At 40.1% G+C, this 144,179-nt stretch overlaps 1 protein-coding gene across 2 annotated transcripts; it reads left to right on the forward strand.

The window, feature by feature from the left end:
- Positions 1-10,384: 10,384 nt before the first annotated feature.
- Positions 10,385-117,173, forward strand: LOC134638460 (spermatid perinuclear RNA-binding protein-like). Of its 2 annotated transcripts, none has more exons than XM_063489100.1 (18): positions 10,385-10,639; positions 56,382-56,500; positions 67,415-67,644; positions 69,007-69,172; positions 73,256-73,400; positions 82,204-82,331; positions 88,955-89,050; positions 89,222-89,333; positions 93,354-93,451; positions 96,573-96,666; positions 96,863-96,931; positions 102,885-103,093; positions 104,321-104,470; positions 107,888-108,022; positions 109,222-109,362; positions 109,675-109,798; positions 110,789-110,839; positions 115,964-117,173. In XM_063489100.1, exons 2-18 carry the CDS (start codon positions 56,498-56,500, stop codon positions 116,050-116,052), a joined length of 2,040 nt encoding a protein of 679 aa, XP_063345170.1. In that variant the 5' UTR covers positions 10,385-10,639; positions 56,382-56,497; the 3' UTR covers positions 116,053-117,173. The 2 variants fall into 2 exon arrangements, with proteins under 2 accessions (XP_063345170.1, XP_063345171.1); XM_063489101.1 differs by lacking the exon at positions 115,964-117,173 and adding an exon at positions 110,940-112,051.
- Positions 117,174-144,179: the final 27,006 nt, after the last annotated feature.

Here is a 144,179-nt window from a genome sequence, read left to right on the forward strand (position 1 = left end):
TTCAAACATCAAAATGATGTTTGGTCCAAGTTTAAATAGTTACGAAAATACAATAGTTGTTCGTATTCACAGATATAAGTTGTCACATTTTTAAGGAATCTGAAGCAATATGAGGGCTTGATAAAACCTTCCTCCAAGAACAAGTGGAAAAAGTGAACCAGATTAAAACAGCACTTAATGATTTGATATTACTGCAGCAGATTTAGAGGAAAGAAAACAAAGTATATTGAATTAATCTGTATTCATGTGGCAAAAAATATCACAGCCAAATTAGAAACGAGAACAGTATGACAGAATTAACTGTCAATAATCCAGTAATTTAAAAAAATAAGGAGGTGCATTATAAAACCAGCTGGTTAGCACATCTGTACAATTAAGTGACTTGTCATACATGCTGATGTGAAAGTGCAGCTGGTACCTGCAGCTGTTTCACTTGCCAAACACACATGGTGGAAACTGGCAGTTTTCTCCTGGTGATCAGAATAATCGCTGTGAAGGATTTCATCACTAAAGTGTTAAAGGAGTTATTAAAAATTTGTTCAGACTACAAACTCATCTCCATCAGACATGTTGGCAAATGTGATTAACAACAGAAAATTCATTTGTGACGATGAGAAATCAGAGTAATTATGTATTCACTTGCTGCCACTACTTCTGTTTGCACGTATCTGACACACAGATCGTGGCTGATCTCAGGGCAGTCAAAGCAGAGCCAGGAGTAGCTTATCTAACATGCTGGTCTCCTGTCAGCCTCCCATCAAAGACCAGAGGGTTATCCACAATATGCAAACAACCAGAAAAACCATACGCTTCAGAGCTTGACAAGCTGAAGCTTTGCAAGTGGAGCAAAGACACACCCATGAATCATTGTTGGCTCAAAGTCGAGCTAAATCCAGAAACAATAATCAGCTGCAGCTTCAAGACGACAGTGATTTACACGATGGATGGAAATAGGCAACATGAGATCCTTTAGAGGACAGACGACTGTTAGAAATGTAGGGAGAGAGGACACTTTTACTTTGTTGGGCTTTAATTTATGTCTGTTTTTAGATGTCTCTGGGGAAGTATTGCTTGCATTGGATGGATGGATGGATGGATGGATGGATGGATGGATGGATGGATGGATATCTATAGAGAGAGATCTATGTAGATATATACAGTTTAAGTGCTTGCATGGACATGCTCTATATTATCTCTCAGGTCTTTGACAATGAGGAGGTTAGTAATAGGGAAAGAGGTCACTTTCTTTTATGGAGCAAAACACATAAAAATGTGTGTGTGTGTGTGGGGGGGGGGGGGGGGTGGGGGGTATCATGAAATCTACCGGCCTGTCGCTTCAACTGGACTGAAATCATCAGCAGACCTCAGTTTGTGTGTATCACTACAAACTAGACATCCCTTCTGAGAGAAAGCAAGGCTGTTAGAATAGAATAGAATAGAATAGACAAGGAAAGCAAAGTGCAAGTTATATACTGGTGGAGTTGTGAATTTACATATCATAGATACAATGCCATGTCCAGATTGCAGAAAGCAGCTGTCAGTACTGCCCTTATCTGACAGTGCAATCAAAAGAAGAACTCGTGCCAACTCAGATGAGCTGTTTTGTGCAGATGATTATTGTGGTGTACCTTGAAATTTTAGTCCTTTGGTGCAAAAAAAGTTTGAAAACCACGGGTAAAGCTTTTTTCAGACATGGGATCATCGCTGGTTTCATCCAGTGGTTAAAGTGACATCATTCAGACATGAGTCACTTCTCTGTTAATGTTCCTCACAGCTTCATTCTAATAACACTACCTTGTGTTATTTGTTACTTTATTTAAATTAAGTCACATGTAAATTTGAGCTGGCACAGGTCTTTGTTGGTCAGAGTGGTTGGAAGTGCAGCAAAATCTGCCCAGATGTTGTGAAACAACCTGGAATTTTTGACATACTGCTTTTAACATGCTCTGTATCTGGGTCAAACTAAATCTTCTTTTGGCATGCTAATATGGTAACTGGAACACATCCTCCATGTGCCCTGTTGGCCACACCCCCACAACGATGACATGACTAGCAAGCCTTGTCATAAATATTCTTCCACATAAACAAAAAGAAAAGCCAGGTCTTTTGAGGTAAAAGGAGATTTAAGATTTAAAAAAAATAAAATAAGCAGAGAACCTGGAGTGTATGTTTGAATGCCGACATGCTCACAGAACATGTGGTTTCCCTTCTTCCTCTTTAATTTACAGAGACATGTAATAGTTGCATTGCTTGAAAATGAAACTTTAACAGTCTTCACACCTTTGCTGTGAATCTTCACACAAATCCCACTGTCCCTCTCTTGTATTTAAATGAGCCCCACATAACAGGATTCAGCAGGAAAAAAGAAGCGTTCTTGAATTTCATCAGTTACAGGACAAAGACTGTCCTCGTGTCCCTGAAACAAACATTTCATGGTACGTGCAGCCATTTGTAACAGTGCACAGGTTCTCTGAGGTCAGCGAGGGGAAAAAAGCAAAGATCATCATGCACAAAATCCAGACTGTCCTTGTTTAGGTGAAGTGGGAAAGCACCTCCTTTGCCTCCTTAGCACATCAATTTATTTTTTGTATTTATTTATTTTATTTATTTATTTTTGTAGTAGTAATAGTATAAGTAGTGTATTCATCTGCAGATATCCAGGTATCATACGTTGAAAGGCAGCATACACCCAGGAAAGCTTTTGAGTCCATCACAGTGCAAAAACAGCGAGCCAGACAACCACACACTCACATCCACACTTAAGGCCAATTTAGATTCAACAGTTAACCTGAAAGGCCCATGTGGTCATTTCTATGGGGAAAACTAACATGGCTGATCGCTCCTTCTGCCAGGCACTAATGAAAAGTAGAAAAGGGGTGAAGGAGAACATGCATCGGTGCACCTGACAACCAGGTTCAAATACAGAACCCTTTCTTGGTTTTTTTGAAGGATATGATCTAATAGCACTTCCTACCGGTATGCAATTTACAGCCTTTTGGTGACTTCAGTATTTTATTGGCACAATTGTGAGTACTGTTGTCTGTCTGGTTGTACTAATTACTGTTGTTTCTGTGGTGTTTGCTGTATGCACCGTAATCCATCTCTCACTTACTTGTAGCCTACAGTATACTCTATATATAGAAGAATAGCAACAAAGTTGAGTTTATCGCCATCTCTGCTGCAGCACAATAACTTATGTTTAAAAGAGATTTAAAAATACTTTAACACAAGCAGAGGTGTATTTAGAAGATCAGTTTAAACAGAAAGCCAGATAGTTAAGTCAAATAAAATCAAGGTTAGGTTAAAGTAAAGTGCAAAACAGGGCAAATAGGTGAATGTTAACATAAATAAATTAAATGAAGGAATAAAAGCAATAGAAGATTAAAACGTGAGTGTGCAAGCTTCTTCAGGTTGTTTTACAAGTAGATGGTCCTGATGCCAAAACCGCAGTCACCTTTAGATCTAAGGTACACTCGCACTGTCTTCACTTTAAAACTACAAATACACCCAGTGTCCATGAGGCTGATGTGTTTTATAATCCCTCAGTAGAAACCCAGTTTAAATCTGAAAAGTGAGAGTTAGTGTTTTAGTCCAGACCAGCTGTGGAGAATAATCATGCAGGCACTCATATTTACCTCTTAGCATGACTTAAAAATCAAGTGAAAACACATTTCAGATAGGCTCACATTCCTTTTGTGATTTCAACCTTCACGTGTGGGTGTCTTCACATCGCCATGACTTTGTTTGGCAATGTTGGTTCTAGAATTGCTCTCATGCCATGTTTGACTGGCAGCGCCGATGGTTTCTGCTCTGCTAATCTCTTTTTGCTGTTCTTGTTCATCACTTGTATTATTTTCAATGTACAACCAAGCCTTTACTTGCATAAATGCATGCAAGCCTATTGCCCAGACACTCACCTAGACCTAACAAACAAAAACAGGGTTTTGATGGTTTTATGTCTTGATACAGCCTCTGCCACCACATCAGATCAATTGCTCTGGGCTCCTTTGATCAGCTCCATCACCTAGCGGGGGTGGGGGGGTCATAGTTTGGTCCCACCTTTACTGTTGTGATTGGTGTGGGGGTAGGGACAGGCTTAGGGCGTCGGGGGGTTCCCCAGGAGCATCTTCCTTGGGGGGCTCAACCCGGGGTAGCGGTCATGGCCAATTAAGGGCTCTGTTGGCTCTTAGGTGACGGTTTCCTCGTGGCTGCGTGCAGCGGGGCTAGGGGAGGGTCTGTGCTGACGGACGTGGGTTACTGACCTGGTAGCCTGGCTGCCCCTGGGTGGGTCCGGGACGGGCGTGAGGTTCTGGGGGCGCTCCGTCTCTGGGCTGGGGCCCTGGCCGGGCCTCGGGGGCTCGGGTCCTGGTTGGTGTGTTGCTGGGGTTGTGGGCGGGTGGGTGTATGGGGGCCCAGTCCTGGCGCAGGGCGCCGCCAGTGCATCGAGCCACCTGGGGGACTCTTCAACTGGTGGGGGAGGTTGTCACATCTTGCAGGAGCTTTCCTCTCCTCAGGAATTCTCTCTGCAGGAGGGGGAGATATAGGAGAGGTGGAGGAAGATCTCAGCCTGGGCGTCTATTGTCTTGTGTAGTCTGGAAGATGAGTGGATGATGGGGTGGGTGCAGTTTTCTCTGTAGTGGGGTCGGGTGGGCTGTCCCGGGCTCTGTGGGGCCGGGCGGCGCTGCTGCACTGGGCCCTGGTCCGGATGGGCCTGGGCCCCCTTTCCCTGGCGGGTTGCAGAGCATGGGGGTGCCTACTGGGGTCAGCGGGGGAGCTGGCCCCAGGGAGGGGTCACTTGCCCCTCCCTTTCTTCCCTCCCCATCTCCAGCTACCTCCCTCTTCCCGCTCCACCACAATCACCCACACATGCAGGGCCTTGGGGTAGGGGTGTGTCACCAGGGTGCAGAGGAGACATCCCCCCCCTCTGTCCCCTTCTGGCTGCCTCTGCCTCAATTTTATCTCACAACTTAGACATTCACATTACTCACACTCTCATAACACATACATATAGGATCTTGGGGGTGGGCTCACAACACGGACTCCAAATTACCATCAGGGTGTACACCTCACCCCTGGCGTCGTTGCCCACCTCTCAATTTTAAATACACGTAGACATTGAGGGCTATCAGGAGGGGCTATGCGCTTACCTGCTGCTCTCTGGCAGGTAGCTCCATGCCCTCCTGGGTTTTAATTGCACCTTAGAACACATATACATCAACACTACATATGAGCGGGTAGAGGGAGGTTTGGAGTCCTCCTACACCCCCGGTCTCTGCGGCCTGCTGGAGCGGGGGGGCTAGGAGGAGGAGTTGGCCGTCCGACTGGGGTCTGGTGTGTGGGGCCTCCCTGCTGCTGCGGAGTCGGGGCAGTCTGCTTCTCCCCACTGCAGGGAAAAGGGTAACACCACCTGGGTCTGGGTGCAGTTTCCCCCTCCAGGGGCAAGGGTACCTAGACCCGGTTCTTAGAGTACGCTTGGGGAGTGTGATTGTGTGTACAGCGTCTCTTTATGTCTGTCTCCACGTTGGTTGAGTGTGGAGTAATTGCCTATGAGAGCATGAGGGTGGGAATGGATGTTTGTATTTGAGTGTGCCTGTATGTCTGTGTCTATATGTCAGGTTGTGTATCAGACGCCACCTCTCTGGGGACATCTCAGGCCCTCCAAGGTTTGGAGGCCTATCTCCCCCCACCACTTCCCCTGCCGGTGGCAGACGCCCTCAGACATCGATGCGTTGGTGGTTCTTTGTGTCCGGGGGTGGGCGTCCGGGTACACACCGGCTCACTCCTTGGTGGCTGCTTATCGGGGCCTGGAACCTGGGGCTCGCTCGGGCCACTTCGGGGGTGGGGTGCCCTCGGCCTCTCGGCCTGGGGCTCGGTCACTCAGGCACAGCTGGCTGCCGGCGGAGCTCACGGGCACGTCACTGCAACCCCCCCTGGCTTCTGTTCCGCGGCTGCTGAGTGACCCCTCATCTGGGACTCTCCTCAGCTCTTTCTGGGACAGTGGCGCGGCTGCCCCTCTGTTGGTCTTCCTTGGTCTCTTGTGTTCTGGGGGCCTCTGGATGTCTGGAGTTTTGATCTCCTCCATACCTGCTTCATGCCCTGGAGGATGGGACTGTGGCCCCCCACACCCTCTAGCAGATCATTACATTAAGGAACCTTTTAAATACAAGCGCGCTCATGCTCACAGGTGTACACACAGGTGATCACACACACAAACTACACCCTTTTTGGCTCCTACCTCAAAGCACACTGTGCGCTGTCGATCTTACGTGCTGCACAATAATGTTTAATATTAAGTATGTAGTGTTATATTCCCATATATCATTGTGATGTTGTTTATTCTATTACTCTCGTTTTCTTCTGCTTGTTTTCTTTTTTCTTTCTCAACAGGTGATCCAGGTGATCGATATATGTATTTTTTGTCTGCTTATTTTGTTGGTTTTTGTTTTTTGCCCTTTATCCCCGTCCCTCTTCTCCGCTGTTTTTTTTGTTTTGTTTTGTTTTTTCCCCCCTCTTTCTTTCTCCCTTTTCTTTTCCCCTGTCCCGTATCTAGCAAGTAAAAAAAAATAAATAAAATAAAATAAACAATAAAAGGTAAATCAAATGGACCATTACGGCAAGGCTGGGATGGTCCATTTGGTAAAGTAAATCCGTTGGGCATCTTTCTTCGCCTTTAGACAATAATTCTGATGGCAAAAGAACCAAACGGGACAGGTTTAAAAGAAAAAAAAAAAAAAAAAAAATCAAGTGAAAACACATTTCAGATAGGCTCACATTCCTTTTGTGATTTCAACCTTCACGTGTGGGTGTCTTCACATCGCCATGACTTTGTTTGGCAATGTTGGTTCTAGAATTGCTCTCATGCCATGTTTGACTGGCAGCGCCGATGGTTTCTGCTCTGCTAATCTCTTTTTGCTGTTCTTGTTCATCACTTGTATTATTTTCAATGTACAACCAAGCCTTTACTTGCATAAATGCATGCAAGCCTATTGCCCAGACACTCACCTAGACCTAACAAACAAAAACAGGGTTTTGATGGTTTTATGTGGATGTGATCTTAGTTCTCAGCCATGACACAGCAAGAAGGGCCCCAGAGAAGAGAAGAGGTAAAACTAGGATACGAATTCTGCAATGCAGCCTGAGGCCAGACCCAGATGGGTTTTGAAAGATTACAGTAAAATCTTAAAATTCACTCTGAAATGAACAAAAAGTTAGGAACTGGGTGAGGCGATGATGCCACCTCACCCACTTCCGACCAACAGCCAAGTTATTCCCTTCAGAGGGAGTCTGAGTAAAGAGACTGTCTTTTCCTTTATGGTAGTGTGTGAATGTATTTATGAATGGGTGAATGACTGAATGTAGTGTAAAGCGCTTTGTAGTCCTTAGTGACTAAGTAAAGCGCTATACAAATACAGGCCATTTACCATTTTTTTTTAGAATGGAGGGAATTATGGAAGTCAAGGCTCCAGAAAATAAGAGGCTCAACTGAACGAATGCTTTATTTAATGCCACTAATTTTGTAGTACATGTTATAAATTGGATGTGTTTTTAAATTTTGAATTCATGTCTTTGAAAGCTGGTTGTCAGTTGGTGGGCATATGAACTGTACAGCTGTGTCACATTTTCTGTGCATAATTCAGCAGCAAAGTGATTCACACTAACTGGTAAGTGCACTGAGTGACTTTGTTGTGGGCTGAAGTCAAATTAGCTTTGAGAATATCGCGTTACAACCAGCCAGACTAGAGGTGCACGCCGACCGCCGCAGAGGTCTGAGTGGTTGTTTTGCAGCAGCCTGCTATTGACTGCGCACAGCTTAAGAGTAAACAGTGCACCAAAGCACGGTGTACAATGTCACGGCAGTTTTCAAATTAGAGGCTGCAGATGGAACATTTAAACAGTTGAATGGGAGGGCTTGCATGCACAGTAAGAATAGCTATGGACGATCATCCATTAATCTTCACCCAGCAGAGGCTAGCCTCCTGATGTAGCTACATTAAAGTTGTAATTTTGAGCTCTATTTTTAGTACAGCTGTGCCCAGAGAGTCCCTGAAAGTCCTTGGCTTGTGTTATCTAATCTGCAGGGAACTTACCTCCCCCTCAGCCTTTACACCTCAGCCTGAGTAAGCTGCACATCTCACAGAAAATCTTATCAACACTGCATCTAAAATGCAGAAAAGTACAGATTTACAAGCACAGTTTGCTTTGCTATATAGTGTATAGCACATTTAAGCCCAACAGTAGAAGCTCTTTTAGGCTCAAATTAAACCCGTATAGCCGAGTGAAAATCATTAAAATGCGTGCATGGTTTGTTGCAAATGGACAGAAGTTGCAGCACATAGATACAGAATCTGACTCAATCTAAATACCTGTGAACCCGAAGCATAACTGATGTATGAACTATGCCAAGGTGCTGCAGATGGCACACCAGCATCTTCCATAGCAGCTGTGTGAACGAGTGAATGAGAAACACACTTTAAATAACTTTGTAGAAGCACAAAGGTTAAATAAGCATAATGCATCTACCAACCATTGTGTCTGTGTTATAAATGAAATTGAGTTGGATGAAGAAAAGAAAAAAACACACACAAATAAACTGTAATCTGGAATATAAATCAGATGGAATATTCAGTGTTCCCAGAGCACTGAATTTTCTAATATCAATAATCTTTATTATTCACCATTCATTACCAGCCATCAATAATGAGCAATAAAACAGCTTTTAGTTTTAGTACTAATTTCTAAAGTATCATCCATGGAATCAGATATTTTTCTGTGTATTACTGACTGAGAGTGAAACTGTAAAGAAGCTTTAGCTGTTGTAGCCTAGACATACACAACAAAGCACATAAATATAGACTGCCTGAGCATCATGCTGATTAGACACATTCAGGTTTTCCTAAATTTAAGAGTTAATAGAGACCAAGTGTGTGAGAAATTGATATGTTTAATCTGATTCATTTTAGATTATCTCAGAATATTTTAAGTTATACCTTTCTTTTCCAAGAGTCTGGATTAACCACCAGGCACCTATTGAAACTCAATAAAAGGCTAGATTTTAGGGAAAAATAAATGGTATTTTAAAATATTTTATATGCTATATCAAATATATGATAGTCATGGTAACTGGTGGGTGCAGACTTACAGTATCTCTCTGATAGAATAGCATTAGCTTTTATGCAGTTTTCTGTGTGTTCAAAACTTGAGAAAAACTCCAAACTGAATTATAGATGAAAAACAACTTGCAAAAATAAGCAAATTTCTGACTTAATTTTAATCCTGTTCCATTCTTTCAGTAGCATTTTTCCACTCAAAAGGTCCTTAAAGGATACAAAAGAAAATTCTACAGGAACCAGTCCCTGAGGACTTTATCAGAAGGGACCTGGTGGGTTGTATGCTATAGGATCTTAACCTATATAATTTTAATATATTTAATCATCTTATAATTTCTACAGGATCATGGAGGAATTTAGTGTGCATCTCATTCTGCCAGGTTATCCCTTGGGATTAAGTGGAATAGGTGTTGAAAAAGGGGACGTTTTGTCTTTTAAGTGTGTGACAAAGATAATTAAAGAATTAGTGTAATTATTTTTAAAAAGAAACAAGCCCACATTCTCACATGTTTTTACATTTTGGAAAGATATAAGTACAGAATTTTAAATGTGCACCTTTAACAGATTTAATGCTACCCCCTTTTATTTCAATTCTGACTTTTCATTCTAGAGGTTAAAGGTTATGAAATTCTGTGGGTTAAAATCCGCTTGTTAAAAATGACTTAAGATTCTATTAGAAAATATAAGATTGGTCCCAAAACCAAACAAACTCTTGTATTAAAATGTGAGCAAATACTTGTTTCTTTTGCCCACCATTGCTGTTTTTTTTTTCCATTTGACATTTTTGTTCTGTTGACAGCCCAAAAGAAAAGTCACGTATCCTTCTCTCTACATTTTTCTTCTCTTTATTGTTTAAATTCCAGGGAAATATACAGAATGCAAGAGCCTATATGTCAGCTCTGCAGGTTAAAATGTTATATGGGGAAAAAAACAGATTTTTATGTCAAAACCTTTGTTTCTTTTGTTTTGTTTTGCTATTTAAAAACTTTTTTAATGGGGGACTGCAGCTTTTATATTGCCTGGTCCTATTCATCTGAAAATGTAAGACTGCTTCCAGAGGCAGAAAAGGACAGAGTGTAAGGATATTGCTTGAATTCTTGAATGTCACTAATTTTGAAAGCTGTACTGTACTCTAAAGATAGTGTGACCAGGGCACAAACCCCATTTATAGAGACAAACTGGACTGCAACTGCTCATTAGACGATCTCTGTTTTTGCAGTAGCGATCGTCGTGCGCATGCGCGGCGTCAGTCTCCGCTCTCTCTCCCTGCGCTGAGCGCTGACAGGCAGCAGGCTGGCCGGAGACCGTTGGTGCTGCTGCCGTTGTTGTTGTTGCTGCTTCCGCCGCCACCGGTTTCACTCCACGTTGTGAGCTTCCGTCCGGATACAAAGTGACGCCGGAGCGGGACTTAAATTCAGTTAAAGGACAGAAACAACAGCAGCAAAGTGTTTTCGGAGGCTTTGGACTCGCTGACCGGCTGAGCTTTCTCCTCTCACGTCCTCCTCCCGGTCGTCCGCGGACAGTGGTTTGAGGTAAGTGTCCGCTTTTTGTGACAGTTTTTGGGATGAGCGGTCGGCTGCTGCCCTGCAGGTGCGTGGTTTAACTTCAGACCGGCTTTAGCTCAGCTTCAGGACTCCGTGTTTTGTTTGAACGTGTTTGAACCAACTGCTCGTTCACGAGACGGACAGTTTAACGGGAAGTTTTCCTCGCGCGTGGAGACCCGCGAACCGTCCTGAATGTGGCTTTTAAGAGAAAACAAACTGTCAGCACTCCTCTACAGGGTATAAACCCTCTCCTGCAGGTAGTGTATGTACTACCTGCTAGTACATGCCAAATGAAGTTTTCGCTGGCGTTCATTTGTGGCTCTGACCAGCGCAGAAAGAGCACCTGTTTGTTGGAGTATTTGAGGAGGACAGGTAGGCCCGCATAGCGCAGATGCACCTACACCCTGCATGATTTATCACACATTACCCTGCAGGTTTCCACTGAACAGCATCAGTACTTTGCAGCCTTGTTAATGCTGCATGTTTAGTCTGCTGCACTGCCTCATAGTAATGCTGTAAATATCAGGCACTCCATCTGCTAAAGGCTGAAATATGGATCTTTTGGACAAACAGCCTTAATATTCATGCTACTCTCAGAGGCGTGCCCGGGGGGGGGGGCATTGGGTGGTACTGAGCCTTCTTAGAATATAGTGTAACAAACAAAAAAAACCCACATCAACAGGACAAACTAGGAGGTTTTCAGGTGCGCATTTATTTACCACCCACATCAGAGGAGAAAACCTTTGCTTTCCATTGAATGTGCTTCCTTGTCAGGAGAACAGACTGTTACATACATGCTGTAGCTGTGCAGTGTCACCATGGGGCAGTATCAGAAATGTGTGGACCAGGTCTGTGGGCTACTCAAGCTTGTGTTTATGTGGTTGCTGTGTCTTTGTAGCTATTGCTGCTCAGTGCATGACTGTTTCTCAGTGCCGAAGTACACAAGTTTGTACTTGTGTACTTTGCTAGTACTTTGTTCATGCAGGAGTCTGAGCTTCCAGAGGACAGGTGGAATGGCAGTGTATTTGATCACATGACACCTCACCTCAGCTCAGCCCATCTCATCTCCATGTTCTTATATCCATCCATCCATCCATCCATCCATCCATCCTCTTCCGCGTATCCTTTTTTTTGGGGGGGGGGGGGGGGCTGGAGCCTATTCCCCCCACCTCGGCTATGTTTTTACTCCCATTCCCCCTTAATTTCACTGATTAATATTTACGGAGAAATTACCCATGATACGCTTAATTACTAGATTTCTTTGAAGAAGAACAATAAGCATAAAAAAGCCATCAAGGTGAAATAATATAGAAAGATTTAGAAAATAGCTTAATTTAGAAAGATTGCAGTAAACATTTGTTGTTGGCTGTAGCTCAGGAGGTGAAGCAGGTCATCTACTAATCGCATGGTTGGTGGTTTGATCCCTGGTTACTCCAAGTTGGCGTGCCAAATATCCTTGGGTAGGATGCTAACCCAAAGTTGCTTTCCGATGCATCCATTGGAATGTGAATGTGTGTGAATGTTAGATAGAAAGCACTCACTCAGAAAAAGCATAGAAGAAAGTGTGAATGGGTGAATGAGGTGACTGTTCTTTAGATCTTAAAACAAGACTAATATGATAGTAGTCAGCATCTCTAGATTTAAAATGTAATTTATATGGCACATGTATGCACACGTTACTGAAATGGGAAGTGGACTGGTTGTCAAAGGAGTTAGCAAAGAAAAGCGTCTGGACTTCTTAAGGTTGCTTGAAGACGTTTCACCTCTCATCCGAGAAGGTGGTTGTTCTACTCTGAGCACTCAGAGCAACCTCACTGCTTTTAGTCTCCATGATTATTATTAGTTATCCATAGATTCATAGATCTGTTTCACGCTGTTTATTGAACAAAGACAAACTGTTCAGATGCTAGAATGATTTCATTTTTATTCTAGTAGACTCCCACAACTTACAACAGACAGCTGGCGTTTAGAATAGCGTTGAGTAAATATTAAAAACATAATTTGATCATTTATGGTTTATCGTTTCATAACTTGACATCTGTCCCCATGAACAGCATAAACATGCTGGTCCAGATGTTTCTGCTTCCAGAGAAACGGCTCATACTTTCCTCCTGGATTAAAATATTTTTAATGTTCGTTTTAATTCAGGATAAGCTGTTACAATAAGTACAGCACATTTCTACATTAGGGAACAAACCAATTTTCCAGAAACAAGTAAAACACTGAAATAAACCAAACATCAACAGTTAGAAATCATATGAGTGAATTATATCTAGTGTTTAACTTTCACTGAGTGGCGAAAGGGTTTTGAAAATGATGTGCCAGGACTCAGGTGTTTTCCGCCAGGTATAATCAGCCTTGAATGAGTGGTCAGCTGACAGCTAGTGGGGCAGCTGGCTGTTAGACCAGCAGAAATGGACATCTACAAAAACATCGGAGCACTTTTGCAAGCAGGCAATGTCTTGCTGATAAATCAAACAGATATTTGAAGTTTACAAATCTGCATTCATGCCTAAAAACATTTTAAAAGTTTGTTTAATTCATCAAAGACAGTAATATTTTAAATTTTACTTACAGTTTTGGCCGCTGTCCTCCACTATTGCCGCTTTTGAGTTTCAGATGAAATGCATTCTGGGGTACTTGGCTGCACCAAGCACACACAAGTCATGATTAATGTACCTTCGATAGAGTGGGCGGAGCAAGAACACATCTGGGCATTTTCAGCAATTTTGAATTGGAACTGGACTGGGGTTGCTACTTATTACATTTGATAAGTACACAAGTACACACATGTGTGCATATTGAGAAACAGCCCATACAGAAAAATAAGATTTGTTCTAGGAGTGTGTGAAAGGCTTCTTCTTGTTCCATCTTTTCACAATAAAAGTTCTTGTCATACACTGTGTGACTGGGCTGTGCCATTTGATGTCATCCATGTATAATCTTTGGGAGTGATTTAAAAGTGGAATATTTCACAATATCATTGCTAAAGCAATGCCATGTGTTTACATGTCCAAGTGCACACAACAACAAGACAAGCCCCAGCAAGACTCAGAGCTGGAGGCAAATCTCAGCCTCTGATAAAGATTTAGTACCTTCAGCAAAATCCACCAAAGCACAGTGCTTTGGAAAATATTCAAAAAAATGTTCCGCAGCCCAAAAGTAAACAATATGATGGAAATTACTGATGTGGTTACATGGTGGAAAAGCAGTGATTTAAGCAGCTGGTTAAAAAGACTTGAACGAAAATAAAACATCCAAGGTAAAAAACAAAAAACATTCTGTTTTATTTTGTGAAAGTGTTTTGGAGCGCTTCTCAAGTTATAAAGTTAAATTACTCTAGTTGTTGTTAGTATTACAGTTATTTTATACTTTTACATAAAATTTCCTGGGAAACATTCCTAATACTACCAGCAGTTTGGTCTATAAAATGACAAAGTGGCCTGTCCAACTAGGGCTGGGCCATATCATACCATTCACGGTAATACCGGTATAATGTTGGGCAACGATAAGAAAATGAAATATCGCGATAGAATATGGGTAAAACGCGCATGCGCAGTGCCTTTGTTTTCATATGCACATGGCGACGACGGAGAATGAGAAGGGCGAAAGCGGATCGTTGAATGAAACGGATGAATCAGAATTGGTTTGTAAAAATGCTGCAACTTCACTGGTGTGGAACTGGTTTAGCTTTCATCCGTCAGATACACAACAAAGCACTATTTTTGGTAGAGCATACTAGCGGGCCGTCGATATTACCGTGTTTTTTGGAAAATACGGCACACTTAAAATCAATCCTTTGATTTTTCTGAAAATCGACAGTGCCCCTTATAATCCCGTGTGCCTTATGTATGAATTCTGGTTGTGTTTACTGACCTCGAAACGATTTTATGTCGTACACTGCGCTCGAAAATCTGTCAAATGTTTTAGTACGACTTTGCTAAGCTACGAACCCGCACCGCTTGATGGATTTTCGGAGCATTACGGCTATTGTAGGGAGGAGCCTCGCGGAGTGATACGTACTGTGCTTCAACATAATATTACTGTATTGTGTGTGTATAACCTCTTTTTAAGTTTTGTGGATATTATACATGGTTATGCTGAGGATATGTCGGCCAATTTCCACTGGAAATGCCTTTTGGTTAAACTGTCAGCAAGGATTTGCATTTGCACTGTTAAATTTTTTATATAACTTTAATGCACATAAAAAACAGCTGCTTGTTTAAGTGAAAATACACTGATATTTTTTTTTTTACACTAATAAAGTTGTGGAGTTGTAAAGTAGTTTGTCTAGTGTCAATTATATCGTCAATTATATCGTTATTGCAAATTTTCAAATGTATATCGTGATAAATATTTTTGGTCATATCGCCCTGCTCTGTCCAACCCAAGCATACAATGTACTATAGTGAGTTTTAAGGTTTGAATAGAGCTGGGCGATAGAACGATAACGATATGTATTGCGAAATAACTTTCTCGATAGAAAAATTTAACTATTGCGATAGGCCTCATCTCTCTTGTCCTCTTAAAAAAAAAGAAAAAAAGAACAGCCAATCCAAATTAAGTAGCGCAGAGCCTAACCAATCACAGCCGCAGCGTCACGTCACGTGACTTGTTACGTACAGCACAAGTGCCAAGGCGCACATGTGTATTTGTTTTTGCAGCCGGGGCGCCCGGGTAATGAAGGAAATGAGTTTGCCGACTAGAGAAAAATCAACTGAGAGCGTGAGCGAAGGTTACCGAAGAAAAAAACGATGATGGTTCCAATTCCGGAGAGATTGTCGAACGGAAGGGCCATAGAAGTTCCGTAGTGTGAAGGTATTTCGGCTATTTCAAGTCTGACAAAAAACAGAGTAGCGCGCACTGTAAATTGTGCCGAAAGCAAGTCTGGAAATACAATAAACCGGTGCATGCTCAATCTCTGACTGAAAGCGCTAATTCGTCATTCGGCTTTTGTCAGACTAAAGTCACTGTTAAAACTGTTTGAAAAGCTAAGCTATACAACAAGGAGAGATTGAGAATTTCCTTTTAGTTCTCAGTTTATTTGATATTGACAAAAGTTAGTCAATTTTGTCTGTTCTTCTGTAAAATGAACTAAGATTTATTTTTAGAATTAAAATTTTGTTTCTAAGTGGAATTGACAATTTAGTAGTCTGTTTTGTTTGTTCTATTTTGAAACTTAAACGCTTTAGCGGCTGCCTTTTGTGTAGTTTGCAATATTTGCCTTTATTTATCTGAAACTGAAGTCTGATGTTCCTTAAGTACATCTACCCTGTTAAACTTATTATGGGAAATAAATATTTAAATCAAAACAAGCTGCTGATTATTTCACATTTTACTTGTGAGCAACGGCACATTTAAATCTTACAAATATAGTTATTTGGCTTATATCGTGATATATATCGTTATCGCCTGAAATGAAAAACACATATCGTGATATGAAAAAATCTTATATCGCCCAGCTCTAGGTTTGAATAAAATATATGTAGGCAATGTGAAGATACATGGACATAAAATAAATCACCATAGTCCTGCTGCCATAAGAGTAAAAGCAACAAAGATCTTTCTCGTCTCAAAGGACTGATAATAATAAGTCAAATAATTTCATCATGGTTGTTGAGAATAAAGGCTCAGAGCTCTGCAGCCACTGCAGCTGTAATGAGGATGTTCAGGTTACAAGGAGAAGGACGGGGTGAGACTACATCAGCTGTGTAATCATTGCCATTGCTTTGTGGTCATTTGAACACACCCTGGACCATGTTTGTTTAATGAGGAAAAGATTTGACATGCGGAAAAAAGTTTATGTAGCCATTGTTTTTGAAAGGTCTCAGTTAGGGAACTTTAGTTTGTTTACATTTTATTTAAAACTGATTTAAAAAAAAATCATTAAAACCACAGGCATTCCTCAGAGAAAATGTCCTCATTTTTTGGAAATCTGATGTGTCACGTTCACATGCAAAATGAGAATTTTTCCTATTCAGACATTAATATTAATATGTACAATGTACCATTCATGCCTTGTAAATAATTCATTGTGTGTGTTAAATTGTGCCAGGCATCTTATAACTGTTTAATTATTAATTGGAGGATTAATTCATCGTACTATAAATAGCTGCAACTGTGATTGTTGGTGTGTAAAACTGGTTGACGTGCCCGGCGTTGTTAGCGAACCTTGCCATTAGTTATCCGAGCGTTTACTAATGTTTCTTTCTTTACATCTGCCAAGGTATTTTTCCCTCCATTACTTTTTTCCCCATTTAGAAGTTTTTGTTCTATTCACGACCTGAAAAACCATCAAAAAACTCACATTTCTTCTGTCCGCTTTCTGCTGGTCTTTGTTGGCATTTTCATCTTTTTAACTTCTGGGAAAAAAATTATTTATAGGTGGAAATAATACAACTTCTGTGTGTGTGTGTGTGTGTGTGTGTGTGTGTGTGTGTGTGTGTGTGTGTCAGTTTAAGGGTAAAGCTGGTTCAATTTTGTAAATGCTTTATAAATGTGCATATTCACTTCTTTGTAAAACTTACCAAAACAATCCATGTCCAGCCTGCTGGTGTCCATGCAAAATATTCTTGTAACTACACAAACAGTTGAGGTCAGTTTTCTCCAGAGATTGATTGTGCCAAATTGACATAGATGACTGATATACTACAGCTGAAGTGCTGAATAAGCAGATGATGCCAGTCGCTGGTTCTTAAAAATTGAGACTCGAGTTCTTTTGTGACACACACTGCACGGCTATCTGCTGACTCCAAACACTGGCTCAGTCTAAGATCATCATCAAAAAAACAACAGATACCAGTTTTGGGAGTATCCTTTGAATCTGCAAGGTTCACCATCAGTAGAGTTCTCAGACTCTCAGAGTTCTCAGAAGCTTTTGACAAAAGACATTTCACACAAAAAAGAATTGAATAAGGATTTGGATTTACCATGGCAGTAGTTGAAGTTTTGTGACATTCAGGTGTGAAATTCATTTTAGTTTATTGGCTGCATACACGCAATTGGATATCAAGTAGGCTGAGCTGGCCAAACCTTTGGATAACAACTTTAATCTTTTTTTGTATGTTTATATTTCATGGGTTACTTGACGTTTTTTTTTTTGTGTTAGTTACAGAAAAATACTAACTTATATTTAGATTTGTATAGGGCTGAATGATAAACAAACAAATTATAGCAGTACTAAAAATGCCCTTTGTTTAAAAAGAGTGTAAAACATTCAGAAATTAACTAAAACTATCAACAGAATGTGAAGATGGCATCTTATGTATTGTGCTGCTTTTATACTGGTTGACGTTGAAATGGGGACCATTGCGAGAGGGGAGGGGAGAGGGGTGAAGATAAAATAAGAAATCAAGACAAATCCAGTGTGTATTTATATCAGACATCACAACTTCCACTCTTCCCAGAAAGTTCGACAAATTGATTCATTCTATTAAAATGCTTAATGAATGAAACTGCACGTTATATTTATATCACGTTCTTAAGAGTCTATGTAAACAGTAAAGTTCTAATCTGAAGTTTAATCCCAATCAGGGAATTTGTACAGTTTAGCTTTGTGTCCAACAAGAGACATTTAAACATTATTAAAACTGGTGTTGGCTCAAGGTTCGTGTAGAATTCATGTTATTATTGTAGACAGTTGACATATTTTGTTGGCTAGAAGAGCAGGTATTCCATTTATCCAAGGTAGGGCCTGGCACTAGGAGACACAAGCTAGTGTCACAGACCCTGAGGCTTGTTCTCTTCCAGGTCTGAAAGAAGGGATCTTTTGATGTAAAGTGAATGTATTAACCACTACACCAGGGAACCATCGCTTAATCAAACTGAGAAAAGTAAAACAAAATAAAATATAAAAACACACCACATTTATATGCCAAAAATGGGTAATTGTAGCCTGTTCCTAGGTGGTTGCTAGGCAACATGATGGCATCATGATATCTGATATAGATACAAACCTTCAGGTTCCTACGGTGTACCTGTGTGGACAGGTAATCAAACAAACCCACAGACAGAGTTGTGGTCACATAGAGCAGCGGGCAACACAGCAGCAAAGAATCATACAGGAATCTTCCAAAACTACGCCTTTAAACCTGAGAGAAATTATATTTTTATATTAGTGGTGATGGTATTTTTTTTTTGCTGTGTCATTCAACCCTTTTCCACTGAGGAGGTTGACTTGGTTTGGTTTGTCTGGACTTTTCAAAAATATCTGTATGTTAGCAAGAACGCTTAAAGTTGTGGGTGGGTTATTTTGCCTGAGTTTGGGCTTTGGCCAACTTGGAAATTATTAACCTTTAGAGTCATCACCAAGTACTTTTGATTTTTGGTACATTTGTCATCACATCTTCACAAATGCATATCAAATTAAGATAAGAAAAATTCAGAGTTCTTAAGAATTGCCCACACCCACCCAAGAAAATAATTCGAGACTGAAGTCATGCACTGTGTGGAGTGAATTTTTAGCTGTGGGGGAGGCTTGGAGTCTTGGACCGCTCTTATAACAAGTGAATCAGAGTCATTAGAAAGGATTCAGAGGCCAAAAATAAGCCTTTTTACCAGATGTAGAATATAAGTTAAAAAATCCTCATGCCTAATCTATGTTAAATGATGTTACTGTGTCGCATGTCTGTGCCCGATTTAACCAGCTGATTATGACTTAACAGTCCCTTCTGATGCTGCTGATGTTTTATATGACAGTTTGAGGCTCAAATGAAAGCAAGTTGGTATGGAACAGCAGCAGATCCTCTCCTGCTCAGGTTTTACTGCTTAAAAGGCAACAGGGAAGAGAAATTGGGATCTTCTGGTCCTTACCTCTGCTGTAATGGACAGTCAGCAGCTTAAAACATGGAAATATTAGTGTTTGGGAACAAAGACGAGCTCTGTGCCATTACTGCTCCCCTGCATTTGCCTGAACCTGATAAATACACACACACACACACACACACGTCACAGGTTCAGGTTTCAGATGAGGGGGTTGTACTCGGTGAGCAGAGCACTGCTCGAAGCAACTGGCTTCTCCAGTCCCAAGGAAGGTAAATAGAAACGGTAACCAGAGCCTAACCTTGGAGCTCAGCCTCCTTGGGATGGGTGCAGCTAAAAGTGTTGACGAGGATGCAACACTGCTCTTGTGAATGAGGATCAAGTGTGTGTGTGACATTTTGATTTCAATTAGAGTTGTCCTGTGCTGTATGTATGTAAGGGATACACAAACACAAACAGTGAATACTAAGAGTTGGTTTGAAGCTGTGGTGACCAGTGGTGCTGAGGTTGATTTCAGATCAGCACAAACTCATTGTGTCTGACATACCATAGGTATCGTGAGCTTCACATTGTTTTTTTTCTTGATACTTTTATTAACTGAGAAGTTAACAGATAAAGACAGCACAAGTTGGTAACTGTTTTGAATGACTTCCTAGTTCTTATGTCAATCAAAAGAAGATGCAACTGTTATTTGTGAAAAGAATTATCTATGTTTTATGAATGGGGATCAGCTGATTATTAGGGCTAATATTGAGCATTTTATTGATTATTGGTACTGGTCTTTTTTATTTAAGCAATTCTGATAAAATAAGTCTATTTAAAAATATGTAGCTTCAGTTTCAGTAAACGGAAGAGGGTCATGTGATGCTCTGAGGCTGTCCCTTCTGCTGCTTCTGTTTGTTTTGTGTTTTATTTAAAATGAAATGGCGTGCATTATTTAATATGAACGCGTAGGTCCATCATATAAAAGTGACAGGTTCAGTCATAGAGGCTTATTTTCATCTCTTAGCAGGAAATGTGAATTCTCTGCTGCTCACTTCATGCTTGCAAGCAAAATGGCTGAGGCTCTAATGTGCCTCATGGGGCTATCATGCCTAATACTCGCAGAAAGGTGTTTTTATTACAATCAGATTGAACTGTATCTATTGTCTGCAGACATTATATTATAATCATAATGGAAATTTTCTGAAGAAAAACATTTATCATTGGGCATTCACAATTATATGAGAAGTTCTCTTGTTGTAGTTTTAATTGATTTCTTTTTAATCTGCTGCAGGGCTATAATACACAAATCTAGTTTTGTAAGAATTTAACCAAACTGACAGTGATCACCTGATGGGTCTTTAGATAAACTGTGCTCATATTTGTTTTGGACTATGAGCTTTATGAGATGTTATGTCACTGATATTTTTGTTGCACATTTTGTAGAATTGCTATTGTAGTAAATCAAAGAAACTCATTGGCTTGGCTTCTCTGGCCTAACCACTCAGAAAAATCTCTTAGTCATTACCAGGACTCATCACTTAAAGCATTAAATAACAGAGAACATTATTATTAAAACTTTTTTTTTCTCAAATGTAGTACTGCCAGTAAATCTCTTACTTATGTAGTGGTGAATGACAGGCCAATGACAGGCCGTGATAACCTTGTTATGAAAAAGACTATAAAACGAACAATGATCCAGATTCATCTCACTCAAATGAAATGAGGAATTCAGACTCCATGGGCATAATCGATTGTGAAGGACAAAATACAGGTAAAAGTTAAAAATGCACGCCCTCCTTTTTTTTTACAAAGTCATCCAGTGGACGGGATTGGACCTTTTTGGTGGACTGCATGCTGGACATCCCAGCTGTGCAGCTGTCTAAAAATCACTTCACTGTCTTTTCCCAACGTGACGGTTGTGACATTAGCTCTGGAGCACCATCACATGATATGTTTTTTGTTTTTTTTGCTATCCCCAGCTGCTGTGGGGCACTTCAGGTTCTGCAGTACATGCAGGGGATGGCAGTGATGCTGTCCTTTTGATTTGCCCTCTCTGCAGTAGCACACAGTGTCTTTATAGCAGAGCTGCCTGCACTAAGTGAATATCTCAGGATGTTTTATATTCCCTGTTGATCTTCCATTTTCATGAATAACATATACTGAGCTTGTCTTTATTTTTTTATTTTTTTAGCATGGAAAGGCTTTGAAAACACATTTAGAAGATCGCGGGAAGCTAAAGCTCTCCATGGAAACCAGCCTCATGAAAGTATTTGCTGTTAGAAGATCTCAACCCAGACAGACCTGCCACACTTATTTAATAACTACATGCATGAATGACAAATGGTGGATTAACTTGCTAAAAAATGTGGTGCTTAGGCCAAAACTGCTATTAAGTATTCACTGGGAACTGTTGTATAATGACTAGCTAGCTTCAAGGTAGCATTGTTTTACTAATTCTAATAACTTTTAAGGCTGTAGTCATTTATTGCTTTGATTGTTTCTCCCCTTTGTACGATAGAGTATATATCACCGCTCACACATTTTACTGCGCTGCCTTTTAACGTGTTTGTTTTCTATTTTTATTGTTTAAAGGTGGTAGCAAACAGCTTCTAGATGCTTTACTGCCACCTTTTCGCCACCTAACCTCCCCCAAGGCAGTTCACTCTCTGAGCAGTATTTACTTTTAAGGAAAAAGTATTGTATTTTATATATACTCATTTTGTTTTTGTTGTTCTTTTGAAACTATCTTTAAGACGTTTGTAGTGCAGTAAAAATCAGGTTATAGATTCATTATAGATGTTTATTTTGATACTACAAACATCATTTAGGGGTACGTTATTGATATTTCATTTGTATATAACTGGACATGAATAACTTGAGCTTATTATTTAATATTGTACTACACTATATTTCTAACTAACTAGGCAGCTCATTCTCTTTCTCTTGACAGTAATGTCTTTAAAGATAAGAAATGTGTTTTGGGGTCAACTTAAAAAGCAGATACAAAATGTCAAAGTGAGATCAGAGGTTAAATGTGACATAATATTTGGATGCTAACTGTATGACATTTAGATTTCCCATATACCTTGGTCACCCTTTGTAAAAATACACAAAGAAATCTAGCAGTGAAGGTCATACTTTGCTTTCATCTTGTGGGAATCTCACTTGTCACTGGTGCATATCAATAGTGAAATATCTCTGCATCTCTTTAAGCTACTAGCTTCCCGTTTTTGTTGAAGAGTGCAGGTCAAACTGGGGGATTAATCCTTTTAACCTGAAAAATATGTTCATAAATTGACTTTGCATTATTGATATACCTTTATTTGATTTGATATACCTTTATTAGTCCCACAAGGGGAAATTTCATGTGAGATGAGATTATACATTTTTCCACCAATAATGGTGACATTTCAAACTCGCACTCAAACAGTAAATTTAGAGTTTATCACAGAAATAGATTGTATTTTATGACAATAAATAGCAGCAATAATAAGTTCCTCTTTAGTCTCTTCTCCAGTGGGGGAACTTCAACTCCACTGTGGGACTACAGGGCGGTAGTCCTTGTTCTGCTCTGTAGCCTCAGTGAGCTGCAGAGTTACAGAGTAGAAGAAGAATTGGCATCGCCAGCCACCATCCATGAAAGAGTTCATCTAACTCTGACCTGTCAGTATTCTGGACCATAAATCCATGACTAAAAGGAATCTAACATATAAGATGCATCTGTAATGCTGCAGTTCAAGAAACATCTAATAATGAAAACATAATCAAAAATCAAACATAAATAATGGAGATGGGAGCAATAAGATTTGATGTTCTTTAATAATGCATTATTACAGTGGAAGTCACAGATTCAGCCTGTTTTTAGAGACGGATAACTCAATATTTGGGTAGTATGGCTTCTGTTTTTCTTTTCTTTTTTTATCCTGATATTTGTAAATTTGTCAGATCAGCACAAACCCATTTGTCCTTTTAAAGCACAGCCAATGACTGAGATTAAGATTAGAACTTCACTTTCTTTATTTCTTATGACAGAGAAGCTGTGCAATGCTGGACACATGTAATCACATAAATTATGAATTGAAACTAACATTTAATGACAGTTACATCAGCATATTGTTCTCTCGACCTGCTGCCAGCATTGATCTTCAGACTCCGGTCTGCTCTCGTGTATTGGCTGATCTGCAGAAGCTTCTTGTTCTCTGTAACTGAACAGAGCTGTTGAGGTAAAACTGTGAAACCTGAGTAGAGACTTTCCTACCGCCATCAGCTCCATCTTCTCTTATTTCAGCTCATCCTTCGCCCTCATTTCACCAAGCTAGAGAGCCCAGCTCATCCTGCATTACAAACCTCAGAAAGTAACCTTGCTTTAGAGCCCTGATGATGACAGAATCCAGTTGGAGCCGGCGTCTCTTTGGTTTTGCTAGGGTGAAATGAATATCTCATCATCTGAGACATTTTTTTTTATTTTTTTTACTTTTTTCCAGAGTCCCTGAGGACATCTCTTCTCTCGAGCTGTTTGATGTGCTCTGAAAACAGAAACCCTGCAGCACTCTGGATGTTTGAATTGTGGTAGCTGCCAGTCAGTTTATTTCTGCCAGCACCAGAACTTGTTTACCAAACCGTGCATGGACTTTCATCACAGCCCTGTTAGCTTACATTTACACTCAATTCCTCAATGACGTGCATCAAAAGCCAGACCTCTCCTCTTGAAGTATTTCTTCATTTGCTATTTAACTATTTAATGTGTGTTGTGATTGTGACTATGAACTTGTGTGGTGCTATTCAGCAGCTAACTGTTACTAAACAATGTCTGGTTGCTAATTTTATTTCTACTTTGCATGAGTGGCCAGTTTTCAAGTGGACAAGTCTCTTACTCTTATTTTGAAAGTTCCACTAACCAGCTAGCCCAGGCAGTACATCTCTGGAGTTGCAACAATTGGTGGTGGGCTATTTAACTGCTGGCTGGTATTTTGGCCTGAATTATAGTCAATATTTAACAGTTTAACTTTTTTAAAATAGTGACTCTATGTCATAGCCTCTGAATAGCAATAAAGGAATGTATAGATGGATGCTACCACCTGTGGAAAACCATTAAACCTGGAGCAGTAAAAGGTTGTGCAGCAGCAATAAAAATCAATGTTCCACCAAAAGTGGTGAAAAGGAAAAGATGGGCAGTAAAAAAAAAAAAAAGGTGAGGAAGGGCTGAACATATCAGATCTTTTAAAAAGGAAAAGAAAAAAGAAGGGCACTGGGAGATGATGCAACCAGATGTGCAAAACTGACATGTTTTCAACAGGACAAAGCAACTGGAAGCTGTGGATAAAGAGTGAAATGTTGAAGAGTTCAGACTTTTAAGTATAATACCTGTCAATCTTTTACAGAGAAATTTGTATGTGACATTTGTATGTGGCCAAATATCACAAATCTCTTTAATTTTTTCAAAGATGACTTGCCTATGAGAAATACAAAAATTCTTTGTATCCATTGTCTTTATATAGTGACAAAAACCCAAAGTCTTCCACCAATATTGACCTATAAATTAGCAATGATGATCTTAGAAATTAGTCCTCTCTTTTGTCCTGGCTCAGTGGCCAAGTTTCTGCCACAGAGGTAGCAAGTACTTCTGAAGGAAAGATAATGTACTCTGGTCAGACATGCTCCATTTACACCAACTTGGACTCCAGCTGCTGACAGTACTGCTTGAGCTTATTAGTTCATGTACCAGATGATTATGTTGTTTAGCTTTTTATTGGTCATGAAGTATTTTGCTAATACAATGATTGCAGGAGAAGAAACATATGAACAAGATTGTTTGAGAGTTCACTTAGAAAAGCAAATGTACCAATTTTCACTGGATCTGTGCCTATGTGTGTGTACACATCAGATATTTCCTGACTCAAAATGCATTTTTAAGAGAAGCTATTGTGCTTGTTACCATGATTAGTGTATAGTTGATGCAAAGAGTCCGTGCCACCTAATTGAAGAAGTCTTTGCATTTTCCTGGTATTTCTGCTCATTTGATGATTTATTTTTATAACCTCGATCCACAGATAATGAAATATTGTTATTGCCACTCTAGTGATTTGACTTTGGGAGAAGTCCAGAATCTCTTTGGGGAAGGGTGACAAACTTTTTTTTTGTTTAATAAGCGCTGTCACAAATACAATGTAAGTCTGTGAGGAAAAACAGTTCTTCATAGTCTGATTGTCCTAACATCACCCTGTAAGACTGCCAATACCTGATATGATTGCTGTGAAGATGGGTGGGGGAGGTGAGCATCATTTTAAATCCCTGTTTCTGCTGGAAATAAAACAGTGCAGTATGAGATGGGAGAGCCAAAACAATAGTACTCAGAATAACTGCAGGGTTACTAATAAATCTGTCACTTAATCACTTGAAGCAACTCCTGTAACATTTATTGGGTTTTTATGTAATTTCTAATGTAAAAATTTTGATTAATTGATCTTTAAGAGTCAGCAACAGATGAACCAGTCTCACTTTAGGAGTTTGTGTGCTGCCTTAGTGCTGTCTAATTTATAAATGAAGAAGCATTAGTAAACTTATGAATTTTTTAATCTCTGTATGCTGAACTTGCACAGACATTACGGTATACTGTATTACATTTTGGCACTGGCGCAGCTTCCTGATCAGCTGTCAGGCTCAAATTCAGTAGTGATGTGTTTACAGGCTGCTGGAAATAATGCATTGATGATTATGATTATAATGGTCAAAGGTCCTCACAGTAACATGTAGGGGGTCAGTTGTGAATGCTGGGTTGCCAGTCACAATCAAAGTCTAACATATATTTTATAATAACCAATCAACCCTGCAAGGAACTAGGATTTGTACCAGGCCTAACAAGCTGTACGCATGCCAGTGCATTACCTGCACTAACCAGGCTGTGGTCTCCAGTTCTTCCACACAAACTCCAGTTACTGTGCTGAATCAGGGGTGATGGAAGCCTCCCAGGGATATAGGACTAGGATGGAGGATACTTGGTTTCCAGATTTGGCAAGAACAATGTTCGCCTTCACAGTAAACGCTGTGCCTTACCCCTGAAACCAGCATGTTGCAATGAAATGCTTTTACTGTCAAAGCAAATTTCCGTTTCTGGTTTGCGTCATTCTCTTCACACTTTAACTACTCCTTAGCGAGTAGCTGGTTTAGTTGGATACTCATTTATTCCCAGCGACCAGTGGTTGCCAGGCAGTTGCCAATGAGTCTCTAGACCGTTTGAAAGAGATGGACTTTCAAATGGAAGGAGCATGAGCCACTGCTTGTTTGAGGTTTGCTGGAAAAAGGCGCACATAGAAGCAGGGTACTTTGCACACAGCATGAAAGGATGGTCTTCACTTTCTCCTCTGTGCATTCGCATTCATCCAGTTTCCTGCAGATGAAGGACAGAGGACAGAGTTTATACACTGGATAAGCATAAAAATGGATTTCAGGGTGGCACTGGCACATTGAGCTGAAACTGGCCCTTTTATTCATCCTCAAGACATCAGCAGCCAATGATCCCTAAACACACCATGAGGACCAAAGAAATATGCTGTGACTTTATTTCTGTAGATACTTTTTGTCATCATTCAATCAGTCAGCAGGAAATACAATCAATTATCTGTTGACTAGACTGTTGGTGTCTGTTTTTCCTAATATAATTCAAGTTGGTAGCTATGACACCCAATTAGGGCAATTGAACTAAAAATAATGTTAAATTGAAGCGTATTGTGCCAAAATAATTGCAAACTTTACAGTTTTCTTTGGAATGAATGTGACATGTTTGACTGCATATCATTTTGCTGTCCAGTAAACGATGTGAGCGACAAAGATAACTGGAAAACTTTCTGGGAAAATCTGGGCTGATTAAGAGAGACGTGCATCTCACTGTAGATGATGCAGCTCTCATATCTAGAAACATGGCTGAGTTTCTATTCTGTTAAAGGAAAGAAAAAGGAAATGTCACTAGTGTGATGTCAGTGGAGAGTTTGTTTTCTCTCAGTGGTCCACTCAGACTCTCAAATATGCTGTCTGTATTTTTGGCACGTAAATATCTGAAGTAGATGGTTTGGATGAAATTAAATTTTTTATCACCACAAATGTAATTAATGCTATTGATATCTACGGTAGTTTTTTGGCTCTGATCCCAACCCAAGTTCAGTAATAGAGGAGACAATATTGAATTGACTGGAGTCCAGTGTTTACCACAGAATTGCTTTCTATTTGTGGTGATAGCAGGGGTGCATACACGTGTTGATGAGAGTGCGCATGAAAGATGGCGAATGCTGTTCGCATCCTAAATGACTTATCTGTTTAATAAGTGATGACCTAATGATCCTATTTCTCGGTCCTTAAGCCTAGCGCATTGGATGAGCTCTCATCCTCATAATGAATATTTTCACCTAACAAAGCCACGCCAGGTGGCTGAGTTTGTTAGCTGCGTAAATCCATAATTTTTCGACAGTGCTTACTGTTATCATGGCTTCTCAGGGTGTTACCTGTTTTTGTGAAAACATGGTTTTGACACAGTTTAATGTGTATTCTGCTCTGCTCCTTTGTTGGGTTTTAAATAACCAGAATATCTCCACACTTCCAAATTATGTCAAAAGGCGACAGTGTCCTCGTCTTTTGAGACTTGGGCTGTGTGTGTTGGGGTGCTAGCGCTGTTGCTTTAGTTTTCGTTAACATTTTCTGTTATCATTTTGTCTTTTTTTTTTTTTTTTGCTAGCCAAAATAAGCTCAGCTTTACTAACCCTCCAGACATTGCTGGTATTTAGTTTTCCATCTTTCTACACATCCAAAGTTATAGCACCTTTTTATTTATTCTTTAATTTAATGGAAGCTTTAGAAACCAGATAACTGCCCCAGACTCTGTTAATGCTTGTAAATCATTTTTTTCATGTCTATGTTGACATGAGATTGTATTGTAACTGTTGGGAGAACAGTTACATGAGCTGAAAGAGTTAGCTCTCGATGGTCTCTCAGTGTCTGTTTGCTTTTGGGAACTGGATCATTTGAATCTGAAATGAATAATAATGTCAGACTTAACAAGTGGATAAAGTAAGAGTCTCTACTTTTTGGAAGCACGCTGTCTTTTCTTCTAGCTGACAAATAGTCATTATTTTTCTCTGTAGCCCTGGTGAGCTGTAGGTTCTGTTTAGAGCGACCATGTTGCTCACAGTGGGTTTTGTAGAAGAACTACCATCTCAAGCTGTGATCCACAATAGTGGAGTTGAAATCCATCAGGCCACAAGAGATGCAACTTTCTGAAGAAGCAGTTTAATGATATCAAGAACCACCGCGGTAGGGGTCTGCAGCTATTAGGAAAATCTGAAACTCTGATGTGAAATATGTTTTGCTTAGTATGGCCTGAGTTTGTTATAAAGAACCAGATCAAACTAATGAAGGAATGTAAATATTTGGTGATCAGATTAAAACCTGACAATTGAAACAACAAAGCTGTCCAAATAACTTATTTGCAGGTTGTTTTTCTGTGTGGCTTAATATAACCACTTCAGTGCTTACATCTCAAGGTAAGGACTGTCTCAGGGTTTATACTGTAAGATTGCTTCGACTGTCAGGCTGATGAGAGCTTACATTTCAGCTCTTTGCTAACCCTGAGTGATATCTCTCATCTTTTGCTAGCATCATAGAGCTGTTTTTACTCAAGTCAGACTTTTGAAATTACTCGCTGCTGAACTTCAGATCAACTCATTAAACCAGGTGTAAACTGGAACAAAATAAAAACACTTATTGGTGTATATGAAGTCAAAGCTGGGGTCATCTGATGCTGTTAGGATGGGTGATTTTTTTATTTTTTTTTCCCCCTCCCTTTCATTTCTTCGCCTCTTTTATTTCACACAGCAGGAAAGCTGTGAAGAGGTATGTGAGCTGTGAGTGTGATGAGGTGGAGTCAAGAGGCACACTAATGAAAGCCATTAGTGGACTGAACTACTTCAGAGGAGACTCTCCCACAGCTTCACCTGAGCGTGATCCAGTACGGGAATTGCGTCATGGCCCTCAAAAGCTACCAGGGCTCAAGCTTTCATCTTCACTGTTGAGAACATAAAAGCTCAACTTTCTTTGTGTTTTTCATGGTGTATTTAGGGCCTGACAGTGAGTAGGTTTGGCTCAGGGCTCAGGACTGTTTCAGGCTGTTCTGATGGCCCAGCTGGTGGAAAGTACAGCCACAGCAAGCTGGTTGTATCTCAAAATGCTATTTATATGTGAAAAATCACTTTAAAGTGAATGGACCTATTATGCTAATTTCCAGTTACAAGTGTTTATTCTTAGACTCCACTACAGTGGCTTTGCATGATTCACAGTTATGATTCATTTATGTTCTGCTCGGCTTTGGTACAGCTCCTTTATTTAAAAAATAAATAAATAAAATAAAATAAAAATTAAAAAAAAAAATCCTGTCCTAGCTCTTAAATGTTAAAAAAAAGCTGGTATTTGAGTCCCTAGTTGTTGTTGTTGTTGTTGTTGTTTACATTTATAATAATAAAAAAAGAAATAAGTTTTCCAAAGGTACAAAAAAATGTATACAATAAAACAAGCTTTTTTTTTAACTTTTAAAGTTCATCTTACAAGACTAACTGCTGGTTTCGTGCTGGCATGCTGTCAGTGTTGGAAGTCTGTGTGTGCAGGGCCACAGATGGCAATGGACTCTTGTACCTCAGGAGACCAGCAAGACCAGCAGAATGTAAAGCTTGTTGACTCTTTTAGTCCTTTGGATCATTTGGAAGAAGAATAGCTACTGCACTGCTGTGTCTAATGGCAGATCTTCATAAACTAAACTAGTCATCTTGGCTAAGGCTGAACTAAACTGTATATGAGTTTGCGCTTTGAAATCGACAGTTTCCATGTCTTCAAATTTAGTAGGATTTGTGTGCAGGACCTCAATTTTACCGTAAGATAGTAAATGCAGCGGACTGTGCTGCTGCTTGTGAGGTCATAACCTCTCTGAACTCACCACTTTCCTACTTTACAGGTCTTTCTGTTTGTTTGAACTGAGTTTGTTAGGGCTCTTCTTCTTCCTCGCATGTGTATGGCACCATTTTGAAATGCTTTGTTCCTATAATAGGATCAACCAATCATCTGTCATTTGCATGTGACTGTGTATGCATCGCTATAAAGGAAAGAGCTGTATTGATTTATTTAACAAGAAAAAAACAGAGGAATAATGTTACTCTCATTATTTTGTTTTAATTGTTATTAGTGGCTCTATAGTGTGGTGGTGTACAGTATGTGTTTGCCTAACAAGCAAAAGCTCTCTGATTTTGATCCGGGGAGGAGACACCTTTGTGGCTGCATCATTAAGGGCATCCGGTGTGAAAAGTCTGCCAAACCAAACATGCAGCACAACCCACTGTGACAGCCACCTGTGAAACAGGGAGCAGCCCAAAATAGCTTTTTCATTTTGTTTTCATAGTCAATAAAAGTTAAAATCATAATTAAAATCTCAGTCATGAAAAACAGTTTTTCTTGGTGTTTGCTTTCATTTTCACATTCTGTTTAGGGACCACATTGCTAGGTTTAGATACCCAATGTACTGTGCTGTGGAAATAGATTAAACTTTAGGCCAAAATACATTATAGGAACATCTTACAAAGCTTAACACAACATTGATAATGGAACTTTTACTTGTGTGTCTTCATACAACTGCAACATCACCACCTCTTAAAGGCAACAGCCTACTGAGGCACCTAGAAGGTACAGAGACTCGTATCAGCTCAGGTTGGCCTGTCATTGAACTGAACTTTCAGTGAACACCGAGATCAGGTGCTGAAACCTCCGGAGATAATATTTAAAGAGCAACTCTGATGGTTTATGTGTTATGGTAAAGTCAAAGTAGAGAGACTGCTCAGGCCCCCGTTGCCTTTGGTGGGCCCTTTGGTGTGATTTGCTCTGTTGTGTGAAAGATTAAAGGATTCAAGGTAAAATCTAATGATGCTGTTGTACCTTGGATTTGGAAGCAGTATAAAAATGCATGTTTTTGTATTTGTTTGAAAGCACTATTTCTACATATATCTCTTTTATGAAATAAACCAACAATTTCCACCATTTGTGTTACATATGGTTTGGATTGAATTAAAATCCTTAAATTTCATGGCCACTTCATCAGTATTTTATTTTGATGCCAAATCTATGCAAGGTTGCATAAAAGAGCTCATGTTGGGAAATGGATTTTTAAAAAATAAAACATTATAATATCAGGACAAAAACAGTCCCTAAATCCCTGCATAGACTGCCCCGAACTTTGAAAGTGGATTTCAGAGTGCGGCTCACAGCTTTATTTGATTCCTCAGGTGTAGTGGCAGCAGGTCTGCTGGAGCGCCGCGAGGTGAAAAGTCTGGCAGTGAGATAACTCTCTCCCAGGCACTGGATTGTATGAGGTAAATGGTTGTACTGAGTTGGGCTGAGTCCATGAAGGCTGCCTGGACGGGAGCCCAATACTACGCTGCTGCGTATTATAATTAGCTTCTTACACTGGAACCTTATTCAGGGCTCACACAGGGCTCCCAGGGAAGTCTGGGAAAGGAATTTCATTCTGTGCACTCCCTTCAAAATACACAACAGCCACACTAAAATAACAATGAAGGCTATGCAAGAAGCAGAAAAAATAGATTGAAAGAAATTTGTTTGGGCCCATTGGTGAATGGGTCAAATGTTTCAGTTTTTATATCATAAAGGAATGAGCCAAACGCTCAAATAATTCTATGCACCATTTACTGTAGCACACAAATAACTGCAGTGGGTTTTTGATCAGTGTCCACGGATGATTGTGCTGAACTCACTCCTGAGTGGACATTATTTACCTCACTTTATTTGTCTAATCTTCATCTGGTGTATAAACACATATTACATTACAATGTTTTTACGTGCCGTTGTGGTTGCATGCAGCTTTAGACATGTACTACCACAGAGGAAGTTAGCAGTTCTTTTGCAGATTTTGTTTTAAGCAATCATTTGAAATTGATCTTAAATGACAGTTTTGGCTTCCAGTGTTTATTATAAAAGAATCTTTGTGCTTAAGATGGTTTTTCAGTGTTTCTTTTGATTTGTCAGGTGTTAGAAGCCCCCAAACATTTTTTTGTTTATTTATTCTTTTTTTTAATGCCTACTTAATCATTTATAGCTTAATTGTACCATCTTAATTACCAAGATGAACTGAACCATGAAGTTAGTCTTTTCTAAAGCTCAAACACTTCAAGTTCATTTAGTTGTGTTCTTGCTAAATGAAAAACTACACTTCTTCTAACAGTGTGCTATACTCTGAATGTCAGCTTGTTTCTCTAAGCAATAGCCTGTAGTCAGAGTGATACTGACAGCCATTTACTCAAATACATAGTCGTTCAACAGTGCAGATATGTGAAATCATTTTGGAAGTAAACGGCCGAGTGCAAGTGTCCACGTTCTCTGCCCTCTGAGTTCCTCTCTGCTGAGCTGTGAGCGGTCAGCCATGCATGGCCACATGATGTCTCCATTACCTGACTGAGAGACGGACATGCTGCCTGCCACACGCACTCATATACCACCTGCTGCTTGTGCTCACTGCAGGCAACTCGCTTCATTGTCACTCTCTTCTGATTGGTTGCAACCCAAGGGCTGAGGCGAAATTGGATACAGGAAGTGTTTTACAGCTGCACATATACTAAAGTCTGCTCGCCAGCTTATTTGTTGTTGTTTAAGGAGTCCTCTGCAGGGTTTTTGCACTAGTCATTCTTAGGGATGGGTATCGTTTAGGTTTTATCCGATACCGGTGCCAAATCGGTACTTTTGAAACGGTGCCGGTGCTTAAACTGTGCTCGAACCGGTGCTTAAAGAATGGAGAACACAAACTTTGTCCAAAAACCTCTTATGTTTTTATTTTTAGCAGTCTCTTTTTTTTCTGCAAAATGATAAGCACCATCCAGCCCCACGCACGGGGCGATCTGCGCTAACTTGCTAGTGGAGATTTAACACCCGCAGTAGATGTGCTCGGTGTGAGGTCTTGCAGCAAGCTACCAAATACGGTGCATTTCTCGGCTTTTAAAAAAACGCTATGCGTCGCCAGGTGTTTCATCAGATTCAAAGTGTTACCTCCTTTGCACAGTATCACCTTAAAGCGCTTGTTGCAGGCTGCTGAGTTTGCATCTTTTGCTGTGAAGTACAGTCAGACTTTTGACCGCTTCGCCTTGGGCATTTTTAATCTGTAGCTCTGCTCTAAAAGAACGTACGTACCTGGGCCCGCCTACTATCCTTGGAAAGGTAAAATGATTGGCTAGAATCCAAAATGTATGACATCTCAGGGGGGGGAAAAAAAAAAAAGCACCGAACTGCTTAATGCCATAATGGCACCGGATATCGGTACCCATCCCTAGTCATTCTTTGAGGCCGTACGGGTTGCATCCCTATTGTTGTCTGTTTTAATTATTTGAAGCTGATGGCTAGGAGAAAATTAGCAATTAATGTGGACTTTAAAGGTAAAAATTGGGTTTCTTTGATGTGAATCTCTGTGTTTACAGTAGGACTGTTCAAAGCAGCTCTCTAACCAGGGTACAATAAAGCTAGAGTTGCCATTAACAGTTTACTTTCTTGATTAAATTTTTTAAGCCTTTATTAAAGTTGATATTTTGTGGATTTTTCCTTTTCTTTTCTCTCTCATGGGGGTAAGAATGAATAGTAAAAAATAATATTTTTATAGTGATTATTTTGTTTGGTGAATGACCCGGCTCTATGCTAGTAAAATTCAAGAATTAAATCATAGAGCTGGATATAATCATAAAAGGTCCGTGTGGAATAAAAACTTCAGGTATCTTTAGTCCAGTAAAGAAAACATACCCAAAAGATATTCAAATTTAAGAGCGGCACAATTTAAAAAGTCTGAACATTTTTTTTTCTTGAAAAATTACTAGTTAATGAATAATTGGACTGCCCCTAAAAACTGACTTTTTTTATCTGGACATAGTTCTCCCACTGGAAACGCTAAGTTCAGATGAACAGAACTGACTTTTCTTACCTGGATGATTGAGCATGCATCAAGAAATTTATTGGGCTGGCTGTTCTTTAGATGAGGCGTGGCTTAAAAGCTGTTAATGGAAGTCAGACGAAGGGCAGCCAGTCAGAAAAAAGGCTCCTAGGGAGCAGAGCTTTAAAGAGATGGGAGCTCAAATGGCTTTTTTTTTTTTTTTTTTTTTTTCAGACAAAAGATGCACTAAGGCCCTCTGTGACTTCATGGTATAAGATAAATAAGGATTATTGTGAATTTTGAATCGTGCAAAGCTATTATAAAATGGCCCAAGAATAAAAACATAGAGCTGGAAATTAGTTGGGTGAGGCAAACAACCTGAAATCTCCAGTGTAAAAAAACTAATACCTGAATCCTGACACTGAAAAATTATTGCCTACCCACTGAATGAAAAAAATGTTTGGGTAAAATTTTAGCTTTGAGTTTCCATAGAACAGATGCAAAAAGGAAAAGGTTTGCAGACTCCTGAAACTTTTCAAAGATTAATCCAGGCTTCATGTTCATGGTGACAGAATTTGAAGAATCCATAGAATCGACAATAAAACCAATGGATGGTAGAAATGCATTCAACAATGAAGACTAACCTGGCTTAACCTTACAAACACAGCGGTACTGTCTGTTAAAACAGAAACCGGGTTTCTATTCAATTACTGTTGGTAAATATCCACAGTGCAAACTCAACTTTCCTGTTAATTTCCTGCAGCAGTTCACACAAACAAACACACGCACATGCATGAAATGTAAACTTAATCTGCTGCATATAAAACTTTCTTGGGCAGAAGCAAAAGTGCTTTACAAACACTATAAGGATAATAAGGAAGATGGTACAGCAAGCAATAAAAATGCAAGGCAAGCTTCCTTCTATGGATGAGAATAATAAGGCAGAAGTGAAGAAAGCAGCTGCTCTCGGTTGTCTCACAATTTCCAGGCGGAAATTCTTCTTTGAGTCATTGTCGATACAGAGACAGCTTTATCTGGGAGATGGTTACACTTCTGTGCTATGACAACATCCTCACATTCACAGTTTGACTCAGTTTTCCTTTGCAGGAAAACTTTGGTGGGTAAAGTTTTGGCTATTGTCAGCAGAGTTTGGCAAGTTTGAAATCCCTTACCTGCAGGGAGAAAGAAGGACAGGAAAGCACAGCTACGGCTTAGTTAATGAATTCAGATCCTGAATTAGCTTTAAATGCTCAAAAAAAGTTAAAGTAAACATCTATGATCAAATAACAGCCAAGCACAGTCCATCTGGAGAAGCTGTTCAGTGGCAGCAACACAGCCAGACTCGAAGTTTGTGTCATATTGTTATTCCGTCTTACCTGTTATTCACTTTAGCTCATTTCCTTTGGGAGGGATTTCTATTTTCCTAAAAACAGCAAGTGTGCACTCATCTAGAAGACAAAAAAAAACAACAACACAGTGCTGCTGAAGTGTATTTGAGTTATGGTTTTTATTTTAATTTTATTTTATTTTTTAACTCTGTCTGAATAAATGTTGAAGTGAAGAAAATAAAACACTTTAGCACTAAACAAATTTACAAATTATTATAGAGTCAAATGATACAAAGAAGCTAATTTTTGTTGTACATTTGTACAATCTCTTCAGTGGATCCTGAGGTAAACATTCTGTGTTAACTTTGAATTTTGCAAATTTATGTGACAGATTAGGTTTTTCAAATTAATAGCTCCAGAGGGACAAACAGAAATTCTGGTACCTTGAACCACTTTTGAAAAGGTTTTTTTACAGCTGTCTGCTGCCCTGTTGGTGGGAATAAGTGGACAGATGGTAAAGATGGACAGTACTAGGTACTAAGTAATAACATTTGCTTGTTCCTTTTTTTCATTTTTAAACTTCTTGGATGCATGAGCTAAACCCAGGCAGGCTTGAAGTCCACTGGCAAAAACTTTGCTGACAAAATTATTACGCCTACTTGTGTCAAAGTACCACATCAATGGGTTATTGAAGGGTTTCACTCGCCTAGCTGAAATCTTTATTTGAGCTGAAGCCATCAGGAATATAAGGTTCTCGATGGCCTGTTTGGACCATTTTTAGTTCTCACAACAAAACTGCTTAAATTTAGAATCTCTTCGTCCTAGTGTGACACAAGCCCAGTGCACAACATTTGTCTAAAGTGTACATACAAATACACATACATGGACACACACCGCTGCTGATGCTTTTAGTATCAGCCAGGGATGAGATTGTTGTGCTTACTTGGATGTTTTCAGGCCCTCAGTGCAGCGCTGATCCATTAATGCATTAATGAAGGCCTAATCCTCCTCTGAAAAAATAAAGCCCACTGAAGCTGCCGTTTCATAACTAAATACTTGAGTTTCCTGAGCTCTCTGTGTGGGCGTCACCCGGCTGGGCTTTATAAACTTCAACTTCCTCCAAAGGAGCCTGACTGCAGGTGATCGTGCAGATAGTGGGCTCCGTTTATTGCTAAAGCTGCTGCTAATGATCAGAGGTAAACGGTTCTGTGGAGAGACCTGAACACATGCCGCGAGGCGCCAGCCTAAAGCTTTATGTTCAGTGTGCATGCTCAAACACTGCAAAGATGACAACAATTACTCATTTATACATTTTTCTATCTGCTTGTTAATTTTTTGTTGTTGTTATCAGTTTGAGAGCTTACTTCTGTAATTTACTCATAACTCCTGAATTAAATGTAGGCATGTTCAGCACCAGAGTAGTTCAGCTGATTGTTGTCTGCACGACTTTGATGGTACAATTTTAAACAGCTGTAGAAAATAACAGGACTGGAGGCTGAAACATGCTGTGCCAGACTGCACATCGGCAAAAAACACAGCAGGGTGTTCTCTTTATACCTGCATGTACAACTGACAACCACAGTAAATAAGTGAAATTTTAAAGTACCATTATTTAACTTTAGATGTTAAATACTAGTCTTTTGTCTGGTCAGGTACCTAGGGAGTTTAAGCATGCAGTCATTCATCCTTTACTTAAGAAACCGGGCTTAGACAGTTCAGTCATATCAAATTTTAGACCCATCTCTAAGAAAGCTTCCCTTTCTTAGTAAGATTCTGGAAAGGATTGTGTATATACTCAGTTGATGGACTATTTGATTGACTCTCAATTGTTGGAAATCTTTCAGTCCCGGCTTTAAGCCATTTCACAGTACAGAGACAGCCCTCGTAAAAGTTATGAATGACATTCTGATAGCGACAGACCGTGGTAAATATGCAGTGCTGGTCTTGTTGGACATGACCGCTGCAAGTGATCTTATTTGGCCCAAATAGTTTTTCTCACGCTCCAGATGTTGATCTTGCAGCTTTGACTTCCCAACTAAAGAGTTCGATCACAAATCTCGGAGTAAAAATTGATTCTGCACTTACCTTTGACCACGTAAACGGGGTGGTAAAATCAGCATTCTGTCACCTCAGACGTTTAACGAAGGTTAAGCCCTTTCTTTCCAAGTCACACTTGGAAAGTGTTATTCATGCCTTTATTACCTCACGTTTAGATTATTGCAATTCTCTTTTAATAGGAGTTGGGCAGGGCACTTTGTCACGCTTGCAACTAGTGCAAAATGCTGCGGCACGATTTTTAACTGGCAGAGGGAAATTTGATCACATCACTCCGATTTTGGCCTCTCTACACTGGCTTCCAATTGAATTTAGGATCCGTTTTAAAGTCCTTTTATTGGTTTTTAAATCTCTAAATGGTCTGGCACCTGTTTATTTGTCTGACTTGTTGAAGCCCCATGTCCCCATTCGTTCCCTTCGATCAGCTGAGCAGTTGTTGCTTTCGGTCCCAAAGTCACGGCTGAAACTTAGAGGAGACCGAGCGTTCTCTGTTGCAGCGCCGATGCTTTGGAATAACCTTCCTCTCCATATTAGACAGGCTACATCAGTGCCAGTTTTTAAGTCCTTATTAAAAACCTATTTTTATTCCCTGGCCTTTAACTCTGTGGGTAACTGACTTTTTTATTAATTTTATTGCTATGTCTGGTTTCTGTTATTTTATTACTATATTTATAATTTGTATTGTACAGCACTTTGGTCTACAAGGTGTGTTTTTAAAGTGCTATATAAATAAATGATGATGATGTATACTAAAATATTTAAGAGGAAAACATTATTAGAACCTGTTTTTACAAACAAGCAGAACATGGGTCAATATGGGCAATGAATGCTCTGTCATTGTGCTACGGTGTGAGCTTTGCACCAGGTGTCCTTTGGCACTGATGTCATCACTACTGTTGGATGCAGAGAGGGATCACTGGTCTTCTAAAATGTTTCAGAGCCCACATTCGGATACTGGAGAGAGTGTCTCTTAGTGGAGACTGTGGGTAGAGTCCAGCTCAGGAGCTTTTGTGATTTCTGCTTTACTTAAGTGCTGCCAAGCATTGAGAATTTTTTTTATTTTTAAGATGTTTTTTCAGACACAAGCTAGCTCTGTTACACCAACTTGTGTATTTAAAAGGCTCGCCATGACCGTTATATACACATGTAATGACAGAGAAAGAGTTACTATGGGAAAAGAATACAAAAATATCAAAAATCCAAATAAAAGTTCTCTGGGCAAATAGGTCCTCAGCTGATATTAGTCCAGAGTGTGGTGTATGAAATGATTTACTGTTCTGTCATCAGTCGCTGTGTGTCTGAAATAATGAGAACTGCACCTAAACTCCCGCCAAACAGCTGTTATGGCTTTGTCACACAGTATGTAGTGTGGTGGGTGGATAGCCAGCCTTAACCCGGCAGCAGCAGTGGTATAACACTTTCATGGTGGAAATCCTAAAAAACATCCACTGTTGGCGCTGGTTTTTTTTTTTTCACAATCACTTATTCATTTTCACAGTCAAATGTGCAAATGTTTGTAATATTTGATTATATAATCAAATTTGAATATTTTCTGACAGCCTTACCTGGCTCAGCTTTGACTCGGTGCCATTATGGATTGGCTTAAAATACACTCCTTCAGAAAATTAACCCAGACCTTTTTTCTTTTTTTTTTTTTTTCTAACAATCATTTAATTGTGACACCGAGGGGTCCTTGTTACGTCCCCCCCACCATGGTGGTGGCAAAGGCAGGAAGGAGACAGCAACACCGGACAACCACAATTAATGAAGGAGAAGGACAACAGGACAGTTAAAATTCAGGCAGGATTTATTAGTTGCTTGCCTTGATAGTCAACTTAACAACAGAAAAAGGTGGGGGAGGAGGACTGGGCGGTTGAACCAAATCAAAGAAAGTAATAAAACAAAAAGAGGTCGATAGCTTCCAGGGCCTAACTAAAACAAAAATGCAAAACAAAAGGCTTACCTAGCTGCTCGACAAAAAGTCAGTGAAAACATACAAAAGAGGCATCAACCGCATAACCTAGTGTGTCTAACAGATTAAAACCTGCAACCAGTGTATAGGGTACCCCAGCTTACCTGTCCAGCCTCCCACCACACATAATACAAAGAAGCCTGTTTGCAAATGTTTGTCATAGCAGAAGCCAGCAGCCACCAGCTGGCCAGGGAGCTGCTCATTTATAGTGATCCTCGGTGTGTGATTGGCTAACTGGGCCCAGACCAGCCAATAGACACATGCCAATCAACTTCGAACTGGCCAATAGGACGAGGCTTTACACCTGAAAGATAAATAGAACACAACAGCAAAGCCACATCTCTTGGCACGTAACACCCCCACCCTTTAAGAACCAAACTCAGGGTTTGGTGACATCTCTAAACAGCACGGGAGAGTGCGTCTGCTACAATGTTTTCTGACCCTTTTTTATGATGGATATTGAGGGTATAATTCTGAATAATCAGTGACCAACGCATAAGCCGCTGGTTGTGATTATACATTCTAGAGAGGAAAACTAAAGGGTTGTGATCTGTGAATACTTGAACTGAACTCTGACTTGGCTCTATATAAACCTCAAAATGTTGCAAGGCCCACAACAAAGCAAGTGTCTCCTTTTCAATGGTAGAATACCTGAGCTGATGTTTATCAAACTTCCGAGAGAAGTAACTCACAGGATGGTCAATGCCCTGGGTATCCTCCTGGAGAAGCACCGCTCCTGCCCCAACTGCGCTGGCATCTATTTCCAATTTGAATGGTAAAGAGAAGTTAGGAGCAGACAACACGGGGGTGCAACAAAGTAAGCCCTTAAGGCTTTCGAAAGCCTGCTGGCAACTCTCAGACCAAATAAACGGCTTTGAGGGACTGGTTAAGTCAGTGAGAGGGGCAGCAACAGAAGAGAAATTCTTACAAAATCGTCGGTAATATCCTGTCATCCCAAGGAAACGCCGCAGTTCTCTCCTGGTGGTTGGTTGGGGGAACTCCCTGATCACAGTGACTTTGGCATCTGCAGGGCACACTTTTCCTAGACCAACTTGCTGGCCAAGGTAGAGGACACTGCCTCTAGCAAAATCACATTTGGCAAGGTTCAAGGTGAGAGATGCCTTTTCTAGGCTAAGGAAGACTTCTTTCAATGTAGCCATGTGGGTTGACCAGTCACTGCTATACACAACAATGTCATCCAAGTATGCTCTGCAGTTAGGGATGTTTCCCAACACTTTATTAACAAGTCTCTGAAATGTTGCAGGGGCATTGCACATGCCAAAAGGCATAACCGTATACTGCAGGAAGTGGTCAGGAGTGACAAAAGCTGAAATGTCAGATGCTTGCTGTGTCAAAGGCACTTGCCAGTACCCTTTTAACATATCAAGTTTAGTGATATATTTTGCAGGCCCAATTTCATCAATACAGTCATCGATAAGGGGTAAGGGATGTGCATCTGGTACAGTGACAGAGTTCACCTTTCGGAAGTCAGTACAGAATCTTGGGCTTCCATCCGACTTCGTGTCTAAGAGACATGGTGAACTCCAAGAACTGGAGCTTGGCACTGCAAATCCATTCTGAAGAAGATACTCAACTTCCTGTTTTATGACTTCCCTCTTCGTTGGACTAACCCGATAAGCGCGCTGTTTGATTGGTGTAGGGTTAGTCAGCACCACATCATGTTTTATGACAGTGGTTTGAGACGGGATGTCATTGAACAGAGATGGGAATCCCAATATGAGTGTTATGATATCATCTCTCTGTTCAGCAGGAAGGTGGGACAGGTATTGTGGTAGTGTTGACAATATCACAGAATTACCTAGTCGAGCACTTTGAGGCTCAGCACCTCGTTTGTTTTCAGGGCTTGGGCAAATACTCTAGACTTAAAGTTAGTGCCTTGGTCTGTTTGCACAACCTTGGGCAGACCAAAGGTTGAGAAGAATCTCAATAGTGCTTTGACAACAATCTGAGCTGTAATCCTCCGTAGTGGGATTGCCTCAGGAAACCTAGTTGAAACGCACATGACCGTCAACAGAAACTGGTTTCCAGTTCTAGATTTAGGTAAAGGCCCCACACAGTCAACAATCACTTTTTGAAATGGCTCCTCTACTACTGGGATAGGACAGAGAGGAGCTGGTGGGATTATTTGGTTTGGCTTGCCAGTCATTTGGCATACATGGCATGTACGGCAGTATTGAACAACATCAGATTTCAGTCCTGGCCAGAAGAAATGTTTCAGAATTCTGCTGTATGTCTTGTTAACCCCCAAATGTCCTGACCATGGGTGGTCATGTGCTAAGGACAATACCTGGGTACGATAGGCAGTAGGTACAACCACCTGATAAACTGCAGACCAGTCCGATTCTTCTGAGACCTCACTCGTCCATCTGCGCATCAGTAGACCTTCATCTGAGAAGTAAGCCAGCTTTTTCTTCTCGGCATCCTGGTGACTGAAGATAGAAGAATGACACTTGGACAGGGTTACATCATTTTCCTGTGCGGTAATGAACTCCTCTCGGGAGACTGGCAAATTCAGGATTGGTTGTGTTTTGTCAGCAGGTGGAATTTTGGCCTGAACCTTAGATCCAGAGGTAAATGTGATCACGTCACCAAAAGGATCTGTCCTCATAAAGGAATCGGCCAAGTCAGGACCATACTTTTTTGTCTGGGCCCTCGTAACTACACAAGCTGGAAAAATGGCAGGCTGGTCTTGGGCTGAGTCAGAGTCCAGACTCAGCTCGGGTCTGTCTAACACTTCAGGAACGGGCATGACCTTGCCTCCAGCAAGGTCATTACCTAGGATGAAGTCGATACCTGGGATAGGCAGTGCAGAACGAATAGCCACTTTAACAATCCCACTGACTAAGGAAGACTGAATGTGAATAGTGTGCAAAGGGGCAGACACAAATCCGAGTTCTACTCCCTGTACAATAACACTAGACTGGCAAAATGACTCCTCTGTAAACGGTAAAATGTCTTCTCTAATGATGGACTGAGAGGCCCCTGTATCTCTCAGTATTTTTACTGGCTGTTGATCTTTTAGATTCCCAGTCAGTGAAACCACTCCCTCTAGAATGAATGGTTTGAAACAGGGATCAGGGTGGTTATTGTTCTGTTGAAATGCCCTCCCATTCTCTGTAACTTTAATCAGTCCCACCCCTTTTTGTTGTGAGGATAGTTGCTGTTTACGCTTTAATGCCTGACAATCTGCAATGATATGGCCCTTTTTATGGCAATAAAAGCATTCACGCTCACCATGGGGAGGTGAAGGTAGCCTCACTGGCCTCGCAGCAGAGCGACTAGACTCAAGCCGTGCTGAGCGTAAGGCTGTGGGCCTATCTGGATGGAAAATAGGGGTAAAAACATTCTTATGTGTTAACACGAACTCATCGGCCAACACAGCTGCTTTTGACATCGACTTCGGCTTCTGTTCATTTAAGAACATTATGACTCTCTCAGGTAAGGAATTTTTAAAATCCTCTAATAGCATTAACTCACGTAGAGACTCATAATCATCACCAACTTCGTTAGCAGCACACCACTTATCAAAAAGAACCCCTTTTTCATGTGCAAACTCCACATATGTTTGACTGCTGGACTTCTTATGGTTCCTAAATTTCTGCCTGTAGGCCTCAGGTACCAGTTCATAGGCACGTACAATTGTTTCCTTCAACACTTCATATTTCATGCTCTGCTCTAGCGATAGTGAAGCTACTACCTCCTGAGCTTTGCCCACTAATTTACTCTGAAGTAAAATAGGCCACATGTCTCTTGGCCATTTCAGAGCAGTAGCCACCTTTTCAAAAGCGTTGAAATATGAATCTACCTCAGTCTCACGAAAGGTAGGTACCAGAGCAATATTTTTGCTAACATCAAAACCTTTTGGGGAGGCTTTCGGGGGATCTTTAGTGGCATCTGTTTTCTGCCCTGATGACACCCTCAGTGCTTCTACTTCAAGCTGCTTTAACCTGATTTCCTTTTCAGCTTCTATCTCAAGCCTACGGATCTCCAGCCGGAGATCGTAATCTGCTTTACGCACCTTCTCTTTCTCCTGTGCCTCCAACTGTAGACGTAATAAACGAACTTTAAGTTTTGCATCACTGCTAGATGTCTGGAATTCTGGAGCGAAAGGCTTAAAGCGAGGCAGAGTTTGGGGAGCCACATCTGATTTAACCTGAGCACCCGGAGGCGTAGCAAGTAGAGCTTGCTCTTCAGTTCTCTCTGGAGAAGCTGGATTAGCAGAGGCTCCAGGGGAAGCTAAGGGGTCCTGAGAAGGTACTTCAGTTATAGCAGGGCTACTTAAGATACCCAACTCGACTAACCCCTCCAACAAAGCCTGCTTAATATCCTTCTTCACTCCATATTTTGGTACGGACAGTTTATACTGGGCAGCAATGCTTAACAAGTCGTCTTTGCGACACAAGTCAATTTTTTCAACGCTAGGTTGATTAACAAAATCAAGCAGGTCAAAACTCATCTTCAACTGCAAAATCACGGCACACTTTCATTAATATAGGTTGTCCACAGCATAAAAAAGATCCCGGACGAGCCCCCACTTGTGTTACGTCCCCCCCACCATGGTGGTGGCAAAGGCAGGAAGGAGACAGCAACACCGGACAACCACAATTAATGAAGGAGAAGGACAACAGGACAGTTAAAATGCAGGCAGGATTTATTAGTTGCTTGCCTTGATAGTCAACTTAACAACAGAAAAAGGTGGGGGAGGAGGACTGGGCGGTTGAACCAAATCAAAGAAAGTAATAAAACAAAAAGAGGTCGATAGCTTCCAGGGCCTAACTAAAACAAAAATGCAAAACAAAAGGCTTACCTAGCTGCTCGACAAAAAGTCAGTGAAAACATACAAAAGAGGCATCAACCGCATAACCTAGTGTGTCTAACAGATTAAAACCTGCAACCAGTGTATAGGGTACCCCAGCTTACCTGTCCAGCCTCCCACCACACATAATACAAAGAAGCCTGTTTGCAAATGTTTGTCATAGCAGAAGCCAGCAGCCACCAGCTGGCCAGGGAGCTGCTCATTTATAGTGATCCTCGGTGTGTGATTGGCTAACTGGGCCCAGACCAGCCAATAGACACATGCCAATCAACTTCGAACTGGCCAATAGGACGAGGCTTTACACCTGAAAGATAAATAGAACACAACAGCAAAGCCACATCTCTTGGCACGTAACAGTCCTTAACAAGCTTCCAAATATGGCAAGGCCAGACTTAAACAAATACTGCTGTTCTGTTAATTTTGTCCAGGAATGAGCTCGGACAGTTGATGATGAGAGTTGATGCCTTCAGACAGAGAGAGTCTGAAGGCTCTACTCAGAGCCTTCAGACTCTCTCTGTTGGTCCAAGAGTCTTGATGTTGCATTAGGGTTCAGAGCCAAAGAACAGAGCTGTTTGTTCCTTAAGGAACGCTTATTTCCAACAGTGATACAATGTATAATCTGCTGATTTTTGAGGATTTCACACGTACACTTTACTTGAGCGGGCTGTCCAGGTGTATGGATGGCCATCTGGGTATAGTTTGTCACTTATTTTAATGTTTTATCCATCTGATAACATGCAAACACACACGTGCTTCTATCCACACTTCAGCCGCTAATACAATCGAATTCTGTGGAAAACACCATCAATAATTTATCATTAGCAACTTTTTCTTAAAGCTAGTATAAAAGAAGGATGCAGTCGCCCATTGGTTAGTGTGTTCCCACAATGAAGTCTTCCCAGACATGCTCTTTTCTTAGAGGAGTTTCCCCCTCCTGGCAAGGCCTTTTTTTATTCCTTACAAAACTGAGGCTCACACCCTCAGGCCCACCTGTGTTTTTTTTTTTTTTTTTAATGTATCTGTACCCATATAAACAAAAATACATAGCAAATGAAATTTTTCCCCCTTTAAAAAAAGGAGGACTTGTGTAGTTCACCTCTATTCAGCCAATAATCTAGTTACTATCTCAAGACAGCTCAGTTGTATATCATAAATCTTGACCTCAACTAATGGATCTTTACAGCCAGTACCCCTTTAAGATTTAAACGCAAACATTTGCAGAGAAAACAATTGAGCCCGGACAGGCCGTGGTGTAAACTGTTAGTCGATATGCTCTGTTTTAAATTGTGTGGACCGTCACCCTTTGCTTTGTCTGCTTAAACTACGACCAGGGTGCCTGACGTTTGGAAGCCTCTGCCTCCAATTAGCACGTTTCCAGAGACCCTGATGTGGTCTCGCCTCTCATCTTTAAAGCAAATGTGTAGAAATTCTGCAGATCCCAGCCTGTGATACGGGATAATGGCTTCTTTAAAAAGACTGTGAGCAGCAGCTAAAACTTCACAGATGACTGGGTGTTAATTAACATCCCTCTTAATTTTGATGATATTTTACACGCTATTTTTATCTCTGGCTGTTAGCCCTGACTCTTCTTTTAAGTGCTTGGCTTTGTTAAGATCTAGAAATTGAGTCTTTTGTACAAATTTTTAGAGACTCACTGAAATGTATAACACTTATTGTAACATTACTCCCTTTTTCTCGCATTCTAGTCTTACACAGGAAACTTTAGGCCTGGCTCAGACGTCTCACCCTGTCTGCGACTCCTGGCTATAAATTCAGAGCATGTTGTGATATTTTTTAAGGTAAATATAGCCCTGTCCCTAAAAGCAGCTGCCTTCGGATGTGTACAACTCTGTTGCTGAGTGTAGCTCTTCCCTGTCAGCTGTGGCTCACATTTATAACATTTGTAGTTGGTTTTATTGGCTCTGCAGCAGAGTCGGACATCTCGGGCTCTGCCAGGAGATCACAGAGGATCTGTGCAGCTGGTGAAATATGTTCTCTGCTGTGCTGTGAGGCGTCATAATGTTCAGGGTTACAGTACCTGCACTGAAACGCATTATGATTCTGCAGAGCTGGTGGGAGCGCCCACACAGATTGCCTCAGTGTTAGGAGAAAGCTGCAGAGAATGAGGCTCTGTCACCGAGGTTAGCGGGTCAAGACTCACATTGTTTTTGAAATTAAGTATAGAAGAAGGAGTTTCTGACCCGTCTTCGCGTCCTGCACATCTATCATAATATGTGCTCTCACACTGAAAACCTGCAGCATGCCCCAAAAATATCCAAATCCAGAGTGTGTTCTGGAAATCACATTGCAGTCAGGATGAAGGAGTGAGTGTGCACAGACTGATGGACGGGGGAGATGGTGAATGACACTACGGTTTCATGTTGTCAGGAGTTGTGTGTTTTTACATTTCACAAATCTTTCATAGGAAACTAGAAAAGTGTATAGTTGAGTTTTTTAATGCTTGATTTTTCCTTTCTAATTTTTCTTTCTTTTTTTTTTTCTAATGAAAGATGTTAATGTATGGAACATTACAAAAAGTAATGAGAGAGAGGATGCAAAGGTGAGTCTCAGTTTGAATCTGATTGGCTTGCCAAAGCAACTTAACAACTTCCTGTTATTTTGAATATTTGACACAGAAATCCAAACCGACAAGCATTTTGTGATAGTTCTGGTTGCAAAAACACTTGCAATTGGCTGGGAAATGACTTTCTTCCTGGACCTCTGTAAATATTTACTGTTGAATTTAAGGGCTCAGTTGCTCACCTTGTGTCATACCGAATAAAACCAACACCCTTATTTTGTACATTTTGGTCATACCATGTTTTAAAAAGGTGGATTAGCCATGTTTTGCACGGCGCATCGACTAATGTCAATCACAAGTCAGCGAGCAATCAATATGTTTTTTTTGTTTGTTTGTTTGTATTTTTGTGTAACCAAGATGGCGGTGGCCAAACATTTCAAAACAGGACTTCACAAACCAACACGTAGCATCACAGCTAAATGCATCTTTTATATTGTCTGTTGATAGTTTATTAGTGCAGATTTTTATACAGAAATGAACATTTCAAAACTGGTGCTTTGTTTTACAGTAATTTGTTACCAGGACCCTGGATCACTGTTTATACTGAGCAGAATCTGTACAGTATCTGTGTAGAGCTCTCAATTTTAGCACAGTCATAAAGAAGGAGGCAACAACTTGTGGCGCTATTCAGTAAAATAAAATCAGCAACAAAAATCCCAGTTCTTATACATTTGTCCAACCCTGATGAACAGACATTATTTGAGAGTAACATTAACAGCATTTTACACTCTTGCCACTGACTGCTGTAACTGTGTGTGCTGTAACATTTAGTTTGCAACAGAGAGAGTTTCCCCATAGAGTGCTTGTCCAACAGGGAGCAATGAACAATGACAGGGTTATTAGTTCGGTCAAAGCAGTTAGTTTTCTTTGCTGTTTGTCAGTCTGTTAGCGGGATTAGGCAAAAGCCTTTTTTTTTTTTTTAAATAAACCATGGTCAATGTAGACAATTGGCAAATAAATAAAATTAAATGTTAAAGATTATCAAGTCAAGCTCAGAATGGCGTATGAAGTTTGAAAGGGCTTCACAGGCAGAAAAACATATTTAAAAATGGGAGAAAATAATTAAAAGTCATCAACATATTGAAAATGCAAAACAAACAAATACACAAGGAAAAATCCAAAACAACCAAAACTTTAACATGCATTTAAACCAACCGAGAGAGAAGATGAGAAAGAGTGTAACAGAGAGAGAGAGAGGAGGAGGAAACACACACAAACTTGGAAGAAAACCAAACAGCCAGTATGATACTGATAAAGAAAATGTGCATCGGCTTGACCTGATTACTAAATGTGACTGAAACCTAACAGTTGGTGTGTCTGGTCTCTGAATAAATGCTTGCTCAAATTGGATTCAGATTCATTTTTGACTTTGGCTATTTGAGAGTTTGGCCTCAAGCTTGGAACAAGCTGCATCCTCTTTTTTGAATGAGTTTCATTCTGCTGAAAGTCCAGCAAACAACCCTTGTAGTAATACAGCTTTCTAGAAAGGAAATGAGTGTGATGCATTGATTACTTGACAGTGCAATTCTGTCTGACACCTGGTAACAAATCTCCTGGGAGAGAAACTAAAACAGCCAGGCTATAGGCTTTTGTTTTCCCCAAGCTTTTGGTAGTTTTTCTCTGCTTAAGTGGTGAATGGTAAAACAGTGGAAATTACAGAGGGACTATACTTCAGAAAATAAATTCCTGAGAGAGAGCCATGGAAAGAAAAAACAAAACATGACAGATCCACAGACTTTAATTCAACAGACGGACCTCCTGGACCACAGAGCGCTCGAAACAAACTTCTCAGATATTGCTTTTAAGAAAACTTGCCTACTAGAGTGAGTAATATACTGAGTAACTCTAACTCCTAGCCCCACATTGTGGAGAAAAATCTTCAAATCAGCTGCTATCTTAAAGGGTTGGGTTTCTATTCTCTCCCTTACCCCCAGCTGGTTGCAACAAATGACTCTTCTATGTGCCTGGGTCTACCAGAAGTCTTTCTGTTAAAAGGAAGTTCTTTGATCTTCTGTCGCCTGTCTCATAAGGGATCGTCTGATATCTGGGTTCTTTCTCTAACATTTTAGGTTCACCTTGCAATATAAGGCACCTTGAGGTGACTGGTATTGTGAATGAGACCTATATAAATAAATATTTGAATTGAATCATCTGCTTCAATCCAGGCCTCATCTGATCCAGTGCGGAATTAAATCTGTCTGGATTTGGGACCCACATGAAGAGTATGCTGGCTTGGGTTGTTTTGGAGAAAATATTAATGTTTTTTGATTGGATTTTGATTTTTTTTTTACCTTGTTTTCTTGTTTCATTGCTGTGGTGTAATTTTCACAAGCGAAAAATCTCTTATAGTTATTATATAAGGCTAAAAGTGAACCACAAACTGGCCTTCCTGACACCTACACTGGACTCTGGTTCTCAGACATTAGGCTCTTGGCTTAAGGCCCCAGTCTTCTTGGATTTGTATTTGCATAAAGGTAACTGGATGGATTACAGATACATTGCAAAGAAAACCCTTTAAGGTATTGTTTAGACTGAACTGACACACTCACTGTGTCTTACCTACACGGAACAGCACACTCCGCTCTGTGGTTCTGCATAAGTGTGACACACAGGCAGCTCTGCTGCATTAACATCTAATTTAGTGAGATCCGCACACAATGAAATATATTCTCTGTGGTTAACACACAGGAAGGCTACGCTCATATTTTTACCCATCTTGGTCGTGTAGAGCTGTAATGTGCAAGGTGATGCAGTGTCGTACTGCAGATAAAGTTGGTAATTTCTAAAATGCGTGTCTATTTTGGGGAGGATCTCATTACCTGAAGGTCATTCAGCTTTATCAGTCAAACAGAGATGATCTGTGCTTTGATACAAGGTTTTATATAATCCAATCAGTCAGTTATCCTTATCTAAATAGTTTCAAATGAAATTTACAGAACTTGAAAGTGGTTGTTGTCAGATCACGTAACAGATACTTTATTTTAGAACATCTTTTTAACTTTATGACACTTTTTCTGTCTTCCTGGTTAAAAATTTTAAAAAGAAATCATGTTAATTTTATTTTCATTAGTTTTTGAGCCATTTTACTTTAGTTTGCAGGTATCACTTCAGAAGCAAATCTCAAGTGTAGGAAACCGTGTCATTCTCAGCACTTGGAATATTATGAGAGAGTCTGGATTGTCTTTTGTCGTCAGATCAAATGTTAGTCAGAAAAGCTTTGTATAAGAGAAAAAGCCTTTTTCTTCCCTTCTTCCCATCCCCCCTGGTGCAAGCTCACAGGATTGCGCAGGGCATTATTTGAAGTCTTGTATGAACATAAAAGCCTGCTCATAAAAGTTCCCTGCAGTGAAAACGACCTAAATAAACACAGCCCTGAAATAAAACTCTCCCCAGGTTCATCTAACCTTTCCTCAGAATGGAGGATGGGGACAGGAGAGGCTAGAAGAGGCATTAGGGACCGAGTGCCTGAGCATGGGATGGTTTTGTAGTGGCAGAATGCAGCTATTTGGTGGATGTAGTTGTCCAGAGTGCATTACAGCAGCATGAGTGGTTGCATTTTTAGCCAGGCTACAGTCTGACCTCTGACTCTGGTAGTGATGGTAGTGTTTCAGTCCCACTGGGGATGGAACCAGTAGCACTTCTGCCTTTCTGCACACACAGTCGCACACATTCACAAAGGTTGTATGTGGAAGTTGTCTATTTGAATTTCAGTGAGATTTCTGAAAATATCTTGAGCTGTGAAGCTGTTTGTTTGTCTGAATGCATCATTCATTCATACCTTAGTCGCCTACTGTGGCTCACGCAATTCTAGCAATCTCTTACAACATCCTATATTCTGCCAGTTGTGTTTCTAGTTTCCAATCTTCTGACTGACACCAGGCTTACTGCATCTGCTCACGTCTCCTATCGGGTTGCTTTCTGTATATGGCCACATTCAACAGAACATGTAAAATACAAACTAAATGTAACACATCTGAAAATGTGATCTGCAGTATTGAGAATACTGTGTTGTTCAGGCCACTCTCATTCCAAAATCTTGTGATGTGTTTGTGTAACACATCCCAACCACCTAAACATTATTACTGCCCAGGGCACACCCAGATCTCATCAACCTCTCCCACAGTTCAAGGAACGTGCTCAGAAAGAGCCCATGGCTGAGTGACTGTCCAATAAAAGTATCAGAACATGTGTCAGAACAAGCCTGATCTGCAGAGGTCCCAACCCACAAGCCACAGTGCATCCTCTGCCAGTGGTGTGTGGTAGACACCAGAGGTCTTTTGTCCATACCACAAAATATGAGAGCTGTTGTGAAGCATGAGTGGGACCTACCCACTGTTACACGGTTTTAATTTTATAGCTGATCAGTGTGCAGACATTGTTTTTTGGGCTCAGCCTATGACCTGTGCTTTTTTGCAACAAGCCTTGCCACTATCGCCATGCAATAAAAGCTATTTTCAGTTTACTCTTTACCTGAACCATTACACATCTGTGTACACCAAGACAAAATATGATCTTAATATAAAAAAGGTGGCTAAATGGACTCCAATGACAGTGTAGTTCACTACAAAGCATGCCCAACATATCAATAGTGTCCTTGCAGTTAGCTACAGTGATTAAGGATCCCTTCATTTCTTTACCATAGCTGTCGCTTAATCCTCCTCCTCCTGGTTTGTATGTTTTTTAAATTCATGCATTGAAGTGCCACATTTCATTTTACAACCTTTTGAAGCCTCTGTTGGTAAAGTAATGAGAGCTCAACAGCAGTGGTTGTGGGATGGTCACGACATGGGAAGATATAACTGGAGAATTCCTTTCACATTCAGTCTAATTTAGAATTCAAGTAATGTAAATCTAGACCACAGGCTACTTAATTTTAATTCTTATTGTTGGTTAAAAACATATTTTAATACATTTTAAATGCACATAATTTGCTTTGTTTTTCATGTAACTTGCAATCATTAAAGAAAGTACCTCACAGAAATAAAAACAAGCAAATATAATAAAAGTGTCATATCACACTTGTTGGCAGATGCTGAATATTAAAAGCCTAGGTTTGGATTATGATATCTTTGTAGTCCTTATTATCTAATTAGGGACATGTAAGATCCCTTCGTGTAACTGATCCTCCTCTCTGTGCCTGTCCTCACAGCCAAGTTGTTGCCTGGCTCGACCCTCCTCTGTTATAAATAACCAGTCCTCATAAGCAACTAAGGTTATTTGTACTCCATTTGCAACAAGCACTGCATTTGTACCACGTCACTGAAGGGCAGTGAAACTAATTTTGCTTTTGTTGCTTAATTCTTGCAAACATTTGTCTTTGACAGGAGTTTAATGACGTTAATGACTGTTTGACAGAATCAAATGAAATGCATTTGCAGAGTTTTTGTTCTTGCCGAAGCTCTGAGATTGGAGAGTGCGTTTTAATTTATTGTCCTATAATGTGGGTGTTTTGAAGCCCTTTGAGACTCTAACTGTGATTAAGTTTATGCAAATAAACCTGACTCAAAGAGAGTGGATGCATTTAACGCAGTGTTTACATCCTTTATTATGCAGGCTTTTCAGTGTAAAACATGTCAGTCCAATGATAAAAGTTGTGTGGAAAGTGTATTTTTAACAGTCTTGCTTGCTAGTGCTCGCTCCCTGGCCTGCTTTTTACTTTCTTTTTTTTTTTTAAATCATCATTGTCTTTTTGTCACATGCTGAGCTCACCATCTGCCACTGCTGCAGTATCGTCAACGTCCTTAAAAAGTCATTGCTGTATTCTTAATTATCTTGCTTTAATCGCCTGCCCTCTTCAGGGAGATGAAAGGTTATTAGAAAATGAGCCCACACGGGGATTTTATTAAAACTGAAGCACAACTCTGTATGCAAGTGTATATACAGCCACGGTTGGGGATGTAGGTCCTGTTGTCCTTGTACCATGTGCTTCTTTTTTTCTTTTTCTTTTTTTAAGTGGTTGAAGCTACATCCATCACACTTGAATCCTTCCTCTGGCTGTATTTATATTAGTTCTGTATGACTTGTTTGTGTTGTTCTGGTCTGTCAGGTCCTGGCATCTGAGAGTTTTTGGAGTGTGATTGATTTTAGATCCTCCTACAGTTCTGATCAATTCCACTTTTAATCATAAAATGCTGATTTAAGAAAACAACACAGTCAATGAGATAATTTTGTTTTTGACCATATTGAAGTTCCGACATGCCACGTCACAAGGAGGCTCGCCTGCTCTTTCTTAATGAAATTAATATAATATAATATAATATAATATAATATAATGTAATATATGACACTAAATAATGGCACATTAATCAGCTGCCTCTGTAGTGAGTTTCCTCGGGATACCTCCGGGATCTTGGACTGCACCGGTAGTCCAAGGAACACGAGGAAATCACCCAAGTAATAGCAGTGTGTTTACGTCCACCGGCAGCTCTGTAAAACAGTGAGAGCAATTTTGAATTTTTCTATTATTTTGTCTGCAAATGTGTCACTTACACGAGTGTAGAGAAACCCGTGGCCTGGTCCTCGGTCTGTCTGCCAACAAAAGAAGTGGTAACTACATCACCTTACTGTGTCCTCCATCCTCTTCCTCCTCAGTAATCCATCACTGGCACTCAGTCAAATCACACTTTTCATGCTAGAGATGTGTTAACCAAATGGGAGCAGAGATGTAGCAGAAAAGTGTAGCGAGGAGGCCTGAATCCTGTGGCAGAAATGCAGCTCTCTTAGTGTGAGAAGCAGGCTCGTTAGCATTCATGTGTTGCGTTCCTGGTCTCTCACACGTAGCAACATCCTCCATTATTGAGCAGTAGTAAATGCTTTGAAGTTGTGCTGTTTGGGGAGTTTGTGCTCCAAAAGAGAGTAGGAGTGGGGACACGAGGCTTTGAAAGGCAGAAATCTCAGCTAGTTATTGTGTTGTATTGATCAAAATCCTTTTTCCTGATATTTCTCTGCCCACTGTTGCACTGTGTTTTTTCCTTTTACTGGATGGTAAAAATGTCTGTTCCATATAAAGCAAAAGAAGCAGCAGCACCACCAGCCTGCTCTGGTCTGTCATTGAAAACAAGGTCAAGGTGACGGAGAATCTAATTGACGCTTGGCTCGACCCCGCCAGTTCCCCCGGGATGCTTAACAGCAGCGCTGCTCACTCACCCTCCTGCACCGCCATTGCCACGTGGTTACACCACAAGCTGCGACTTGCATCTCATTAGCATTTGACAGCGTGGGCCAAAGCTGCAGTTTCATCTAATGCATTTAATGGTGAGACTATATTCAGAGTAATTTAATTAATGCCTTAGTGTGAGTCTGCGGTCAGATAACATTAAAACAATTTCACAGCAGCGTCACAATCAAAGTGGTGTGTTTCAAATTGTTAATAGCTGGTTTATTTTTATTCATAATAGGGAGCACATCTTTGATATCATCCATATTAAACATAAAGCACCATCAGTGGGTGAATTTTTAGATTATTATAGCCAAATAACTTACACTTGGTACATGGTACATGTTTACAGGTCTGTGATATGAAGGAGTTGTTGAGCAAACTGAAGAAATCCTATGTATGTCATCATATATCTTTTCTTTCTGTTTTTCTCTTTAATTTTGACTGTTTATTATTCTGCACATGTGAGAATTCAACCTGGTAAATATTTTTAAGGTGCAGTTGCTTAGTAGCGCCACATGGTAGTGGAAAAACAGTTCCTGTTAATAACGTTGGACAGAAATTGGAGGCAGCCAAGGGTGTAGCAGGAGGCAGCCCTCGGCGAATGGAGCTAAGGGACTAAAATACTTATTTCTACATTTACACCTGCTTCTAGACTTTTTTAAATAATTTTAATTTTCACAAATGTGAAATGGATGATCTGATTGGATTTATAACAGGACAGATTCTTCTGATTGCGTTAATTTCCAAGCAAAAGCTAGAGATTATAGGTGTAGTTAAATCACAACAGAAACTTGGGTGCGTAACAAGCTGCTGACTTTCTTGTGTATAAAGTACAAAATCCAGAGTCTAAATTCCTGAATATATCAGAAATATTTTGGTAAAGAGTTGTGGAAAGACACTGATATATTTTCCTGAAATATTCTGCTCTTTTAAGACAATACGTTTATTGGTTTATTCATTCTTTTCAGTTATTGTGGAATGGAAAGCAACATTTCAGCAAAGAGTCGACCAATCACACACATTACTAATGCAAACTCCTCACAGAAAGTGGTTAGGAAATTCAAATCTAGAAACATCTTCATTCTTGCTGTAAGAACTAACTAATGCGCCATTGTGGCACCTATAAAAAAGAAAATCACTGCTCAGAATAATCACCCCTGGGATTTACAGAGTATGTGACAGGTTACAAAAATTAGGTGGTGAGTGATGGTTAGCTTTCAATTCAGTTTCATTCAGTTTCATTTCATTTCAAATCACAAACAGTCACCTCAAGGCACTTTATTTTGTAAAGTTAAAGCCCTAAATTATTAGAGAGAAAACTCCAACAATCGAACGATCCACCCGTGAGTAGGCAATTGGTAACAGTGGGAAGGAAAAACGTCCTTTTTACAGGAAAAAATCCTCTGACAAAACCCGGCTCAGGAAAGGGCAGCCATCTGCCAAGAGAAGAGAGCAGAGGAAGGTAGGACAAAAGAGACACTGACGAGAGAGCTGGAGTTTAAAATTACTGACACATAACTGTAAACAGGACTTTAACTCAGGAGACTGTGGTTCATGCCCTGTGTTATTACCAATTTTTTATTTTCAGAGTAGAAATTCTGAAACGAGAGTGGAGTCTGTTTTAGCAGCAGATTGACGTCAGCCTCGTCAGATTTATGTCCCACCCTCACATAAAAACTAAAAGATGTGGTGGATTTGTGGAAAGTGTGGTTCCACTCCAATCTTTGCTTTACTCTGATGCTTTTCTGAAAGTTTTCTCAGTTTGCATACCTTCTGTTTTAAGTCCACTATAGTTGTACGAGGATGGAAGATTTGTGATTAATAGATGTGCAACATGGAGCACAATGTCCAAAAATGTGACATTTGGGATTATTGTTTAAGTCTTGATAATACAGCTTCACATTTATAGCATGTAGCTGATGTTTATTCAGAGCAGCTTAGAATAAGCTCTAAATCCTGGATCACCCACATTATAAGCAACAAACTGTACAAATACAAAGATTAAAGCAATACCAGCAATCCAACAAATGAATAAACTCTCTGAGTGTGTGGGTGTAACAAAGGTTAATGGAGGGAGTTAATCTTTATATTTTGTCTCCGCAGTGAGAGTCTGACCGAGGAGCCGACAGTCGAGAGGTGTTCGACTGCATGAAGAGGCCGAGTGACGGGACTCTGGTCCTCACCTAAACCCCTCCCACGACCTCTCCAAAAGCCTGGACATGGTGAGTCTCCTGATTATGTCTGGTGTTTGTATATTTTGTGTGTTTAGCTATCAATAGTGTGTTTCCAGCTGTTATATACACATATTCACCTGTAGTGTGAACACTGATCAGGTACATGATCAGTCAGCACGATGACCGATCATGTGTACCTCTTTCAGGGAGAGGAAAAATACATTGAAAACAAAATTAAAATGCTAGAATTCTCCAGTGTAGCATGACAACTTGATAAGAAGAGTAACTCTACTTTTCCAAGTCCTATTTTTGAGAAAAAGCTGATTGGACGATGCCCTGTGATCTGGATCTTATCACCCCAATCATAGCTGTTATTAATGGTTACCAGTCACATACACATCCCCAGCGAGCATCTTCTCTCCCTTTGAGCAGGCTCCATAGACTCTTACCATTCATTGTAACCACTGACCAGCGGAGAAAACCAGATTATGTAGACATCTAGTGGTTGTGTGAAGAAGTGCATGTAAAAGCTCTGATGGTAAATTCTGTGATAAATGTTGTGACAAAGTTTAACAGGCTGGGTTTTAACCCAGACTGTGATTTATTTTTTATTTCCTCACCCTAGAGCTAATTGTCAACAACTGCAGTTCCTCTAGAGGCCACTTGAGGCTGGTTTCAAAGGGAAATAAATCCCTACTGATTCCCAGGTTACAATGATAAACTTTACAGCTAAAATAATAATGTGCCACAAAAATGGTTTTGGCCTGTATGCCTTGTTCCCTCTTTATATCGCCTTTATGGTGGATTGTTTCTTCTCCACTATTGCTAAGGCTTTAGGTGTATGAGCAGTCAAACACCTAGTCATACAACACGGGCAGCTGTTCTTGTGATGCTTGTGGTGCTTGTGCCCTTTGGACCATTTATAATGGAATTATAATGGAATTATCTAACAAATAATTCCAGGAAGTTTGATCTTGAGATTTGTTGAGAGAAATTATGATATTTTATTAGTCTGTCAATTGGCACTAATTGGCACACAGGCCTCTGGGCTTTCACAACGCAGTCTTGTACTTAATGAATGACAACAAGATAATCTTTGCTTATCTTTTGTATATGCATCACTGCATATTGGGTACACCTGGCTAATACCAGGTTGGACCTCATTTTACTTTCAGAATTGCCTTAAACTTTTATGGCATAGGTTCAAGAAGCATTTGTCATGAATTTTAGTGCATGTTGACATGATAGCATCACACAGTTGCTGCAGATTTTTCAGCTGCACATACATGATACGAATCTCCTGTTCCAGCACATCCCACAGGTGCTCTGTTGGGTTGAGATCTGGTGACTGTGTGATCTGTTGTCCTATTGTGGTGATGAGCTCATCACCAAAATTGGACAATAGTAGTCTCAATAGTAGTCTCAGTTTCCTGGCACATGGAGTGGTCTTCTGCTGTTGCACTGCATCTGCTTCAAAGTTTGACATGCTGTGGTTTCAGAGATGCTGTTCTGCTTGCTTTAGTTGAAAGCAGTCATCTGACACTAACAAACACGTCACGTTCAAAGACACTTAGGCTACGTTCACACTGCAGGCGAAAGCGCATCAAATCCGATTTTTTTGACCCTATGCGACCCATATCCGATCATGGTATGACAGTGTGAACGGCACAAATCCGATATTTTCAAATCCGATCTGGGTCACTTTCGTATGTGGTACTGAATCCGATACATATCCGATGTTTTAGAAAGCCACTGCTGTTTGAACGGTCATGTCGCATTAAATCCGTCTTTTACGTCACTGACACGAGACAGACGCCAATTATCAGCGCCGGAGAAGCGCCCGAGAAGACATCGCGAACGCTTCCTGGCCATCCAGTGTAGATGTCAGTGAAACTGTTGGGAAGACAACGTTGAAGAAACGTGAACATTTTATTTGTACTGTATAATCTGCAGATTCTGACAGAAATCTGCAACTATCCTTTGAAGCACCGCTCCTCTAAAACAGCAATGAGGATCATTATTAGGTTATTTACATTATTATGTAAATAACAAAATAACTTAAAGCAAAAATTGGGAAACGTAGAGTCCTAAGTCTTTATATTAAGGGCCATCAGTCAAACAATATTGTTTGCTCTGGGTCTAAACAGCGCGTTGTGTGTGACGTCTTCTTTTGCGCATGTGGGCCGCTTTGAGCGTTCACACTAGAGAGCGTTTGCTGTCGCATTTTATTTGTAGTGTGAACAAGCAGACAAAAAAATCGGATTTGATCAAAAAATCGGAATTGAGCATTAACACCTGCAGTGTGAACGTAGCCTTAAACTGCCTTTCTTCCCCATTCTGATACTAATTTTGAAATTCAGCACATGAGCTTGACCATGTCAATGTGCCTAAATTCACTAATTTTTACAACCATATGATTGGGTTGATTAGATATTTTACAAACAGTTTATCAAGTAAACCTAATGAGGTAGCTGGTAAGTCTAGTCTATGAACCAAACAGAATTTGTGAAGGAAATGTTGTTAAATGGCAATCGAATGACGTATCCAGGCACCGCCACACCTCCAGCCTTCAAATGTAGATTTTTGTTGTTTTCTTTCTGACTAGAGACACAGCAGGAGAAGAAAATAACCACATTTGCATTAGAGTATACAACACTTTAAGCAGAAGAGGCCACCTGCATCTGATAATGACTGATAACAGTCATTTAGTTAAGTAACGTTTTCACACTCATCCTGATGGTAAAGATTCTCTGAGGTAAACATCATCCAAGGAGTAGAGTCTTCAAGTATTTTTCTGATAAAAGTGAAGCATTAAACACAGTAATGCAGTCCAAGTCTTACACTCTCACCTGTCAGGCTTTTAAACCTCTGAATCACTTTCTCTTAAAGTCGCAGTTTGCACTCGGTCCTTTTGAGCTCCAAACAAAACCATTTTGAATGGTTGAATGGTGCCAGTCAATCATTCTTGGTGCTGAAGGACTCACTAAGAATGGACTGAAAACAGTCTTTACCATCAGACAACCCCCACCTTTTATTATTAGCAGAAAGTATCATCCTGTATGTGTCAGCCTGTAACATTTTGTGTTCACGCTACTTCCTAAGTTTTGTTTTTAACCAAACAGAAAACATTATCTATTGCATTTTTGTTTGTGCACTCACCAGAAGTGTCGTCTGGAGAGTACTGGCAGGTTAGTGGCTTGTTTATGTGTCAGACAATATAATTAATTGTAGACATTGAATGTGCCGGGCAAAAGGATTGGAAGCTTGTTTATGTTTTGTTGGGGGGGTTTTTTGTTCATTATTTTTAATTTTGCCATGTTAAAAAACACTTGCCTCCTTTCCTGCTCTAAAATGGTCTAAAATTAGTGGAACTCTTGTCAGGCAGTCCGCTGAGAAAAACAAAATAACTGCAATAATGCCTAAAGCTATATTAACATTATCTCCTCTCTATAAATTTCATGAATGCTAACTGTTAAAAAAGTGTCTTTACTATACGGATTTTAAAAACAAATACAAATGTATATTTTCCTTTGTGATGGTCAAAAATTCCACAGGTGGTTTAATTACTTGCTTTCTGTATTTAGAGCACATTTGCAGACTGTGATGAATGAGGTGTGCGGACACCTGAGGTAGGGCTGTTTGATATAACGATATATATCGGATGACGATATAAAAACATCTATCGTTTCATTTTACACTATCGTTTGTTTCGTGGTGTCGCAAAATAAACTGTTTACGGCAATATTTTTTGATCGTTTTGGTGGTCACTGTAGTGGCTATATTAATTTGTTAAAGTTTTCTCTTTCTCTTATATTTAATATAACCACATTACGGACGGACAAGCGACTGTTTTTATGCGTTGTCATTAGCAACAACGACGGTAAAACCATCGCGTGTCCGCTTGTTTATTTTCCACATAAACCTTTCACAATAAAGCTCAAGATCCTGTTGAGACTTTTCAAGATAAACTGAGTCACGTGAAAGAGTATGCAGAGTATTTACGGATGAGAAACAAAAAAGAGGCGTCAGGTGCTAAAAAATAAACCTAGACTCAAACGTTAGAACAGGCTTTTCCCCGCAGCACGCTGTGTAATAAATACTCACAAAGAAAACGGCGGCCGTTACAACTTATGTCTAAAAATGTATAGCTTCATGTATCGGTTAAAACACTCGACTACACGATGCCCAGCTGGAAACACTTCACGCAAGTCGAGCTGCCTGAGATTCACAGAATTTACAGAAAATGTTAAATTTTTGTGATTTATATCGTTATCGGGACGATAGATGTCTTATATCGGGATATGAGATTTTGGTCATATCGCACAGCCCTAACCTGAGGTCTGATTCATAGTAGGAATTTCTCGCATATCTTAGAGAGGAGATATCTGCAGACCCGAACCAGCTGGGTGGACCAAAATAAGTATTTGTAGACTTGAGCAGAATCACTAAAAGTTTCCAACATGTGTCTTTTTTTTCCGTAAGTGAGCCTCTATATTCAATTACTAAACTAAATCTATATTCAAAAACGAAAAAATGAATATACTGCTCTTTGACTTTGGCCACTAAATTAAATAATTGACATGGCTATAGAGTGAGTTCTTAAAGGCTGGATGTAAGGAATTTTTGTTTTTATTCTTATTAAATTCAACATCTGGTTAAGTCACTCATTGGGTTCTGAAGTATACAGAAGTCCCATTGACCTTGGCATTTTAAAACTGGATGTGATGAGCGAGTGGACCTGACTGTGATGCCACAAAGTTCAGGTTTAACTCACTTTCGAAGCCAAACGTAAGTGAACTATTGTAGTGGCTTGCCGCTTGGTTTAAGCATGCAGCTAAGATGTCCTGAGAGAGCGTTTATGTACATCTTTTTATCAATGAAGAAAGACTTCTGGATCCATATCTGTATATGTCTGCTGGCTTCACAGTAAACCCGGCTGATTTTACTCTGTGAAAACCTGTTTGTGTCAGGTGTCATCCTCCTGAGTGATTCCACAGTGAAAACAAAATGTTAAAGGAATTACTTATTTTTTGTGTGTTAGATTTAAGTACAAGACATCCTCCGAAAAATCTTGCAATGCAATTAATTAAAGCAGTAGATTTGATTATCTTCTAATTGCAGCGCGAGGTTGAACTCCCAGCTGACTCGTAGGCCACAAACAAAAGGAAGCAGCCCGATATGAAGCCAGGCTGTGATCCAAATCGGCGCCGATGCCATGAAACTCTTAATCTTTCATGTAGATCTTGTTAATGTTTGTGTGTTATGGTTGTCGACGCTGCCCACACTTGCCGCTACACAGCCACGAATGCCCCGTGGCAGTTCAGCGAGAGATTAGCTAGGTCGTGATGAATGACCCCCGCAACTCCAGCACAAGCCCTCGAGATTCGTGGCCATGAATTATTAAAGCACCGTCATAAATAACTCACCGTAATGAGGGGTGCTTACACGCTGCAGGCAGGGAGAACAGGAGGAGAGGAGAGAGGGGAGGATTGGAGTAGAAGAGGAAGGGATGATTGAGAGAGGTAGCAGTTTGACCTTGGACTGAAAGCCTGCCGTGATGTTCGACCGGCGTACTCTGGCTTGTAAAAGCGAGCGCTGATACGCTTTGCACATCAGCCCTTTTTCATCTACCCCTCAGAGAGATGGGCTCCATCCCTAAGCACATGCCATAAATGTTAATGTTAAGTAACAGCAGCTGAATCTAGGCCACGCACAGATTGGCAGCAGCGCAGGTTGCTTCAGGTGTAATGCTGTCATCGTGCTGACTGTGAGGAATCTTTCTGACACCAGAAACAAGCATTTGCAGCAGGAACAGGAGAAGCACCGGGAATCGAAGTAGAAACGGTGTGTTCAAGTTCAAAGAAATCGATTTGGCTTTGGATTTAGTCTGCTTCCTCCAGCAGGGGCTTCAGCTTTAGCCTGCTTTCTCTGTAATTAAAAGGAGTTGGCAGTGCTTTGATGATGGTGTTTGATGAGTGATGATGATGATGATAATGATAATCCAAATTTCAACCATTAAACCAGTTTTCTGGTATTTTGGCATTGATGACCTTTAAAACTTGGCTGCTGAATATCTGCATATGTGAAATCTGTTATAATCATTGATCAAATTTGGCACTTTAGTGACATGGCCATAAAACGAGAGAGAGAGAGAGAGAATATTCTGCTGCTTTAAAAGCCTCCAGGTTTCTGGGGAGACCCTTCCTACATATGCAGTTATTCATGATATAATATTAATGGTGGCATTTTCACAATGTCTGTAATATTTGTAAGATAAATATTGATATACACAGAAACATATGTCATTGTTTTTTGTACTTTTTTTTTTTTTTTTTACATATTTGCACTGTATCGGTGCAGACTTTGGTTTTTACCCTCAGTTCAGCTTTGGTCTGGAAGAAATTTGTGTTTTAGCCCCGCCCCCCTCAACATTGCTCTCATTGGCTGTCCCATGTAAACAAAAGGATTGAACAGCAGATGGTTGGGGCTGCTGTGTCTGAGGTGACCATCATGTTGTGTTATATAGTCCTGATCATTTTGTTTTACTTGTTTGGGAAGCAGGTTGTAAATGAGTAAATAAAACTGTGTGGGTGGACCTGTCCTGCATTTTATCTACTGTAAACCACATCAGCAGTTAGTTTGCTTATTAAATGCTCTATTTATGGCTTTAAAAGCAATGGACAATGAACACAAAGAGTAATGAACACACAGAACACATTCATAGTTTGAATCATCACTCTGCTGACAGCCTGGTGATGATCCAGATCATCAGCACTGAATAATTTCACTCATCACTGGCAGAGGAGTGAGTTAAGAGAACCTCAATTTCCAGGGTTGCTGTTGGTGAGCAGATTGTTGCTCCACTAACTCAACTGTCGTGACAGAGCCTGTAGAAGCCTGTAAAAGATTCCTGTTATTCAGTAGTTATTACTCCTTAGTTTTCCCTGTAAAGAAAGTAATTTGTTATATTTTTGCAGTAATATATAACACTAAACTTTCATATCTCCACATATCTGTTTAAATCTCTATCCACATAAACGTAAAATGAGGGTTTTAGTAGCCTGTTTAAATAAAGCTGACAGCCAAGTCAGTAAAAAATCAGATATAACCAAATAGATGTTGTGTAGAAATGTAGAGTCCTACAGGGCCGTTCACCTCTGCTGCCGTCAATTAAGCTTTGGCTTCTTGGTTAGGGTCTGCATGCAGTCAGCTACAGGCTGCCTGTGACCACGTTAACGTGTTGCTTTTGTAGAGCTTCGACATGTTAACTGGGGTTGTCACGATGCTAATTACCCAGTACTAGAAGATACACAGGAATATATTCAATACGTGATACATTTTTTGATATGATGGGAAAAAATTATAAAACAAAAATAAAGAGGCATTAACATAAACGATGGCGCTAATTTTAATCTGTCTGATGTACTGCAAAGAAATATAGACATTAACATAATTTTAAGATGTATGTGTATGACAGATTCTCGTAGGTAGTTTAAAAAAAAAGAGAAAAAAAAAAAAAAAAAGGAAACATTTTAGGCTTTTTGACTTTGTGCTGTGTTTCTGGTGACTTGGCTCCATATTTTCATTGCTGACCAGAGCTGGTAAGGTCGACTACACTGTTTTTGTCCAGCTGCTGCTAGACTTTTCACAGCCTCAGTCTGAGCTTTTAAGAGAAGTGTAACAGTTTCTAGACAGAAACACTTGTGTTATTCTGTTCTATTAATGTTACAGACAGGTGGGACTGATAATGTTTGATGCCTAGCTCTCACATAAATATTATTTTACTATTAGTATTAATTAATATCTGAATAGTGACTTTTTTCCCCTTAATCTATTTTTTTAAATTGTTTTTCCTTTGTTTACGGTCACGTTTTGCTTTTCCCTCCATGCAATAAGAAGTTGTTGTTGCAATAATTGTCCTTAAATATTGTACACCTCACTGTTCTTCTTATTCTGAATGACTTGAGTTTGAGTGAATGTTGCACACATATAATTCTTTCTATCTAACCATCCTGCTAACTGAAGAGCTTGCATAGGTAAATAACAACTAGTTTAATGATTAAGGGTAATGTGTAATGTGTGATGTTACCCAACACTGTCCATCCATGAGCTTTACATGTATACGTCCAGTGTGGCTACTTGATTATGGCAAAAATCATGTTTTGATCGCAGATTGAAAAATATTAGACTTACTCAACTTTGGAAAGGAAGAAAGTTGTCATCTTAATGAAGTCAGTTTCTTTGAAGTTTAGTCAAAATAAATAAATGATTGTGAACAGAAGCAAGCTTACCACAGGCTGCTAAGGAGTGAAGCACATGTAGGAAGACACTGAAGTGTTTCTATGCCAGACGAGAGACTTCATCTCTCCGGCATGTCCTGGGTCTGCACAGGTTCACGAGTTCCCAGTAGGACAGGGGTGCTCAAACTACGGCCCGCGGGCCCTCCGGCCCATTGGGCTTTTTATTCCGGCCCGCCGAAGATTGGTGTGTCTCATCAATGTCTCGAGCCATGAAGTCGCAGGGCACACAGTGTGAAGTTACTCTAATTAAGTACGCTGTGAATGACCACAACAGACCCGATGACACATTCATGCTTTTAAGCATCTCTTTATTTGGACACACAGAGCTGCAGCTCTCCTGCTGCCAGCTCAACATAACAACACAACCAACAACAACCAAATGCAGGACCCAGTACCATATTTAAGTTGGCGGGGCATGATTGCGAATGCCGTGCAGCTCCAATAGAGCAGGCTCCCCTGGCACGGGGACCTCTGTCTCCTCGCGCGGCTCCTCCTTCACCGCCGCTACTCCCAGCTGGAGCAGCCCCTCGAACGGCTCCTCTGTCACTGTCGCCGCCGCTCCCAGCTCGAGCAGCCGAATGCCGTGCAGGTGTGTCCACCTTCCCTGCACGGCACCGCAAGCCACGCCCCGCCACATACTCCCATCGTCTGACTGAGGCCGGTGCTGTGCCAAACTAGGTATCTCTGACAGAATTTGTTTCCCCTGCGTCGGGAGCATGCGCTGGCCTTTTGAAATCATGGACAAACAGTGTCCCACATTCATGATTTTTAGTTCATCAACACTTCTTATAATGACTAAGTACTCCAGAAACTTTGAAGTTACAGTGGGATACAAATAATATCAGGCTGATCCTGCCACAATTTGTTCCCCCTGTCCAAAGACTTATTGCTCCTGAAATTTTGGAGGTTGTAGCTCAGTACAGTTCTGTACAGTTACAGATAGAAAGATACAAATAATGATCAGTCAAAATGTCATTGGTTTATTGAAATAATCCTGTCCGATGTTGTACCAAGGTGTACGCAGGGGAAACAAATTCTGTCGGGGATACCTAGTTTGGCACAACACCGGCACGGTCGTGAGCCCCAGCTCACAGACGGCTGGGCAGATGTCAGATGCCGATCTCAAGCTTGGCGCACGCCTCGCTCGCCAGCTCCAATCGAGCAGGCTCGAAACAGCGCCACAGGAGTTGCAGTTGGAACTGATTGATCTCCAGTGTGACACTGTCTTAAAGGAGAAGTTCAACTCTCGATGTACTGACAAAAAAGGGTGATCAACAACACTGTTCCCACTAAAAGTGAATGTAAGTATTAACACTATAATGCCTTCTTAATGTTTTGTTTGATATGTATGCATCTGGGGCTGGCCTGGCCCGTTTTGTAAATTTTAAACTTCAGTGTGGCCCCTGAGCCAAAAAGTTTGCCCACCCCTGCAGTAGGACATGCTTGAAATGCCTGATCTAGGAGGGATCCAAGAGGCATCATATGCTTAAGCAGGCACCCTAACCACTTCAACTGGCCTCTTTCTATGTGGAGGAGTAGTGCCTCTACTTTAAACCCCTGCTGAATGAATTAACTTCTCACCTCATCTCTTAAGCTGAGCCCACGGAGGAAGCTCTTTTCTGTCGATTGTAGCCTTCTTTCAGTCACTAACCACAGCTCGTGACCATAGAGGAGGGTCAGAACAAAGATCAACCAGTAAATTGACAGCTTTGCTTTGAGCCTGGCTCTTTTCACATCCACGTCAATGCGTCTGTCGTTCCCGTTCTATACTCATCCTCCAGAAGAAGCTGTGATACTCAAACTCCTGCACTTGAGGCAACAACTTATAATCTGCACTCCACACTCTGTCAGCTGACAGCCATATTTATTGCAATCAAATATTATTCTGCAAATTATTGTAGCAGTTTTTAGAATTTTTGTTTAATCTTTCTTGTGAGATAACAACGACCGACTAAGTTTCCCAACTAGCCTGCTCACTGCCCAGTGCACTGTTTTGGCTCTCAGTAGCTTTCAACTACCTCAAGACCAGTTTGATAAAATTCATCACTCTCCGACACTGCCTATGGAAATCGGTGTCTCTCTGTTGGCTAGGGGCTAATTTTATCCGTGATGTCTGGTGAATACAAAAAAATGTGGATTTACAGTCAGGGAAATGGAGTCAAACATGCTCTCACAGTCGACAGAAAATCAGCAAAATATTTTTTTTCTGCTCTGTGGCTTGTTTTAATGGGAAACTCTTGCTGTTATTTATAACTGAGAATGTTTTAAACTGTATCTTTAAGTCTTGTTTTTCATTTTAAAACATTTTCTACTGTTTTTCTACTGAAAAAAGAAAAAACATTACAGCCTCTTTTCAGTTGTTGGGTCATTATGTGCTCACTGGTGTGATATTTATGCTGATTAATAATGTTAGAGCAAGTAGACCATCTCAAAGGCCACAAGTTGTAAAGGCCACGGGTTTGAGTCCATTTAAGTCCATCAGTGAACATATTTCCTGTCTCCATGTCTTTGAATCTCACTATGACCCTCCACCTGCTCTCTCTACGTGATTCATGCCTGATGTAAGCACCAGCTGGAAAGAAAGTAAAAAATTATGATCTCTCTCTCTCTCTCTCTCTCTCTCTCTCTCTCTCTCTCTCTCTCTCTCTCTCTCTCTCTCCAGAGGTCGTTTCGGTCGTTTGCAAACGACGACCGCCACGTCATGGCCAAGCACGCCAGCATCTATCCAGCCCCTGAGGAGCTGGAGGCTGTCCAGACGCTGGTGTCTACCGTGGAGGGAGCCCTCAAGAAAGTCTCTGATTGGATGGATGACCTCAGCAAATCCTCAGGGAAGACATCCACCAATAACGAGGCCGGGGATGACACTGTGGAGGAAGATGCTGCTGAGAAAAAGTACGTCCCACGGCGAGTGCTCTTTAATGTTTGTACCGTGACCATGACTTTTATGTTAGTGCAGTATTTTACTTCAGCTCAGTTTTATAAGAACGAGTTTTCAGAGCGTAACATGACATAAATTTATGTCTTGTTCTAGTTTTTAAAGAATGTTTTTACCTTCAGCTGTTTCCTGTGCACAGCTCGCTCCCGTTATAAAACTGTGTCGTATATCTTCATCGGGTAGTGAGGTGTGATGACTGGGCAATTAAACACGCACAGCGGTCATAAATTCACAGCATTTGGCTTGTAGCCTAAACATCCACACAGAGCTTCTATATTAGCAAAACACCTATATGAAGATTTAGTGCAGAGCTGGTTTTATACAAATAAAAGGGAACCAGGACGGTTAAAGAAAATCTTTTGTTTTTCATGTGATGGTGCAGGTCAGTACAGACACATGTTAGCACACACATGAACTGTTTTTCTTTGGGAGGAGGGGATCCTGAAGGAGCCTTGTGAAGTACACGTGGTACCTGTCCCTTTGCTCAGCATGTCATTCACAATCTGCAGGACTTCTGCAAGTGACACGCACATACACAGATTGAATATATAAATACATCAAGCCTGCATTCTCTTTAATGGTCAGCAGGGGGTGACTCATCTGGTTATAAAAATACTTCTGGTTGTACTGAAGTCTATGGGAATGTTTGGCTTCCGTGTGCTTCACAGGCATTAAAAAATATAGTAAAAGTGGGAATGACCTGCATATTAAAAAAACCACAAAAAAACCCAAGCACCCAACAATATAAAAATAGGCCAAATTTAAATTGGGTATGGGTATGCTTTCATTTTTATTTTTTTATGGAAAGAGCTGCAAAACTCTGATTGCATACTTTATACCACATATACTACACATAAAGCATTTTTAAAATGTATTTTTATTAGCCTTGAAACTAATCAAATGTATCATTTCCTACTATTATTTCTTATTTTTATATTTAAGGAACCATTAACAAAAGTTCTTGTGTATGTTTTCTGTTTTTAAGTTAAACAATTTTTAAATATTTATTGGCCTAGAAAACTAGTGAAAAAACAAACCAGTGAGGAAAAATACATGAGAAATATTTGTTTTTAGCTCAGATTTGTTTAAAAAAAAAAAAAGTAAAGAAAAGAAAAAGGATCGTTACCTTTGCAGACAGCAGAGATCGTTCACTAGATTCTTGTTCAGCATTGTTCAATGTTGCTAATCCATTTGGAATATCAGACCCTGTTGAGCAGCTCAGGGCTCATTCTCTGGCTTCAGTGTGTGTGTTATCACCTCTAAACTCTCTGCATGGCTGTGGGATAATCTTACGCTGGCTGCCTTCCATCTGCCCTCAGGCTGGATGCTACATCGGTGCTGTGTGGGGTGACGCGTGTCGGCCTGGTATCCAAAGGGCTCCTCATCAAAGGGGACATGGACCTGGAATTGGTTCTAATGTGCAGAGAGAAACCCACCAAACTGCTGCTCTACACCATCAGCGCCAACCTCCCCCTTCAGATCCAGGTACGCTCAGCCACACCTCCACCACTGTGGTGTTCAGCACTCTGCATTTAAAATGAGCCATGCAGCTGAGGGAGGCTTTAAAAAGTGTTTATGATCCAAGCTTCAGTGGAACAAAACTCGCAGAGGTTGTTTGGTGACATTGAAGAACAGACGTGCTCATAATGATGATGATGATAAGAACAGTAGAGGAGCTCTCATGTGGCTCAATGGGACAGTAATGTATAGTGTATAAAATGCATCAGCTGCAATGAATATCAAGCCTTTCCCTTAAAAAAGGTTCAAAGTTAAAAAAGGTTCAAAGTTGTTTTTTCTTTTCAAAAAAAGAAAAGAAAAAACAACTTCTCAATAGACAGTTGAATAAAATCTGTGCGCATCCGAGCGAGTGCTTCAATTAATGCTTCATATTAATTGGAAATCTCGGAGACTGTTTTTCACTTTGGTCTATCCGACCGTCATCATGTAAAATGTTAGCAACCAGGGAATAGCTGGAGGTTTTTTGTGACTCACTTTCTTTACGACCACTCAGCAGCCACTCACCACACAGTTAGGGGATAGACATTTTTCCACTGTACACTAGTGACTAATGGTTGACATGCAGTGGTGACTGGTCTCTTGGCAGGTGTGACTGAGGCCTTGATTAAAAAATTTAATGTTTTAAAATATATTCATTTGGATTTTTAAAATGATGCAGGCACTCTTAATGAACCCTGGACAGTAAATGGAGAAAAGCAGAAATAAAAGTCAAGGTTTCAGACTCCATTCAATCCAGAATCCAAATACTTTCTCTTTACTGTGATGTGTAACAAAGATAGGCTTTCAAAACTGTGTTCTAGGAAGGATTACATAGTTGTGTACCACACTTGCGTTTGGCTTGTTTATAAAAGCCTGAATTTATTAGATCATTTTCATGTTCTTAGGTTAATTAATTTTAATATTTAAAATGGGTTCTGTTATTGATATTCCAATCCACGCAAAGAGGAAATAATCGTTTAATCATTGTTTAGACCTCTAATTAAGACTCCTGCAGAGCTTTAGCAGCACATTTAAAGATAAATTTAAGCACAAACCAACGGAGGAGAGCTGCAGTCTGAATGGAGCACAGACTTTTATAGACATCTGTTTGGGTGACGGTGTTTCTTTTTTCTTAAACCAGATGAAAGGATTATTTTTAGTCCGTGGGAGAGGAGAGGGTACAGAGGAGATGATTTGAAGTGGATATGATATAAGGAAGTGGCTGCTGCTGCTGCTGATGAGATCGTACTTGATTTATGTCTGCCATTCTGTTTCCTTTAGACATCCAAAGCCCAGACTCTATAGTGTAAACTCACCCCTGCACCTCTGACTGCTGGGACTTTCCCTGCTTTTGCTCATTTCACTTGAATATGATGCATCCCGACACTCTGAGAGCTCAGCGAGTTTAAGCATCCCAGCTCTGAGCTCTGTGCTCCTGAGTCGAACAAATAATTTCATCAGAAGATCGCCTCCCTACGCAGTGTTTCCCCAAGCAACTGCAGTCGCTAACAAAGCAGCAGTGTCATCCACAGAGCCTAAATTTCTTCCTGTTCCCCTCATCTCAGTTAATTACCTGCCAAAGCTGCCGTGCGTGCTTTATCATCAAGGGAGGAAACCATTTGAAGCTCTCATTTCCTGGGCCAAACTGGGAGAGATTGGCAGGCAGTGGGGTGATGGATGGGGTCATTTCTCAGAGAGACGCGATAGAGAGAAAGCACTTGAAAACATGCCACTGAAGGTAACAGCAATCTTAAGGGTGGAATAAAAGAAAAAACACGATAGTCTGGCATGCTGGGAACCGGCTGGCAATAACAGGCGTGTAAACTCGAGATGAAAAGCTGCATGTAAACACAACTGTTTGTGCCTTTTGCCGCTTTGATGGGCCTGCTTAGTGTTTCATTGTTGAGATGTGTTTTGCCATTATTTCTTTCAGTGCCTAAAGGTCATCTTTCACATGCATTTCCATAAATTATAAAAAGATAATCTGTTATTTAAATAAAGGAATGGTTGCAAATGAGCAGAGGCTGTTCAATAATAAGGTCAGCAGGATTATTTCGTTTTAATATAATGACTCATGTACAGGTGAATTCCTGATATATATGTTCACAGCTGTTACAACCCCACTTTGCTACGTGACGGGAGAGCAATATTCGTTAACCAGATGGCATAAGGTTTCGTGAGCTAGTCCGAGCAGGTTTCACAGTCCACAGATAAAAGCAAACACACACAATAAAGGAAAGACGCAGGAGTGCAATGTGATTGGCTGCAACACAACACAAAGACACAGAGACTTGTAATAAAAGCGTAAAAGCTACCAGAGGAAAAAAATTAAATCCTTAGGTCACTGACCTGACTGATATCTAACAGCGTGGTGTTTGTAGAAAAATTAGTAACAGTTAGTACCTCACCCAGCTTTCTGCCTCAAACAGAGAGAAACATGAGCAGCTTACTGAAACTGAAACCTCGCTGGGAGAAAACCCACAGCACGCAAACCTTTCTATTGATGCCTGCTATTTTTGTAAAGGAATTAAGTAATTTTAATCAAGTACCAAACAACAAAGAGGAATGGGGGAGACCGCTCGCTGGACCAATCAAAGGCGGGACACAGGAGGAGCCAGGAGCTGAGGAAGACATGGAAAATGAACAGGTCTGCACAGACTAGTGTGCAGACCTGCACAGACTAGTGTGCAGACCTGAACAGACTAATCAGAATAAAAAACAGTTAAATTACACAAGCAGGGAGGAGTGGAGTGACCTGGGGCCTTAACAAAAACACTAATCCCACCAATACGACAGAGGTCATGTGACACCCACCGATGGGGCGTTCTGAGTTTCTCTTTTTAACACAGTAATTTTTTTAATTCTCTCATAATTCATACATATTTTTCTTGCTTGTAATCACTGTAAACCCAACATTCCATGAAAATGTTCAAATTCCTACCAGGAAATAGACTGTTTATTCAAAATGTTTATTGTCTTTTGAGACAATAATGACATGAAATCCATTTGCTTCTGAATAAAATGTGATGCTCACTTTGTAATTAATGGACTCCATTAGAATAAAAATACAGCCACTATCTTGTCACGTCCAACTAGGAGTAGGGAAAAAGTCAAACTCTAAATCTTTAATGTAAAGGAGGCAGTGGTCATACACAGAAAAGCAAACAGCAAGACAAATATTCCATGAAATGGAACAAAAGGTCATACACGAGGGAAAATGAAAAACAAGAGGAACAACAGAAACCAGCTAGAAAGCCTGAGCCAAAAAACAAGACCATCTGGCGAGTGGAAGGTGAAAGTCGTGAGTTATATATACGGAGGTGACTGATTGAACACAGGTAGGCAAATTATACAGAGCTGATACTAACAAGGGCGGAGAAGATAATCACAAACTGACAGTGTAAATAGACCAGGAAGTGTAACATAATAGAGGAAATTACTTAAAATAAATCCCAAAACATGACAGAGATTCTTTTAGGAAGCCAATGAAAAAAGTAAGCTGATGATTTCAAAATCAAATTAAAGCAAAAGTATAGAGCATCACCTCTTTTCCTGTCCACTGATACTTTTTACCTGCACATGACCAAAGCCTACTCAAGCAGTAATCAGAGTTCAGACTACAAGCTGAAAAGAAAGCCGAAAGCTCCTGGGAGGAAAAACTCTGGGATCTTGAGACAGCTGTGTGACATGAAGGACTGGGGAAAGAAACACCAATGGTAATGAGCTGTTGCATTCAACAGATTAGGAATAACATAAATGTATGAGCAACTTCATCAAATTCAGTGCTTTTTAAAACCCAGCATGTGGCTGCTGCTTTGAGTTTCTTCACATGGCTGAGACTTCTCATAAAACAAGAGAAAATACGAATAGCTCTGTAAACAATAAGTATGTCCGTTCATATTTTACATCTTATTTTCTTAATTTAACAATAAAATCTGACCATTAGTTCCCTGAGCTTGAGGTAAAACAGTCTCTAAATAAGCAGAGTAGTGATGCCTTGTTACAAACAGCAGGAGTCAGTGCTACAACTGTGATTCGATTTTTAATTAATCGTGCAGTTCTGCTTTGCAGACAATGACCGACGACAAATACGAGGTGCGGTCGTGCGTGCCCGAGGCGGCCATCCAGGTCTGCACCACCAAAGACCCCCATCTCACGCTGAAGATCACCCTCTCCTCCTTAGCCATGAGGGACGAGCAGAGCGCCACGGAAGAAGGTATTGACTCCTCCTCCATTCCCTTTCCACCCCCTCCCTCCACCCACCTTCATCTGTGCCTCCTGTTTCGGCAGGATGCCTCACCTGTTTTTATCTGACCTTTTTATGACTACAGAAGGCTGAAAGGGAAGGAAGAGGGGAGGGATGTGAAGGTAAACCTGAGCTTAAACTAAAAGACAGTCTGGGGAAAACTGTGGAGGATGATACAGCAAGAGGTCTGAAAGCTGAGAGGCAAACGGGGAGAAAAAAGGAGAAGGGATGATATGGATCTGGGTCAAGCGTGGTGGAAATAGCCAAGGAGAGATGATTTCCACTGAGAATGTTTGGCTTGGATTGACGAAAAAAGAGATTTCCGTCTTTGGTGTCCTTTTGTATCATCCTGCATTCCTGCAACTCTGATAAGAAAAGAGTCAGCCTTCTTTTAAACAGAATAGATATATTTTAAACAACTCTGGCTGTACAAGTGAACCAATATGTGTCACCAAACAGATATTTCATCTCGTGTAACCAGCTGTGGAAAAAATAAAAAAATAAAATCTCATTTCAGGTGACCAAATTTGATGGGAAACGTGCTCAAGAGCCGCCGGCGTTTGCCATCAGCGGTTTCATTGTTTGTTCTCGCCCCACAGATGGGAAGGAAATTAAAAATGAATGATAGGCGAGCTGGGACTGAAGAGCTGCCATTACAGAAGCGTGAGTCCCTTAGTGGTTCTCACTCACAGTGGGAAAGATTGAGCCTTCACAAAAAAGGTAGAAAAAATGGATTGTGCCAAACAGGAGAGAGGCAGAGCACAGCCGAGCTCAGGGCAGCAAGGAAGGGAAAACAGTTTTCCTTCAGCTTCAGCATCCTGTCAGGACTCACAAGGACACAGTTTCCTTTGTTTCATTTCAGTGTGAAATGAAACACACTGACTTAATATACTGTTTTCATACACTTCAGCAGAATTTAAATGAAATATTCTAAATAGACTCAGGTGAACCCCAGAGTAGCTCCCTGAAGAAACACTTCATTTAAACACCTCTTTTTATTTTCATGCTTGGTTTAATAATTTCTATTTAACGAGATATTATCCTGAGATATTAGGATTCTTTTTGGCAGGTGTGTCTCTGGTTGACCTAGCATGTTTTCACATAGTTGGATATTTAGATATAGCACTGTTAATCTACTGAATACATAAAGAACATCTTTTAGCCTGCCCCCAAGGTTGTTTAAACAGCTGAAATCCAAACCGTCAAGTCCAAAAAGGTAACCTGCAACACTGTGAGCTGGTGTCGGAACTCAGCTGAAGCTTGTTTGTTACATAAAAAGACAGCACTCTGCAGCACCAATGCATCACTCTGAGTGTTTTTGTGCACTGGGCCGTCTGCTGTCAGTCAGCTCATTGCATAATCTCGGAGTCAGCGTTTGGAGTCTCCCAGTTACTCTTTCAGAGCTGTGACAAGTAGGAATCCAAGCAAGAGGCTCACCGAAAAGAGAAACAAAATGCATTTAAACCAACACAGGACAACAATGGTGTGTGCAAGGCAGTAGTTTCATTAATTCAAGTAGTCAGTGGATGTGTGTTACTGTAAGTGATGGGTGGGTTTGTGGAAAGTGCGGACTCAAAAGCAGGTTTATCGGGGAGGGTGAATAGATATGAGGCTGGTTGGCCCAGTTCTCACCCACAGATAAAAGCTACAGTAAATAAAAGAAACAGTGACATTACTCCATCAGCATTACTACAGTCAGTGTTTTGGCAACAATTTCAGTCTTTTTACAACACATGTACTTGCTAATTATTGTCATATAGCAAGCTAATAATGTAACTTTCAGTAACCACAACTGAAGTAGAGGCTTCTTAAACAGGTTGTTCCAAAATGTCTTCATAGACAGCTGAATGACATGAAATCCAGACAGATGTGGTATAAAACCAGCTGTTATGGAGTGGGAAACTATACCCTAGAGCCTCTTGGGTGAGAGGTGAAATGTCTTCATGAAACTTAAAGTCCAGTTGCTTTCTTTTTGAGCTCCTTAGAAGACCAGAGGTTACTGAATTCTGACTTCGCTGGCCATTTAAACTGGTAGTCTTTGGATAACTTTTGGAGGCAGCTTCAATTGGCCATTAGAGGAAATGTAGTCTTTGTGACTTGACCGTTGGCTTCATTTGTCAGGTCCAGAGGCTGCAGCTTGGACCCACCTCCAAGACTGTGAGAAGGCTGTCACAATGCCATGTGATGTGAAAAGTTTTCAGTCTTCACTTGGAAGTACATCAGTGAAAACAGAGGACTCCTGCACCTCCTCCCTGGCATCTGTACACATTCAAAGAGTGCTTTGCCAGTTTACTGAATGAATCTGAGGATTGAAGCTGTTGATTGTTAAGCGACCAGCAGGATTATTTGTTTTATTTGTTTTTGCTACATGCAGAGTCAAATTTGGATCCAACCAATAGAATTTGGAACAAGTAGATCTTAAAAAAATGTGAGAAAAATTACACATTTTAAGTAAGAATTACTCATTTTATTCTAATGTGAGGAGGATGCATGTATACAGTTGGACCACCCAGGAGGAAGTTTCCTCTGCAGAAAAATAAACAGCAATTGTGAAAATTGCAAAGATTTGGGTATCCTACTAAGTTAGTACTCAGCAGTCCCTCTATGGCAGTTTGCAAATGCTTTTTATAGTCAGGTAATAGTCTTTTTATTCTGTTCTCACTTTAAACCCCTCTTTCTCCAGATTACTTTAAGTTCTCACTGCAGATGTTCAGCTCAAATGGCTGAGGGGAAATTCTGAACGCTCCAGCTTATGTTTCTTATAGTAGCTAAAAGTGGCTTTTGATGTCTTCTTTGGCTTTTTCTGCTGTTGCTGAAGTAATCTTTTCAGTTTCATTTTCTTGACTGACTGCAGGACATCAATGCAATTGAAATTTAGTGCAATCCATCCTTCCCTCCATCATTGTAATGTTTCTGTGCCACTAGCTGTTACACAAACCCAAAGCAGAATATTTCCACCCCAGTGCTAAAAAGTCAGCAGTTGATTCTTTCCATCAAGCACTGACTCCTTTTTTCCCCTCCAAATGTACGTTTGGTGACTGTGGCCAAATGGCTCTATTTAATGTCATTTGTTTCAGATGTTACTTTGCAGACTATAGATATTCACTAGTTAATTTTGTGATGAGCTGGCTCTGAGCAGCTTTGTATCTGTGCCCAGCAGACATGCAATTTTATCTAGTTTTATTTAGTTTCAAAAAATGGAAACTGTAATGTGGAGGCACATTTTTGACTCTTCTTGCATCATCAGCCCTGCGTCAGTTTAGACTTAACAAGTTCATGAAGTTCTGTGACAAGCATGCCAGAACTGAGTTTTGTCTGTAGACAGAAACGCATGCGTAAGTGTTTAAATGTCTGCAATATAACATGAGATTTAAATATTGTGCTACATTGTGCAGGTTAATAAACATTCGCTAACTGTGTAATTCCTTGTAAATTTGACCACGTTTATTGTAGAACATTGGTTCTTACTTCACCTGTGGCATCAAGCTTTGGTTAGTTACTGAAAGATGATGTTTACAAATACCAGCTGCTGAAGGTGGTCTAATCTCAGCTTTAGAGAGAGGACAAAGAGCTCAGAGTAGAGATTTGGGTATATCTAACTACATGTAGATCTAACCTCCACCCTCAAGAAGAGCTGGTGGAGTCGGAGAGAGAGAAAAGTCTGAGCCTCTGGGCTTGTGATCTGGATGCCAATAAGAGGCAGAAAATATAGATGGATGGTTGAAATAGATGGATGGATCCAAAGCATAAAAATGGTATTTAGGACAGCCATAGAGTTTAAGGTTTCCAAATACTTTGCAAACCTGAAATTACATCTGATTAAGGCTGTTTCCACACAGACAGTTTCAGGAGAATCAGGTCTGGAGAGTTTACACAGTTGGCAGGACATGACACCCACTTTCTAGCTGTGAATTCACTGAAATATTAGCAGCATTTTTCAGCACAAACTGAACTTACACAGACTTTAAAATAGAGAGCTGGCAGGTTAAACATGAGCTGTGCAGGGCATTTGTATTCGCACATGCAGCTCTCATGGTTGTTGCCTAGAAAAGTTGAGAACGTGTGGTGAGGTGAGATGTCTCAGACATGTCCAACCCTGACGCTTTCCAAGGTGGGGTTTGTGAATGCTTAAGTGTCACAGTCAAGTCCTGATAAGCAGTAGAACATGGATCATAATACAAATGAATAATTGATTTGATATGAAGGTCGTGAAACCACTGAAAGCGTCAATTGTTTAAAAAAGTTAAACAGATAACAATGCAAAATTGCTAAACCTACACTTGTAGAGGTTTGATTAATAAACAGTAGGGTTTTTAAATTCTTTGATTGAAACAGATTGTCTACTTTAACACTCCATACATTTCCACTGATGTGTACCAGTGCATTTTATTGAAAAATCTGAGCAATTAATGACTTAACTGCAGTTTTCAGGCTTTGAAAAAGCCATCTGGTGGGTTGAATAGAACCCTTTGGCAGGCTGAGAATGGCCCTGGGACACATGTTTGACACATACTGTTTATTTCATTCTCTCTTTTTAAATAATGAGGTTACCAATGGGGTGTTTCTTCTTTCTTTGCCAAGTAAAGGTGATATCAAATCAAAATAAAGTTTAGTTCTAACTTTAGCTGTTTCTGGGTTTTTGTTTTTGTTTTTTACACATGTTAAAATAGGTTTTTATCAGTAATAAAATGCCAGCCAAACTCAACCCTATCTGTGCTACCTTGCAGGGTCTCTGAGGGTCTTTTTTCTGGTGACTGACCCCTGACAGTCTAAGTGGTTCCCTGGTTTTTATCGTGTGCCTCCTGTAGCTGGCCGCTGCTCACTGACTCTTGGTTTTGTTGCCGTAGCTCCGCAGGTCGCCTCGCTGCGTGGATTGGCACATCTCTGCGGCCCCGCTGCTGACGAGGCATCCCCCACACCCAACAGCAGGAAACCCCGGGTACAAGGGGCTTCCCCAACAACCAAATCAAACCAACCCACTCTCACTCTCTGCCTCAGACATGCTCCTGTACCCCCCTCCTTCTTCTCCCACCCCTTCCTCTGTTAACTGGACTTCTCACTGGGTCACCATGAAATTCTGGTCCATGTCTACTGATAGAGCACACACACCAAAAGGACAAAATGACTACATTACCCAGCAGCCCACATCCACACCTGTGCTCCCTTTGCTTTAATTACTGGGGCTGACCTCTGTCTGTTGATCAGTTGTTATTGGCTCAGAGTGACATCCCATAATTTCATGTTGGAAAAATTGTGTTAATTGAATTACTCTGATGTCCTGGTCACTAATCGAAATTCCCCTAAGCTAATGATGTCGGGGAGAATTTAGTGGGGGTTGTCCTTATTTGTATGTGGTGTTGACCTCTGACTGATGGTTCCTTCATGGCCTGCCTCTGGGAAACGATTTTCACCGCTCACTGTTTCACACAGATACTCCTTATTTTTCATTCATGATTAAATCTACGTGTGTTTTTAGCCCTCTGCTGTAGTGGAGTTTTGAGTTTGTCGCCAGAATAATTCACTTTTTAATGACTGGCCAGCTGGTCCATCTAAATCTGGTTGTTGCTGTCATTTAGATGTAATTTAATTTGTAGGTGGCGCTCGGCAGGCCTGTGAACTCAATTACAGGCAGTCATCTTTAAATGAAAGCTAATCAGAATATTTAAAACAAATGCCAAACCATGAGACAAGCTAATGCCTCTAGCAGCTTCTTGTAGGTCTTAATTTTAAAATTTAACTCTGGTTAATTACCAAAATTTATCAGTGGTTTAGGTTTATATTCAGTACACAGGATTAAAAAGAAGTTCAGTGTTGATGATGAATGATGCTTTAATCCCTGCAGTTTGCATCAAACTGACTTACAGACAAAGCAAAGAGCAGAGACAGAGCTACATGTGTCAGACAAGAATGAACTGTTTAGTTGATTAAACAACACAAAATTGATCTTTGGCAATTTTATGTCAGTCAGAGATTTTGAAAATACAAACACTCACTTTTTTCAGCTTCTCGGATCAGATAATTGCTAGTTGTCCAAACGTTTTTGGTTTTGTGTTGTTAGACAAAAAATATAAAGAAAAATTTTCTCTGGCTCTGAAAATGTAATTTAAAAAAATTCTGATACTTTGTAATCTAAACAATTTAATAATTAAAATAATTGATGGGATGACATCAGTAGTTATTTTTGTATTTAGTATTGCATCAGGCAATTCACAGCTGCCTGCATATTGTCTTTATTGAATAAAATGTTTTATGTAAATCTAATAAATAGTACTTATAGTAAAAGTAGCACATGACATCTGTTTCTACAATTTTGAAATTTATAACAGCAAAACAAACAAGCCGTCTTAATCAATCTGATTGATTTTTTTGTTTTTTCACAGTGTTCATACCAAGCAGAACAAGTTAAAAGCACCTTTTAAAACAACAAAACATAAAAACTCAAAATGGTTGAATAGAGCCTTAACTTGAGAAAAATGTCATTATAGTTTTTTGTTTTTTGTTTTTTTGTTTTTTTTTGGGGGGGGGGGGGGGGGGGGGGGTGTTATTATTAGGGTTCCTAATAACAACTGAGAATCACCAGTTAACCTAACATGCCTGCTTTTTGACTGTGAGAAGAAGCCGAAGGAACCCACACTGGTACTCGAAGAACATGCGGAGTCCAGCCAGTGGATCTGAGCCCAGTATGTGCTTGCTCTCAGGTCACATTGCTAACTACTGAACCACTCTGCTGCCAAAATAATTAGAATAGTAATGATAATGAAGTGTATTTCAAAATCTAAGGATTTAATTGGCTCCAAAGACTCTATAGATTTCACTATAGTGAAGAAGATTTCATGCAGTAAAGGTTAGGTAGGTCCCTAATGATTTAGTTTTAGACTTTACATAAAACTGAATAATTGATTCCAACTTACAAAGAAAAACGATCATTAGCCTGGCACATTTAAGAGCAGAGGAATGCAGTAAATGTAGTAAAGGTCTGACGTGTTTGTAATACTTTTAAGATTTTACATTAAGTTAAATAATTAATTATTGAAAAAAATAAGCACCCGTGATTAGCATGGCACACTTGAGACTCCATAGATTCCACTCAGACTGTCGTGTAGTGTGTAAAGTGTTTGTATCCATCATGCTCTGCTTTGTTGTCTGTTTATCTATATGGAACATCGTTGGCGTGACCCTGGTATCCAATTGTCTACTTTGTACTCCGTCTTTAGTTTATTGCCACAAACTAAGAGCCTCTTAATGGCTTTTTGTCGGGGTTCACTTCACTTCATTTTCATTTGTTTCCGAGGTCTCCAGATGCATCAAGCAAGCAGAACGTAAAGAGTGCGCCCACACATGCACGATTAAAACAAATCACACCATTAGCCGCACACTTGCTGCCAAAGTGGTAAATAGTAGCCAGAAGTCCCGGGGGCAGAACATGAAGGTCCTCACTCAGTCTTGGTCTTGGAGGAGGAGTGACATGGGAGAAATCCCCCGTCTCTCTCATCAGCTCCTTCGTTTGTCTTCCACCTCTTCCATCCTGTTCAGCTTTCACTACGGTCTCTACAGCAACAGACTGCCAGACCACATGCATCGCTCCTCGGCTCGCTTTACAGCTGCGGTGCCACATGGATAAATTGGAATTTGAATACTTGTGGATTTAGAGGCTACACTGCTGTTTCCTCTCTATGAGCAAGAGCTTTTTAATGCTCTGCGTCAGCACTCCTGTCAGCTTTAGTCCCAATTTAATCTCTGCTGTCTGTTGCTCATTGGAAGAGTGCTTTGAACCATAATGACACTGATTCGAGTGAGATGGTACATCAATCAATATCTGATATTTGCAACAATGTCTCAGCTTGCAGGTAACTCATTATCTTAGATTTATTTGATACGAGATAACCTGCGGGCCTTCACCCAGCTCTGCAGTGTGGTCTGCGGTCTGTTCCCCCTTTTGTTCGTCTGCTTGACTGTCCCACAGTGGGAACCCCTTAGCTGCTCCTGAGAACAAACAGCCTTCACTTTCTTTCCAGGGTGGCGTTCTCACTCTCAGATGTTTATGTTGTCATCTGCTGTCACTCTTCTTCTGCTGTCGTTCTCCCATGGCTTGGCCTCCAGTCATGGCAGGAGTGCTCCCCACAGGAACCCGGTGTGGAGAGACTGTTTCAGTCAAACATAAACATCTGACCGACCCCGCAAGAGTGAAAATACTAGCATGGCGCCCCAGAAAACTGCATAGCCTTTTGAGCAGGATGACTTTTTCCCCCTCTTCAAGTGGAATAGCTAATGTCTCTTTGCATCAACCCTGCCTGTCACCCAAACTCAGACCCCCTTGAGCCAGTTTTTCTCAATCCATCCAATGTGTCCTTGTTCTAAAGTGTTATTTTTAATCTCTAATCTGGCTTTTGGTCCTGAGTCATTGCCATGCTCTCATTTTCGTCCTGCGCTGTAATTGATAACACACTAATCTGGCGTGTTCCATCGCCTTCAGCCACTGATCTGCATCTAGAGTGAGACTTCGGCCGGGCAGCAAGACGCATGCGCTCACGTCTACTCCGGTTTCTCCTGTCAGTGTCATGAAAGATCCTGCCTTGTGCATGAGAATCCTCCCTCTCCCAGAAAAATCACACAATTTCTCAAATTTCCCCTCCTCTTAGCTCATTCGGTCAGATCAGTGGGTTTGCCTAATAATTAGCTGTCCGACCCTGCTGCCTGTGTGTCTGTGTGTGAGTGTGAAAGGTCAGCGTGCTCACGCTCAGTCTGTCCTGTCTCATCCTGTCCCTCTCTCCAGAGGAGGGCGAGCAGGACGCTGACAAACGGAGACAGGAGGAGGAGGAGGAGGAGGAAGAGGAGGACGTCCTGGACAAGCAGAAGTGCCAGGCGGCACTGGCTTCACTCCGACACGCCAAATGGTTCCAGGTGAGCACAGCTGGGCTGTGACAGATTTCTCTACACTGTCTTTATATTCTGGCAACCTGAGCATTCAGCCATGTGCCTAAAATTACATTTGCTTAGGTTTAATGTGTGACGGAAACTTTGTTTTGAAGGAAATGTAATGGCACCTAGATTTTCTTTTTATCACCATAATAAATGACACAAAGTAATGAAGTCTATCATTAGCACGCAGGTGTTACGGTATTGACATTATGAAGCTTTTTACTGCTCAACTGATGCACTCATACCAACACTGCTGCTGCAGCAACACCACAACCTGCTCCTTATGTTCAGAGTTTTTGGTTTTCTCAACTTGTATAAGCTGAGGCAGTTTTCCATCTAACACAGGAGCTTCCCCTGACTTCTTTTAGGGCTAATTTCAGGGGGAGTCTGTTCACAGTCCTGTTAGTTTATGCAGTTCAAAACCACTAGCATGGTTCATTTAAGGGTTTTGTTTTTTTTTCTTCACATCTGTGCCCTAGCGCTTCAAGGTAACTAGTCATTTGTAGACTAGCAAGGTTACTGCTGTGCAGGAGGCAGATTTCAACCCAAAGTGTGTTCTATTCCTAACCATGACCAAGTAATAGGTCAGAAAGTAGAAAAACAGCAGGCCAAATGGGACAAGAACCAGGCTGTCTGATACACCTGCAATTACCCGTCCAACCGCCCGCTGTGGACGTTATTACTCAGCCAAAACGCAGCTGTTATTTTTCTGCCATGCAGTTTTATATAGCAGTGGGACAAGCAAGTGGTCTAACAAACTGCGTTAAGACATTTTGGGATGAACATGCGTTATTTTGAATACAAACACAAAACATATCGGAAGGGGGACACATCATCGCTGAGTATAAAGGGACAGATGTCATAACCAATACCAATTTCAGAAGCGTCTCATCGTGTGAACTTGTCTGTCGGCATGGATGTCTGTTTTAGGAGCCACTGCTACCAAATACACTCTGTGTTTTTCTTCAACTGTCTTCAATGTGGTCTTGAAAACCTGAAGTAATTTACATGAAAATAACACTTTCAGAAAAGCTATTCACTTTGTTACTTACTCCTGGACCACGATGCAAGCACGTGTATAAAGGACATAATAAGAAGACTGAATATGAGCTGGGAATTTTAAATTGTTCACAGCAGCAGTAAATTTTATTTGTTTCATTTCTCTTACATAGTGATAATGCAATTTTAAGACAGTATGGCGGTAGGCTTGTGCAAATGGACTAATGTGCACAATAGGTCTAAATTTATAGTCATTCCAAGGTAACCGACTGGGTGGTTGGGGGGCAGCGGGGTGCTCAGGAGCTGTCAGCTTGTGAGAAGAAACTGTTGAACAGTTTGTCGAACCTGCTCCCGGAGATGACTCAGCGAAGCTTGTGCATCTGATTTCCTTGAAACTCATCAAGCCACAATGAACACATTAATGAGAGGTTGAAATGAAGCTCCTTTTTTAATCATTTAAACAGCAGATATAGGCATCATTCATCATGTCTTCTGTTCTTAACTCCTCCATGCGTCAACATTTAATGACTGAAAGCTTTGGCAGTTATTTTTGAATTCACTTAAATGCAAAATTTGCAAAAATATGGGGAGGAGAGTATTTAAATACGTGATTTAGTCATGTTTGTAGCAGTCAGTTTACTCCAAAATGCACCATTACTTAAAGTTGGAAAAAATGTTATTGTGCGCTTTATTTAGCTGCAGTAGTTGCCGTGAGGTATGCCAGGTAGTTATCCAAAGGAGCATGTAATTGATGTGGGTGGATTGCTTCAAACCGTGGGGGCTTTGTGTTTTTTTCCCACTAGCTCTTAACCCTGAATATTTGGAGCATAGCCTCGGTTGTTCCTGGTCTTTGATAAAACTGTTATTTTAATACAACACAATGGAACTTAATGTGGAGTCAGAGTGAGGGGGAGAACATTGGCTCAATACAAAACACTAACAAGCAACTTGGGCTCGATTAAAAAGGCAGCAAACTTTTTTACTGTGAGCAGAAGAGCATGCACTGTTGAGATCTGCAATATTGCAAATCAATTCATACAGTTTTCCTTCTCTCTTGTATTGGTTCCATTATAAAAGCTAGTGGTATGTCTACCAACGAGCAGCCATTTAATCGGATTAAATCAGATCTGTTAGAATAATGTATGAATCTTACAATGTGTCTTTCAGGTGTCACTGAGCGTAACTGATGCCCACAGGTGGCTGTGAGCTAGATTCTTCCCTTTGACTTGAAATTGTCGAACCTCCCATACAGACAGAAAATTAGAGCGAGGTGTTGAAAAATTCTGGAGAGAAATTGATATAATATTTAAGATTTCTTGCTCCCTCAATGGGTCTGCTTTTTTGACTTTCCAGTTTTCTCTATTTTTGTTGGATTGCTTTTGTCCTTATTTGAATTAACTGATTGCAATTTTTTAGTAGATAACCTACAGAACAGTTCCTTCAACACAGTTTTGCACTTTGTGCATTACACTAATAAATCTTATGTGTGCTCTTTGCCGTATTTAATGGCAGATCAGTCAATAAGCTCATCTCCAGATGTCAGAAAACTGCACTGGATAACGATGCATATTCCTTTGCACTTTCTTTTGTGAGAAACTTGACCAGTGAGTCCAACTGTGGAGTAACAGAGTGGAATATAGATGTTTCCAGGATGAGCTTGTAGAGTTTGTTAGAAAAAGAACAGGCAGCATGGGAATAGAAGAAATGGTAGAAGTAGTGAAGTTTTTATCAGCGTGAGTAGCTAAGGAGCCTGAGATATAGCTCCGACGGAGACGGGGTCATGAAGAGGTTCTTCACCAAATCAAGTTTCAGATGAGCTTCAGCTCTGCTGTCCTGAATGAACTGAGCTTTTCCTCCACTTGAGAGGCAGGAGAGAGAGATGAGAGTCAAGGTCAGGTGAACCGGCCAGTAGTTTCCCTTCGGGGAAGGAGAGCTAAATGCCAAGTACTATCAGAGTGAAGGGCTGCACTGTGGCCTGAAGGTGTAGCAGCACAAGCCGGATTCTGTTTCATCATATTCAGACGGGGCTGACATGACCCGAGGATCTCCACTGATTTGTAATAACTGTAGATACAAATAGCAACGTCTGTCTCGTTCGCCCTGTCTGCGTAGTTTCAGTGAGACCACCTGAATGAAATTACCGTCTTGATTATTATGAAAAGTCATCCTGTGCAAATTAAAGTGTCAGTAATCTCAGGATTAATTTGCTCTCTATTAAAGTCTAGATGTAATAGCCTCAACCACCGTCTTCTTTGGGTAGTTCAGTTACTTTTCTCTTTATATTCTTCAAGTGGCTTCTTTTAACTCAGCCTAAGCAGCAGAAACTTGAAGGGATTTAGCAACAGGTTTGCTATTTTATTAAATGTATAGGTGTTGAGTGAAACATCTGTCCTGAGTTTAGACATTATGTTTTTTTCTACTCTGAGGCACTGTATGGAGAATTATCGTATCGAAAAAGTGACAAATAACACTCTCTGTGTGCTTGTCTTTTTATCCGATCTGTGTTTGTACAGCGTGTACAGAGCACAAAGTTTCAGTTCGTTCGACGGAGCGGTTCTCATCATACCTTGGCTACAATTTGGTCCCTCTCTCGTTACTGGTGTTCCCCCTAGTGACTGCTCCACTCTGTGTGTAGGAGGAGAGTAATTTCTGGGTTCCTAAGTGGTCCAAAAACAGCAGCCCAGGGCAACGCTTTGGTCTGAATGCACTGTTCCATCCACTCTATAATACATCACCATCTTCCTTTGTCCACATTCCCACCTCTCTACCAGACTTCATTAAATCCAGACTGATAGTTTTAGCAGCTGTGGGTGGCAAACGATGCTGAGACGTCTGCCTCAGTAGAGAGAAAAGTAAAAAGAAATCGATGTGTCATTTTTTATTTTTTTATCTCTCTGGTTTCCCTGTAATTCAAATTTTATCAATTTAATAATCTAAGACTGATGATTATGAGGAAAATGAACCACATACAGACTTGTAACAAACCAGCTATCCACCAAAATGAAATTATTCTCGATATGAATATTTATACAGGCATTCTAGTTAATCACATTTTGAAAACTACATTTCGGTTTCACTTGTGTTATCTCAGTGTTGGCTGTTCATTTATTTCTTTGGAGAAATGTCCCATTCATTGGTCTGGTCAGAATTTTTTTTTTTTTTTTTTCTAAGATTTTGGTCGAGTTTTTCATTTGTCTTTTGCTTCTTTTGTGCCTTTTCTCTTTCCTCTTGTTCCACTTTGCTTTGTGTCTGTGTCACAGAGCCCAGCAGTTAGCTGTGGTACATACAGTGTTACATAAATAGACAGAATAGAGATTAGATTGCAGAGGTTGTAGGGTGTTTATGACTCTCTAAAGAAGCACCTAATGCATCCGTTTTTGTCATACAATTGAACGATTAAGGAAAAAGATGTAAAAAGTACATATTTATATAACATATATACAATTTGTCACACCAGTAAGACAAGCTTTTATATTATTTAAAGCGCCTTGAGGCAACTGCTGTTGTGATTTGGATCTATATAAATTAGGCATGGACCGATCCGATATTACGTATTGGTATCGGTCTGATACTGACCAAAATTACTGGATCGGATATCGGAGAGAAATAAAAAACGTAATCCGAGCCATTAAATATCACGAAAGCACCTCAGAAAACTTGCAACATGGCGTAACTCACCTCATAACGTTAGCACGTCGGAGCAGTGTGCGTCACGTGATAGAGCGGCTGTGGCGTGCAAGACCTGTCGGTGGTCTGGTTGAGCATTTGGAGCCTCGCTACGTGCTGCCAAACCGGCATTTCATCTCCCAGAAAGTTATCCCAGAGAGAAGTAAAGCAAGTGTGTAAGTTCATCTCTGAATGTTTGTAAAGCGTTCCCACGTTAAGCTTAACAACCAATATATGGAGCGACTGCCTCTTCTCTCTCCCTCCCTCTCCTGTTGCTACTTCAATCATGAAACTGATTAATGATCAGCTGATCGGCTTTTCTGTCGCGAGTCCGTCTCTCTTCTTTGTTTTTGGCCCACTTTGCACCAGAAAAAGGAAACCAGCGGCTGAACAACAGCAGCACGTTTAAGCTTGGCAAGCTGTTGTTAGAATTTATTCAATATTACTTTCTACACCAGGATCCTTTTCTGCTAGCTGACAGCTGGTAACTGTGCAGGGGCGGGTCTAGCAAAGTTTTGCCAGAGGGGCAGGTAGGGCATTAACAGGGAAAGGGGGGGCACAAAGACATACTTTTCTTTCTTATTCTCATTTAAAATGTCTAGCTTTTAATAAATAATTATCTGAATCTTACACCCAAAGTTAGAAGTCCATTACTGTATATAGTAACTATTAAGTCTAATATACCCTAGTAAGCTGTAGTACTTTTTCCTTTGGGAAGATACCATCTGTGCAGTCTGCAATTCTGTTGAAGAAAGTTGTTGAATCTATTTAATTATTGTAGAAAAAAAATTCATTTCTGTGCCTTTTTTTTTTTTTTTTTTTTTTTTTTACACGTGCATTGAATTTAAGTTGATTACGTCGATTAAGCATCACGAGGTGGAGGGTGGGGGTGTTTGCCTATTTTTTTTTGCTGGGAGTTTGCAACCCTATTAGTTAGGTTGCTTAATATTTCTGCTAAGTACTCTTTAAAATACCAGAATAGGGAGGATGGTGCAGGTTTAAGTTTATTAGATTGATCAGTATTGCTGAACTATGAAATATTTTGGGTGCAGTGTATTTTTTGCATACAGATATAACAGAATTGCTTTGGTGTTTTGTTTTTTAAAACTTGAGTATGAACTTATACAAAATGCAGCAAGATATTTTAAAAAAATCATTATATTCATTTAAAAAACACACTATATCGGATTCATATCGGTATCGGCAGATATCCAAATTTATGATATCGGTATCGGACATAAAAAGTGGTATCGTGCCATCTCTAATATAAACAAAATAAAATTGAATTTAATTTATTGTGACCAGATTAAGTTTGTCTTGCTTCTGTTCCAAGTGCAAGTAGTCAGAACTGGACTACCAGGGAGAAATCTAAACATGGCAACCATGCTGGGAGTGGTCCAGCAGTGCATGAGAGGAATGCAGTCTTGAGGTGGGAGCTGCCCAAATTTTAATCAGATAAGGTGTTTGATTTTTGGGAGTGTGCAGAGTCATAAAGAGCTGTGCTCTCAACTCAATTGCAGTCATTAATTAAGGAAAAACACAATAAACCACAGTTAACTTAAAGCTTAAAGTCAACAGGAATGAGGCGACAGGATAGAAAAATTCAGATTCAGCCGATGTACTCTAAGCCTGAATTTAGAGGTTGTGACAGAGGCAGCTGCTGCAGTATTTATTCCACAGCTGAGCTCCCCTGAATGTAATACATCTGATATTTTCACAATGTCACGTTAAATCTCGCACTCAGTCTCTTAGAGAGGTATTAGCAGCATATTGAAATTTCAGAACTCATGAAAATGCCTCTCATAACGCTGCACAATTTTCATCTTTCAGAGTCTAAAAGTTTCACTTTTTAGAGCTGGCGCTGCTGAGCCTATAAGCGCTTGCCTCTTTAAAATGCTTCTCGTGCTGTTGGTGACTTTTGCCCGTTTTTCCCTCCCTAGGCCAGAGTCACAGATCTCAAGTCCTGCGTCATCGTTTTGAGGATCCTCAGAGACATGTGCAACCGGCTGCCTGTGTGGCAGCCTCTCAAGGGCTGGGTAGGTGACGGCCTCAGAATCAGAATAATGTTTGGCGTAGATACATGGAAGATGCAAACTGCAAGCTTTATTTTAAGTTTGTCCTTTAAAAGTGCTTGGTATGTGTGACGTGTAATAAACTGCCCCAGTAACAGAATCAGAACTGTGACTGTGTTTGTTCGTCCTCTGCAGCCTTTGGAGCTGATCTGTGAAAAGGCCATAGCCACCTGTAACCGGCCGCTGGGTCCAGGTGAAGCCCTGCGCCGCGTCATTGAGTGCATCGCCTCAGGGATTCTCCTCCCAGGTCAGCAATCATTTACACTTTCACTCTTTTCTCTCTGCTGCACTTCAGAAGCCACAGCTCATCCAGGAATATCTTAATATTCATGAAGCCATATAAAATCTGATGAATACTTGAGAGAAATTTAGAGGCAGCTCAACAAATACAGAATTCACTGAGAGGTATGCACTAGGAGTTGAAGAACTGCGGCAAATATCTGTAATATATAGACTTAGGATAAAATATAATCCCAGTTTTGCTTATATTTAGTTCATTCATTTAAACCTGAGCATGCACTGTTACTCAGCAGTGCTTACACACCTGATAACAGGTGTAAACTGTAAACTATCAGAATAGAAATCAGTCCGGAGCCTTAAAAAAACAAAAAAAGCTAAAGCAACTAAATAAAATAAGAAGCCAGGATGTACAGAAATTGATTTTCATTCAGAGTAACATAACATAACATTACATTACATTACATACAAAAATAAAATCTTACAAACAATTCAGCTTCATTTGATTTTATTTGTATAGTTATGATTCATAACAACTGTCACCTCGATGCGCTTTATATTGTAATGCTAAGACCCTACAATATTAGAAAGAAACCCCAATGATGACATGATGTCCTAAGCACGTGGCGACAGTGGGAAGAAAAACTCCCTTTTAACAGGAAGAACCCTCTGGCAGAACCAGGCACATGGTTAAGGGTTAGAGTCACCCGCTGTGCCCCGTGGTGGGAGGAAAGAGAAGGGAGCAGAGAGAGAGAGGGCAAAAGGCAAACGATGGGAGTAATTTACTAATAAGTGCATAAAAATTGTTTTGCCCTGTGCAAAAAATAAGAGAAGGCTCTTTAAAAAGAGCAGGAGAAATTCCAGCTGAAGAAACTGAAAAAAATGGCATTTAAGGAGACGGTGAGAGAAAGAGAGAGCGAGAGAGGCTTGGACTAAAATAACTGAGGTGATGCAAAGAATGCAAAAAATTGAATTAATCGGATACAGAACAGTTTTGACAGGAAAGTTGGTGTTGGAAAAAAAAAAAGTCAGCTGAACAGAAAAATGTCCGATTTTAGACAAAAACAAAGGAAGCAGGTGTAGCACAAAAGGAGCACCTGATCTGGCAGAACGAGAGAAACTCACTGTAATCATTTAAAAGAAAAAAACACAAGTGAGATTTTACCTGAGACATGAGCGGTATCCAGTAAGGTCATAAATGTTTTTTAATAAACTGATCTGATGGTTTCTATTATTTCTGGAGCCATTTTTATGTAAACCTAGCAGTAAAAAGGTCCTTTTAGAGGATGTTTAATTAAAAAAAGAAGAACAATTAAGCTGAAGCCATTTTAGGTAACATTTGATGTTCTCTACAATCACCAAGAATTAATGCATCACATAGTCCGAGTGAAACAGCTCCTGTGCCCTGGATTACTGTTTTAAACAATACTGTAAGGTGTAGAAGACACTTGGAACTCGTTTTCCTCGAGAGTGTGTGGCACATCACTGAGGATCACTCACCCTTTTTCCATCACTCAACTCAAAGGTGTGTCACAATACATGTTGACTTGCAATCTCACCAGACATATCTACCATCTCATTGAATTTGTTCTTGTTAACGTCAGGGAAAGAAAGATATGAGGCAATAAAGTGGAAAGTTTGAATACTCTCTCCAAAACAACAATATAAAAGATCAAGTGTGTGTGGTTGCCTCCTAAGAGTCGCAGCTTCCGCATGGAATTCAATCGCTGCAGTGCGTCTTTGTAAATGACACTTGTTTGAATGACACAGTTTTTCATCGATTGCTGTCCCCAAGCATTTATTTTCATTTACAACCTCAATCCAGTCACCATTAATGTGTCTTCCTTGCCACTAAAATCAGAAATAATTGCCTTTGTTTTCTCTGTGTTTAACTGAAGAGACACAGATTTGTATTCACATTGTGCATTTGTTTGTTTGTGAGGCCCAGTGATGGAAAGGGTTAGCAGCAAGATACAATAAAGCAATAGTTGGGTAAAGGGACCCCAAAAAGCATAACAGGTAGATACAATGGCCAACTACCGCAGAGATGGGCAGGAAAACCAGCAACACACAAAACAACCAAATAAGACAGGAAACAGAGACATGAAGAAAGAAAAGAAGAAGACATCAGGAAAGGATAAGGACAAAAAACTATAAAAATGAACACAGCATCAAAACTCCTCAGGACTTTGAGTTTTGCATGTGACATCATGGCACATCACTTCAAGAGGTGTTTGCCATACTGGATGTGATAACTGTTAGCGATAACGCGTAACTTGTTTACATAGAAATTATTGCTGCCATTTTTTGCCCTATATTCTGCTGCACTGTTGCATTCATCAAGAAAAGAAAGAAAACCTTTTTTTTATCGCTTTCCTGCTGATTTGGATAAAAGAATATGGGGGATAAAAAAAACTCTGATACAGCGGTATCAGTCATAGTATCAGTTATAAGTTGTTTTTGCAATCCTTCTACCAGCCTCAGTCCTAAACTGAAGTCCGGTTCTGAAGTTAGTCATCGTCAGCAGATCAGACATGTGACCCTCCTGTCTCCGGACAGCTGACAAGAGCCGGCTAAAAAACATAATGCTATAAGCTATGTTTCTGCAAGCTAATTTTAGACTCTAATGTCCTAAAGCTCTTACTTTTCCTGTGATAAACAGTTTGATTACATTCTCACAGCACATGCTAAGTTCACGTCTACCCACATAGATCCACTCCAAAAAAGGGTTCAGTAACAGCGGGGAATAGCGGTGAACAGAAGCTAACTGATGGAAAATTATGGATATTCTCAACAATTTACCTCAGTATCACTCTCATCAATCACAAATGATCTACACGGTCTTGTTGAGAATGTTAGGGATAATACGCAGAGCCATGTCAATATCAGAAATTTCATAAACATCAGTTGGATACCTGAGCAGTGACCACTTGATCCTGTGACTACAGTTCCAGGCAGAGTCCCGTGACTGAGGCTTCTTACTCATCTTGACACAAAATACTGATAAGCTTCCAAACTTTTATAGGGCTTCAGATCTCATCCAATTTGAGGGGTTGTTGATAACAAAATGATGAAAATCGTGAGGCGTGAAGTTGGGAAGAGGGCCAGGGTTGCACTTCACAACATGAGTAAACACACTCAGAGGGAGTAAATAAACATCCATCCTCAGCTTCTCCTTTGCCCAATTTCTCCACATAACGAGCAAGACGCTTGCCATGAAAGTGTTTTACTTCCTCTGAGGGAAACACTTGTTTGTTTACTCGTGGTTGCCATAGTTTCTCATCTGCATAATGTTTAGCAGGTTTTTCACTCACTTGATGTGTCCAAAATGGCCGACAAATTAATGTCACATGGTAAGCTGTGACGTGTCTACAAGACCTCAATAGGTGGTTTTTCTGCAATGTAATATCTTTACATATATGGTCCTAAGATTCATGGCAGGCTGTGGAGTGCACTATGATGCGTTCACGGTTTCCAAACTGGGGCACAGAGTCCCAGCGGGTTCACAGCAGCATGATTTCATTCAGTTAAAATTGGTGATGGAGTATTTTTTCCTGAATCATGGGAACATTTATCCCCAGAGACTCTGTTTTCATTTTCGTGCAGTCCACATGAAGAAATGTTTCCTATTTACCTCCAACAAACAGAAATATGTTCTCACGTTTATTTTTTCCACTGCTGTTCGCTGCTGTGTTTGAATGCTTCATCTGGGAAAACTTCAGCTCGAGCGAGTTCGTCCTTGTGATGATGTCACTGGACTTTTAAATTTTGGCTCTGAAGTTCCTTCAGCATTGAGGGCAGTTTTTTCATGAATGCACTCGGTCACCGATGAGTTATTATTCAGTCTGTGCACATTAAAGTAAGGTGAGCTTGTTTGTAAAGCACCTTTCATGCACTAAGGTCTTACCGAGTGCTTTATGTGAGGCATAAAAAGCATTAAGGCAGCAGGAGAATAATTTGTGTTTACCTGTTGAGTGAAATAAAGTTCGAATGTCTGACTTTTTTTTTCCTTTTTTTTTTTCCTTCAAAGGGGGTCCAGGAGTTCATGACCCCTGTGAGAGGGAGCCCACGGACGTCCTGTCTGACCTCAGCGCCCAGCAGGCCGACGCCATCACACACAGCGCTCAGGTCAGTGAACATGTTACCCATCCGCCTACTATGATGACATCACGGTTTCCTCTTCCTGCAGTGTGCATGCTAAGCTCTTCAACCCACAAAATTCAGAAATGTGTGTCACTTTTTTTGACATTATTTTTTCCCCATCCATTTCAGCTGCTGATAAGTGAGAGGCAGGGTACACATTGGACAGGTTGGCTGTCTGTCACAGGGTTAACACAGAGATACACCACCATTCACACTCACATTCACACCTATGGGCAATTTAGAATCACCAACCTAACCACACGTCTTTGGACTGTGAAGGGTAGGTGGAGTATCCGGAGAAAACCCACACAGGTACAAGAAGAACATGCAAACTGCTCACAGAAAGGTGCCAGCCAGGAGGATCTGAGCCTTCTTGCTGTAGGGGAATAGTCGACTAATTCACAGCTTAATTGATCTTAAGGCTTTGGTTTGCTCATTGTGTATCACTTTGTAGTTGAAGGCTCGTGGCTAAAGGACATTTCAGGCTCTGGTAACCATAGGCATATATAGTATAGGCATAGGTAACCTTTTAATTCAGTTCCGTTTTATTTATATCGCATCAAAGCACAGCAACAGTCACCTCAAGATGTTTTATATCATAAGGTAAACATCCTACAGTAATACAGGGAAAACTCCAACAATCAGATGACTCCCCTGTGAGCAAACACTCGGCAACAGTGGGAAGAAAAAACTCCCTTTTAACAGAAAGAAACCTCCAGGAGAAATAGGCTCAGGGAGGGGGAGCAGTTTAATAATAATGAGATGTCGTGTGGAGCCTGGTCCTGCATGGCTTTATAAGACAAGGTCTTTATGTTGTTAATAAAATAAATTCAGAATTTCACTTGAAGCCGGTGAAGAGAAGCAAGAATGGGCTGATGTGTGAGCGCTGACTAGTGTTTCTGGAACAGCTGAAAGACGAGCTCGGGAGGACTAGAGAGAGAGAGAGAGAGAGAGATCCATGTGAAAAGTGAGTCACAGTAATCGAGACGGGAGAAAATCAAAGTGTGTACAAAAAGTTCAGAATTACTGGATGACAGTAGAGGTTTGATTTTTGTGATGTTTTTTAGATGAAAGAAACTGGAGGTGCTTTGAGATGTGAGATTCAAAGTTCAAATGCTGGTCAAAAATAACACCAGGCTTCTTAGCAGAAGATCTGATATTGCTCGCAAGCAAGCCGATGTAATGACTGACCTTTTCAGAGAAACTGTCGGGCTGAACACCAGCGCCTCAGTTCTGCCAGGATTGAGATGGAGCAAGTTTAAAGACAACCAATTAGTAATAGCAGTGAAAGAATCACTGAGGTAGGAGAGGATGTTGAGTAATGGTAGTAATTACTCAGTAGATATCATACTGATATCTGTTTTTATTCACATAAAGGCACCGCTCTTTAGTATTTTAGCCATCTGCCCTATAGTGCAGGACTTTTTCCCCTCTGGTGGGTTTCAGTGTGTTTGTATAATACTGTTTGCTTTGTGACAAAGGCGTTACTACTACACAGTAACCACATTCTTGTTAACCGGTTATCTGAAATTGATCTGAGATTACTCAGTAAATATGACAAAATGTCTCATGTGTAATAAGATGAAGGCATGATGAAGCTTACAACATTCTGCAAGAACAGACTTTGAGAATATTTTACATTTGAACGCCTACTAGTATAATATTCCTTCAGTCGAGCCTTCTGAAGGAATGGAATGTCTTATTTTGAAGGAAAAGAAGACGCAAACTGTGGATTTAGTGAGCCCTTACATCCCTTTTGCACAATGATACACAGTGAGGTCCATTAATTTACAAAAATTGTGTCATTGCCCAAAAACGTATGAACCTAACTGTGCTTACACCATAATATTATATTACCACTTACCCCCTTTAGCTCAGCCAAATTACTCTCGCTCTTTGACCGTAGCTGTAAAGAAGTTCCCATTCATAATATGCTGTTTGCTCCTGGGGGATGAACCGTGAAAGCTTCAATTAAAGGACTCCATGTCTCACCTGTGGGCCACAGCTGTCCAGGTTTTAACTGGTGCTGCTGAAAATCTTCAGTTTCATCGAGTCTGGGATGAGAGAAGCAGTTTTTTTTTTTTTAAACACTAAATCACTAAAAGAAAAATTAAAGTTAAGTTGGGAATATTTCCGTATTTTCAGAGATCAGTGACGTCCAAACTCGTTCCTCCCTGGAGGTGAATCAGTGCTGCAAAACCACAGATGTTCTGAATTTAGAGATCCATTTTCCATCTAAGACACTCTTCTTTATGGATGTTAGCTTTACATCTTTCCCTCTGAGAAATTCCCTTCCTGCTTTCCAACTATAAAACCAGCCACAGACACTGAGAAAAATCAGTTCATGTGCCAAGAAAGAAAAAGTCAGACTCAGCCATGCTACTCGTGAGACCTTGAAACATCCCACTATGGTGTGTTTCGATGCCCCCCTCCACCCACTGTACGAAAGTCAGCATTTTTTCCAGTAAAGCGAACATGTAACACTCCTTCCTGCTACACCGATTGGTGGAGGGTTATTTAAAACGAGTCCTGGGCCTCCGCCGGTGGAGCCCTGAGCTCATGTCAGCACTATAAATAGCTGAGTGTCCACAGAAGCACGGTCTCTGACCTCAGATAAGCAGCCCCTCAGTGCTGCGGAAGCTTTGACAAACTGGCAGCTTAATTAGCCAGCTAATGAGCGTGGGAACACTCTTCCTCATCTACACCCACACCAAGACTACTACAACTACTACCACCACCACCGCTGCTGCTGCACACGAAATAACAAAATCTGGCCCCCAGGCGGAAAGTGTAGGCTCAGCAGTGAGAAATATAAAGACATCCTCAAGTTCATCTTTGTTTTGCTCTCTTGATGAAGTGCAAGTCTGGGAATATATTTTTCCCATTTCCTCCTTTGTTTGTGCCTCGTCTCTATAATGCATGAAGTTTCTCCCAACAGAATTAGTTGGTTTACACAAACGGCGAGCAGCTCGCTCAAGTTTCCCCGATAATTAAAGCACATTGATCTGAGAATAAATGGCCCTGCTCTCCTGTGAGTGCAGGAGGGTTTCTGTGGCTTTACCACCGCAGTGATGTGCCCTTATTCTGTCGGCTGTGTGTGTTTCAGCATGCGTTACGCCTCCTGGCCTTTGGACAGCTTTACAAGGTCTTGAATATGGATCCTCTGCCCGCCAGCAAGCCCTCACCGAGGCTGTTAGAAGGTGCGTGCAGACTTGTTTGTGCTCTCTGTTTTGCAAGTTTATTCGTTTCCCTGTTTTTACCTTTTTTAAATTCATTTTTGAGCCCTCTGTTCAGATACAGTCCTGACAGCATTAATAAAAACAGCATACTTAGACGGCATGTGCGTCTGAGTGGGCAGTGTGATGTTTTAAGTGCTCGTTCGTTTCCGCTCTGCAGGCGGCTGTCAGAAGAGGCTCCGGGAGGACATCGGGTCAGACGACAGGGACTTCATCAAAAGGATGAAAGGTGACTTTGACCGTCAACTCGCCCGTATCAAATCACTGCTCAGATGATCGAAATCCTCTTCCTCTCACTTCTGAGGCGCAGCAGACACTTAGATTCAAGCTGATACACGTGGCTGGCTGTAGCTTTATATTAAACAGAGTTCATTGCTGGAAGCTCGAAGTCACACAGGAGAAACGAGCTAGACTCCGATATAATGAATATTGATTAAAAACCTTATGTTGTGTGCTGTAATTTAACTTTAAAGTGGCTGAAGGGGCTCATTTATTAACCCAGTCCATATGTTTCTCTATGCTCTTGTGATATTTCCAACCATAAAAAAGTTTCCTACATCAATCTACTTCCCACAGTCATTTAGACAAATTGGTTCATTGGTGTGGTGGTGGGTTTTTATAAACTTTATCAGGCTTTTGTTGCATTTTCCACTTCTAAACTCTGCATTGCAGCCTTAAAACAAGATATCCTTCAGTGCATGAAGGATTTCTTTTCAGGGATGTTTGCATGTTTAAATATTATATCGCTCGTCCTGATCTCTGTGTGGATGAACAGTTGGTAGCTTTTCAGGGGCAGGTGCAGCTTCTAAACATGCCAAGTATGGCATAAAGATCTAGTTGGAGCTGTGATCCTAAAACTTCTTTCTGCATAAGAAAACTGAAAGCGTAATTCATTACATCATTATGAAAAGACAAAGAAGGAATATAAAGAAGACTGTATAGATATGATACAACATGAACAGAGCTGCTAAACTAGTCGGCTTTCTTGAAGGTCATAATTTATCTGAAAAATGCTTAAATAGAAGACAAAAAGAGACAAAAACACATATGCATAAGTGTAATTATTGCAGTAAAACCACAGTCAGACACTTACAGTACTGTGAGTACATGTGAGTGAAAGTATGTGTGTAATGTGAAAGTTCAGCATGCCTCTGGTTTCTGGAGCAGCAGGATAGCTGGGTTAGATTTATTATGAATTTATTATTGTTTTATATTTTACTAATGTTATTTTTATTGCATCTTATAACTATTGCTTTTTGGTCTTTGCTTTCTTTCATATTATTCTGGCCAAGAACCACAGTGAGGTTCTGGCACTTCTTGGAAACAGCTCATCAAATATTAATTATTTATACAACTGTAGATACCATATGCAGTGCCCTCCAAAAGTAATGCACAATAGTTAACTGCAAATTGTGTTTGAATATAAGATCATAATTTGACTGAGATGAAAGTTAGAGACTAGCTTCGGCGTTTATTTAAGACCATATAATCATTGGATGCAGTGATATAACCAAAAAGCCTCAGCCAACTTACATTTTTAAGCTCTTTTGTTCACGGTCATCTTCTGGAGTTTTTGAAGATTTCGTTTTTAGATCATTGTGATCAAAACTCAAAACTAACACAAAGAGCAAACATCAACTCTGTTTCAAACTGACTCAAATTTTATGAGGAGCGTCATCAAAGCTGGGTCTCCAGATACAACCGAGCGGTCTTCAGCGGAAGAACAAAGGCAGCTCGTCAGGCGATGAGCGAGACTGGAAGCATTTGCTGTTTTGCTTTGCACCAAGAATTCATTTCCCACTCTGAGATCGTCAGCGCAGAGTTTTGCTGTAATGTCCCGTACCATCTGATGGAGAAAACTCTGAGGAAATGCTCTGAACTGGTGCCTCTGAACTAGTACCTGCCAGCGTGCAATCTCATGCCAGCACAAAGTGCTTTGAAAACACTGGAGTTTTTTGGCCACACCAGCACAGTTTGTACTCACCACGCGTCTGCTTGGCAGCTTTGCTTCTCTGTGACTTTGTCCACTTCCAGAAAATGAAAATCTGATTGAAGGATCATTGCTTTGACCCACTGGAGGAGATCCAGCACTCGTCACAGAGGTACAAGAGGGCATAAATGAATGATCTAAAAATAAGCCCCCACATTGGAACCTGCCAAACCTAAGTCAGATAGATTTTTTTCTTTTTCTTTTTATGAGCCCATTCCTGGAACTTTTTGGATTACACCTGAACATTCATGAGTTAACATATGAACCAATGTGAAAGTTTTTTGTTTGTTTGTTTACTTCTTGTAGATAAACCCATTTTTATCTTTCTCTTTTAAATTTGCCTTTTTTATAATGATTCTTCTTAATACTAAACTGATTTTTGTTCATTCAGATTTTGTTTAAACAGCGCGTTTGCTGTAATATTGTGGCAGTGGATTTTCCAGCTCTGTAAAAGTTATTAAGGCGGTGGTTAATTTCTCCTGCTCTCGATGAACAGTCGAATTACCCCATTGACAGACGTAATTTTCCAGCAATGTGCACTTGTGCATATCTGAGTGGCAATTAAAGTGCTGATGAAGTGCTTTAAAGCAACTCAACCCTGCATTTGTCTATGACAAAAGACACGACGTTTAGTGACACAGCGCTAATGTGACGTCTTTGTTTGTAGGGACTGGCTGTTGCAGGTTGTGTCCTCTAAAGCGCTATTTGGATTCCTTTCCACCATCATGATATTAAAAACTCTGGCTTGTCTTTAATGGAAAATGGCGACATATTAAAAATGTGCACAAAAGATTGATCCTGTACAGGTCAAATTTGCCACGTCGCACAGAGGCTGACTTCCCTGGAGAAAACTCTTCACAGCAGATAAGTGGATATTGACTGACGACTAAGAGACAAGGCTCATGGTTCACTGTGTGTGTGTGTGTGTGTGTGTGTGTGTGTGTTGGACATGTGTGCACTATAGCTGTCTGTAAAAGAGGTCTTTGTGTAAAAGGTGGAAAAGTGAAGCACTGGAGCTGAAAGAAGTGAGCAGCGACGCTGATCTTTTCTCAGAAACCGGGACGCTTTGTTGTGACAGGGATCAAATCGGCCTGTCAGGCCAAAGAATAACATGGCACATTCACTTCAATCTCTGTATCAGAGGAGAGAAAATGGCCTGACCCTGCTGAATGTGATCCATTATAGTCTGGATGTGTGAAACCCAGCAGGCAGCGACGTCCGATATCTTCATGAGATCATATTAGGAATCCATTTCAGGAACCAGCTCGTCCCCTTCACTGCATCTCAGAGCGGCGTCAGTCAGCAGCATGAAGCGGGTTAAGGAAGATTTCAGGCAGCAGTGGCTTTTAGGTGAGATGTATCCTCGAAGCAGAAAATTGTGTGAAGTTATCAGATTTCCACAGAGCTGATAGAGAAGCTGGTGAAGCTTAAAAGACATTCAGCTTCAGAGAGTTTTAGGAATCAATCAGCTCAGGTTGACAGAGGTCTGTGTGACAGTGGCTTAATGTCAGATTTCAGTCCTGAACACCAGAACAGTGTCAAACCACCCAGATTTTTATTAGCCTTCTGAACGCTCCCTCCTCACAGAGGGTTTTGTGGCAGCTGTTTGGACAGCACTTACACAGGCGGCGTCTTCACCATCAACATTTCTCATTAGTGACTATGCTGTGACAGTGTGTTTATCAGGCTAATTTTTTAAGTATGGCATCTTCATCTTGTCATATTTCTTGGCTGACATAACTTCATATGGTGCTGTCAGGACATGATTTACAGTGTTGTGTGGCCCCCCTGCTGTGCTGCTCTGTTGACATATTACACAAAGTTTCACTCAAAACACAACTTCTCACTGATTTTTCTGCTAATGAGACATTTTTCCTCTAGTTCACTCAAATACAATGAAATATTGATGATTTATGTCAATTTTTTAATAATAATTTTTACTTGCCCACTGATGTCTCAAAGGATTTTAACTTTCTCTTGGTTCAGACCATAAAATCCACATGCACAGGTCACCTGATACACACAGATCACATCACCTGTGTTCAGACACTGAATGATTTTAACTTCTATGGTGTATTCAAGTGCATCACATCAGCTTTCACTTTCAGATCATATAGGTTTCTCTCCTAATGCACTACTTTAGTTCTGTTCTTTATATCCTGGTCTCAGCAACAAAAGAAAAAAATCTTTGATCATGTACTGTGCTGTACACAGTCTAGTGTTGCATAAAATTATATACAAGTAACAAATAAAAATGAAAATTTGCAAATAAACTTCACAGTTTCCCTGAAAATCTCTCACTCAGCTCTCCCCTCTGCAGTGAAGAAATCTCACTTTGAGAAAAAACATGTTTTGCTTTAGTTGCCTCTTCAGCTCAGCAGCTTTCTGCCTCGCGTCTCCTCCTGCATCTCTGCTGGTGCGTGGAGTTGAAATGTTGTTTGAATACAGAGCCTGTGTCGTGGTGGAAACGCAGGCCTCCCTTCACGCGCGCTTCTCAGTCTCCCATCTTTCTCTAAACCGCCTGCCCTCTGCACCAGTCTTTTTTTTTTTTTTTTGCCAGTTTATGTTTGTAAGCTCGGGTGCTGGGAAGCTGAATCCCTTTGTTTGGTTTGTTGTGAGCACTCGTTGTGTTCCTGTGCAGACCACAACTGAGCTTAGGTGGACCAAAATGTGTTAACCAAAAAGGGATGTTGAAACTGGATTAAAGCATGCAGAGGGCTGTGTTTGGCCATGAGTTTGACACTTGTTTTGTACAGATATTCAAATGGATATTTTTAGCCATGGACTGCTCGTTAAACAAGACATTTAAAGATGTCTGGCTGCTTTTTCTGGTATTTTATAGACAGTTTAATCCAATAATTGCTTAAAAAAAAAAAATCAGCAGATTAGCTGACAGTGAAAATAATAATTAGCTGCAGCCGTAAACTAAACGGTCTTGGCACTGATGGCTGCAGCCTTCGGCCTCTTCACTCCTCCTCCCCCCTCGCTCTCAGAGTCTTGTCTGTCAGTGTCACAGTAATTAAATTGGCCCTCGCTGGGATCGTCGTCTCCGGCAACCCTCATCTGCTTCCAGTTCAAAGGAGGTGACGGAGGCAGAGATAGAGGAGGATTAATACTGCTGGCTGCTGCCACGCAATTATCTCACCACCTCCCACCACACAGACACGCGCATGTTGGGTTTTACACACACACTTACAGTGCTTTAACACCTCCCCCTGTCTTCCTTCCGGCACCTGTCCACCAGCACCTCCACATTCGTTTTCTTACACCTCGTCTGGATCCATATTCATAGAAGCCGCACTCAAGTCTAAAGTGCCTGTCAGAACCTCTCAGTAATTACACACAGTGGCTGCAGAACCAGGCGGCTGCACACTTTACAAGCCTCAAGTGTCCCCGCTGTGACACCTGTTACACAAAAGCTGAAATCTGTGGGCGGCCATATGCAAATAAATGATCACCTCAGCATCATCGATAACTCTGTAGTGTTTCTCAAGAATCTGAAATTACACATGAACGTTTCTGCCGGCCCTCTTCCTCTTCAACTTTGCCCAGTCCATTAACCCTGCGTTAGATTTTAATACCTGTAATAATGGTACAGGTGGTGACAGCTGTAGCCTTGAAGCTCTAAAGCACGTTTGTTTGTTTGTTTTTATAAAACTACAAATCGAAACTCAGATGACAAGAATAATTTAAAAAAAAAATCTAAACAGGCAACAGAATGTTTCTATGTGGATTTACTCGCTTTTTAGTTTGACAGCTGACACATGTCATTTGACTTCAGTTCTGTCCTTTATACATCTTATTTGTTTACAAAGTCAAATCTTTTGTAGCCTCATAGCACAGTTGACAGAGTTGGACTAAAATCTGGGAAAAATGCTTATTATTTGGCGACACTCAGCACTTGTTTTGTAATGGATGTCACCAGGAGTCAGGTTTCATTTCCAATTCATCAGTGAGATATTACTGCTCAGGACTCCGGGGAGGCAGCTCATCTCTCGTCACTGTGTAGGTGTGAAGTGTCGCTGGCTGAAGTGTCAGTGGTGTAACACCCGGACGGTGTCATTCCAGTCCCATCAGCTAGCTGCTAATAGGAAAGAAGCTGGGCCAATGAAATGGCTTCTCTCACTTCCTGCTTGTGGAGTCATAAGGTCTCTCTGTTTCATTACTAACACGTGCATCTCTCCTCTTTAAGTGCTGGACTGGAGGATGACCGATCCAAACCATCCCATGAATGCTCTGATGCGTCTGAACCAGATCCACCCGGGCCTTCAGTACCGCCTGCTGTCCCAATCCGGCCCAGTGCACGCTCCAGTCTTCACCATGTCCGTGGAAATCCAGGGAACCACATACCAGGCCACGGGGAACTCCAAGAGAACCGCCAAGCTCCAAGTAGCCCTCAAGGTACCAACACAGTTCAAAGAGCTGCATAAAAGTCACGGAAGTCTGGGGGTTGTATTTTAATGAACCTTAGATGGGTTGTCTGATAGTCACCGGTTAGCAAATGTCTTTTTTGGGACATGTAAACACCTCAAAATCCAGAGTATGATTTGTGCTTAATGTCTTAAGCTTCAGATTGAGACAAACTAAGATGATGAACATCACTACCATTTAATTCTGCTCAGGGTCACGATGGGCTAGAGCCTATTCCTTTAGATACTGGGTTAACTGGGTTATCATAGATAGATAGACTGACTGATTTATGGGGACTTGGATTCTACAGCTCCATAAACACTTAGACACAGAGGAGCAGATACAGAAAGATTAAAAAACAAAACAAACAGGAAACATCACTCAAAGTGGATTTGAACTGTCCTGCAGTTCTTTTAGGCTCCCATTTCAAATTCTAATAGACATATAAGAGTTTTCAAACTGCTGAAAACTGTTTTAGTCTTCTAAGACTAAAAGGAACGAGAAATCATGAGAACAAAGGAAATCCGGTTTGTCATTAGTTGCAGAAACTCCACTAAAAGCAAAAGACATAAAAAATAAAGGAAAAGCAGAATAGGTCCACTTTAATACCAGCACAGGTATCAAGTTGCTTTCTCTACTTTTAAAATTATGACATCTGTAAGTGAAGCAAGTAAAAAGGGGTTCAGAGGGTTAACAACACCACTTTAGCTTCCAGTCCTGTGTCTGCCTGTTAGTTTGGTTTGTCAATAATTTTGTACTCAGGTGTTTAAAAGCTGAACATTAAGTTGGACAAAGAAACAGCAGCTGAAGTTTTCTTCTAAATCGATACGAGAGCACACAATGTTCTTTTTGTGACAAATCTTTTATTGAACTAGAAGTTTGACTGCTCACACTTAGTCTTTCTCACACATATTTATTCATTCAGTTGCACTTTCACACTCTCAGCACAGCCAGTCTTTCTGTTCTTGTTGTTCACTTTGCAGCCTCACTGCAGCAGCTGGGGTTTGAGTGCCTTGCTCAAGGACAGCTCAGTGACAAATGATGGATGTGAAAGAGTGACTCATCTCCCATTTGCGGCTGTCAGGACGTCACAAAAAGTTTATCCGCTACTTTTATAATCCGATGACTGTCATGTTGAATGCAGCAGGAAGTCGTGCAGTGATGAAATTTAAATGAACGTCCTCTGGCTGTTTTTGTTTTCGCTGCTATCGTCCTCAGGCGCTGCAGGCTTTGGGCTACGTGCTCGGCAGCGATGGAGACGTGGACTCGCTGAGCGCCGACGAGAAGTCAGATGGCGAAGGGAAGAACGACAGGATGTCCACCAGCTCCAGCTCCACCTCCATCACCTCCTCCACAGACACACAGGAGGTGAGGAACACACACACACAGACTGTGGCCTTTTGTGAAAGGTTCTTCCTGATTACAACACATCCATGAGGTTTATTAGAAATTCAACACAATAAAAATTCCTCTGCAGCTTTTCGGTCGTCCTGATTACAAAGGCTGGAAACCTTGGATTTAAACATGTTCTGTGCAACTTTCTTTTCATGTATTACTATTTTTTTTTCCTGTCATTATGTGAACAAAAATGTAACCTTCCCCGTCTCTGTTGCCTCTGAGAGCCTGAAGACTGATTTCTTTGTGAAGGACAAATTTTCTAAAAATCCAAAAGGCCGTCATGTTTCTACTCACTCCCGAATACCTTGCCTCAATGCCTCTCTTAAAATCACCACTAAAATTCATTTCGGTTTTATTCATATGGCACTAATTCACAGCAGTAATCACCTCAAGATGCTTTCATCATAAAGTAAACCTCCGACAATTTTAGAAAGAGGATCCCCTATTAGGGGCAATTGGTGACTGGGGGAAGGAAAAACTCCCTTTTAACAGGAAGAGACCTCCAGCAGAGTGTGGGGAGAGTAAGGGGGACAAAAGACAAAAAAAGGAGAGTAGTCTTGGGTTTCAAAGCCACACTTAATGACTGAGTGACACAGGAGATCCTGTTAATGCAAACTAATGTTAGGGATTACCCTGAGGTCAGCAAAACAGAAACATGTCATCAGATAGTGCATGGTGTTTTCTTTCAGGTATCAATAACATGAGAGCAGCGTGAAAGCAAGTTTTGGTTAATCATCTATGTGCTGTGTTTAGATATCACTTTGTTGAAGTTATCCGTTAGTTTCTATATCTACTTTCTGATGCTGTGTGCACTACCTCTGCACCACGTACCCTGTCATGGTCACGGATGTGGTAATGTTTCACAGGACAGAAACAGTTTGTCCTAGAAACTCTTTTATTATGAAAAAGCTTGAGGAAAATCCAAATGAAATGTTACCTTTTAAAAGACATGCCACATAATATCTTTCTTGTATGTCCCAAGGTCACGCCTCAAGCAAAAAAGTGACAGTGCCTTCACAGTTGCTGCTCCACGATTGTAAAGTCAGTTACCAGCTTGCTATTAAAAGAGCGCTTTCCCACTCTGCTTAGAAGTCTTGGCTTAAAACCCAACTTTACTCTCTGGCCTTTCCAGCCCACTCACCTCTTATTAGTTGTTATATCTGTAGCTCCGTTTGTCCCCTGCAGTCCCTTGGTTGTTGAGGTTGTGTCTCCTTTTTACTTGTAAATACGTGCGTGTGCGTGTGTGTGTACCGTAGGTTTACATACTTGCACACTCAATGAGAGTGAGACTTCACAGTCAGAGCTGCCCCCTCGCTCGTCACGTCCGGCGTCAAACCACTGACAATGGCGATGGTGAAAACACTCAACTTGGGACTTCAAAAACGTTTGGTGACATCACAATGGTTATGCCCATGTTTTATAAAGAGCAGACGACCTTGCTTGTAGGTGTTGTGTGTGAAATATTAATCTCGATAGGTTTACAATCATTTTTTAAAAATGACAGATACAGCCATTTAAAATTGCTGCTTTCAGTCAGAGGTCAGCCGGCTGAGGTCAGCCGTCAGCTGCTGGGAGTCTGGCGCCATATAAATAAAAGTTAATTGAATTTCATTCTTTTGATAGCTTTCAATTGTAAACCTCCTCACTCATTAAAATATAAAAACTTAAAGTTGAGTTTTGAAAATGTAAAATAAATGGATAAAAGTTTACAGTCAGTTTGACCATTCAGACATTTTACACTGCAAATCACCGAAACTATTTCCAGTAAGCATTTCTTCATTCATCCAATTCAGTCTAATCTAATAACATTTAAAAAAAAATAGATACAGTAAAATAATATTCTTACACGCAAGTTTCCTCATAGATCCCAAACCAGATGTGGAGGTTATTTCTGAGACTGGTAGAACTTGATTTTTCATTTAGCCAATGGTTTGCTGGGTTGTTAGTTCTTCAGACCATGAAGACGCATGACCTTCATTTTATTCTGTTAGGTTGCAACTTGATATTTTGATTTATTCTATAGATTTCTTTGAACTCTTCTTTAAAGTATTGAGCCAGACTTTCAACTAGTTTTTCTTTTTTTAAGTGCTCTCCAAGTTACATCAAGATGTTTCAAAGTTGTTATTTGGAAATAATTTTTTAAAATCATTTTCAGTCATGTCCTCAGAACGTTTTTTTCAAGCTCTGTTTTAACCTTCCAGTCATATAAATTAAAGTGTATAAGATCAGTGTTAACTTGATAGATGTGCATGGGTGTGTGACTATTAGTGGGCTGCGTTTTATGTGGGCTGGGATGATGTCTTTGAAAATGTGAGCAAAAACACAAAGAACCTCATAATACAGGCTGCATACCTAAAAAAATATTACTATGTGAATTCCATAAATTTTAACAAATTGAATTATTAAAGTGTTTATTTTTATTCGTGGTCAGGGTTCAGACGGGCCCTGGGGTTTCCTGTAAATTTTGCGTGGTTTATTCCCTACATTCAGGTTGAGGGGTCATATGATGATGATGCTTTGATTGAACAATCTCAAGAACCAATATAGGAAAAATATAATTTTAAAAAAGGTATCAGCTCTTAATAATCAAAATTGCATAGTTAAAAAAAAATATGGTAGCCCGGTGGGGCTGAGAGCACCGCCTGCATAGTTCATTAAGACCAGGTTGAACGCTAATGACTGTTTTGGCCTACCTGTCAGCACAGAGTTTGTGCACTTATAACTGTCTAACCATCTAACTAACTAACTAAATAAATAAATACTGCGGGCTGGACACTTATTTGTGGGACATACACCCGTTGTTGCATTTGTTGCGTCTCTTTCACAGCACAACTCCCACTAGGGCTTAAATACTTGGGACTCTCCACCAACTGCTCTGAGAAGTGAAGAAACATCTTGGATGAGAGAGTGAAACATCTTCAAGAAACTTAAAGAAGTCCAGTCGCTTTTCTTTCTAAGCTCCTTGGATACTTTAATACCTTATTTATCTCAAAAGTTGGGAAATGATTTTGTTACAGAGTCTTTTAACAAAATAGGTTAAGTAGATCAGAATACATTATGACAGGGGAAAAATATCTCACTGTATAAAGAAAACAGAAAAGAAACAGCTTAGTAAAGTAAAGAAAAGATGAAAAACAAAAAGACTACATTTTCTAATTAGCTGTAATAGGCATTTGTATCTGTAAGCTGTGCAGCAAATACTGAATATCAGCAGCTTGAAGAGTGTTCTTTCTCACTCTTCCAGCATGTAGGAGGTATACCTGACGTGAACGGGCTGCTTAGATAGCTTGTCTTACTTTGAGGAAACATGAGCTCTTGAGCACATTCGGGGGGATAAACCGGATGTAAAGCCTGCAGCTGATTCTCTCTCTCTGCATGCGTCTGCAGTCTAGAGCTCCTGGACCGATCCTGACGGCGGGAGGTAAGAACCCGGTGATGGAGCTGAATGAGAAACGCCGCGGCCTCAAATACGAGCTGATATCAGAGAGCGGCAGCAGCTACGACAAACGCTTCATCATAGAGGTAGGAAAACAAACACACCTCCACTCACTGCTCCGCTCTGTCTCCGATGTCTTCCCTTATTAGGAGCAGCTGAACGACAGAATGCGTTTTATGTTCAGAGCTTCCTGTATATGAAAACAGCTTTAAATGCCAGCAAACGCAGCCGAACATGAAACTAGTTTAGTCCCTGTAAAATCGCTGCTGTAGTTTGTTTTCTACTTGCTTTTTAAGGCTATAAGTTGTTGCAGTGCTTTATGCAATAAGTTCTGTGTTTCTTTATGTGGCGATGATTTCCTTTGGCATTAACAACAAAAGAGCTGCATATGTAGATGTCTTATTAAGAAACAAAGGTGCTCCAGAGAAGATGTTAACGACAGGTGTGGGACTGAATTACTTATATCGCATAGCAGTTACTTTAATTTCCAGTTTCTCCCTTGTCGATTAAGTCATTATTAAAACAAAAGAAGAGCTTTTTCAAAGCGGTGCTTCAGGAAAAGAAGGTTGTTTTTGACTTTTTATAGATTAAGCTGGTTGGCATAATCTATAATAGCGTGGCATAATTTATTCGATTTATTGTACCATTGATAATGAAAATCTGTATGTTTCTATTATATGTAAATATAACAGAAAAATGTAAATTTAATATGTAAATTTGTTTTTTAAATTTTAAGAAAATTCATTTATCTTAAAAAACAGGGCCTTAACTGGTATTACAGTCTACAGACATCAGGCTTAATCATGCTAACATGCTTTAAAAGGGGATTTAAGGAAGCAGGAGTTAATTGTTTTAAATAAAATTCTAATATTGCAATTTAAAAGTTGGATAAACAGTTTACTGCACTGTATGTTTGCTAGCAACAAAATAAAGAAATGCAAATTCAATGAGAATCAGTTATTTTTAATCTAAGTACTGCAGCTGTACTGAAGCCATGTTGTGTTTGTGCAGAACGTGTTTTAAATTTTTACATGATGGGAATCGAGGCACCCCGCTCAAATTCAAGCATTTCATTTTTCTTCTTTCTTTCGAACAGAAACTTTTTCTCTAACCATCGGGGAACAGCGTTTTGTTCTTATTAATAAAGTTATTGTTGGGTCGATCTTGTACACAAATCCAAGTGTTTTTTTTGTTCTTCTTTGTCGTCTTGAAGACTTCAGTTTAACCTGTCTTTAGCAGGAGGAACCCTGTTAATATGAGGTCTCATCTCTGTGTGCGATAACAGGTTGAGGTAGACAAGCAGGTTTTTCGGGGAACGGGTCCCAACAAGAAAGTAGCCAAAGCCAGCGCTGCGCTCGCCGCTCTGAACAGCCTGTTCTCCGGCTGTAAATCTACGACCAACAAGAAGAAACGGCCAAACCCTCCAGTGAGTAAAACATTAAGGTTCTCAGAATGACTTTCAAATTAACGTCCTGCATTGTGTTTGTGTGTGAATTGGTGTCAATGTCTGGGAATAATGCCACGCTTCACAGGGAATTAAAGGTATAAATAGAGTTCAAATAACAGGAAACTGCCCACACTGGAAACCAGATATTGACAGATGAGACAAATCAGAGAGTTTTCAACTTAAATCAGTCTTTTTCCTTTTAGCAGTTCGATCAGGATATGAGTAAAATGTTGATTCCCAGTGAAAGAAAACAACATGTATTGTTCTTACTGTGGTCTATTTTTTGTGCAGCCAAAGCGACCCGTGGCTTCGGTCCTCACCCTCCCAGCCCTCGCTGCCAGACCTCCACGGGTCCCCGTTATCCCCAGAGCTCCCTACATCAGCACCCCACCCGCACATGGATACATCCCACCAGGTGAGTCACACAGCAGTCACATCATTGTTTAACATGTCCGTTACATATACCAAGGGGAAAATTAATAAATCAATACTCCTTCATTTGACTGACTGTTATTAAGCTGTACAAACCTGCATTATACCGAATGATCTTTAATTCAGTGTTCAGGATTTACACCAGAGTGTAAAGTGTTTTAATTAGTTTCCTCTTGCTGTCAGCCTTCTGTATAAGAATCTGGAAATAAAATCAGTCCCCTACAAAACTCTTTGAGCATCCAGGTCGAAGAGAATGGACCAGATTAGCACCAAATATTTACCCAGAATAAATTCAAAGGACCTATCTCAAGTAGTTTTCTAGATAATGGAATTTCAAAATGACCTGTCAAGAAATTGTTGCTAAAAACGCTTAACAACACCTCACCCTGATTTATTTATTGGAGAAAACTAATGACAGCCTGGACCCAAAATTTTGCATAATTCCTATTAAGACGTGTCTTTCCCAAGATTTCTTTCAGGCAAATTCATCATGGTCTGGTAGGATTTTTTTTTTTTTTTTATTTGATGAACTGACATGACCCTTGTGTCCACCAATTACAGTAGATTAGATCTCTTTTTTTTCCCATTTGAGAGTAACTTTAGCCATAATTCGGTGCTCTCTCACTGGTAAATACACACTCGTGTTCCATCTGCGCCTCACAATTAAAGCTGTAGCAGATTGATAGTGCTACATTAATTGAGTGCAACATTGAATTGCCCCCCAGTGCTGTACAAAGCTGCTCAGATTAACAAATTTTCTGGCGAGGTTCATAATAAAATGGCAGCTGAGCAGACAATCTACAAGGGGAAAAAAAGGCTGGAAGCACAACAGTTTTTAATATGATTCAACATAGATGTAGGTGAAAACTATTGCTGAGATGATAATAGATTACAAAAGCTGTGGGTGATACAGGTGTGTATATATATAGGTGCTATTTAATGATAACATTTGATTTATTTTATCCCCCCACAGGTTTTGGTGCTCCTTATGGTTACAGCCCTGCAGGCGCCCTCCCTGCTTACGGTAATTTCCCAGTTTCACTTTCGATCCTTAATCCATCCATTTAATCTATTCCATCACCCCAACATTTGAGTTTCTTTTTCTTTCTTTCACTCTTCCTCAGGTTTTCCCTCCAGAATGCCCTCAGTAGTTGTCCCAGTCATCAGAGTTCCCACAGCATACCCCGTCACCCACCTCTACCCCTATTAGGACTCTCCCTCACCCACTTCACAGGAAGTCACTTGTTAAAGGAATATCCTGACTTTGGCTGTGTATTCACGACACAAACCCAACCCTGCAGTCTACAAACCTTTAAGCATCAAATCAGGCAGTGGGATTTTTGTACAGCATGCACCCTCTGGGCTAAAACAGTTTCACAGTCATGTCATTACTATCCATGTGAACAGAGTTCGACAAAAAAGCTCTGTATCATTAAATCATTACGCAATCAAAAGTTCAGCGTTTAATGAGCAGTGTATGGAAGACTGGTGAGGTAAATATGACAAATTAAACAGCCCTACGTGTCCTGCTGGGTAATACATCCAGCAGAGAACACCAATAATACAGTGTAGTTTGTTTTTCTTAAAACTTACTAAACAAAAATATATTATCCACTTAAATGTCATTAGTATTATGAGGCGCAATAAACAATAATTAATGACCATGGTTGAGTTTCCTATTGTGGGAATTTCTGTATAGGACGACTACATGATTATCGGTGAGAGTTTATGCAGTGGGGAAAAAGCAACTGGTTCTACTACATCATCCTACAGTTTCCTAAATTATTTTAATGATCCAAACATTCTCTGTAGGATTAAATTAACAGGATATTGATATATTTAGAGGCTGTTATTTTGTTCCCTTCGATCTAAAATGTACTGAAGATGGCTACTGCAGAGAATTAAATATGACATGAGCATTACAAGGAGCGGAAGTGAGACTACTGAAAATACGATGCAGTAAATATGTAAATAAATACATTAAATGTTTAGAAGGGATCTAAAAATACATTTAACTAAGTATTAAGTATCTACAAAACTAATGTAATATACTAGCAGGTAGGTTACTTAAAAATAAATACATAAATTCAGGTCTTTAGGGAACTAAATTAGCAACAACTACACACGGATGATGAAATGGCTCACTAAAACTAACTTTTAGCAAAAGAAACACAGATGACAAAGTATACGATGGAGATATTCAATAAAACGTCATCTGTAGTTAAATTATTTATTTATTTAATTTCCCTAAAGTGTCCCAAAGATTACCATATTCTATTTGAAGTAAAGAAATAAACTATTAAATGTACTATGCAAAAACTAAGCAAGGAATTAATTACTTGCTTAGTTTTTCTTCTTTAATTAACATATCTATGCTTTGAACTGAAGAAAAACAGAAGCGAGCAATTTAAACTTACAAAATACTAAAAACAACTTTAATTCTCAACCACGTTCTCAGTGTGCAGTGGGTGTTGTTCGGGGTCCCTAAAGTGGTATTGAACGTAAAATATTCTATTTGAATTAAAAACTAAACAAATAAAATTTACTGTCCTGGGGACACATTTTGCAGTAAGCAGCTAGTGTAAATTTGGTTCCCTAAATTAACAATAAATACACACTGATGACCAAAAAAACAGGATGTAATATGAATGAAAGATTTAATAGATTTAAAAACAAATGTATAACTACTCGAGGGAACTAAATTAAGACCAGGTATAAAGTGACTACAAAGTAGCAAACTAAAATTGCTGATTTTTTTTATTTAATTTCTTTTTTTATATATTTTGAAAAAAAGAGAGTAACAAATATTCAATGTGGAAACTAGAGAACTAAAAATAAATCTGGAGGGAACCAAAGACCTTTCAGATCTAAGTAACTACTAAATACCAACAATATGGAGCTATACCGTGATTGTAAAGAACCAAAAGAACTACCATCATACTAACCATACAATAATTCAGCGTCCATAATAGAGAGAAAAAAAATCAGTCGTTGTAGGGAAATGAATACTTTGTTAAATTAAAGCATGTCCTTGAGGTGAAAGTGATCAGAGCTTCTTTGTCAAAAGGCTATGTATTCCTTTAACAATCATTCATATATGTGAATCTTGTTTTGTATTTTCATTTCTCTCTGTTTTCTGCAGATGTTTTGTTTCTGTTAGAGAGAAAAAAAGACAGGTTTACAATATTCGGTTGCACTGAGAAATATTTTCCTTTCGTTTGGATATCGAGTGTCCGAGTTTACACTTACTGTTGAGTATGAGCCATTTTGTGTTAAGGTTCAAATAATTTCTTCTCAGAGAGCTGTTTTATGTTCGTAGGTAATATTCTTTTTAAATAAATTAATATTTTTGTCAACAACTGATTAACTTGTGGTCCCCAGTTTGTTGCATGCTGAAATTTCTAATTAGTATATTGTATTAGTCACACTAATTACTCTGTTACAGGACAGGCTTTCTTGCCAAATATGTGAAACATTTTGTTTTTCCCATGCCGATGGATATTCATCCCATTAACCAGTGTATGGTATTGCTACAAAGCCCTTGGACACCACAGTTCACCAAGTAGGTGGTCGGCCAACCGACAGGCGAACTGGAGGGTGCTGACAGTCCGTGGGTGATACTGGTCACAGAGAGGTTTACAGTGCTGCATCAGATCCCGTCTTTATTGAAGCAACGTCTTTGTGATTAGTCTCACCCTGCGGCAGTCAACAACCACCCAGTTTCTACCAACTAGTGGCAGGGTCGACCCCAACTGCTACTGGGATCTTATATGTCAAAACGTGGGTAAGAAATAACTGTAATGTATTGAACATCCACAGTCAGGCAAATATAACCTGAAGAAACTTTGTCCTGACTTGGGTAACAGAAATGCAAAACATACTCACCTATTCCATCTCATGTGTCCACTAAGAAACCCTTAAACATGACCTCAAGTTTATTATAATTGTTACATCTAATTTTCATAGCTCTGGCTTTTGTTAGCATCATATTTTAAACTTTCAAGGCCAAACACTTTTTAAAATAAAATCTCTGAATTTTTTGATGTACAAACAGATTTTTTTTAAAATATGAAATCTGTCTTTCTGCAATATTTATCAACTCAAAACCTTCTCATAATTTGAAGATAAAGTCCACCCGGTGCCTTCAGAAAAGAAGCGTTATTATCTTTGACATTAACAAATTTGTCATTGGCTAATTGGCGAATTTCAAGATAATTATTCATTTGAAGCTTCTAAAATTCATTATTTAAGGCTTTGTGTCAGAGGCGTGAAGGTTTTAGTCCTTGCAGTACATACAGAACAGTTGTTAGTTAATTAACTGTTAATATAGCGATAGCTTTAATACATGTTATCCTGCTCTAATGTGCACAGGTCTTAAAAATAATTAAATTAGATTTCTAAACCATGCTAGTAAAGCCATGTCTGCAGTAATCTCTAATGCTCTTTCTGCCTGACTTTACATCGCGGTCACCAAGTACAAGGCTTTAATAGGTTTCTCTATTTATCTCTAGGTTTCTCTGTTTCCCTGTTTAAAGGGCTTGCATCAATCATGCATGCATTGAATCTACTTAATTCTTCTGGCCTTTAACAATCCTGAGAGCCAATAAAGCTTCCTCTAAAAACAGCAGCACCCTGAATGTTAGGGATCCGTGTCCTGCTCTGCTCACGTTACAGGTTAAATTGATGACACTAGATGTTTTGTTTGTTTGTTTGTTTTTGTTAAACTGACCGCAGAGAGAAGAAAATATCTTAAACGTGGAGTTTTAATGAACTGCATTAACACCATTTAAAAACCAAAACTGTTGCACTCGATGAGTTTTGATCCCCTAGGGCTTGTTCCAGTAAGTGAGTTTAGTTTGGGTTTTCTGCTCCTGAAGGAGAGCTCACATTCTGGGTAAGTTTCTACAACAAACTCCCTGAGGGCTCCTCCGTGAACCTGCTCAGGCTGAAGCAACTGTCTCACATTCATTTCCTCACTCATACAGTTGATCTCCAAGCCCGTATCCTTGATCAATCACAGTATAGAGAAAAGTGCAGTTAGGTTCACTACTTACACTGAATCAGGAAGAAAACCTTATCACCACCTACAACATATTAAGACTTTTATTCATACTTTGACTTTACTAGCATAAAGTAAAGCCCTGCATTATTCACAGGTCTAAATAAGCTTCATTTCTCTTATACTATGCCTCAGTGCAGCTCCCCAATTTATCCTCTGTGTTAATGAGCAGTTCGACTGTTTAACACATCAATGATACAAATTAAAGTCGACTAAAACACAACATTTCCGAATTTTGTGCTGCCTCTGTTTTCTGTGCTGAAAACGTCTCTCTTGCGACTTCCTGTTTGGAAACTCGTTAAACTCTGGTCAACCAAGACGACTTCTTACGTTCTAATTTAAAAATACTGCTGGATAAACTTCCTGTTTTGATGGTCCCCTCTTCATGACCATCATGCTACAGCTACCTGTGTCTCCACACAAATCTGCAGAATCAGACTGTAACATATGTTTATAAAACATGGGGGTAACTTCAACGTCTAAAAAATGAAGCCAGCCTGGAAGTGCCTGTATTCTTTTTAATGGCCAGCAGGGGGCGACTGCTCTGGCTGCAAAAACAAGAGGCAACTCTCTTGTTTTGTGAGAAAGTACATTACTACAGTTGTGAAGGAGGATTATCCTAGGTATGCTCATTGGCTAACTAGCTACACTAAGATGAAAATGGTAAAAACACTCTGCTCGAGGCTTCATAGAGACCTCATTAACCAGTGGGTGACATCCTAGTAGCTGTGTTCATCTTTTATACCGCCTAAGGGCAGGAACAGCTCGACTAGCAAAATGGTGATCCACAAAGTTCAAATCTCTATGATTAACAAGCTCCAGCTTTTGCTGACAGAGGGTGGACCATAACCCTTGACATGACAGATTCAGTGGCTGGTAGGCAAACTAACTTTCAGAGACAGTAACCAACTGTGGCCACAAGATGGCAGTAATTTTCAGACTGGATATAGGCTGAGATCGGCTTCAGAACAGCAGTATGGACTTATTCTCAGTGGATTTATGTTTATCTACTCTCAGAAAAAAAGCCTTCCATTAGCTGATAATGATTATTTCCTAATCATGTTAACCCTGCCTGTCTCCTCTCTGCAGGCGGCCTGTACATCGACAGTGCCTATTACCAGCCGCAGACCATAGCCACACCTATAATCATCCACCTGGGCCCTCAGGATCTTTTCTGACCCTTCCAGTCCACAGAGGAAAGACACAGCAACAAACTCCAACCTCCCGTTGAATCCCTCACCCTTATTAAACATTGTCAGCGCCCCTGGATTACAGCGGCACAACTCTCCCGGGCTTCTCCTTCAACAGCAGCAATATTGAAAGCAATATAGGAGAAGGAAACGCCCCGGGCAACGCTCTAACAGGTCCAGGTCTGGTTTTTGGGGAACAGGAGGCCACGGTCGAGACTCACTTTTTTCTGTCTCAGAAAATGTCAATAAAACACGAAGCAATACCCCTGCTGCCTTCGGGAATCTCAGCGTGTCCCAAAGCAGCTCGACTCGAAGCGCTTTTTCCAGTCCAGCTGCTGAACTCAAACAGGCCATCAGCACATTCACAACAGTGTGACCTACTGTATGTAAATATGACATTTACTATCTGTACATATGGATGTGTGTGTTTTAAATATATATATAAATATATATAAACATGTTAATAGATTTGAATATGTAAAACCCAACATTTATAATCTATCTGAATGTAAATACACTAGTGACTGAAGTAGGTTTGTATTTAAAGCACTCTCAGATATGATATCTATTGAAACTTACATTTTACAAATTGTCTATAACGCTGTATTGCTATGTTGATTCTATATAATCCCAAATTTAACATTATTGCATATAGTAGATTAAGTAGTAATTTTCCAATCTGATTGTCTTCATGTTTTCCATCTCTGCCGGTATGGTTAAATCAGTGGTTCCCAATATACGGGATGAGGACCCATAAGAGGTCACATGGCAAGTTTTTAAATAGGCAGTTTAAAGAAGTTTTTATTCTAAATCAACATTATTAAATCCTTAAACTGGATTAAATTTAATTCACATAGTGTCTATTCACAGCAACAGTGGCTTATACTTTGTTGCTGTTTTATCTCTAATATTATACAAACAGATAATCGACTATGAGAAACACTTGGAAACAGTGGGAAGGAAGAACTCCCTTTTGTATACCATCTACATCTATCTATATACGTACCATCTGCATTCATTCAAATATAACCCCAAGTAAATAAAGTAGTGCTCTCAGCGTTAATCTCGTTAAAATGGCGTTAACGCCTTAACCGCATTAACGCGGCAAATCTCCGTTAGCAAGTTAGCGTGGATCGCACCATGCGTGGGGCTTCACGGCGTCAACGCGTTAGCGCGGTTAGCTCGTTAGCGCGGTTAGCTCGTTAGCGCCGTGCAGCCCCAAGCACGGGGCGATCCGCACTAACTCGCTAACGGAGACGTTAGCGCCATAACTGCGTTAATGCGGTTATGGCGTTGACGTCATTTTAACAAGATTAATGCTGACAGCACTAAAATAAAGTCTCAGCTTAAAAATCAAAACACTCCAAGGGACTCTCGTTCTGAAGTACATCAAAGATGCCTGTTATTCTCATGGCGTGGTCATGTTCAATGAAAATTCTTTGTGTTTTGGCAACAAGCCTTCATCAGGAAATAGTACCTCTTTGCTACTTCCACTAATAAGAGTCTTTGTTTACTAAAACAATAGCAAAGTTCCACCTGGAGTAGGTAAAGGTAGCTCAGTAGGTAAAGTAGTCGCCCCATGATCGGAAGGTTGGGGGTTCGAATCCACTAAACGGCTACCCTGAGGTACCCCTGAGCAAGGTACCTACACATTGCTGCCCGGGCGCTGCACTGGGTGAATGGGTTAAATGCAGACGAGTAATTTCCCTATGGGGACTAACATATACACACAACCTGGTGTGAAGGATATTCCACCAATAGGAATCTTGGAACCTGGATGAGGCGTACAAAAGGATGTCCACATAAAAAGACATCTTTGGATCAAAAAGGACAATCTAAAGGTCATCAACCTGGACATCCAGAACCCATCCAAATTTCAGGTTTTGGAACAGACCACTTCGTTCTTTACATACAAAGAAGCAACAAATAAAGAAGACGTACACAAACACAAGCTTTGATTTATAAATTACAGACCAGCAAACACCTCGGCTTAAATGAGGGCTTTCTGTAGATGTGAGTGCTTTTTGGAGATTCCTATTGCTAGAAGATTCCTGTTGGTCGCACATGACTAGAGAAAAGCGACCGTTTCCATCCCTCTTTCTAATTTTCCCAGATTGCATATCATCGACTCCTCTCCCCACGTCCCTCCCACCAGCGAATCAAGCGGGGGAGGCGATGAATGGAAACGACAACAACTACAGCCCATCTACTGCCGAATTTATGACCTCAGATGTTTCTGTGCTCGTGACATGTTTTATATTTAGGGCATTGCATCATGTTGTGAATTAAATTCATAATATGATGCAATGTGACAGGATATCATACCTTTTTTTCAAAAATCTCACACACAAAGGCTGAATGTTTGATCCTCTTACATAACTGACACAACATATGAATAAAAAGATGAGTTCTCCTCTCTCCATGTTCTTCATAGTCCAGCTATGTGCCATGCTTCTTTTATAGTGAAGGTAAAAACATCTCGAAGGATATATCTGTGCATCCTCAATCACAGCTTCTCCCTGTGCCTCGGCCTGTCCTCTCTCCTCTGTCCTCTTGATGCATTTTAGGAAGTGAGACGTCCCTCAGCTTGGAGTATTGAGATTGATTCAGGGTCACAGCGAGGAGGACAGGGGAGACGAGGAGGCACAGATTAAAGCCTCATTAAATCCTGCTTGCTTGGGGAGTTTGTATGCCAAAGAGCATTAGAGTATTGGAGGTAAAACATGAGCATGCCATGTGAATAAAAGCATTTCAAGTCATTTTTAAAAAGAGAGTAACTGCTGTGATTTGTAAGCTTTTCTATATCTGCCTTCCAAACTGCAATTCAAACAAAAACGACCTAAATGAAGAAAGCACTGCACCCCAAACGCACTCTAAACACATCTCAGTCTTAGGTGAAAATTTTGGGAACCACTGGTTTCAAACGTTTGTAGATTTTCCTGAAAGAAAAGGTCCACAAGCTTGTTAACAGTGCCAATTCAAAATTCTAATATAATTATAATATTCTGATATTTATCACAGTATACAGTGCATTATAGTAAATACTACAGAAAATCAATCAACAAAACAGAATTAGCCTTTTTTTTTGGCTCATTTGGTATTAAATACATTTTATGCATTTCATGATGCAGCAAAAATCAGTGCATGCAAAACATATTTATTTAAATTTGCATGTTACCAATGGCATAACCATCAAAATTGTGCCAGACATTTGCTGCATTGCTAGTGTGAGCATTAAATACTTTTTATTTAGCGTGCCAGCCAATGAAAAAGAAGAAGGAAAAAAACAAATAAATCCATGTCAGTGATTTGCTGCAGGTTGTTAGCTTTACTTTGATAAGCACAGATGAAATACAGTTTCCATTGTTCTTCAATTACAGTTTTTTTTTAACTTTTATTTAACCGGGAAGTGAAGAGTGAGTTTCATAAGCCGATACAGGGAGCATTAATCTAGTAAAACATGCAAACTGCACAGGAAGACCCAACACATGTTTGAAACCAGCAGCATCTGTGCTAATCACTGAGCCACCACGCTCCTCATTAAAACCAACGTGAGCAGCAGTCAAGCGCAAAGTAGCACTCTGAAGCTGCTCCAGTTCTACATGATTGTAGCAAGGATGCAACAATCCAACATTTTCCAGGTCACGTTTCCAGTATGACACCTTCAGGTGTTCGTCAATAGCAGCACCACTCTGGTACCAGTTTTTAAATGAAACAAGGGCAGGGAAATCATTTCTATGGCATCATCAGGCTTGACTCGAGATGTGAGTAAAATAAAATGTAACAAATAAATATGTAACAAAAGACAAAAGCTTAAATGAAATGTTATCACTCGTGCTTACAACACACATCAGCTTTCCAAGAAGTGTAGCAGCTCACAGCTGATCGCAAGTGGACTCTGAGTCGAAATGAATTTAACAGATGACCTCACATCTGACCAATATCCAATCCAAATACAGACTATTTGTTGCGTCCCTAGGTTATAAATACTCATTATTGTATAGACATTTCATTAACATGTTTTAGCTGTATACCAGAAACTATGTATGGAGGCACACAGGGCTACAGATGTTAATAGAACAGTGACTAGCTAACGTCAAGAGGTACCTAAAATATGCTTAAATTAACCAGTTTCTGGGGCAAAAAAAACTCTTCAAGACAATTTAGCAAATTTGGTGGGAAAAACAACTGAGAGACATTTTTTAAAAAGTAAGTTACAACATCAGTACTGTTTGATTTAAAAGAATGAAACATTTCTCGAGCAGCAGATCATATTACATTTCTGGTGACTGGAAGCACAACTGTCTCAAGCAATATTCAACTCAGGAACATCCAAACCATAAAAAACAAAACAAGAATGCAAACTTGATCTGATTATGAGATGTGGAAATTCTCTACAGTGTAACTGCAGAAGGGATGAAACAATGTTTTGACAGATTAAACTATCCACAGTGGCATTCATTATAATATCCAGATTGTTGTGTTGAATATCTCTGGTAGAATGTAAAACATTTTTCCTTCTTCTGCAGATGATTTATCAGCATTATGTATCCAAAAGATGAAGAATTATTAAAATGATGTTTTTTATTTCATTTTTCAGTTTATAATTTAATTCAGAATTAATTTTAAGGTCTAAGTTTAACTTTGAAGATTTACTTTTGGCTTTGGACATGAGAGCGATATCATGAACGACACCTTTAGAGTGTTAAACGGTAACAAACCTGCCACCCGTCGCTGTATGGAAGTTCATTAACAACAAAAGTATAAAACCACAAAATGTGACCAAGTTTATTAAATTCAGTGTATTTTAAACCTGATAGGCCAGCACTACTCACTGGGTCAAAATGCGAGTAGAAATTGCTTCATTATCTCACGACATTATATAAAGCAGCGTTAACAGTTTGCAACTTTTACATGTCAACATCTGTATTTACAATTCTCAAGATTTTTTTTTAATAACACCTTATCACAACCACTATGAATAAAGTGTGTATTGATAGTTAATTATCTTCAATTAATAGTTATTTACGGCTAACAAAAATAATAATAATTTGAGTTGGGTAATGGTTACTGTAACCAAGCTGCAATTTGACAATAAACAACCAGATAAGTAACCAGATGACGATCTGTCCGATCAAAATAACGTAAGATTGTGAACTTTTGTCCTGTTTCTCTTTGCTGCTGATTATTAGTGTTATCAACTTATCTGCTGCTCTCAGTCAAACACAGACACACATTCAACAAGTGTATTAATAAGTTATTAATATAGTTTCCCCACAAAAGAGTGTCAAATATAAATATAAGATAAAAATGTAATATATTAACATGTTATATTAATAATCCAATTAAATACTATTAATTGTGCAAATAAGTTCATTATTTTTAATTTTTCAATGCTAAATTATTTTTTAATTAACTTGCTTATACATTTATTTACACTTTTTTAAATTATTATTATGTTTATTTTTCCATTCAAATGTATCTTTTCTTCACATTTTGGATTAATTCATTCATTTACCTATTTATTTATATATTGTCACATTTCTCTTTCATTAAGCAAAGGAGGCACTTTTTGTTTTCAAATGTATTTTCTTTTTAAATTTTTAAATTGGAAATTATTTTCAAATTCATTTTAAAACATATTGTTTTCATTCATTTCTTCTTCTTCTTTTTTTATTTCATTATTTACTTTTTTATGCTCTTAGAGCTGAGGCACTTATGTAATCCATTTGAGAACAAGTCCAAACTCAGAGTATTCAGTCATATGTACAGCATTTCATAATTCCCTATACCAACCCTAACCTGTTCACATCTGCAAACACACCTTAATAAGTGTGTCTGCAATCTCTCTTAGAGTGGAGTTCTGCAGTCTCTTAAACTGAAATCTTGGATTGAAATTCCTCTTTTTTGTCATTCTTGAACTTCCATACAGCTCTGCAATCCGGGTTTCTTGTCTTTAATGTGCAAAATGAAAAATGTTTTTCTGATTTGTAACACCAAAGCAAAACACAGAAATTGATTAAAAGTGCAACATGAATAGAAGAAAAGGGATAAAGGGAGTTGTAGAAATGTGTACCAGTTGTTTGCTTCTAACCTCTTTTTCATCAGGGCGAGCACTCCCCCAGTCACGCTCAGCTGCTGCGGAGCTAATTACATCTGAGAGACGAAAAAGAGTGAAAGAAATGTCTGATTACACACTGAGAGAATCAGATAACAGCACAAAACAAGACATTTAAAGCAGCTGTTTGTATAAAAAGCTGCAGCACTTAATGAGAAGAAATGTGTAGAAAGAGTGGAACTCTGCAGGATGCTTATTCGGTCTCCAGTATCCCACCGATGTTTCCTCCATCTCACCTCGATGCTACATGACAGCCAGGAGACTAAAAACAGACTTAACACATTTTAATTTTCCACTGAATTAAAACCATTGTTATCGCTGTCGAGGTAACGTTCAATTTTATTACCATCACAGATCAAAGTGTTGATGTTTTCACCTGCTGATTCATGACTGAAATGTTTATGTCTCTTTTAAATAAACTTTTATTTCCCCTAAGGCAGCACTTTGTTCTGCTTTAGTGAAACTGCACACGTCACGTAACACATATTGATAAAAACTGTAATACTTCTGAGGCTTTTCTCTGTTTTTTATCAGGGGATCATGTGGAAAGTTACCTGAAAGCTTGAACTGATGAAAAATTCAGTTTAAGAAATGGTTGTAAAGATACTGAGGGAAAGAAAAAGAAAAAAGTCACAGCAATAATCTGGATTTTCACTGGATAAAACCCCTGAAAAGGATCTAGGCTGGAATGAAAACAGCTACCTAAAGTGGAGTAAGTGTGCAGGTGTTACCGGTCCTGCTGTGTTTACAGTCAAGAGTTTCTCTTCAGGTTTGCACTTCTGAAATCTTGACTATTAAAATAAAAAACTTGACCTTTGTGACTGCGATTTCACCGCAGACAGCAAACGCATGCAGAGAGAAATCATCAACTATCTGTGTACACTTATAAAAGTTAACTAAAAAAAACTAAAACTAGGTTTTAAAACTAAAACTTAAAACTATATTTTGCACATTTAAAAAAACAGAAAATATCTCTAGTTTATTGTTAATGTGGTAACATAAACACACAAAGCACAAGAAGGCATTGATGCATTTATTTATCGATGCCAAGAAGTCTGCATGGCTCCGAGTCAAGTGTTTGCCAAGCTGAACACCTTAAATCTGCCCTAAATTACAAGAATTAAAAAACCCATATTCATCAAAATCTGTTTTTGGTGGATGTTGGACAAACTATCTACTGACACAGTTTGTAAATTACCCAAATTTCTGTATTATGGTCTATAAAACACTTAGCCCGATACCGTACATCTGTGATTAGAGCTGTTACAATACGATATTTATACTCCCAATTATTTTTTTATGGCATCTATTAAAAAAATCTGTTAAAAAATAAAATAAAAAAAATGCTAGGGTTGATAATATCAGTTTTTGTTTATTGTGGCAAACTTTTTTGGCAAAAAGATTAAATTAAAATACAAGTCAGAGGGAGACTATAAAGACCAAAACGAATAACTTCACAATGACTTACGGTGTGATGCAATAAATCGTTATTGCCTCTATTTTTGCAGCTCGTGCTTCTTCCCCGTGTACCAGTTTGTGTCCGTGCACAGGAAGGTGAAGATTCTCCAGTTTGAAGGGGAAAAATTGTCTGCAATTGGAGCAATGACGGTGGCACATACATGCAATTTTTAAAGTATTTCACGACCATCTGGTTCTGTTGTTTGCAGCAGAGGATAGAGTGTTAAAGAATGGCACAGACTAATGCAGTCCTGAACGTGAGATTTTTGGCACAGTGTGACATACTGTTTACATCCAGTATTTTCAGTCAGCAGTCTGAGTGCTGCTTCTTAAAACCACCATGAGCCGGAGAAAAGCCTCAACGTCAGCCACCCTGAGATCCCCTACAGCTGACGTACAATCAGAGCTACAGTACGACACCTCTGCGTGAGATTAAAGCAGTGGTAGGGATGGGTGTTGTTGTTGGGTTTTTGTTTTTTGTTTTCTTCAGTGTGAGGTGGAAGCATGCAGATGCAGACGGTGAGGATGGTATCAGATGGAGATCCAGATCCTGCTGGTATTTTTAGCTTTGAGAGAGGAGCCAGAAGGTGTTGGATTACGCAACGTGGGCACATGCCACCCTCACTGATGGCAGTTTGTCATCTTATATGAGCACTGAGGACCACGATGCAAGGAAGTATACTGCTTATTTATGTTCTTACCCAATCAAACACCTCAAACATCAGCCCAGAGCATGAAGAACAATGTAAAACATTTTGCTCTAATATTAATAATAATAGAAACATTCTTGCTGTTGTTGGTTAAACTTTCACACTTCAACTATAATTTTGCAGACAGAAACTGTACATTATATATATGCATCAAGTTAATGGCATCAGTGAGACGGTGTGTCTGTGTGTGTTTGTTTGTGCTGTTTTTTTATTGTTCGGTTCATCAGCAGTCAGCGTCCCTTTGTCAACCCCTGATTTTTTATTACGAAACATACTAATAAATATTTTTTGTCCCATAATTAAGTGATAACTATAGTTATATATCTTAGTTCGAAAAAACAAAACAGTCATACAATAATATTTTATTTGGATTTTTTTTCATGAGACCAGAATGAAATCAGACACTGAGCTTCAAAAATCTTCTCACAGGACTTTTTGAAGGTGCAGGCTGCTGCGAGTTTTACTGTGAGACCACAGCCTCCTCTGCTGGTCGTCTTACTGAGCAGACACAACATTTACCTGAGAGGCTTTTTGAAGGTTGAGGTCAGTATTTCTTTATTTATGTCTGTCTGACTTAAAGTTTTCTAAGATTTTATCTTTCTTCTAAAGATGTGAAGCAGCAAGAAGAAAGCTGAAAAAAGTCAAGATGGTAAAAAAAGAAAGTTCAGTAGAAATGCAATAGAAACAAAAAAAAAAAACAGTTAACAGGAGGAAAGAGAAGAAATTCAGAAAGGAGAGAATAGCTGAGGAGGATAGTGGTTTTTAAGACAAGTGCCTCCTGCCTATCCCTTCTTCTTGGTTTTCTTCTGTTTTACTAGCAGTTGGCAACTCGTTTAATTAGAGCAGGTAGTTGTACTGCCCTCTAGTGGAAGAGAATGTAACCGTTGTCCCCATTACTCACGTTAGAGTACTAATCAGGTGGAACCAGATAATCTTCTATGGCACACCTGATCATTTCTCACGACACACCTATGTGCTGCAGTACAGTGGTTGGGAAACACTGCTTTATAAAGCTGTATAATAACTCTTCACTCTGTGACAGGTAAACACACCTGTCAGGTAAAAGATCCCAAATATATTTTTGTATTATGCAGCTGTTGTTTTTTTTTTATTGTTTATTGTAGACTTTACTATTTTTACTTTGTATTATTCTGCTGTGGTATCAGTGAGGTATCTATCCATCTTAATCCACATGAAGACACATGCATGATCTGAGTTTGCAACACTGAAATTAAGTGTCACAGCAACTGGATGTCACGCACTACAGCTAAAGGAGGGATGCTGTTGTTTGCCAACAGAAACACTGACAAGCTGAACAGGAAATGAAGCAACAAGAAAGCATCAATCCTGAGACCCTCTGTGATCCAGGCCCTCCGAGATAAAACAGATAAAACCAATATCCAGGCTATCAGTGCCTGTTTGTATTCCCCACAATAGCAGACATTAAACTGGTATCATTTTGCTATTGAAACTATATATAGTTATATAGACTATATATACTCTGGTTAAAGAGTAAAACATGGTGAACAAAAAAATGCTTGTTCTAGTTTCAGGTTGTCATTCTTTGAGTGGAAGTAAAACTGATTTAGTTGATCTGTTTTTTAACAGAAACTAAATGTGTGTTTTTAGCCCTTAAAATCTGGAATATTTCCTGTAAGACATGAGGTGTTATAAATGTTGGAAAAAATTAAGTGATAAAATTTGACCAAACCCATAAATTACATGGTGCATGGCTTCGTTAAACAGAAGATGGCAGCAAACCTCCAGCAGTCTGACTGAGCTGCGCTGCAGCTGCAGAAACACTGCCGGCTTTGTCTCCTTGAATTCGGTGAATGTTTAATTATGAAGTGAACAAAACATGTTATTGTCTGTGCCAAAGATTCGGCTGTATACACGCCATTATCACAGGGTGTTTTCAGCTTATTTTAGTTACAGCTTCAGTGAATCAGTGAGCTCCTCCGGCCAAACACACTGGCACTTCTCCAAAAAGGTACCTTGTGTTTTAACCGCCAGCAGTAAATGGTTCTGCATGTTTATCACGAGGATGATCTAAAATTATGCAACCTGGTTAAAAAAAAAAAAAAAAATCAGCTCATTTACTTTTTCCATTCTGTGAAGTTACAGAAAATCAGGTCTGAAGTGAAGGCAGCTGTCTTTGGTAAAACACAGAAGACTTAAAGGATAGCGAAGCGTAAAAAAGAGGTGTGTAATAAACAGAAAACATCCATTTAAAGTGTAGGATTGTTATTGATTTTGACCTCTGCATAACCACCATCGTTCTCAGGCAGCTGAACGATAACACATGCGAAACAAGGAGAGTCAGGAGGAAGCTCAGAGAAGATTTTTTATGTCTGTAAACCACTGCTCAAAAATTTGGGACCATGTAGAAATGTCTGTGTTGTGAAATAATGTCTCAATAATAGTTTAACAAACCAAGTGATTCATTCACAAATTTTACAGATAAATCTACAAAAGTGTATTTTAAATGATCAACTTAAGAATTCGCCTTAAAAAGCTGTGTTAGATTTTTGAAGCTAAACATGACCACATTTGGATGAAACGGTAAAGTGCTAAGCTATCAGCTAATCAGAATCAGAACACTTTATTAATCCCGAAGGAAATTAGGGTTACAGCAGGCAGCACGCTAATGGCGCATGCGCACTTACAAAGGAACCTTCTGACCAAACTTACACAAACAACACATTGGGAAGACATGTCAGAGAGGTAGGCTCCACTCAGACTGAGCTCCTAATGGGAGAACAGTTTGATAACAGAAAGCAGAAAAAATGCCAACAAGCTTAATCAGCAAGCTGAATAATTACTCAAATTAATCTAGCCAACATCATCTGCATCCCTGCAGCCTCAGCACCAATCTGTCTGTCAATCTCCCCTCACTCATGAACAAACCCCGTGATACTTTAACTCCTCCACTTGGTGCAGGAATTCATCCCCAACCCGGAGTGGGTGCTCCACCCTTTTTCAGCTGAGGACCATGGCCTCAGATTTGAAGGTGCTGATTCTCATTCCCACCACTTCACACACAGCTTGGAACTGTTCCAGTGCGAGCTGGAGGCCATCACCCGATGAAGCCAACAGAACCACATCATCCGCGAAAAGCAGAGATGAGATACTGAGACCACCAAAGTGAAAGGCTTCCACCACTTGGCCTCGCCTAGAAATTCTGTCCATAAAAATTATGAACAGAATCAGTGACAAAGGGCAGCCCTGGCAGAGTCCATCACCCACCGGAACAAGTCTGACATACTGCCAGCTATGCGAACCAAGCTCCTGCAACAGTTGTATAAGGATCATAGCAATGGGCCAGAATTGGTCCGTCATGATGAAGAGAGAGCTGAGGGTAAAAGCGAAGCTCTCTACGTCCTTACGGTCACGAGCTGTGGGTAGTGACCGAAAGAACGAGAAAGCAGATACAAGCGGTGGAAATGAGCTTCCTCCTAAGGGTGGCTGGCATCTCCCTTAGAGATAGGGTGAGAAGTTCGGCCATCCGGGAGGGGCTCAGTAGAGCTGCTGCTCCTCCACATCGAAAGGAGCCGGTTGAGGTGGTTCGGGCATCTGATAAGGATGCTTCCTGGGCGCCTCCTGGGTGAGGTATTCTGGGCATGTCCCACTGGGAGAGGCCGCGGAGCAGACCCAGGACACGCTGGAGAGATTATATCTCTCGGCTGGACAGGGAACGCCTGGGTGTTCCCCGGACAAGCTAGAGGAGGTGGACAGGGAGAGGGAGGTCTGGGCTTCTGCGCTTAGGCTGCTGCTCCCGCAACACAGCCCTGGATAAGCGGAAGAAGATAGATGGATGGATGGATGGATGGATGGATGATCTCACCAACACTATAACATATTATTCTTTGATGGCTTGTCTGTATATTATTTGTCAGAATAAGGCAAAAAGGCTCTAACACCACAAACAGCCCAGTTTGGTAACACCTGTTCATCAAAGGAGTCACAAACAACACTTAGTTTGAATAAATAAAGTTAATTTCACTTTGATCTGGTGACAGAGTAAAGTGATTTTCACATCTCCTCTTTTTAGACTATGGGAAAGTGTCAGACCACTGTGCGCACTGAGTAACATTCAGTGTTGAAGAATATCAAGTTTCAGAGCTCTGATGTGCAAACCACCAGAATCACTGAGAGCGAACCGAGCAGAAAAACAAATACCTCAAGATAATATTGTTTTTTTGCCCACTCTGTGCATTTGTGATGATCATGAATTCACGTTCATGATCATCAATTTACGTTCTGCAGCTGGGGTCTCGTTTGCTCTTGCAGATCCCAGTTGATCAGTTGTCCCCATATCTATCTATGACAGGGTTATCCATAGGGTTGATCCATGTCGTGCAGAAGAATGAAGAATGAAAAACACATCTACATCCCCTTTCATGTGAAGGCAGCCAGAGAAGAAAAAAAAGTAATTTCACATTTTCCTATCAAAACATAAACCATGAGACGACTGACTCCAGATATTTAACATCATTTTTGAATCAAATGTGCCAACTGATTCATCAGTGCGTCTTTGTTCGAGCTACAAACAGAATCTATGTATGAACTTTTAGATTTGATTTTCTGACACATCTACATCTAATCTTTTGTTGATTTACACTCCAAACACGGTCCAACGGACATGTGCAAGAGTAGAATTGGTGTTTGATGGTCTATGTGCCAACTCACACAAGGAAGAGTGCCAGGTTGGTAATACACAGTCAGAAACTCTACCCGGAGGCCCTGTCAAAGCACCCAGATCTATCAAGCTGGGACCATTTTAGTAACACTGTGAGTCACAGTACTGATGCCAAGTGTATTTCTGCAAGAAGCAGAAATACACTTGGTGTCTTATTTAGAAATTTATTACTAATGTATAATTAACAACGTATTCTCATAATTCCTACAAATTAGCATTGTGTGAAGTACAATTTTTGCTGTCTCTTTGGACTTTGGCTCATTTTCAAGCCAAAGTTCTTTAATTGAGCAGCACTTCTCTGCTTCATTCACTGAGGACAACTGCAAACGTGGGCAGTAACGTGTGTAGGCAGCTAATACTGCTGAAGATGGCTAACATGATGCCCAACAGCTTTTGTTTGAATATGGACAAATGCACAAAAAAACACCTGTCCCAATTTTGATAAATTGTCCAAGTACAAACAGAATAAAATGGTTAAAGTTCACGTTCATACACCCCAGTGAAAAAAAGCAGTCAGTCAATGGAAAGATCACACAACTAAAGTCTGCATGCAAAGAGACAAAACTGAAATTATTAAAAATAGATTTCACACTATTCGACCAAGAACTGATGTCTCCACTTCGTCTGCAGCAGCAGGAAGGCCTGGACCTGAAATATTAATGAAACCACAGAACCAGAGCCGGTAACACTGTGCAGGAGCTTTAACTGCTTTATTTCATCTAAAGACAGCAGCACCGTAACCAACCTGTATCTCAGATACACTGAATAAAAATATCTATCATTCAGGAAAAGCCAGTAACCGCCCGAAGGAACAGAAATTTTCACTCTTATATGGTTACAGTTGAAGGTGTGTTGGCTCCATTTTAGTAAATACAGATCAGCACAGCAGGATGAATTTACTCGACTGATGTGTGTTTGTAATGGGATTTATTTTAACCTGTTGCACTGTTAGTGGGTGTTCGTGCACCATTGGTTAAGTGGTAAGTATATGCAAATATATACCTACCGCTTTACTTACAATTGTGTCACAACTAATTTAATATTAATTAATATTAATTGGTGTAATTATGAAAAACTATTTTATAGTGAGCAGTTGAATGCATATTGGGGTTAAACATCATGTACTACAACATTCACTAGGTTTCAATCACATGTGGGATTATAATATTAACTTTATTTGATTTTATTTAAGTTTTACACCCAAGTTTATCTTTATTTATTAAAAAAAAAATCATGTCTCTAATCACATTTGTGATTTTCACAGACAGGACGAGGATGGCATCTGTTTTGGGAACCTCAGAATAGCATCCCTGTTTGAACCTGTGTAAACAGTCACTCCAGGATTAGCCTGTTTTCTTCTTATTTTTGTTTACAGTACAGAACAGCAGACCCACATGACAAAGAGCTGTCATGACCATTAACTCAATGCAGAGAAAAAATCCATTTGCCGTGTTGTCACATTATTTTAGTGATTGATTAGCAGGATTACTTTCTAGAGGCCCTGTACAGCTGAACATCACCGAAACCAGTCGCCTGTGCGGTGCAGCTACAAAGGAGTCCTCCCAATGAGCAGAGCAGAGAGCCTTGTTAGTTTCAGCTCCTTGCACACTTCTCACAGTGCGACTGATTTTTGTCCACACATGGTCCATATCCTCCATAGTGGCCCATAGATTATGCTCCTGCAGTATTCGGTGACTCATTAGCTGCTGGTTCCATTATTGATGCTCTGTTTGCATGCCGCAGAGAAACCTCACTGAATAATAGATTGAACGCGACTGCTGCCGCTTTTGGGACAGAAAGGTGGGGAGCAAGAACAGAAGGAAAAAAACAAGAATAGTCATGGCCATCTTTATTTACTCTGTAGAAACCAAATGTAAGAATAATCATTTTGTACCGTTTTTAAAATGTAAAGCTTTTACATGATACTTATTATTAGAAAGAAACTTCTAAGTAATGTCACTTTTCTAAAAACTACTTCTTTGTAAACATTTAGGACTTGAAAACAGACGCATAAGTGTGGCTATCGTGTGATATTTTCTTTCCAGAGTCAGTAGATATCTTGAATTTTCAAATAGCTGCAATTGACCTTTATCAGATGATGAGTCATAAAAAGTATGTGCGGCTGTTTTGGTGCTTGTATCCACTTGTATCCGCTTGTATCCACACAATGATTTCCTGGAAAGTTAAACAAATAATGTGCTGCACCATTGTAGACTGATTCTGTTAAAGAAACATTAAATACATTTAAATTATGTTAGCACTGGTTTGTATAACGTTGCTAGCTTATCTGATAAACCTTTATGCTCTCAGCACATGCCCCTGAAGTAACCAGCTAACATTAAAGGACCAATTGTGTCCAGTTTTCCAGTCAAGTTCACCTCTCTACACTCAGCCGGGCGCTTCGAGACTTTACCGACCAATATGTGATGTCAGAGTAGCTATGTTTAAATATATTTAATGGTCCTGAAAAGCAGTCCCACTGGAAAACCAGCTGGAAAATAACTGACGTCAAATCTACACTTTGCTGACAGATAAGATCATTTCAACGTCAGAGTAACGTTTCATAAATAACTACTTACTTAAATCACACTCAAGATCAAAAAAGACAATAGGTCAGTTTTATAAATAAAATCCTAGCAACGTAATCTGATACCAGTATATATGCAATTTAAAAAGCAAACTAAAGAATCTTAAAGGCAATTTTGTTCTTAACTGGTAACCACTGAAATGAGAGGGCAGCAGAGCAGACATGGGGTCCTTTTAGTGCTGCATTTTCCACCAGCAGCAGAATAATACGTCTGTTTTCCTCCAGTTTACACACTGAAATGCAGATTAATCAATTTAGACACACATGAAAGACTGAAGCTGCTCCTCTTAAATCTTAAGTCCCTGTTATGTAGATCTATGGTAAAGTAAATAAATAAAAATAATAATAATGCAAAATTTCAAGTCTTTGTTCAGCATTGAGATCACTACTCAGGTTCTGGAACATCAAACATTTTCTGATTTTTTTTTAAAGAAAAGTATCTTTTTTGTTGGAAACCATAATTGTAATTCAGTGTAAGCTGCTCAGACATAGAGCCAGCTCTGGTGCATCAAGATGGCTATAAAGATGGAATCTGTCTGTTATCAATCTGCTATCAGTTTGAGATTTAATGATGTCAGGCTGTCAATTACATGCAATTTGTTTATGATAGCACTGCAACTAACTGGTGAATCCAAAATCACAAATCTGCTGCCACCTCCACAAATTTCCGACCGGTGCCTCCTGCCTCCCACAAGGTGAGCTGTGCAACCACCTTGCAATCAAAAGTCACCCAGAGGTTGAGGATGTTGTGTGCTCAACCTCTGGATAATCAGTGGACCTTTGCAACTACTGTAATTGGTGGGAATAATAGGGGAAAAGAAATCGTCCAATCATCAGCCACCAATATTTCCTGGTTAAAAGGCAGTTTCTGTCCCAGCTTTTCTCTAGTGTTTGTAATTCACAAGAACATTTGTACACTGATACTGCAGGGTGAGCCCTTTTTTAGAGAGTTGGAAAAGTTGGAATATAAAATCTGTCTTTTATATAACTGATGCAAGAACTATTACCCAAATAATTTATGTGTTTATTTATTTATTTATTTTTTAATCTGAGCATTCACAGGTTGTGACTACTGCTCTGAAAGTGTCCCACATCGTCTCACACAAAGATCCTCTTTGCTCCATATTTGGTTTGTTAGGATCAAATCACCCAATCCACTTTATGCAATAATCAAATAAAACTATCTGCATTGGATTTCAGTTTATTTTTACACAATCTGTAGTTGCAGCAGATGAACAGATGACAGTTTAATGACTCTCAGATATCAGGCGGGTAAAACAACGAAGTGTTACTGGAAGTGACGCCTGCTGTCGAACATGGTCTGTGGTCATACGCTCACAAAGACTGTTAGCAAACATCGCTCCGTCTTTCAGTAAGATGACATCCTCGTGTAAAACTCTCTGCTCGAGTCAGAAAAAGAAAACAAACAGCAGGGCGGTTAATATGATTTCACCGCAGAAAAGAGCAACGCTGAGTGGAATTGGACAGTGCTGAGTGTTAACAACATTTATTCAAATTAATTCAAAGTGAAAACAGCTTTGTTAACGTGACAGCCACTGTGGGTTTCTGCCAAAGCTGCACAACAATCTCATTTGTCGAGCTTGGCAGGAGGAATGTGAGTTTAACGGTGATGAAAAGACTCATTATAATCTGTGAAGAAACCCTTAAAGGGAGTGTGTACTCTGGATTTTTGGCTGCTGTTGTTAATTTGTCAGTGGGATATCCCATCAGCTCACTAAAGGCTCATCAGGGCTTCCACATGTAGCTCTGCTCTTTGTTTTTGCCAAAGTGCTGCAGTTTAAAGAAGTGTGGTTTGCATTTTTCCCAGGCTACTTGAATTTTATTCAACTATTTCCATTTTTATGTTTTATGATCATTCCACTATTTAAAGAGTAGCCTAACACAGGCTAAAAAAGGAGTGTTTTGCTAGCCTCTCTGGTTAAAGGGAACCTTTAGGGGGCTAAAGTTTCAAATAATGAGATCAGCATACATTCATGTAACAACTCTGATGCAAAATCTCAGACTTCATAGTGATCAAAAGACTCAGATATGGTGGATATATATCAAAGCCTCCCTTTTAACTTTGCAAAAATACATACATTTCACAGCTTTACTGATTGTAATAATAATATTTCATAAACATTAACACAAACAGATTACCTTCTCATCACTGCATCATATTTTGCCCCAGGTGGCGCAGAGCAGGTCTCTGACCATACCCAGCTGTCATGATCTCTGGGTTTTTGTTTAGTAATGAGGTTTTTAAGCTTTAGGCCATGTCCACACTAATATGTTTTCATTTGAAAACACATCTTTTTCTCTCCGTTTTGGCCTTCCAGCCACACTGAGACGGCGTTTTCGGTCAAGGAAAACTGAGCTTTTTGAAGTCGCTCTCCAAGGTGGATACATTTGAAAACGCCGTTTTCGTCTCGCAGTGTGGACAGCGAAAACGGAGGCTTTTCGAAAACAATGACACGTTTTAGTCAACTGTTGCAGTCATGTGACCAATCAAACTAAGATTACGGAGGGCATTATACAGCAGTTGTTTTGTTTGCTCTCAATGTTGACAGCACTATTACGGTGCGTTCACACCGAACGCGATAGACGCGACCAGAGCTTCAGGTTTACATGTAAAGTCAATGGAGGAGTGCGATGAAACTTCAGAAGCAGATTTGCATCGCGAAAACACTTTTCTGCCTGATTCGCACAACCAAGTAGCACGACTGACACGTTTGAAGCGCGAAGTAAAATACACGCTGCAGTTTGTGTGGTGCATGTTGTGCATTCGCGCTTATCACGTCTATCGCTCGAGTTGGAAAAATCTGAACTCCAGCGTCAAGTCGCGCCGCGACAACCAATCAGGAGCCTGGTGACGTGATGCTCTGACCTAGTTCAAAGGGGCAGGTCCAGCCAAAGCCCTTCATTCTAGCAATCAGTAGGTTTCTGATGAGGCAGCAGGCTCTCCAGAGCAGAAACAATGTTCTTATTTTTCTCCTCCTTCTCTCTGAGGCTCTTCCACTTTAAGCTGGGTCCTTTTTATTCCTGTCTCTCTGTAAATAGTTATATTTTATATATTTATGTTTAATGTTTTTCTGTTTGAGCATCTTAATATTATTTCAAATACATTTTTGTAATGACTAATGTGTAAAGCGTCCTTTACGCCACTGCTCTGCTCTCCACAGTGAATAGAGAAGGGAGACTCTCTTCAAACGCTAGATCGACTGCTGCCGTCTTGCAAACATACCGTCTGGCACTACTTCCTCCCACATTTCCGCTTCACGCACATGAAAATTGCATATTTTAAAGCGCGACCAGTTTGCTTTGGACGCGCTTCAAGGTGCGAATGTGCACGCGACCAGCTAGGGGGCGTGTGGCGCTTTTTGGTCGCGTCTATCGCGTTCGGTGTGAACGCACTGTTAAAGATTATTATCAGTCTGTACATGCTCCAGATAGAATTTAAGAATTTGAAGAAAAGCTAACTCGCTTTTGCAACTTTGTACTTTTGTGTTACTCGCAGCAACAACTCCGCCTCATTGTTAGTCCATTTAAAAAATGCGGCGCTTTTCCTCAACGTTTTGCCGCAACAATTCAAAGAGCCGGAAGACAGAAATAATGCAGGTTGAATCGTCTTACGTTTCACCCATGTGCAATACATGAATGTAACGTTTTCGATTGTTTCAGTGTGGATGAACAGCTGTTCAGAAACACTTGAAAACGCTAGTGTGGACGCAGAGTGTTTTCAGACAAAACGACGTTTTCAAATGTATCCGGGTTAGTGTAGACGTAGCCTTAGGCTAGTCTGTCCTGAGCTCTCAGGCAGCAGTCTTTGATATGCAAATTTTCCTGACCATTGATGACAATTGATCTATCAAAAATCTAAAAATCAGACAAATATTTTGTGATTAATCTTATTAAAAAAAAATTTGAGAAATCAATGGCATTCACTAACAAAGTTTCAGGGACAGGTAGAGATGGGGGGTTGCTTGTCTGTAGAAGGCTTTTATGACTATGACTTTGTCATAACGTTCAGGAAAATAGAAAGAAGATGATTGTTTTTATAACAGCGTCCTGGAAATACTTTCTGTCAGTGATTCCTGGAATACCGTTTACATGTGTTAAAATCACAGCGATGAGATGAGAGGGGATATTTGTGCCAGGGTTTGGAAGTTGTTGGCCTTCTTTGAGGTTGGAGAGTTGTTTCAACGATTACCTAATGTGTGACAAAGGAACTCGCTGTGATGCTAATGACAGTCTGCGCTCTCTTACCGGTTTGTAAAAGTTGGCCTTGGCCTTAAAATTACTGCAGCAGTTTATCAGAGATGTGCAGAGCGCGGATGGGGAGTTTAAAAAATACAGGTGATTCACAGTGGGCAATGTACTGCACTTTAAAAATAGACAGTAGACAACTTGAGTAAGCAGGCAGGGCTTTGATATTTTCCGCTATGACTGTGAATTTATTTGGAACTTGTAGACGGTGAGGATTACCAGCAGCTTTGAGCACCGTGCCAGAGCTTTGTGGTTCTCTCCTACAGCAGCGTTTCACTGAAATTATTAATCACACGAAATGTTTAGAACAAAGCGTCGCATATTTCTGGCAGAAATACACACACATACATATTGCTGCGCAATCGGAGTGCAAGTGTGTATGAACCCTGTAAATGAATGAATGCTCCTCCACACTGCTCCATCCTGGTGGATACACCATTACCACCAGTTTTTCTAAATACTGCTTAGGGGCGTTACTACTCATGGTTGTGTAACCCAACCAGTGCAGGGGCCTCCCTACACCCCGGAGTCTGCGTTGTGTAATTTTGTCTTGGATTGGGGTGTACAGTAGAGAGACCAGTCAGACACAGGCATTCAATTTGTGGCTTGGACGGCGCCGTTTATTTAGATGCTGGGGCATAAACCATAAACCAACTCTGCTGCTGGCCCTTGCAAAGCAATCACAGTAAACATTGAGCCATGATGGCGCCCGCGCGAATAAGAAACTTAAACTACGGTGTCCCGTAGAGGACAAATGGTCGAAATTGCGCAAATCTACAGTGTCTTTGCAGTTCAACAGCGACACCCTGTGATGTATTCAACTCACTACCTTACAGTTGAATCGGCCACGTCACAGGCGGAGGATATCATTACGGCCGTTGGTCAGGATTCCACTGTGCATCACATTCTCACGAGAACATATCAATCTGAAAACTTACAAAATGTATAAATGTTGTTTTACTTCATCCTAAATCTCTCTTACACTGCTGGAGTTGCAGCTACTTGAAGGTAAGACACACACACACACACACACTCACACACAGTGTTGGGTGTAACGCGTTACTGTAATTAAATTACTTTTCCACTGAAAAAGTAGAGTAACTAATTACTGTTCATTTTTAGGTATTTTAATTACAGTTACTTACAATGTACTTGCGTTACATTGTAAAATAATTAAACTCGCTGAATATCATTATTTAATTTCAATAATTTATCTTCTAAAGGTAAAAGTAAACTCTGCCGCTTTAACATCGCTGTAGTGCAGCTGTACGTCATTTCGCACCAGTTTGCTGCATAGTCGTATTCTACAGCGGAAGATGACGGACTCGGCTGAAGCGTGTGGCTGTTTTATGAAATGGACATATTCCCGTCTCTTCACTTTTCTGAAACAAGCAGACAAGAACATTACAGCAATATGTAAGCTATGTCCTGGGGAGAAAAAACTATCGGCCGCTGTTAATAGCACGAGTAATCTACTGAAGCGCCTGACACAGAGCATAGACGAACACTTCTGAGTGATCCTTGTTCATCATCCATGGATAACACCGCGGCAACTCCTGCTAAGCAGCAAAACTTGATTTTACTTCAGCAGCACAGAAAGCGTCTGAAGGTGAGCTTAAAAAATGATTGCAGGCTACATTGTGGAAGACATGCTACCGCTGCGTACTGTAGAGTCTCCGTCTTTAAAAAAATTTATTTATTATTTAAAGAGTTTAATTTCTATTGTTTGTCCACTCAAGGTTTATAGGGATTTTAAGAAGTATTTAGTTAAATTACTTATTGAGTAATTAAGTTACTTTTCAGACACAGTAATTAGATAAGTATTTTAAATACAATATTGATTAAGTAATTAGTAATTAATTACTTTTTTAAAGTAACTTACCCAACACTGCACACACAGAGAGAACATCTGTTTAATCAAAGTAATGTCACCGACCTGGCGTCTCATTTAGGCAGTAAGCTTTAATGTTTAAATGGCACCAGTTTAAAGCTTCAGAGCTCTAATGTGAAGCCATCACCTTAGAGATGAACATCAGCACCACCATCAGTGCACTCAGTGATAAAATAATTAACTTGAATTAGGTTTATTTTACTACTCCCTGTGCACTCCAGCATTCATCGCGTTGCCTTTTTCCAGCAGTGTTGCCTTTTGTCGTTATATTTTTTTTATGTTCTTTATAGATTTTTGATCACCATTTTCTCATTATCTGATTGTGCCTCTGATTAGAGTAGGTGGCACTCGGAGGGATCATTTTCTGTGGAAGGAATTGAATGAAACCCCCTTTTAGACCGGTCAGATGCTGCAAACACCACTTTTTGATGGTCTCTTCTATTGTTACACCACTGCTAGTCACTTCCTGTGTGGATGCCCCCAAAGCATCACATCCTTCATCTATCAGTAATAAAAACAAGCATAAAAAATGTTGCATCCATTTAAAGTGCAATCTTTTAGTATGACCTTTCCCCCTGCAGCTTGAGAACTGAAGCCTTATATCCCTCAAAAAGCACTTAAACTAACTCAGTTAACAGAATGAAATGGGTGGGTTACATCAGGAAGGACAGCTGACATTAGAGTCTGTAACAAATCAAATATGAGAATTTATTCGCTGTGGCAACTCCTTCGTAAATAAAGGAGAAGCCAAGAGTGTCTTTGTTAATGTACAGTTTGTTCAGTGCATACAGAACCAAAGACACTAAGTGTATTGTCAAAAAAAAATGACAGCACATGTATCTGCTTCAGTGTGACCTCATGTGACATTTCACATTGCGTTTGTATTTTGGTTAATTCCGTGTTTTTGCTAAAAAATCCACCATGAGCTCATAAATTCTACGAACTCGGGCTTACATAACAAGCAGATAAGATGAAGAATGCACTGCCATCTAACCACAGCCAAGAAATAATTGTTTGTTCCTGGGAAGCCAGTAATATTAGCGTGATAAGAAGCAGGCGTGTGACTGGAGAGCTGACAGGGAAAAGTGAAGGAGAAACACTTTGTCTCTCTCTTTAAAGCTGCCATCGCGAGCGCTCGAGGAGAAATGCTTTGATGTGGTTAACAAAGTCAATACAACGTGCAAATCAAAGAACACGCAGATGTTTGGCATATTTTTATGACACACAAACATTAAATGTCTCTATGTTCAACTCTTTAGTTTTCCTAAAATGGTTTGTTTAAATTGTTAACACGTCTCATTTAAAAAGAAGAGCCAGAACCATTGTGGAAAGACTGAATGTAAAAAATGCTAAAGAGAGGGAGAAACTGCTTTAAAATATCACTTTGTTTTATTCATTTGATCTTTGCTTCTTCTTCTTTAGTTTGGTATTTTGTTATGACACGATCCAGCATATTTAACACATACTCGAAGCTTGTTAAATAAATCCATTTTTATATCATATAATTAAACCAACAGACGTACTTCAAACATACGCAAAGAATTCCTAAAACTACTCTCTGGAGCTCTGGTTTCATGGGGCAGAGATAGCCGCACATGAATGAATGCGTTTACATTTTTGTAGCCCAAAAATGTAAACGCGTTTGTCACATTTTTGACTGTAGGGACGTGGACACGTGTTGTAGTTCAACTGTAGTATGAGACACTTTATGGCATCCACCATTTTTGATTCATCAAGCGAGCAGCAGCAGAATCCTTCAACCACCACGATGTGATGCAATGTGTTCTTAGACAAACACTTGTTTGCCTTTTCTGTCTAGAAGAAGCTGTGTGTAGTTATTTTATTATGAGCTGATTCTTTGAAGCATCCTTCTGTTTTGCAGGGATGGAGAAGTGAATCTGGCTCCCCCTGATTAGCCCTGAGTGAGTTAATTTGGTGCAAAACAAGGAGAGTTACCCAACATTCACGCTGGCCTCTCAGTTGCTGACCTCTTTTCGGCTAGCATCTACTCGAATGTGATGTCAGCAGACTGCATGCCACTGATTAGCCAGGGAGTGACGTCCATGGATGAGTCATGAGACCGACTCCTTCACAAGAGTCAACCTTGCAAAATTTTGACACTCAGCAGTGAGCGAAATGGTTGCACACAATCACATTTTACCCAAAGTCTGACAAAAGTCATAGACTGGGCAGCAAATACATGATCTACACGACTTAGCAACCCGAACCCACATTGATGCGATAATGGAAAACAACTAATACTGAGTCGAGTCGATGCTAGCGGAAAAGAGGTACATTCAATAGTGCAACATACATGCACATCTGCGCATGCTTCATCACTGTTCTGGCCAATGAAAGTGTGAGTTGTGTGCAAGTGCAAGCAACAGAATCCTGACTGCAGTTCCCTCCGCAGCCCTGACTTCCATTAAAAATAATGATTTTCTGAGATTATGCAGAGCTCCTTTAAGTAAACCGAGTAGTTTGGTCACATTTCTTCTTGCACTTAGAAATGCAAACACAATACTCCATTTTATGGAAGTGCTAGTCATCTTACTTGAATGAAAAAGTCAGGTTAAAAGTGTGCTTGACCAGTGAGAACAAAGACAGCCCATGTAAGCGAGAGAGCTGAAGAATGACAGGAAGTATGGATAATGAAGCTGGAGGGAAACTGGGGAATTTCAGCTTTCTGTGTGAGAAGTTGGCCTCGTGATGTTGCAGAGTTCAGACCGCACTCTTTTAAAAAAGTCAAGTCTGTAAATATTTAATCTGGACAAGGAAATTTAAAGTCCCGCAATCTGAAATAAAGTGATCTCCATTGTTTAGATCTACGCACAAATAATTTCCAAAGGCATTTTTCTTCTTTCCTACAACTTACAAACAACAATTAGCTGAGCCTCTCTGCATTAGTTACTTCTACAGAAATCTATGCTTACTTCTTATTTTGAAGTGTCTAACCCTTATTTTGAAGTTTAAGAGTCTGGACACTGATAAAACTTTTAAGTGAGGCAGACAATAATAGAGTTCATTAACAGCAGCATGATGTAATCTGTCTGTGTGTGTGTCCGTGTATGTGTGTGAGACCCAGATAACAAGAGTAAACACTGCTGATTATCAAGGCCAGAGAACACTGTGCTGTAATAATAATAATAATAAAACTAATTTAATGTAGGTCCTGAACATCCATAAATCAAATTAAGATCCATGTAAACAGGTGTCCCACCTCATGTTGGACTACGCAGCATTTTTACACCACATTTTAATCTCCTGGTTTAAATTTGTCTCGTTTCCAAAACACACGAGTCTCCCAAGAAACGTGCGGCCATCCTATGATCCTAAAAACTGATGCCACCCTATAAATGGAATAAACTAAATTTAACAGCCACTGAAAAAAAAAAAAAAAAAAAAAACAGTAACAAGGGGGACTTCATAAGTTAGCTGCTTATCATTATTGTATTTGGGAAAATTATAGTTAAATAAAATACGGTGAGGTTGTTCTGCATATAGTCGTACCCAACCACTGATCTGTATCGTTTCTGTCAGTTTATTATTACCTCCTAACATTAATACTCACACAGATATACTCTTGGCCTCAGACTTGCTGGGAACTGATCGATATGATTTTCTTCCTTTTACCCTTTTTATCTTTCACTTTGCTTTAGTCGAATTTTTACTGGTTCACAGACAAACTGTGGAAACTTTCCACAGATAGTGTAAAAGATGCACGTACCCACCACGAGACAAGCCAGAGATGGATCCGAGCTGTCAATCGCAGCTTCTAGCCACTGACCATCCTCTTTTCTGAAACTCAGAATAACCAAACTTTACAAAGTGGACTCTTTTATTCAATCCGATGTGAAATAAGTGACTGAGCACGTAAACTCAGGAAAGTGTCTGCAGAGGTCAACTCTGAGGGCTGTTTTCCCACAAACTTCTATAGGACTGGAAGTCTGCAGGGGATCAGTGTGCTTCCTGCTTAAGTGATAGACTTTGAGAGTCACTTTACCCTGAAAAACTGTATTTGGCTGGTCTACTAAACTTAAGCTCAACTCATTATTTCTGCCTTCCAGAACTGTTTATACAGCTGTAGTCTTTATGTCTGTGGTTTGTTCCTGTCTGTTTATACATACATCTGTCTGTGGTAATAGATATACAGTATGTAGCTGTATATAAGAGACTAATTAAAGTTGATGTAGCACTGCACTGGGCCACCTCCTCGTACTAGAACATCTTCAGTCCCTATGGATGAGGCACTGTCACCATAGAAAGGTGCTTATGAAAAATTTATATTTAGCCGTTTCTTCTCTTTCTTGATGTTTTAAGTTGAGTAGTCACAGTGGATGTCAAATAGCATTTTTGGTTGAAATGCCCATTCCAGCAATCCACTTCCATAATTTCTAAACTGTGCATTGCTCTGTTGTGACTCCTCACGCCAAGAGGACAAATGGACCCAAACCAAGCCAGCAGAAAAACAAATTCCCTCCCTGCAGGGGTTGGATGTTTAGGTTTTCCTTTCATTTGAATGTGTGTGATAGCAGTCAGGTGAGTCCTCGTGACTCCAGGCTCTTTTCCTCGGTTCTAAGAATAACCACCAGCATGAACGGGCTGTTTTCACTGTGATTGTAGATAGGCCCAGCAACTTCTTATCGCTTTGGTTCCCACACATGCTTAGCTACAGCACACACACACATTCAAACACTGAAGCCACTGCAGCCACCATACTGCAAAAAGTAGCTCTTGTTCGTATTTTGACACACTTCTTTCATGAGTACTTCTAATGATGATTTCCAGCCACAATTTCAGTTTTTGACTCTACTACAGTAGATTTGAATGATTCACAGCAAATTCATCCGTATGTTACACTGTACTTTTCTGCAGAAGTTCAGCACGTACTCTAAAATACTCATTTTTTACTCCATTCTCATCCCTTTAAGTCTACACTCTTCTGATTGGCCACCCCTCACAAATAAATGACCTCCGTGTTCACAGCCATAGCTATGTGATATCTGCTCTGCTTGTTTGCTGTTAGATCCACATTTTTAATTAAAAAAAAACATTGTTTATTTATTTTGAGACATATTTAATTAATTATTTGTGAGGATAATATTTCATTTTCATTCTTTGCCATCTGTTATGGTTGTCATAGATGTCCCCACGATTGGACAGACTCTGACTCTACCCTGTTGGACTGCAGCAGGTAGTCCTCCTCCTGCTCTGGAGAGCCCAGGTGACCTCTGAGAAGATCATGCTAACCAGAACATGAACTTTGAACTTGCAGAACATTTTGCAAAATACCATAACAATGTTTCTATTATCAAAACAAATAAGGTAAATATTTTTCTCCTGGAAGTTTTCAGCATCCATCTATCCATCCATTTTCTCCCCTATGAGTACCTGCACAGAACCCATGAAGACACTGGGAGAACGTCTTTACAGGAGTTAAGGAGTTTTTTTTTTTGTTGTTTTTTTTCCATTATATAAGCTGTTGTAAAACATCTTTGGTTTAGTGTTAGGGACATCACGGCACCATCTACCGTTTCACAGCATCTGACATTTTGATTTCAGGTCTGAAGCAAGCAGAAGAATTTCTAGAAGCAGCCACCTTCCACCACCACAGCCAGCTGCTTTCAGCTGTGGTTTAACAACGCTTTTAATGTCTTTTTGTCATTTTTAACGGGCGCCAAGAAAGGAGTCAATGCTGCAAATCTTTAACCAACCAATCGTCATGCAAGAAAAACTAACTGCATTTGTCACAACAAATATGTGAGGTTCTTTGTGTAGGTACAGGTGTAGAGAATAATTTTAGCAGTTTAAGTCAATTCATTCCTATTCAATCAAAGCTTTCCAGTGAACACACCCTGGCTCAACTGTAGCCAGCGTGTGGAATTAAGAGAAAGTGGAATGGCATCCCTAGTTCAGCTCTGCTCTTAGTATGGGATTAGTTATTTAAGAGCAGTCAGACGCTAATAAAACCCTGCAGTTCAGCTGTACACATTTAACCCAGGACAAGGGGAAACTCCTGAAGACGTCATGGCAACCATGCATTGTCATTTGCATTGCCACAATTCTTGTATCATGACCGTATTTTTAAATTAAATGAATTTATTATACAGGCAAAGTTATAAAATTTAGTCGCAGTCCAAATATCCACAGCCCAGACTGTAAAACGCTACAATTAGACCTTCATTATGGTGCCAGTTCTAAATAGAGTGTGGGTGGAAGAGACCCAGGATGGACGTTTCCAAACTAAACACATAAAAAAGCTTATGCACGTCTAACCTTAAAACTCCCTCCCTCACCTCTCCTTCTGCTCCCCGTCCTGGTCCAAATTTGGCACAGCTGGTCTCTGCGAAAAGGCATTTCCTCCTGGGGATCGTGGCTCTGTGTAA

Source organism: Pelmatolapia mariae, linkage group LG12 (genome assembly GCF_036321145.2).
Source record: "Pelmatolapia mariae isolate MD_Pm_ZW linkage group LG12, Pm_UMD_F_2, whole genome shotgun sequence".
Taxonomy (NCBI): domain Eukaryota; kingdom Metazoa; phylum Chordata; class Actinopteri; order Cichliformes; family Cichlidae; genus Pelmatolapia; species Pelmatolapia mariae.

Excerpts from the sequence above, each read along its gene's own strand:
- LOC134638460 (XM_063489100.1), top strand. Across the intron at positions 103,094-104,320 it reads AGCTCCAAGTAGCCCTCAAG|GCGCTGCAGGCTTTGGGCTA; the intron begins GTACCAACACAG and ends TATCGTCCTCAG. Across the intron at positions 104,471-107,887 it reads CCTCCACAGACACACAGGAG|TCTAGAGCTCCTGGACCGAT; the intron begins GTGAGGAACACA and ends ATGCGTCTGCAG.